General features: G+C 39.1%; 3 protein-coding genes and 1 long non-coding RNA gene across 7 annotated transcripts in view; 2 read left to right on the plus strand and 2 right to left on the minus strand.

Annotated features, from left to right (window-relative positions):
• Nucleotides 1–4,709: 4,709 nt before the first annotated feature.
• Nucleotides 4,710–27,666, minus strand: LOC122563219 (suppressor of cytokine signaling 2-like). Its single transcript, XM_043716796.2, has 3 exons — nt 27,136–27,666; nt 26,295–26,518; nt 4,710–15,293 (listed from the first exon to the last, which is right to left on the minus strand). The coding sequence occupies exons 2-3, from the start codon at nt 26,461–26,463 to the stop codon at nt 14,821–14,823; spliced, it is 642 nt and encodes a 213-aa protein (XP_043572731.2). The 5' UTR covers nt 26,464–26,518; nt 27,136–27,666; the 3' UTR covers nt 4,710–14,820.
• Nucleotides 27,667–27,826: 160 nt separating this feature from the next.
• On the plus strand, nt 27,827–65,925 carry LOC148145129 (uncharacterized). The gene is made up of 2 exons (XR_015750944.1): nt 27,827–28,587; nt 61,131–65,925. It is a non-coding gene; the product is annotated as an uncharacterized LOC148145129 (long non-coding RNA).
• On the minus strand, nt 43,095–120,918 carry LOC122563217 (diphosphoinositol polyphosphate phosphohydrolase 1). Of its 4 annotated transcripts, none has more exons than XM_043716794.2 (5): nt 120,748–120,918; nt 74,002–74,112; nt 55,764–55,808; nt 46,296–46,380; nt 43,095–45,330 (listed from the first exon to the last, which is right to left on the minus strand). In XM_043716794.2, exons 1-5 carry the CDS (start codon nt 120,844–120,846, stop codon nt 45,137–45,139), a joined length of 534 nt encoding a protein of 177 aa, XP_043572729.1. In that variant the 5' UTR covers nt 120,847–120,918; the 3' UTR covers nt 43,095–45,136. The 4 variants fall into 4 exon arrangements, with proteins under 4 accessions (XP_043572729.1, XP_043572727.1, XP_087829742.1 ...); XM_043716792.2 differs by lacking the exons at nt 55,764–55,808; nt 120,748–120,918 and adding exons at nt 84,572–84,624; nt 85,045–85,272; XM_087973616.1 differs by lacking the exon at nt 120,748–120,918 and adding an exon at nt 84,572–84,593.
• Nucleotides 120,919–139,368: 18,450 nt separating this feature from the next.
• The window catches only part of LOC148145130 (gametogenetin-binding protein 1-like), a 23,720-nt gene continuing 18,909 nt past the window's right edge, over nt 139,369–144,179 (plus strand). Inside the window, exon 1 of the mRNA XM_087973806.1 lies at nt 139,369–139,462. Within this exon, the coding sequence (XP_087829932.1) occupies nt 139,369–139,462 (94 nt within the window). The remainder of the gene's footprint in view (nt 139,463–144,179) is intronic.

Below are 144,179 nucleotides of genomic sequence, written 5' to 3' on the forward strand. Positions count from 1 at the left end.
ATGGGTTAACTTCTAAGATGAAATTTTCAACATTTTTTTGCATCTCTTAAGATCTTACTTTTCATTTACCAAAGAAAATAATGTTTTCCATTTTCATAAATGTGATTAAGAGCCATTTGGCTTACAAATTTAATGTTGTATTGGATGGAAGTATCATATAAACTGTATAAGTACTTTTAAGCAAGGATTTGAAAATACTGTTTCTAGTCAACTGCTGAAAATGTACCACAATTGGATCAAAGGCAACACATAATGTTTCAAATTTGTTGGTAATTTTCTAAATAAAATCAAATGATTCACTATGCAGTTGATTAATATTGAATCAATTTATAGTGTTAAATTGGGAGGGTAAATTTCATGAACATGGTTTGCATTTCTGTGTGTTTAGGCTAAGGGTAATTTAATCAAGATGTTTAACGTGGGAAGGGAGTTGAGTAATAAGTATGGAGAAGGTTTTTACTGCAGATGGGGGATCCAGAACAAAGGGACATAGGCTTAAACATAATTGAGGAATTAAGTCTGGAGCACATCTTCACACAAATCGTGGAAATCGCAAACCCGTTTTAGCAAAAGGGTTTAGATATTGGGTCCATTGAAATGTTCAAGATTAAAGTTGATAGGTTTTTGTCAAATAATGGCATCAGAGATATTGAGCAAAGGCAGGTAAATGGAAATGAGATATAAATCAACCAGAATAGACTAGCAGAACAGTTTTAAGCAGTAGAATGAATGACACCTGTTCCAATGTTCAAAACATTAAACTTATAGATTGATTCAATATTCAAGGAATAAGTTGATTAGGCATAGTTAACATGGTTTTATGAAGGCTAGGCCGTGCCTCACAAATCTTATTGCGTTTTTTGAGAAGGTGACCAAACAGGTGGATGAGGATAAAGCAGTTAATGTGATGTATATGGATTTCAGTAAGGCAATTGATAAGGTTCCCCACGATAGGTTATTGCACAAAATACAGAGGCATTGGATCGAGAATATTCAGAGGTTTGGATCAGAAATTGGCTAGCTGAAAGAAGACAGAGGGTTGTGGTGATGGGAAATGTTCATCAGTTACTAGTGGTGAACCGCAAGGATCTGTTTTGGGTCCACTGCTGTTTGTCATTTTTATAAACGACCTGGATTAGGGTGTAGAAGGATGGGTTAATAAATTTGCAGATGACACTAAAGTCGGTGGAGTTATGGATAGTGCTGAAGGATATTGTAGGTTACAGAGGGACAGATAAGCTGCAGAGCTGGGCTGAGGGGCAGCAAATGGAGTTTAATGTGGAAAAGTGTGAGGTGATTCACTTTGGAAGGAGCAACAAGAATAAAGAGTACTGGGCTAATGGTAAAATTCTTGGCAGTGTAGATGAGCAGAGAGATCTCAGAGTCTATGTACGTAAATCCCTGAAAGTTGCTACCCAGGTTGACAGTGTTGTTAAGAAACATACAATGTGTTAGCTTTTATTGGGAGAGTGATTGTAGTTTTGGAGCCATGAGGTCATGTTGCAGCTGTACAAAACTGAATTGTGTACAGTTCTGCTCACCGCATTATAGGAAGGATGTAGAAGCTTTGGAGAGGATTCAGAGGTGATTTACTGGGATGGAGGGAAGGTCTTATGAGGAAAGGCTGAAGGACTTGAGGCTGTTTTCGTTAGAGAGAAGAAGGTTGAGAGGTGACTTAATTGAGACATATAAGATAATCAGAGGGTGAGATAGGGTGGACAGTGACAGCCTTTTTCCTCGGATAGTGATGGCTAGCACGAGGGGTACATAGCTTGTAATTGAGGGTTGATAGATATAGTACAGATATCAGTGGTAGTTTCTTTACTCAGAGTATTAGGAGCGTGGAATGTCCTGGCTGAAACAGTAGTAGACTTGCCACCTTTAAGGGCATTTAAATGATCATTGGATAAACATATGGATGAAAATGGAACAGTGTAGGATAGATAGGCTTCAGATTGGTTCCACAGGTCAGTGCAACATCAAGAGCTTGTACTGCATTGTAATGTTTTATAGAAGTTTTAATATTAAATCTAACATTTTACTGACAGAAAATTATTACAAAAACTGGATGAACTATCATATATTTGATGAGTAAAATTAGTGCCCAGACATGGAGGGCAGAGACATGGACACCTTGACCCTGACCAGATGCCTGATGGTGACCTATCCCCTGGACTTACCTTGACACCTGTAACTTAGTTAAAAGCAAGCTGTTCTTGACATCAGAATAGCCCTCGTTGGTCATTGCATGCAATTCTGCTACATTTCTTGCCAAAGCCCATGTCATTCCAGCCCCTGTAAGATTTCATCTGTAATATTCTGATACCACTCCCAGTTTGAACGAAAATTGGAAAATTAGATTCCCTACAGTGTGGAAATAGGCCTTTCGGCCCAACAAGTCCACACCGACCCTCCAGTGAGTAACCCACCCAGACCCATTTCCCTCTGAATAATGCACCTTATACTTCAGGCAATTTAGCAAGGCCAATTCACCTGATCTGCACATTTTGTTTGGACTGTGGGAGGAAACCAGAGCAGCTGGAGGAAACCTACACAAGACATGGGGAGAACATGTAAAGTCCACACAGACATACGCCCATTACATTATACAACATCAATTTCCATTTTCAGATTCCGTCAGTACCCATGGGTGTATCTCACCTGGTCTGAGTACCTTATCAACAAACAGATAAACTAATCATTACCTCTTCCCAATCTTGGGCAGCAACATCTTCATTGGTAAAGACAGCTACAAAGTATCAAATCAGCATGTCAGTTATGCTCCCTGTGTCCAGGCTTAAATCTCCATTTTTGTTCCTAAATTGCCCTATCACCCCTTTCCTATTTATCTGCCAAAATAATGCTTTGCGTTTCAGTTTTACATTAACTGCAAATCTTTTATCATTTTCTCTCTTTGTATCTCTTCTTTGCTTTCTCACATCACACATGGACTTTCTACTTTCAGCCTGATTCTTGAATGTATTGGCACCTCCAACCCTGATCTCCCCAAAATTAATCACAAGCGCACTTTTTCTTCCTTCTTGAGTCTCTGTCTTTTTTTTGTCATTCAGGGAGCTCTGGCTCTGTTCCCCCAGGACATAATGAACATGGAAACTCAACCACAATGTTTCAAGCAGGAGGGGATCACAATTTTACATTGTCAATGGGCAATTCATGCTTGAAGTAAATCTGAAATATCAGATGACAACACTTTGCTTTGTACGTCTTCTTTAATGCAATTGCCTGCTGGGGTCATAAATCTAACTCTATAACTTCTTTAAATTATGCATAAACATGGACCTTAATCTGAGAAAGTAATCAAGGGCCTTTACTATAGAAACTTGGGAATGTTAAATTGAATAATTTAACATATATATGTCATAATACTTGAAGAGCACACTACTGAAATTCACATTTGCGTTGGCACCATATCAACAAACAGTTCTTGCAAAGCAGAGAATGTCCTTGGCTTTCATGTTATGTTTTTATAAAGTCCTGGCGCAGATACAAAGACCAGAACATCCACTGCCATGTCTGAACCTAACATTTGCCAGTAATTAAAAGAGTGTATGAGCAGTTTGGTGCAATTGTAGACAATGGAGTTTATCTCAAACTTCAATAGCATGCATAACATGAGTTGGCGTTTGGAATCCTTCTGCAGTACAACGATGATTCTTTTCATTTACCAGCAAATCCAAGGTTGGAAAGCTTTTGGACATCAATTGTTTTTTGGTGGACAGAGAACTCTCTTTGAACAAGTAAAAGGAAACAAATTTTCCACAGGTCAACAAATGCAATTGATCTCAAACACTCAAAGAAACAATTAAATATTTACTATCATCTGGAAAGTAGGAGGGTACAGATGCACAGGCAGAACATGCCAGTGAAGTAGAAAAGGCTAATCATGGAGTGAAAGATAGCCTGCTGATTGTCACAAAATATACTTTGTGCTTGCAAAAACCTGCTAAATAGTTTAATTAGAGTGTGGAAATCTCTGGGACTGCATTCCCAACTAAAGTTGTAGAGTCATAGCATTCCAATTGGAAAGATTTTCCTATTGTAAGACCATAAGACCATAAGACATAGGAGCGGAAGTAAGGCCATTCGGCCCATCAAGTCCACTCCGCCATTCAATCATGGCTGATGGGCATTTCAACTCCACTTACCCGCATTCTCCCCGTAGCCCTTAATTCCTTATTCTGTGTATCAGAATAACATACTTTCAAAACCTGGGGAAGCAAGCTTTGTAGGCAATAACTCTTACATATTTTGGCTGATATCAAACAACTAACGCAGTGATCACACCCAGGATAAGATAGATATTTGAATGTAAAGAACAAAATTATATCACCTATGTCTGATGGATCTTATCAGCAACTGTGCTGTATCAATTTCATTAAGTATGAAAAAATACTGAATAAGCTGTTGTAGGTACAGGTGAGCTTTTCTTCTTAGTAAAAAGTTCAGAACATGACAAACTATCATTTTCATTATGTTGATATCCTTTCTTTTAGCAGTCTTAGAAAATATCTAAATGCTTTACACTAGTTATAATAATTGAGTATTTCTTCACACGATTTATTATTTCTGATTGTGTGTGGTGATATATATTTTGTGGAAAAAAATTATTGCCAGCTTAACTTTGCACACCTTTTAAGCTTAACTTGCACATGGGTATACCAAGAACAAATCACACATGGATAAATGACTTTGATAATGGAAAAAAATCAGCAGTATTTTAATAGATTGTGATTTACACCAAGGTTCACAAAACACAAACAAAAAGACATGGCATGACAGAATATACTGTACAGAGCTGGCAGTTCCAGAAGTGTAACAAACAATACTATCAATTGAATATGACACAGTACATTAAAGGTTTCAAGCCAGCCAAGCATTATGTTCAGAAGGTCAATTGACGAGGTAAAGACTTACTTTTAATACAGAATTATGAATAAGATCAAACACACTAACACAAATATTTTTTGTAATTATGTTTAGCATGCATTTGTGCATGTTCCCCCACTTGAAAGAGAAATTGCTTGTCTGCTGGTAAATCCAAATAATTAGTGGACTGAAGTTTGATAACGTTTAAAAACTAGCATCAAAATCACAGCAATGTAAAGGGTGTTTTTCTTTTTATGACAACATTTTATTAACCATGGAGATTTATAAAGTGCTACCCGCTCTACTTGCTTGTTACTTTAGATCTTCTTAAAACTTCTTTTCATTACACAAGAAATAATGTGCCCAACATTTTATTTCCTTTGATATTTGCCACTGAAAATACATCAATGGATCATTAGCTCTTGTCTATTATGCACATGTTGTGCTACTGAGATAAATAGGCAGCTTTCTCTACAGTATGATAGATCAGTTTGGCCAAGCCAACTGACTTCTCTCAGGTAGCTAATTGCCTCCAACAACATGCGGCATCACCAATTCCTCATGCAGTTATGATTTGATATAAAATAAAAGCCAACAATATCAGATAGTCTGCTAGTCACTGAGAAATTATTCAGATTTATCAATTTAATTTGTATTTCATAAACAATATAAAAATATATAAAACAAAGAATTACACGTTTCAATAATATGTCATTGTAAACAGAATCCTTTATATGTTAATTTGTGCTTTTATCAGACAGCTTGCTAAAAAAAAGTGAGCAACCCTGAAAACACTTGCATATAAATACTTTACCCAGGCTTACTAGTCATAAGAATGGCCACCCCAATACCTACTTGAGATTAGGAATATAATTTAAAAGCTGAAGGCTTCTGAACTGCCTGGGATTTTAAAAGACACCTTGTTCACAATAAAGTATTTGCTATGCCCTTCTTAGCAATTATTAAAAATCTGCCATACATTGATGTAAAGAATTAATTTAAACCAGAGTTCAACATTGAATTTTAAAGATGCAATTGAAAATATTTCCAAATGTAGAGATCAGATATATTATTTTGTCAAAAGAATGCTAATAATAATTGAATAGCTATCATGATAATCTTAGTGACCAACAGCACAGAGCTATAAGGTAGATAAGAGCAAAGCTGGTGTATGCCAGGAAACAGCTGTGCACTAATAACCAAAATGTTTTAGCACCGACAAGTTGATTTTACATTAATCTAAAAATTCTTTTCTTAATGTGCACCATTTTCATAGCTTGGCCATGTCCCAGCAGTTGATAAATCAGCTCCTTAAAATCATTACACACTATGTTAATACGAGGGATTGGTGTGTCAAACTCCTCTAGAGACCAAAGGATCTTCTTCTTCAGAAGAAGGCCTCCAAATTGAAGGCTCTCAGTCAAAAGATTTGCATGGGACAGATTCAGCTCAGAATCTATCAGTTGACTAGAAGTCTGTGAAATGAAAGTAAGGTGTACTGTGGACAAATGTTCAAAATCGAGTTGTATAATTCAACTCATCCTCAACTTTGTACCAGTTTATCTGTACAATATTCAGGAATTATAAAATGGTGATCAGTCTAAATCATTATACATGGTCCAGAGTATTTCACATGGACAATTAAAATTATAATGGGGAATGATATACATTTCAGTCATTAGGTCCAAGATAATTAATTTTGTACATCTAGAATATTTTATAACTAAAGAATTGCTACTTTTCAGCATTTCTATTTAGAGAACTCATGGTCTGCATGCTCAGCAGCTTGTAGTTGACAGATGTATGACTTTGAAGGTGGAAAATTACAGTCTTTGAGATAACTGTTGAGTGTATTCTGACACAGTATGCAAACTTAAGGGGGTTTCTCCAGATAAAACACAGGTGGATTAAAATTCCTTGGACACAGTATTCCTTGCAATCAGTATGATTGTTTACAAATAGTATTAATATCCTTTTTGGATTGAATCAATCTATTTGTGGAGTGAAAAGAAATGCAGGCATATAAAACTGCCATCCATGACGTATCAAAATGGTCTGTTATTACACATAACATTTCTGATGCAGTTTTCTGTCACTAATGCACTCAGGAATAATATGTGCGAGAATACTGTCTGTCTACCAAATCGTGTCAGACTTTAACATTAAATATAACATATTTCTCTCAAATGCAGTGCTTCTGAATACTATTTCTTTCATGTTTAATCTGGTGGTCTAATGAAAAATTTGATTTTAAAACATGTATTTTTAAAGTTTACACGTTTTATCATTAAGGTACAATAAGGGGAAAAATATCATTTTTGGGACTTATTTTTGGTATGGACTAAGCTTTGGGAAATTTGATTTAACATCCTTAGTTTTTCTATGCTGTCAGAAATCATTAAGATCAAATTCAACAATAATTTATTGCCACTTACAACAGCTTCTATCTGCATCCATTCTGTATCACCAAATAGAATAAAAGCAAAATATCTTTGCTATTTTGTAGACTGTCTGGAGTAATATTGATTGATGATTGAAGCACCCATACATAACAACCACAATTATCAGTGTGCTCCTGCGAAGATAGGGCTTCATATTAGTCAACAGTAGCATCAGTTGTTTGGGTACAACAGATTCAAATGGCAACTAGCAATCAGAAAAATACAAAAACAAACAGAAATTTCAATGTATCATACCTTCTCTGCATAGTTTACCCACATTTGAAAACATAATTTTGCTTTTAAAATTACAAAGGTTGTTAGGAGATTAGCTTCAATGTGGTATCCTTGAGGAGCTTCAAGTACTTTGAATATTGAATTATTCGAAATAAAATCCAAAAGGATGCTAATACCAGTCAGTGGTAGGTAATCAATCATTAATTGAAACAGTAGTTGATAATAGTTCAGAGTATGGTGCTGGAAAAGCACAGCAGATCAGGCAGCATCCAAGGAGCAGGAAAATCGATGTTTTGGGCAAAAGCTCTTCATCATTCCTGAAACATCGATTTTCCTGCTCCTCAGATACTGTCTGACCTGCTATGCTTTTCCAGCACCACATCTCGACTTTAATCTCCAGCATCAGCAGTCCTCACTTTCACCTAGTAGTTGATAATCGTTAACCACCTCGGGGCACAGCATTGATGCAATTATAAAAGTGTTCCTAACATTCAACACGACTTTCTTGAAAATTTTACATACAGTTATAGGTTCCAAATAAATAAAGTACTCCCCAATGCAAACTATTATGCTTTAAATCAATCTTATTCATAAATACAGAATAAATTTCAATTTTGCTATTCATCCTGCAAGTTAATAACTTGTCAACAATTCAGCAGTATTGAAATTATTGCTTTCAATTTCCATTCAATTTGCTTGTCTTTCTTTCTAAGCATCATCCTCTAATTAGGAAGCCATTCGCTAGAAACTTAAATTTCTTTGATGAGAAATTCAAGCAGATGAGCTGTATAATGCCAACTTGCTGACTTCATTTCTACCTTGTCCCAAATTGGAATATATTACCATTATGAGCTATTTGGTACTGGAGTAAAAATGCAGCCTCAAACTGAAAGCAAACATTGCCACACACAAAATAGGCCAGAACTATATGTATTTATTGGGTGAATTTGCAGCCTTCAGTTTTTCATAAAAATCCACTCTAAGATAATAATGTAACTTTGCCAATAGGAATTATTCCCAGCTATTTAGCAAAACATTTTAAGACATTAATTTTACTATATGTATGATAGACAGCACCACAATTCTTTCCCGTAATCTCTTGACCCACTTTGAGTATTTTTCCCTTAGATATTTGACCACATGAATTGTGTACAGGCATGTCACACTAGAATGCAACATCATAACTAAGAATATTGATGCCATATTTTTGGGATCCCTGAATAGCATATGACCTGGCCCTTGGTTATTTTACTCCTTGGTCAATATTAAGTAAGGTCTCACTTTTCTGAACTTTGACAAATTCTGAACTATCGTGGATTTCCTTTGATTGATAGCACCCTAAGTTACTCAAGCAACTTCCACAGGTTTATATATAAATGAAGACAGAAATTGTTAGAAATACTCAGGAGATCTGGAAGAGAGAAACAACAATTAAACATCTTAGATTGATGATGAAAGACCATTAATCAAAATGTTAACTCAAACTTTTCCTTTCTTCATAGACACTGCCAGACTTACTGAGCATTTCCAGCACTTCATTTTGATTTCATATTTTTGTACATGACTGATCAATCTTTAACTATGCATGAGGTAGAATTGATTTGGATTTTTCAGGGCTCTAATTCAATTTATATTTCTAGCAGAAGTCATTCTTTGTGCTTTTAGTCTGCGGAAGGACCACGGACAGCAGCCCCTTTTTTGGTTAAAATGTGGCATATTATTGCTTAAAAATGATCCCTAGCACCAGGTACCACATGATAAATGCAGGCAAGTTTATTCATCATTGGTCTATTTAAAATACAAGTAACTATATTTTATCAAATAAATTATGAAAATGTTCATACTTTTGGAATCATAACTGCATTAATTAAAAAATATTCAATCTCACATATGAAAGCCAGATACACAATTTCTGACATGTACAATGGGTCAATATGGATGTGATTTCTCACTTCATGGAATATTTACCATTCCAAACATACTTAAGGAAACATTATAATCCCATTAAATGGCAGAAGCACTGATCTGCCTTAAATTCAATTTAGTCTACAATCCATTTTCAGAAATCTGATCTGGCTCCACTGAAGATGAACAGCAGAATTAATGTATGCAAAATGTAATGGCAATTTGAATTGGAGGCTTCTTTAAAATGTAGAGAAGACATATGAGAGATCAGAATATAGGATTTTCAACTGCAAAAAGGCTATTTACTAAGTAACATTGGACATCATGTTACAAAATACACCCATATTCTGATATTGCTGATCCTTTGGTCCACTGCCTTGAAATATTAAAAGCCAAAATGAGGAGTATTTACTGGAGGGAGAGATGATATTTTACTTTCAAAGTACATGAAGGTTTTGGACATAACCATGGTTTGATTAATAACCATAGTAATAGTCATGTCCAAAGAAAAGTTTCAAAAGGAACATTTGCTTAATGATTCAACCTTCATTATTGAGAATATCAAATGGTCTTGCTTGTGATGATTTGTATTTCCCTATTTGCAGTCTACAAAGAAAGTGATACTAAAAATTGGTTATTTTAAATATATCTCATTTTCTGATGACATTACAATTACAGAGCAGCTTTTAATATTTAAGAATCATATCTATATATTTAATGATTAAACAAAGGATTTTAGTTCTGAGAACAGCATTTAATTTCCAAGTAAATGCAAAGCATTTTATTGCTTCCGAAGTCTTCATTTGAAGACAAATACATATTCGCCTGGAATAAATAAATAAATAAGTTTCTAACAATTATAAGATCTATATTATGGTAGTATTAACTAGGTCTCTAATCTCTGAAGAATGAACATATTTACAACAAGACAACCCATACTACTTTTCTAACAGCGCTCATTTAGTGCCTCTCATACTGGCCATTTGCTCCAGGCATGAAAAAAATGATTCAGCATGGAGGGGAAAAGGACCAGTCTCTCACAAATAGCAGGATGTACTACTCAAAAAAGTACTTTAATAATCATAGGACATGCTGAGGAGGAAGAGGTTTCAGAGATGTCAGATGTCATTCAAGGATTTCAATTAGGACTGCTGGAATGCATTTGACTAACTTTGAATTTCATAAACTTTCAATGCAAACACACACCTCTCATTTTATCTTTTGCAGTGAGATGATCACTGATTTAAAAAGGATTAGTTGCAATTTCAAAGTCATATCTTGTTTTATCTGTTCAAAAACACACAACTCTATGCTGGATATAATAATCATTACTTTACCAAGTACCTCAAAAATACATGAAATTGTCCTAGGAATTATCTAATTGATTTCTTCAGGAAATTCAGACATTTGGTTTGATTTCCTGATCACCCCTAGTCAGACACTACTGGAACTATTTCCACAACATGAAAGGGGATTCATAAAACAAATGATTTAAAGCTTAAAAGTGTATTTACATTTCACTTATTAGATGGACAATTGCTTTCTTTTCAACTTCCCTGCTCAAAGATTCTTAGGTACCAACATGTCCTCCTGTAACTTTAAGATCATTAACATAGTATTAAAGCTATTTTTCAAAATAAACAAAGGTCGTAATTTCAATTTTATAATCCATGCACAACAAATTGCACTAGCTTTCATATTTCCTATCTCACGTCTTTGTGAACTTGCATGCAACTGAAATCAAAATCTGCCAGAATCATTGCAATAGGACATATTTTAGAATGTTTTTTTTTGCATTTAAGTATTCCTTGATATAGTTAAGGGTGCAGTTTCATCAATACAACTAAAACAGAAGTGTCCATTTCTCATTGTGAGTAATCTGATTTTAAATAAAATCTTTTATTTTGAAATGGAATGTGTTTGTTACTGGCAAGGTGAGAATTTGTTGCCTATCCTTAATTGCCCTTGAACTTGCTCTGCTATTTCGGAGGGCAGTTACGAGTCAACCATGTTACTGAGAGTTGTAAGTCACATGTAGGCTATACAAAATAAGGACAGCAGATCTACTCTAAAAAAATACATTTATGAACCAATTGGTCTTTTAGGACAATGTTTACATGCTGACATTGAGACTAGCTTTTGTTTCCAGATATCGAATTCAAATTTCAACATCTACAATGGTGGCGATTTGAACCCATATCCCCAGAATATTAGCCTGATACCCTGGATTATTAATCTAGTGGCATTATCATTATGGGATCCCCTCCCATAACTGAAACTAACTGCTCAACATACAGCAAACCATGTACAAGATTAATTAGTGCAAAGTTGGTAGTTTTGTAGCAAACCGAAAAACAAATGTAAAATTATTCAGAACAGTGTGCGTGTGTCATTGACCTTAAAGATTTAACCTAAACTTTAAGAATCTCCTTAAAAGACTGCAAAAAGGCATAATCAGCAGTGATTAATTTAATCTGATTTGAGGGCAGAGCCACCTTTCTGTGTAATGCTTTTAAACTATCAGAGAAGATTGCGGAAACTCAATACGTTTTGGGAATAGGCTGTGGCTGGATTCTTCTATCCTTTGTAATTGTTTGGCCAACTTGTAATTCATAAATGGAGGTATCAAAATAAAAATCAGGAGAAGGACATGTTTTGTTGATTTTTTTTTCATTTAAACAATTCTGGCATTTAATAGAGATGACAAATTATTTTAATGTAATAATTTGTTCTGATATGCAGTGTACTGCCTAAAAAGATGGCACAACAGATTTCATAGTAACTTCACTAAACAGAATTTGATTAGGAAAACGTTGCAAGAACCTCCTTTCATGCTGTATAGTTTTATACTATTGTGATTATTGCTTTGCTGTTTGTTTTGCTAAGAGAAGTGTAGATTCAGTACTGTGGACTCATTCTCTCAGCTATACATCACATCACTCCCTTGTCAGACAAAGAGAAGTCCTACAAAATGACCCACTTTCATGAAAATTGAACAAGACATGTCTTTGATAACACTAAAACATTTGAAGTTAATGGTTTTTAAAAGTTGCTATTGAGAGAGTCGGTCATGCTGCAGTGGGCATGAACCCAAAATGGTGTCAGAATAACTGCCAGATGTGGTCTCCCACCATTTCCATTAAACAATGTCTGGCAGTATATGAGAAATTCTCATATCCAGTTGAAATAAAAATGTGCAGTGCAATTGAACCAAATAATGTAACCTAGCTAATAAAAATAAAAGTTTTAACTGAAACAGGGATGCCAGTAAAATATAGCATTCTTTCAAAGTGAGCATAGAGCCAGTGTTCAAATATAATCTTTTGTATTGTATCAGTATCTGGATAAATAAATATACAGTATAGTAAATATCCATCTGCTAAACCCAGAGGTAGGTGTAATAGAGTTTTTGTTGTAGGCTAAAACATTAGGATTTGAACAAGTCAATGATAGGTGGGGCTACACTTCTATAAATGGATCATAGTATACTACTGTTTGTGTGTTATAAGTAGCCAAAGATAGAACAAGCTTTGCAGGCTGAGTGACCTTTCCTTGTTCCATGGATTCTTAGGCATCAGCAAGCTAATTAGACAGCTGCATTTCTAATCTACAGATGCTAGTACATTATTGGCACTATTCCAATTACATTACAATAGAAAAACAGCTGCATGGTTCACCAATTCATTGATGGCATAATTCCAGTTTCACAATGCAATGCCATGGCCCAGATTTTGCAGTCAATAATGAAGGGACAGAGCTCACCAGTAACATCAAGTAAAGCCACCACAAAGAAATACTGGACTCTATAGCATTGGCTTCTTCTGAACAGATAGAATTGTGCCATCTAGAGTGTCAGGGGAAAGTGGAGGCATCAAGTTCACTAAGCGGTTGATTAAATCGACAAAATTATACAGGTAGTAAAGCCAAAGTAAAAGCAAGGCTTGGCATTTGCATTCTAACCATTGTAGAAAGATCAGATCAAAGAGTGGAATTACAATTAGGATTAAGGTAAAGCTGAAAACAATAAATATTTTAAACATTGCATACCTATGAAATTTTTAATTAAGGAATGCAGCAAACTAGATTCCACATATATGAAGTTAGATTATCAGGGCTAGAGATATTGTTTAGCAGAAATTATAATTTTGCATGTTATTAAAATCTTAGTGTTAACATTTTCATTATTTTTTCCAGCAAGAATAGTGCATAAGAAGTTGATGTTCATGCCAAATCACTGATTGCTTTGCCTGTATCTGCAAAGACTGCAACGGTGCACCAGTGCAGGATATGATTGACAACAAATTCTGCCTATTTGTGTTTAGCTGAGCATGTGCAGATACCAAAAGTTGCTGCCTGTCATGATGGTCAATGCTGGTGGTGTTGCCATCATTACAAACACTAACTTAGAGTCATACTCTAGACCAATTTGCTTTAGATAGATTCATTTTCTGGAAAAGTTAAATGCACAAGTGTTTTTTGCGCTCAATTATTTTGATTCATTTACTGAAAGATTTCAAATCACATTACACATAGCATTCTTAACCATTAAGAAGTGTTGCCTTTTCTGCAGGTTAATGTTAGCCAGTTGGCATATCATATAATCTTTTGCCTAATGTTTCAGCTTAAGTGGGCAAATGCTGCTAGTACAAGTTATCCATAAAATATAATACAGCAGGAAGAGAGATCAAATGTTGATTAACATTTCCCTCAATCTACAGTGAGAACTAAATCCTCCCATATACCAATCTGTTAGGAAGAAAGCCCACAGCTTGTCCATATGGGATGTGTATGAGTCACTTTGGGGAGCAGCAGGAAGCAGTGCTCTAACTTAATCAAAATGTCTAACTAAGCATTGTTGGCAGTTGAGCTGAAAGTTAGGTAACAACAAAGTTTGCTAATGATGCTCTCCTCAACATGACCTCTGGAATAGTTCACTGGGTTTTATCATTTGATTCCTTCCATTTTCAGCCAGTTGAAACATAAGAATCACCAAAAACCAAACTATTCTTCAAATACCACACTTCAAGAATGCATGTTGTATACAATGTGAAGTATACCGTGAAAAGCCACAGCTGTCAGAGGAAATATTGAACAAAAATCAAACGTTTACCATAATAACTCTGAAAGCTAAACTGATTGCTTCTACTAAGAAACTGTAAAATTTGTGTTTACATTAAGTTAAAGCAAACATGAAAATTATGGACAGTTTAATTCATTATCTATTAGGTGTGTTGCAATATAGCACCAAATCTCACTCAGTCGTTGACATGAAACAGTTGAATATTTCCTCCACGTAACAGGTCCCTCTGTCATTTATCATTGTCATTTTAGGAATGGTTATCTCTTAACTGAGTTACAAATGGAAGGGATATTCTAATAAATATTCCTTTAATCTAGTGGGCAAAGGAAGTTCTTGGATTGCCTTAGTACTTTTATTGATTATAATCCTACATAGATGTTGCAATGAAGGCGTTGCAATGTACAGGGGCTTAGTCAGTTTCAGGTGAATCACTGTATCTTTAGTCACTGGCGTAAGTGACTGGTCATGTGCAGTTTGGGTACTTTTAGACAACAAGACATAATGCTGGATAAGATCAACCACGTCTTCAAAATTCTTGAGCTTTGGTTTTGCCAAAACCACTGAATCAAAGCCAAACTTTCCCTCATTGTACTCAATACGAAGGTGTGCAGGTCCTGAGCTTGTTTTGACCGAAAGAGTCAGAAGATATTCTGGGTTGGAGCTATCCCGGATTAGAAATGTGCCTTCAGTGGTTTGATTCAGAATCTGTCGTGCTTCGATTGAGGTAAGTGCTCCCCAATACCAGCCTGGTTAGAGAAAGAACAAGGGTAGAGTGAATTACACATTTTATGTAATTGCATTGTAATCTGACTCAGGAGAACAAATCAAAGCAGGAATTATTTGTTCATTCAACAACATTTAATTTTCACAAGTTAAACTTTAATCAACACAAATGTAGTAAAAGGATTATAAAACCTATTCTGAAATAACAAAGAAGGCAAGTCAATCTACTCGAACTGAATTTATAAAATCCCATTTTTCTGTTTTCCCCTCACATGCTTTTAATTTTTTAATTACATTATTCAAAAGCTTGTAATAATTGATTTTGAATCAAACACACCCTATAGAAAAAAATGCACATTGCATTAGAACAATTCTTCCAAACTCCTGATTTCTGTGTGTAGTGCTTACTACAGCTATTGTCTTCAATGTATTTCTGAATAATGAAGATAGTTATTTACATTTAATTTGGGATGAATGCTGCCATTATCTTGCTAGCCCCTTTGAAGGATGTGAGGCCTGACACCTACGCACCCAACTCCAACCTGTCCCCGATATAGATAAGAGGCACGTAAGGCATTAGACAGCTCATCTGCCCTTAGGCCTATTCAGCCTTCAGGTATTCGCCACTTAGTTGCCTCAAAAGGTCTGTCCCACAATGTTTGGTCCATTAAGGAATAGCAAGCAGTCCAGCAGCTTTCACTGTACAGGCTGCCAGTGGGCAGAAAGGAGAGTACATGAAGTATGCCTCGTGCCCATTGGGGACCCCTCGGGTGATCATCGTACCTCTTTATCCCTTCCACAACATATAATCTCTATGGTCCCACCCCACTACCCCTCAAGGTTTAGATCCATCCAAATCCTCGCCTACCTGCGGCTCCAGGATCCACAGCATCTCATATTCAGAGACGATTTGATCTTGGACTGGTGGGCTTACAGAGCTGCTGGCCAATCAGATTGGCTGCAAGAGCTCTAGAGTAAGATTTCCTATCTCAGAGGGGTAGAGGTCCCACTTTTACCACGTATTATCACTGTGGAGCAGTGGATTTCTGGTCAGTGCAGTGCCAATAAACTTTTTGGCCAGGTGCCAGGTAATCTGTCATGTCAAAAAATTTGCCCTGTTATTGATTTCTGTTTCCATCAGAAATACCTCTGTCAATTTCACCCTCTGCAATTCTCAAATTGCAGAAAGTCAGCTCAAATCCTTTCTTGTAAGTCAGACTCCTTCTAACAGCTGACACTCTGGTAAACTTCCTTTCACATTTTCTCCAAAGTTAATGTACCTCTCCTGTAGTGAGGAACTCAATGCATCAAACTGCATTCCAGATTTAGTCTATCATTTTGTAAAGAGGCACAACATATGAGCATTTGAATTGGGAACAGAGGTATTTGGTTCAGTTCCTTGAACCTGCTTAGCCATTCAATAAGAACTTGGCTGATCTCTTTCCTGTTTTGCTTAATCCCTCTTGATAAAAAGCCCAAAATACCATTTTCTTTCATCAGGCGGTTTCTTTAACCCTCCCACTCATAACTAAGAACTTATTTATCTAAATGACTAGACTCTATAACATTTCCATTAAACCAAATCCTTAGCATTTACCACTTGCATTCTTTCATCATGTTCTCAAAATGTAATACCTCATCTCTGTTCTGTATTAAACTTTATCTGCCATTCATTGCTTGTTGTCACAGCCTCCACATTCATCTGTAATTTACTGTCTTCTCCCTCACAAACCAGATTCTTTATTTTATTTATGAAATGTAAGTAGTCACAATGCAAACCTTCTGAGCATCCCACTAACCAGTCTGAGAAGAACCACATCTAGAAAAGATGATTTAAGAACTTGAGGTGATCAAATTCATTATATTCAACTGATTTTTTTTTAGATTAGATTACTTACAGTGTGGAAACAGGCCCTTCGGCCCAACAAGTCCACACCGACCCGTATGTGGAACTAAGTATTGCTTACCACATACAATTTACAAAAGTGTTTATATTGTGGTGCTTTAGAGGAAAGCTGAACAGAGTTACTACATACAAAACAGAATGAGGCTAATTACAAACATGCCATTCATGGCAAGATTAACTCAACTTGTCCCATTTACCAGTTCTTTCCCCCTGGCCCTACAAATTTTCTTTCTTCAGGTGCTTATCCAAAGTATTGTGACCATTTATACATTATATATAGTAGAAAAATCTGGACTGCCAGAGAGAATGAGTGAGATGTGAAATTATTAAGAGTTTAAAATAGTAGCCTGGAGCTTACCAAGCTAAAGTATGAATTAATTTATTCCCTGTTAAATACTTGTAGTTATACATATATATGTTGTAGCTTTGTGTGGAAGCAGACTTACAGCAAATGTCTGTCAAAATAATCATTTGGTAAAAATACCTGAAAATGAACTGATGCAGACGATCGCGGCTTTTAAAACTAACAGAACAGCCAACAAAAACAGGTCATGCATGCTTTGGGTTACAGACATGTTTAGGAGGCTACAACCTAAAATTTAAAGTTAACTAATCAAATCGATTATCTTTCCTTGCTGTCATTGGATTTCCATTTGCCTCATGCTAAAAAGTGAATTTTTGGTGGAAAATTCCTGGAATGCTTTATCTGAAAACAGATGCTGCGCCACAATGTGTTGAAATAATACAAAAAAAAAGTATAATTATTATTTCCAGAGGTGCAGGCATGGCACACAGGCAAATAACAAACATAGCGAAATACTCTATCCTTTATGTGTTTGTATAGACAGCTGTTTCAACAATAATCTATTAGAAGAATGAAGCAAAAGTATAAACTTTGTATGCTTTTTAGAACATGATTAGTAGTGTAACTCTTACATTAATGAAAGTTTCACAAACTTATATGGATAGAGTCAAAATAAAGAGGTCCAGATGCACTATTAAGTTCCTACACAGAAAATGCACATAATTACCAACATGAAACAATGAACTTCATTTGAAAAGGATTAAAAAAAACTGAACAGAGTGCAACTATTTGTGCTTTGGAGGTTTGCCAATGTGAAAGTGGTATGGAGGAAGAGGGAATGCCAAGGTAGACAGTTATGAAAATGCACTGAGATGAAGGATGATAATCCTACAAGCTTTGAAAATTCATCCAGTAATATCCATGTGGATGGGAACATCAAGGATACTTGCATCAATGTGAAAAACAAGACCTTCAACGGACAAATTATCTAAAAGTCCAACTCATCTTTGAGGAACACTGTGTCATCAGACCACACAGACAAACAGACAAACAGACAAGCAAAGCTCCAAGCAAGAATAACTACTGCACAACAAGAATGACATCATGCTAAAACATCTATGTTTAGCAAGACAACAACTTCATTCACATGTTATAGCAGCTGCCTGAAACACTCCCCAGCTGTTTACATAAGCAAAATGAAAGCAAAAAAAAAGATTGTCCAATAACTGAAGCCATCCATCCTGCAAAATTATCTTTTGTAAAGAGATAATGCAATCTCGATGAAATTATTCTGAAGATGGGAAATTTTACAACTTTGGAATAAACTTGAGTTTTTTCTCATTGATTTTTTAAAAAAGAAACGCTAAGCTGGACAGCCCACACAATGAGAGTTATTGTACTAACTGGATACATTTTAGGTAAATAGTTTTAAATAGATGATAGCATTCTATAGCAAGTTTAAAAATTGCCTTTCGATCCAAAACTTGGGCAGTTATGGCCTTACCATAATGGCTACTGACTGGCTTATCTCCAGTCTCAACAACACGATTTTCTGACCCACATATAACTAAATATAGTAAAGTGGGAGTAGGTTTTGGTCCTAAACCACATTTCAGTTTCAATGTTGTAAGACCAAATCTCTCTCACTGGTGTATACATTCACATTCACTCAGCAGACATCCCAGATATGAATTTAATGCCAAATTATAGGTAGCATATGTACAACTGCCACTGGAACAAAGCTAAGATTGTTCAAACCAATTTTAAACAACTAAAAAACTGTCCTGAAAGGCAACATAAATATACCAAAATAACAAAAGTGAGTTCAACGGTGCCATGAAGAATTGCCATTGGCAGTGATTAGGTAACATTGCATTTGACATTCCTGATTTGGTCATGGCCCAGCAGATTAATATTGCTGCTGCAAAGTATAAAATATTTAGATGGTCAGCTCCATTGTAGTGTCCTTACACAGGGTCAAATTGCATTATATTTTATGCTAAACATATAGTGGCATAGAAAGATTCCAGTTATTTATGGATCTGTCTACATAATGTATAAAACAGTAAAGAGCTAGGAATGGTACAATGTACACTTGCTGGTGTGTAACATAGTTATTGCATACTAGAATGATAAACATGTTGATGATATTTATTAATTCTAATGTATTAATGGATTCTTACAGTTTTAGATCATATTTAAGTTTATGCTTATATTTATGAGTGCCCTCTTTCTTCCCTGGCCCAAGAAACACGAGACATCAGAGTAAAATGTTAATTATAATTTGCCCTCCTATTATTTTTCAATCTCATGCAAAATTATTGATCTTGCCTGCAAAATACTTCCAGAGAGACTGGGCAATGTAGCCACCTGAGTATTCTTTACATACAAGGCTTGACTGCAAGACTTCAAAGTTTATTCAGTTATTGAGCACGTTGCAATGCATTGCCTAGCAGCAGTAAGTGAACATGGCTGAGGCAGACAAAACCAACTTTCTCTCCCTATTGAATAGCAGAAACCATGTGTACCTCAACTGTTCCTCTGGCAGGAAGCAGAGCAAACCTGGAAACTTCCCGAATTTTGTCACTCAATTCTGAGCCAAGTAATGTGTTAACCAATGACCGTTTCCAGGAGCTTGAGTGGTGCAAAAGTTTCCAAACAAAAAAAAATCTTATTCAATCTGTTCAGCTATGTTATTACGAAGTCTGGAGCAGGTAGGTCTTGAACCCAGGTCTCCTGGTCCAGAGGTATGGACACCATAAGAATTTCTACAGCCAACATTTTACTCTGATGCCTTGTGTTTCTAAGACGGGTGAAGAAACAGTGCACTCACAAACCTTTGGAATAGGACATTTTATATTTATTGGTCTATTGCAATGTAAACTAAACCACAGAAATGGGTTTGAACACTGTACCGAACACTGATTTTGTTTTACCCTTGGAACTTACCATAAATTATTTCTCAGTAAAACATCACGGACCTTTAATTTGGGCCAACTGTAAAAAGTTATTTACAAGCCAGAAACTTGTTTTTGTCTCACCCTTTTAGTTTAGGAGTACGGTTTATTTATATTCATTATATCTTGAAAGGCAGGGCTAAGAGCTGGCTGATAAGAGTCTGAGAGTTCAATGCCACATAAGAAAGTCACATATACACAGTTACAATTGTGTGTCATCAAATTATCTAGGACAAATAACTACTTTTGACAATTGTAACCACCTCCTAGCACTATTTAAAAATAGCTGCCTTCCAAAAAAGACAAATATTGTAATCTATAGAATGCATTATCATGGAATGACTCTAGGAAGTCATTGATCACATGACTGGTCATGCCAACCCTTACACTACACTCGAATACCAACAGGGAACACACAAAACGATCATTTATATTTTACTGACTCTCTGCCCATTAATTCCTGTTTTTCTTTCCTTTAAAGCACTAATTTGTCTTTTCCAAGAATTCCACATTTTAGCTTTCTTTTTGACACATTTAATATTTTCTGCACATTCAATTCACAAACTACAGTTTCCCTAAAGTTAAACACAATTCATAAGACTTCCTTCCATTTTAAGCATACGGAAAATAAAAGAGTACAGCAGATGAGAAAAAGAATAAGGACACTTCAAGGCACATACTAAGACAGAAAATACTGGTAGTGACAATCAGTCAAGACAGTATCAGGCCAGCTTATTGGACACATGCAAGCTAAGCTTTACTGTTCAGTAAGTTTAAAAAAAATTAAACAAGAACCTTGTGTAATGGAGAGCTTGCATAAGCATTAGAGTTTTTTGGCTCTGTATTGCTGATTACTTTCCCAGTAACTTTTTTTGCCACGATAAAAAACAGCTTTATTATTTCATTCCATTGCTGTAACTGAGCTGCTATGAACTTTGATCTGTTTTTCCTAGAAACAGCCTGAGTTTGATGAAAAGGGAAAGTACTTTTTTCAATCAAGAATTAAAGGGTATTTCAATCAGAACAGTGATTCTTAGCACTGCAAAGTTAGATCAGAGTTTGATTAAAAGGGCCAGTAAGGACCAACTGAAAATTTACATAACACCATGGTTCTTTTCAAAGCAAAACACTGATTTTTTTTTCTCCCCCTCCGGTAACGAATGTTTTAGAACACCAGGATCCCTAGGCAAAAATAGTCCATGATCCATCTGGTTTACCTGATCCTGGAATCAACAGGATAGAGTGAAATAGAACTGTTCACTAACCATGGCAATCATAGTCAGTAACAAATCTAGATAGGAGATATCCGTTCTTTTTTTTAGGTACATAGTAGGTAGCCATAGTCCACTAGGGACCACAAGCATCCCTCTATTAGAAAGTTAAAAATCACACAACACCAGGTTATAGTCCAACAGGTTTAATTGGAAGCACACTAGCTTTCGGAGCACCACTCCTTCATCAGGTGATTGTGTGATCACCTGATGGAGTGGCGCTATGAAAGCTAGTGTGTTTCCAATTAAACCTATTGGACTATAACCTGGTGTTGTATAATTTTTAACTTTGTACACCCCAGTCCAACACCAGCATCTCCAAATCATCTCTATTAGAAACATTGGTTACATAGTTTGAGTGGCATATCATGCATGAAAAGGCAAGGAGGCAGTTCCCAATTCCTCAGGAAATGGGAGCCAAACTCAGGCCATTAGTATTATTGAGAACCATACACTATCCATTGAGCTAAACCAGCCAGCCCTATATCCCTTTACAATTCTTCAAAGTAACCAATAAATCTAAAGAATCAAACTAGAGCAAATTAAAACATGAAGACCCATTAAAGAGGAGGCTGACTACGTTGACAATAGATAACCACGTAGAGAGTAGCTTCACCCCATCAGTGAATTGAACTCTGGTCTCCTGGATTACAAATGGTACCAACCATTATATAAATTGAGAGCTCCTAGGACGCTACTTGTTGAACAAACACAAAAAGAGCCATCACTGAACTAAGTGTACAAATAATCATTCAATCAGTGCCCTTAATCTTAACCTTAATTTATACAATTAAAAGTGGAAAAAGCCCTTGAGGGAAAACTTTAGCAATCATATTCAAAAGCTTATTTATTCCCCAGACTAAGTCATGTCTCAAATTAGTCACCTATATTGTATTCATAATGATAATTTTCTGAAAACTATCAAAATTCTCTATGACAAATCAAAACTTTGTTTCCACTGTCTCCCTAAGAATTTTGTTTCATAGATTCAATCATTCTGTGATATAATGGGTCAGAACTTGCTGTCAAAATGATTGAGAGGCTAATGGTTCTCACCATCATATATGTGTAAGTAGAGCAATAAATTCAGGTGAAAGGGAGAGATGCAGTTAGACTAAAAGCTGTCTCCAAATTGCTCCACTTACTATTGAATTGCAAAATACAGCAACTTCACACAATAAATACAAACTTAGCTCATCACCAAAAATCAAGTTGGTATATTTCAGTTGGAGTACACTTTAATGTGTGATACATCGCTCTTGTGTGTCACTGTCAGTATATTTTTCTGGCTCTGAAATCTATTATTAAAAATGTACAGTCTCATTGCTTTAATTGTTGGACATTTTTAAAATGGAAAATTAAATAAAAAGCTTTTTTAACTTTTACTTTCAAGCTTTTCCTCTTCTCTCTTAATTTAGTCTTTCTTTACCTGATTTTGTATTGAATCTACCCACTCTTAAGTTACTCTTCCTCTTTGGTCCTTATACAGCTAATATAGCAATCCCGCAAATTGATTGGTTAAGGAGATACAGAGTTACTTGCCTCTTTATTCAAGTTTAAATGCTTAGCCTTTGTTACTGTGACTTTATCAGCTCATACCCTCAGCAACTTGCTACATGAGAACTTTATAAAACTAAACATGCAGAGGCAAGTCTAATGAATATACATACTATTAATTTTCTGTAGCAGTGAAAATATATCCAAATTTTTCTGCTGCAACATTTTGAATTTACACTCTTTCAGGTATAGACCACACCCTTAAGTTTTACTCAGTTGACAATAATGGTTGTGGTTTAAGATATCGAGTGATTTAGAATCCAAAGCAAAATATTCATTTTCTCCTAACCTTTGCTTTTGCAGTAATAACTTACTCAATTCTTATCATTGTTGCTCATAATCCAAACTATCTAGCTGCTCAATTATTCTGGTTGCCCGCTAGTGTATCCTTTCAACAGCAGCAAAATTATTTTTGTAGAGAAGTGTAAACTAGTAAAGCAAGTGCAGTTGCACCAATGATTTATATAACAGCAGAATTAACTCAAATTGACCTCTTAATTCATCCCTATATCTGATTTGCTTTTCTCACTCTCACCAAATATTGTTGCAATGGCTTAATTTAATTGTCTTTCATTTTCAACGTACATTATTTTACTATATTTGCATAATAATTTCTCCCTGGAATTTATGTCATGTGCATTTCTGTAACTCATCTGTCATTTGTCTGCTTTACTTCAGTTTTATCATGTTTATTTCAGAAATCTACCATCTGAAGTTGTACAACTTCTCAAAGTTTAGGAAGTTGCAGTGTTAGGATTAAAAAGCAAATGTTTTAGTACTAAAGAGCCAACATCATAATGAGCCAAAAGTTCCAATCCGTGCTACATGCTTCTAGGATTCGAATTAATCAACTGCGAGTCAAAAGTAAACATTGTTCTCTTGACTCTTGGATCCACATCATTTATTAGGATGTTAAATAAAAGAGACAACCAAACTATTCTTTGCACTTCACTACTAATATGCTCTCAGGCCGATGACAATCTTTGATTTACTATCGTTTGGATTCTGATATACAGTAAACACAAAATGGGCTGGAGAAGCTCAGCCAATCTAGCAGCATAATTTTGCTCAACTTTTTGTTTTAATTCCCTATCTTTAGCATCCATAGCACTTTGCTTTCACATTTAGATTCTATCGGTCAAACAATTATGTAACAAATATAAAATATTCTCACTGAATTCTCATTTGTTTTTGGTACCAGCCTTGCAAATCAATTGCACTAATGACCTTACTGACATAAAAATACATCATATCTATTGCACAAGCTCATTTCCCAACAATGAAAACAAGACAGCAAATTTGATTGAGAAAAATTTCCTCTCTATTATCCCATAGTGTTTATGCTTTAGCTCCATTCATATATCCTCTTGGTATATTTAAGAAGAGTTTCTGAAAACTTAACCACAATAGATTTCCAACTCTCTGCTCTTTTGTTTTCTAGGTCAGATCTGCTGTATTATTTTAAAAATAGGTGATATGTAGGCCTTTCTGTACTCCCCAGGCATCTTTTCAGTATTCAGATATTGCTAGATTTTGTTTTAAATCTTTGGATTACCAGTTATCTTGTTATGCCCTACTCCATTTCTTGTTTTAATTTTTCTCTTAATAAAACAGACACTTTTATTACTGTAGCTCATTTCACTTGATACATTCAATTCAAAGTGTTTCTTTGCACACTCCAAACATGTCTTTTGGTATAGAATCTACTTGTATGAATGATAAAGAAATCATTTTGGGTAAATGAGGTAATATAATGAAACTGAACTGAATTCAGTCAAGATTGACATTTATGTGACCAAACTAATCATGCAAAACTTTTAAAAGTAGAACTACACAATTGTAATTTATTTTCCTTGTACAGAAATGAAACATTGACTGCATTCTCATAGAATTGTTCATGCCAGAGTTAAAATGAGATGCTGACATGTCATAAAATATTCCCTTCACTACCAAGTTGTAAACCAAATTGTGCTATTATAGCCAAGACTTTTTTGCATCATTTCCATTATTATGATACATTCAACAATATTTATGCTAGAACTACAAAACAAAAAATACAAAAAATGTGAAAGGTCTTTTACTCCAAATAATATTCATTGTTTACTTAGCCTCAGACAATGTTTTAACTCTAAATAACACTCATTGTTTACTTAGCCTCCGGCAATGTTGTTTATACTTTAAATTAATACTTTACACACAATTTTATGTCTCCACTTCGACACATGAATTGTGCTGTTTAATACTTTTTTACTAAGCTATTTTAATAAAGATTAGAATTGTTGCTTAGGTTCCTGTCATTTCCCATTTCAAATTAATATTTCATTTCATTTTTTTAATGATAGTGGATCAAGTAAAAATGCATCTTAACTCTACAGTGAGCTTCTAAAGATCTGTATGCTTTACATATCCTTAAGTAATGACATACAAAAGGTCCATTTTCCTGATTCCTTCGGCACATATTACTGTTCAAAATCAATAATAACATTACAATTGACAAAACTGGTGTTTTATTCTTTCTCAAATGACGAAAAAGATTTCTTCCTAAATATTTCTACTTCTCACGTTGAATATGAGTTAGTGGAACAAACACGAAAACTTATCCTTCAGACTTTTAGACGTAAAAGACAACCTTCGAATTTAAACACATGAGATACCATTCCAAAAAGATACAAACATTTTCACTGAAATTGCAATATTTACAAGAGAATATTTACTGTTCGCATTAACTGCCTTCTCCAACTACTAAATTTCTCTTGTAGATGTGGGTCGGAAATTAATTATTAAGCAGCGTTATGACGAGACACATCTGAGGTAAAGTATATTGCATTTTAACAAAAAGAAATTGTGAAAGTGTAAAAGAAGGGAGGGTTAAATATCGGGAACTATAGAAAAAAAAGACACTAGACATTCCGCTACGTTCAAATAGGCGAATTGACTCCAGTATTTTAAAACAGAACGTCATTCAAAAATTGACCTGCACGTCTACATGTATTCAAGATTAAAAATCCATATAATCACACTCAATGTACCTGTACGCTCCAAATGACTCATGGTGCAGGAGATACGAAACAAATCAGAATGTCCTTCCCGGAGGTCAACGGGGTCCTGAGGCGAATTGCCGGACGACAGCGGGGTTGCTACTTTCTCCTGGCAGATCATAGAGGTGACGAATTCAAATGACCACTGATCGTCCTTCATTCGAAGCGTCTACATCGGCCAGAAAAATAAAGGCTTTGTTCCCAGCACCCTGAATCTGGACAAAGAGAAAGCTGATCAATAGTGAAACTGGAGGAAACTCTTCCCACATTAAAGTTCATACAACGCGTTACTTCAAAATAAATCTTCCCACACGAACCGCAACATCTTTGCCGCCCGTAAATGTGACTAAACTCATTTATATTTTCTCCAGCATCTTTTCGAAATTGGGGTTCATTTTCCAACCTCGAGTCAAACAGCAGAGGCGTTTACTACAGCACTGACATTAATTTATGCAGGAGGGAGCGCAAAATGCTTTCGAGTAAAAATCCATCGTTCCGATATAAAAGAATCGCAATTGCCCGAAGCGTTTACTACGGCACTGACATTAACTTATGCAGGCAAAATAGTAAAATGTTTTTATGTACAAATCAATTGCACCAATAAAAAAAATCGCAATTGCCCAAAAATATTGAACATGAGCCTTCAGATCAGTTCCTGTACTCTCTGCTCGCTCAAAATGATATCCTACCACATTCGTTGTAACTCAGTCATAAACACATAATTTACGTGAACTAATTGCCACCTCACTTTTCCCATCTCCTTACAGACTTGTTCATGCGAACCGAACGAATGAATTCTCTGTGTGCCCAACGATTGTAAAAGCGCACGCACCTTTTCGTTAATCGGAGCGTTTCCTGTTGTGCGAGCCCGGTTCAGTGGCTTCCAAACATCGTGCTGTGGCCGCGAACAAGCCCGCTCACCCCGAGTTAACTCCACTAACAGCAGCCAGTCACTAAATGAATCGATTCGGCCTGATTCAACCCTCTGGATCGTGACAGAGTTGAGGCACAGCGGGGCACGTACAAAAGAAAACGAAAATAGGGTGTGTGTGTGTATGTGTGTGGGGGGGGTGGGGGGGATCTTTTGTTCGTCCCAGATTCTTAGAATTAATTTAACCCTTTGAACGAAAAGGGCAGCTTCATTTCTAAATCCACCCCCCCCCCCCCCCAACCCCTCCTGATGCCTGGCACTTGCAGAGCACGCACAAGCCGTTTCCCTTTCGGGGCTTCTCTCAATGCACTGTTTCTCCTGTCAGGGGGAAGAAGGTGAAGGTTTTACAGTCGTATCTGTCAGCCACGGCGAACGTAGCCCTCCCTTCGTTAAAAAAGAGAAAATAACGAAAACAAAAAGCAGGAAATTTAATGTGTAAAGAGGTCACGTGACGATGGGGAGCAGACCTGAGTCTTCCCTCAGCTCGAATAGAAGCTCAGGTCCCCTCTGTTAGAGCATCACTGAACGTGTTAAAATCTCAAGGCACGCCTACGGGGCTCCAAAGCTTCCCGTTGAACTTCATGTTGTCTCTGTCTTCCTCCTCCTCTTCCCACCCCTCCAAATAAATACAAGCTGTGCATTTGGATGTCTCCACAGAATGGGTGACAAATAAATAAACTGTTGGATCGGAACCATCATTGATAAGTAAGGGCTGCAGCGTGCGGATGTGTGTTTTGCAACGTGGGATTCTACCGGGCGAAGTTCGCTTCGTTTCTGCAGCATGTTAATACACTCGATACAAGCATCTCATTTGATTGTGGATGGAGGTAGCCAGCAGCTCCAGGCCTCCTAGAGAAGGAGAAGGAGGAGGAGGAGGCGGCGGTGACTCGCGCTGCTTTCCAGGAACTTTCCAAGAACTCAAGTCACCTGCTCTTGTTGCCGTCTCACCGCCAGCCAATCAGCGGCGGATTAACCCCGCCTTCTATTGTGATGTCACAAAGGGCCGGGCGGGTTTCGCTCACGTCACTGGCGACATATTCCCTCCCTCTCCCCCTCCCCCACTTCCCCGGAAGAACCGTAGCCTCTCCCCTCGCCGCTGTGGTGAAGGGAAAGGGGCATAACCCTGTGCATTCGACCCCGGTAAACAAAGGGCCATCACCGCTTGAAGTCTCCGATGCTCCTTTTTTGAAAGGCTTAATCACGTCGCGGATATTTCCCCTTTTTTTTGTCGCTGAATCCTTCCTGAACTACCCTTGGTTTGCAAACCTAAATTTTCAATGCTGTTGACTGGGCATCGCGGACCCGAGGAGGATTTCGTCCCGTCGTTTCTCAGTTTTTGTTTTCAGCTCACAGGTAACAATTTTTCTACCGCCCCGTCCCCATTTGCTGCAGAAAGTTGCATCATGTGATCTCTACACAAAGGTAGTCTCGAATTTATGTTAAAACAAAAAAGTGAATACTGGCAGGGCACTGGGGACATGGTCGGTGAATGAGGCAAACGCAATTGCTCCTGGAAAGAGTGCAGCCTCGATAGCCTGAGCCACCGATGAGTCAGCGTTGTACAAATTGTGCTTGCAAATGAATTGTTGGGTGGCACCATCGAGCATTTACTTGTGGCATCAGCCGTTGTTTCAAATAATAGCTCGTCACCTGGTGGTTGAAAACATTCAATTCTGTATATTGTTAATGGTTTATATTTCTGCAGTATACGAGTTACACATTTTCTATTTAATAAATACTGGTGTATGTAAAATTTCAATGTGTGACTTCCTGCTGGATCACAAAGTATTACATTCTGATGTTTGAAATCCATATGGCTGAGAAAATAAACCTGTAATGCTATGCTGGGCAATAAAAACACAAATCATTGGAATAAATAGGGGCAAGAAGGTTCGTATTTGGTTTATTCCGGATGTTGAATATTTTTGGTTCTCATGGAAAATACAATTTTTGGCTCTGCAGAGGTGTGTCTTGGAGAGCAGAGATGTTGACCTGACAACTCAATCTTGTATGGCATCTACTGCTAAGAAAACAGTGTTTTGTAAAATAACGTGGGTGGGGAACGGTGCTTGTTCTTCGCAGTAGGAGAGGGCGTTTCTTCACCTCGATATTGACGTCTAACTAGAAAATGAATAATAAACAACTGCCGATTTGACACCGACGGTGACTGGAACAGCGGGGGACTGTGGTGTCAGAGTTAAGTCTGAAAGTAACACGCCAACAAAACTGCCGCCAAGGAGCACCGTCCGTCAAAATACATCGAAGGTCCGTCTCGTGGCCTCAAAATGTGTGTCCTGCATGAGTAGGAAATGTTTTGGTTGCAACTGCAAGGAATGTCAAATTCCAATGTTTGCTTTTTTTTAATGCAAAAAATGATTTAGTACCTTGTGTATGTGCATAAAGACAATTTTTCTGTGAATAAAGTATGTTTTTGCAATAAAAAAGCTCTAAAATGTCACTCTGCTCAACATAGAGTAGAGAAAGGCAAATTGCATTAAGAGTTTATAAAATATGGACAAGCAAAGACGCAAGAAGCACAGTCAGGTCGCAAATGGAGCTGAAAAAGAGGAACTTTCAAAGGCCCAATTGAACAAAACTGGTGAGAATAACGGGTTATTCGCTGCATAAATGAGGCAGTGGGGAAGAGGTCGAGTTCAACACCAGTTAGTGCGAGAAAGAGACTGGAAAACTGCTGAATGAGTTGTGACGATTGCTGAGTTCCAGGTATCAGCCAACTGACAACGCATAGGTGCGCCACTTGTTCGATACTGTGTTATTCAGTTTTGAGCATTGTGTTATACAATAACTATATATTCAGATTAGGATTCGATCAATTTTGTACAACAAAGGTTAAAGAGGCTTTCAATTTTCACCATCTCATTGAATATGCTATAGCGTCCTCCAGTGGAGTTACACAATGTTAGATTGAAACAACTTTGCATTTACATGATTTGGAGATGCCGGTGTTGGACTGGGGTGTACAAAGTTAAAAATCAGGTTATAGTCCACCAGGTTTAATTGGAAGCACACTAGCTTTCGGAGCGTCGCTCCTTCAGACCTGGTGTTGTGTGATTTTTAACTTTGAATTTATATAGTTGCATTGACAGAGTCAGGACTCCCCAAAGTACTTCGCGGCCTATGAATTGCTCCAATCATGTGGACAAAATATTCAGTCTCACAAACATCTAGTAAGTCAAATAGTGAAGTTAGTGTAACACTTTTGTTACCCTGGTAATTTCTCATCATATTCAAGCCATAGATAGTTTTGCATACCAGCGGTTAACGAGAAACAGGGTCTGAATGAGTTTTAATATCTCGTCCAAATGCCGGCACAGCAACGCTAAAATCCCCCAGATAGTTTGGCAGAAAGAAGAGCTGAATATTGTTTAAATACTGCAGTACAAAAGGAGTAGGGGGCCTGGGAACATGAGGCAATTGAATCCACGGAGCCTGCCTCACCATTCAATATGTTCATGGCTGTTTGAACATATCAGTGACTACCACATTCCATCCCCATAATCCTGTATTCCAAAATCTATCAGTATCTAAAGACCCAGTTACAACAAGCTAGCATCTGGATTATCTCGGGATTTTAGCGTTGGTGTGCTGTAATAGAGGGAAATTGAGGAGATTTCAGTTATCTATGAGAATAATAATAGTTATGATTAGATTCCCTAAAGTGTGGAAATAGGCCCTTCGGTCCAACAATTCCACACTGTCCCTCCGAAGAGTAACCCACCCAGACCCATTTCCCTCTGACTAATGCACCTAACACTATGGGCAATTTAGCATAGCCAATTCACCTGATCTGCACATCTTTGTGACTGTGGGAGGAAACCAGAGCACCCAGAGGAAACCCACACAGACATGGGGAGAATGTGCAAACTCCACACAGACAGACGGCCAAAGCTGGAATCGAACCTGGGACTCTGGTGCTGTGAGGCAGCAGTGCTAACCACTGAGCCACCGTGATTTTAACTTTCCAAACAGAGACAGGGATTGTCATAGTGTTAAGATGGAAAGGAATTTAGGGAGTTTTGAGAAGATTTATAGCTCAGGTTGGTGTTCTGGATGTAGGTTTTCTCACTGAGCTGGAAGTTCGTTTTCAAACATTTTGTCACCATACTAGGTAACATCATCAGTAAGCCTGTGGATGAAGAACCGGAACTCTGTCAACAAGCACATTGACTTGGATCCCATTTACCACCCCCTGAGGGAAAGAAAAGGAAGTGACATCACCACAGGAAATGACATCAACAACCCAAGGAAACCTAAACACATAAATAGAAAGTGGGTCATACCACCAGTGCTTCATCTGGAGGCACATTGATGATGAAATGTCTGAAAATGAACATTCCAGCACAGCAAGCAAACCAGGAGAAGAATTTGTTAAGCATGTACAAGAAAATTTTCTGATTCTGTATGTGGATGTACCTACTAGAGAAAGTGCAAAACTCGACCTACTCTTGGGAAATAAGGCAGGGCAAGTGACTGAGGTGTCAGTGGGGGAGCACTTTCAGCCCAGCGACTATAATTTTATTAGTTTTAGAATAGTGATGGAAATTGGAGGAAGGCTGATTTTGACAATATTAGGCAAGAACATTCAAAAGCTGTCTGGGTGCAGATGTTTGCAGGTAAAGGGACGACTGGAAAATGGAAAGCCTTCTGAAATGAGATAACGAGAATCCAGAGGCAATATATTCCTGTTAGGGAGAAAGGAAAGGCTGGTAGGTGTAGGGAATGCTGGATGACTAAAGAAGTTGAGGGTTTGGTTCAGAAAAAGAAGGAAGCATATGTCAGGTATAGACAGGATAGATTGAGTGAATCGTTAGAAGAGTATAAAGGCAGTAGGAGTATACTTCAGAGGGAAATCAGGAGGGCAAAAAGGGGACAAGAGAGAGCTTTGGCAAATAAGAGTTAAGGAGAATGGAAAGGGTTTATTTATTGCTCAATTCCAGAAGACACTACAGCAGTACTTCACAGAAGGCTCCAAAGCACTGAAGATGTCACCTAGATGGGACGAAATGTCTACAAATCAACTTCCCAGGTTGGCGAACATAACCACAACGATGGTTGCTCAATTCTATTTAAGGTTCCAGCAACTGCTTCAAAATAAACAAGATGATTTCTCACTCTGGCTAAGTTTTTGTTTTAAATCACATCTTCCCTTGAAGAACAACATGAGATAGTGGAACAATTTGCAAGCTGATTAATTGTTGATGTTATTTCCATGGGAATTGTGTGGTTCACTCTACACAGCAGCAGTTTTTAAATTGTCCCACAATCCATATGATGAGTGGTGATCAAAGCCGCCAAATATTAACTTTTCATTCAGGCCAACAAAGAGTTAGAATTAGAGGCTCAGTTCCAGAAGAGGATGCAAGTCTAATTCAGAGACAGGATTGCTTCAGAAACTCAGCTTTTCATGATGAGAGGTTGTGTTTGAATAATGTTAAGAAAGAATGAGATTGTATTATTTATATAAGTTGTAATAGATAAACAAGTTAATATGCAACCCCAACTCTTGTCGAAGCTTGGAATATTAGTCTGGATTAAGTGTGAATGATGGATGCTGTTACAAATACACAAATTGATCAGCAACATGCAATGTTAACAGATGTTTTAACCCACCAACAGCTCAGCAATTTATAATGCTCCCCTATTCGTTTCACAAATAGCATATTGTTCTCAGCCTATAGGAGATTGGCAAGAATTTGCCTTATTTACTCATTAATTATCCATTAAACTGTGCATTAAATTTAGTACTTAAATGTAAACAATCATAGAAGTGTGGAGCCTCAAACATGCAAGTTGTTTCTTTTAAAAATATTAATATTTAAATCTAAATTTGTTACTTTATGTTTTTTAATTTATTTTTCTATATCCAATTTGATATTGAATGCATTTAAATTCACCATCTTCTGCTGTCCTTGATCAGTTAATTTCCAAATTAATTATCCTCTGATTTATCCGAGCCAATTTATCCTGGGCATCTCTGGAAAGCTTAGGAAGATATTGCAGAACCTTTGGTCTTGATCTTTATGTCATCATTGTCTACAGGAATAGTGCCAGAACACCAGAGGAGAGCAAATGTTGTCCCCTTGTTCAAGAAGGGGATTAGAGACAACCCTGATAATTATAGACCAGTGAGCCTTACTTCTGTTGGAGGCAAAGTTTTGGAAAGGATTATAAGAGATAGGATTTGTAAGCACCTGGAAAGGAATAATTTGATTAGGAATAGTCAACATGATTTTGTGAAGGGTATTGAGTTCTTTGAGAAGGTGACTAACAGGTAGATGAGCATAAAGCAGCTGATATGGTGTATTTGCATTTCAGTCAAGTGTTTGATAACGTTCCCCATGGTAGGCTATTGCAGAAAATACAAAGGCATGGGATTGAGGGTGATTTAGTGGTTTGGAGCAGAAATTGGCTAGCTGTAAAAAGACAGAGGGTGGTGGTTGATGGAAAATGTTCATCCTGGAGCTCAGTTACTAGTGGTGTACCATAAGGACCTGTTATGGGGCCACTGCTGTTTGTCATTTTTATAAATGACCTGGATGAGGACGTAGAAGGATAGGTTAGTAAATCTGTGGATGACACTTAAAGTTGGTGAAGTTGTGGACAGTGCAGAAGGTTCTTGCAAGTTACAGAGGGACATAGATGAGCTGCTGAGCTGGGCTGAGAGATGACAAATAGCGTTTAATGCAGAAAAGTGAGAGATGATTCACTTTGGAAGGAGCCACACGAATACAGAGTACTGGGCTATTGGTAAGATTCTTGGCAGTGTGGATGAGCAGAGAGATCTGAGTGTTCATGTACATAGATCCCTGAAAGTTGTCCCCTAGGTTAATACAGATGTCACATTTCCAACTCCCCTCCTCCAAGTCCCTCCTCCCTACCTTTTATCTTCTCCTGCTGAACACTCTCTGCTCATTCCTGAAGAAGGGCCTGTGCCCGAAACGTCGAATCTCCTGTTCCCTGGATGCTGCCTGACCTGCTGTGCTGTTCCAGCAATAAAGTTTCAACAGATGTTAAGAAGGCATACAGTGTGTCAGCTTTTATTGGTAAAGGGATTGCGTTTGTAGCCACGAAGTCATGTTGCAGCTGTACAAACTCTCTGTTGAGGCCACCCGTGGAGTATTGCGTACAGTTCTGGTCTCCACATTATAGGAAGGATGTGGAAGCATTGGAAAGGGTGCAGAGGAGATTTACCAGGATGTTGGTTGGTATGGAGGGAAGATCTTATGAGGAAAGGCTGAGGATCTTGAGGCTGTTTTTGTTAGAGAGGTTAAGAGGTGACTTAATACAGGCATACAAAATGATCAGAGGAGTGGATAGGGTGAACAGTGAGAGCCTTTTTCCTTGGATGGTGATGATTAGCATGAGGGGATATTGCTTTAAAGTGAGGGGTGATAAATATAGGAAGATGTCAGAAGTAGGAGAAAGTGAGGACTGCAGATCAGAGTTAAGAGTGTGGTGCTGGAAATGCACAGCAGGCAACATCCAAGGAGCAGGAGAATCGACGTTTCAGACATAAGCCATTCATCAGGAATGAGGGCTTCATGAGAAATTAGCTGCCTGATGTGCTGTGCTTTTCCAGCATCACACTCTCGACTCAGATGTCGAAGGTAGGTTCTTTACTCAGAGTAAGGGCGTGGAATGGCTTGCCTGCAACAGTGGTGGACTCACTACATTAAGGGCATTTAAATGGTAAATTGAATAAACATGTGAATGATAAATGGAATAGCGTAGGTTAGATGGGCTTTAGGTTGGCTTCACAGTTTGGCGGAACATCGAAGGCCAAAGGACTTGCTGTGATGTTCTAAATCATAATTATGTATCTCATTGAATAAGGGCAAACCATACATCCCACTGTTCCTGGAGGATCCTGTTGTCCTAAGACCGTCATTATCCACGAATATACATAATAGTTCATCACGAGCCAAATAACCCCTGCTGTACTATAAAATGAATATTGCTGAAAGATGTTTTGTCAAAACTTTTCCTTTTGTACTCACCAGGACAATTGATAGGAATTTAAGATGAAAACTAACATACTTTGAGAGGAGAGTTGGATTGGTTGACAAGTGGACACAGGCATTATCACAGAAAATGCACCATTCAATGATGTATGGCAGTTAACTGCCAGATTGTGTCTAAATTAATCGATACATTCTCCAACCTCAGCAACCCAACCAGCACTCTTCTTTCATACAGTACTATAATTTTGGTTTCCTAAATTGGCAATCTTGTGAATTAGGTTGTAAGTTTGCTTGTTGAGCTAGTAGATTTGGACTTCATTTAACCTCCCCTATAACTGTAAAAGATGCAAAACCTGTTGGCACACCATGCCCCTCACCTCCATCTAAGGCCCCAAACAGTATTTCCAGGTGAGGCAGAGGTTCACCTGTCTCTCTTGCATCATAGTTTAAGGTCTCTGGTGCTCTCAACATGGTCTTCCCTGCATTGGTGAGATCAAACAGAGAGTAAGGGAATGTTTCATCAAGCATCTCAGCCAGGCCTGCAAGGGCTGACCTGACCTCCCAGTCACCGCCCATTTCAATTCCCCTTTCCACTCCCTCTCCAACATTACCATCCTTGCCTCCTCCATTGCCACAGTGCATCAGACCACAAATTGGAGGAACACCTCATCTTCTGCCTGGGCAGCCTACAGCCTGGAGGAATCAACATTTGAGTTCTCCAATTTCAAATAACCTCCCTTCCCATCCACTGACTCCCTTTCCAGCCCTTCAACTCCTTTTCCAGCCTCCTCCTCCCTTCCATTCCTCTGATCAATCCTTCCTTCCAGCCATGAACCAGTTTCATTCCTTCCATCGGCCAACCAGGTCGTAACCTCCACCTATGTTCACCTACCACTACCTACCCACCCAAAACCCTTCCCATCCCTATTTTAAGGGTTATACCCAAAACATTGACTTTTCCACCTCCGGATGCTGCCTACCCTTGTGTTCTTTCAGCTTTTTGCTTGTCTACTTTGGTCCCTTAAAGAGCAATCTAGCTCCCCCCTCTATTCAACTGATTTTTGGAGACATAATTATATTACCCCAACCTTGCATGAAACGTTTAATCTCAACTCCAATTCAAAAGTCGCCACAGGAGCAGTATGAAGTTATTTGTTCCTTTCCATTTAAATACTTGTAGAAATGCTTACAATTATTTTGGTATCACCAGCCAGATTTCTCTCAGTCATTCTTTGCTGGTTCTTAAAATCTAACCAATGATTCTGACTGGGCATTAATCTTGGGGGCATTCAATCCTTATTTAGCCAGATAATGCTTCCTTTCAAAAAGCCTTTTCATCTCACTGGGATAGATGTAAGTAGCCTGCTACCTGGCTGATTGTAAAACCATAAAATAGTGTCCCAAATGCATTCTATGAAAGCATTTTCTTTTTTTTTGCATCACATTTACCCAATTTACATGCAAGTTAAAGTCACCCATAATTATTATGGTATCCTTCTTACATGTCCTACTTATCTGTTCTTGGGTATTTTGTTCTATAGTGTAATTTCTGTAATGGGGACTATAAAGTACTCAAGTGACCTCTTACCTTTCCAATTTCCTATCTCAACTAAAACGGACTCTGCCGTGCTTTTTTGAGAAAAGGGTCATCTCTCACTAATGTACTAACGTCACTCTTCATTAACAAATCAACCATAAAACTTTTCCTCACTTTTTCTTTTCAGATTATCAAATACCCTTCAATATTCAATCCCAGCCATGCCCCAACTGTCTCTTTGTAATGAATATTGATTCACATATAGGATGAGTTGTTTCCAAACAAATTTTTTTTTATGAATGCTGTGCACATTCAGATATATAGGCTTTGACTTCTGTCTCTGTTCTATTTTTGAAATCTCTGGCTTATCTGCAGGTGTACTCAACTTCTTACACTGTGTCTAAAAGAGAAAATGCTGGAAAATCTCAGCAGATCTGGTAGCATCTGTAAGGAGAGAAAAGAGCTGACGTTTCGAGTCTAACTGACCCTTTGTCAAAGCTCTCTTCTCTTCTTACAGATCCTGCCAGACCTGCTGAGATTTTCCAGCATTTTCTCTTTTGGTTTCAGATTCCAGCATCTGCAGTAATTTGCTTTAACCTTTTGTTCTTACACTGTGTCCCTTGCTACCACTGCTTCTCATTACCTAAATTGTTACCTAACAAATCTTCTCGAATCTCGCTAATCTAAATTGTGACCCTGTTCCAAACCTCAACTTTCTTTCATTTACTGTGACACTTGTCATATAGAGTCATAGAGATGTACAGCATGGAAATAGACCCTTCGGTCCAACCCATCCATGCCGACCAGATATCCCAACACAATCTAGTCCCAACTGCCAGCACCCAGGCAATATCCCTCCAAACCCTTCCTATTCATATACCCATCCAAATGCCTCTTAAATGTTGCAATTGTACCAGCCTCCACCACTTCCTCTGGCAGCTCATTCCATATACGTACCACCCTCTGTGTGAAAACATTGCCCCTTAGGTCTCTACTATATCTTTCCCCTCTCACCCTAAACCTATGCCCTCTAGTTCTGGACTCCCCCACCCCAGGGAAAAGACTTTGTCTATTTATCCTATCCATGCCCCTCATAATTTTGTAAACCTCTATAAGGTCACCCCTCAGCCTCCGACGCTCCAGGGAAAACAGCCCCACAGCTCAAATCCTCCAACCCTGGCAACATTCTTGTGAATCTTTTCTGAACCCTTTCAAATTTCACAACATCTTTCTGATAGGAAGGAGACCAGAATTGCACACAATATTCCAAAAGTTGCCTAACCAACGTCCTGTGCAGACACAACATGACCTCCCAACTCCTGTACTCAATACTCTGACCAACAAAAGAAAGCATACCAAACATCATCTTCACTATCCTGTCTACTTGCAACTCCACTTTCAAGGAGTTATGAACCTGCACTCCAAGCTCTCTTTATTCGGCAACACTCCCCAGGACCTTACCATTAAGTGCATAAGTCCTGCTAAAATTTGCTTTCTCAAAATGCAGCACCTCACATTTATCTGAATTTAAATTCCATCTGCCACTTCTCAGCCCATTGCCCCATCTGATCAAGATCCTGTTATAATCTGAGGTATCCCTTTTCGCTATCCACTACACCTCCAATTCTGGTGTCATCTGCAAACTTACTAACTATACCTCTTATGCTCGCATCCAAATCATTCATGTAAATGACAAAAGGTAGAGGACCCAGCATCGATCCTTATGGCAATCCACTGGTCACAGGCCTCCAGTCTGAAAAACAACCCTCCACCACCACCTCTGTCTTCTACCTTTGAGCGCGTTCTATATCCAAATGGTTAGTTCTCCCTGTATTCCGAGAGATCTAACCTTGCTAACCAGTTTCCCATGGGGAACCTTGTCGAATGCCTTACTGAAGTCCATATAGATCACATCCACCGATCTGCCCTCATCAATACTCTTAGTTACTTCTTCAAAAAACTCAAATCAAGTTTGTGAGACATGATATTACACACTCAAAGCCATGTTGACTATCTCTAATCAGTCCTTGCCTTTCCAAATAAATGCATATCCTGTCCCTCGGGATTCCCCCCACTAACTTGCCCACCACCAATGTCTGGCTCAATCATCTATAGTTCCCTGGCTTGTCCTTACCACCTTTCTTAAACAGTGGCACCTCTTTAGTCAACCTCCAGTCTTCCGGCACCTCACCTGTGACTATCGATGATACAAATATCTCAACAAGAGGCCCAGAAATCACTTCTCTAGCTTTCCACAGTGCTGTAGGGTACACCTAATCAGGTCCTGGTGATTTATCCACCTTTATCCAGCACCACCACCTCTGTAATATGGACATTTTGCAAGGTGTCACCATCTATTTCCCTACAGTCTATATCTTCCATGTCTTTTCCACAATAAATACTGATGCAAAATATTCATTTAGTATCTCCCCCATTATTGTGCAGCTCCACACAAAGGCATCCTTGCTGATCTCTGAGGGGCCCTATTCTCTCCCTCGTTACCCTTTTGTCTTTAATGTATTTGTAAAAACCCTTTGGATTCTCCTTAATTCTATTTGCCAAAGCTATCTCATGTCCCCATTTGCCCTCCTGAGTTCCCTCTTAAGTATACTCCTACTGCCTTTATACTCTTCTAAGGATTCACTCGATCTATCCTGTCTATACCTTACATATGCTTCATTCTTTATCTTAACCAAACCCTCAATTTCTTTAGTCATCCAGCATTCCCTATACCTACTAGCCTTTCCTTTCATCCTAACAGGAATATACTTTCTCTGGATTCTCATTATCTCATTTCAGAAGGCTTCCCATTTTCCCTGACCCCACTATTTAGTTTTTAAGCCCTTTCTACCACCCTAGTTAGATAATTGGCTAGAACAGTGGTACAAACATGGTTTGAAATATGGTGTCTGACTGATCTAATGGTATCTGGATCAGTGGTGCTGGAAGAGCACAGCAATTCAGGCAGCATCCAACGAGCAGCAAAATCGACGTTTCGGGCAAAAGCCCTTCATCAGGAATAAAGGCAGAGAGCCTGAAGCATGGAGAGATAAGCTAGATGAGGGTGGGGGTGGGGAGAGACTAGCATAGAGTACAATGGGTGAGTGGGGGAGGAGATGAAGGTGATAGGTCAGGGAGGAGAGGGTGGAGTGGATAGGTGGAAAAGGAGCTAGGCAAGTCGGACAAGTCCGGCCAAGTCAAGGGGACAGTGCGGAGCTGGAAGTTTGAAACTTGGATGAGGTGGGGGAAGGGGAAACGAGGAAGCTGTTGAAGTCCACATTGATGCCCTGGGGTTGAAGTGTTCTGAGGCAGAAGATGAGGCGTTCTTCCTCCAGGCGTCTGGTGGTGAGGGAGCGGCGGTGAAGGAGGCCCAGGACCTCCATGTCCTCGACAGAGTGGGAGGGGGAGTTGAAATGTTGGGCCACAGGGTGGTTTGGTTGATTGATGCGGGTGTCTCAGAGATGTTCCCTAAAGCGCTCTGCTAGGAGGCGCCCAGTCTCCCCAATGTAGAGGAGGCCGCATCGGGAGCAACGGATACAATAAATGATATTGGTGGATGTGCAGGTAAAACTTTGATGGATGTGGAAGGCTCCTTTCGGGCCTTGGATAGAGGTGAGGGAGGAGGTGTGGGCACAGGTTTTACAGTTCCTGCGGTGGCAAGGGAAAGTGCCAGGATGGGAGGGTGGGTCGTAGGGGGGCGTGGACCTGACCAGGTAGTCACGGAGGGAACGGTCTTTGCGCAAGGCGGAAAGGGGTGGGGAGGGAAATATATCCCTGGTGGTGGGGCCTTTTTGGAAGTGGCGGAAATGTCGGCGATGATTTGGTTTATGTGGAGGTTTGTAGGGTGGAAGGTGAGCACCAGGGGCGTTCTGTCATTGTTACGTTTGGGGTCTGAAGGTGGAGGTGTGGGATATGGACGAGATGCGTTGGACGGCATCTTTAACCACGTGGGAAGGGAAATTGCGGTCTCTAAAGAAGGAGGCCATCTGGTGTGTTCTATGGTGGAACTGGTCCTCCTGGGAGCAGATACGGCGGAGGAATTGGGAATACGGGATGGCATTTTTGCAAGAGATAGGATGGGAAGAGGTGTAATCCAGGTAGCTGTGGGAGTCGGTGGGTTTGTAAAAAATGTCAGTGTTAAGTCAGTCGACACTAATGGAGATGGAGAGGTCCAGGAAGGGGAGGGAGGTGTCAGAGATGGTCCAGGTAAATTTAAGGTCAGGGTGGAATGTGTTAGTGAAGTTGATGAATTGCTCCTAAAGGAGCCTTCCACATCCATCAAAGTTTTACCTGCACATCCACCAATATCATTTATTGTATCCGTTGCTCCCGATGCGGTCTCCTCTACATTGGGGAGACTGGGTGCCTCCGAGCAGAGCACTTTAGGGAACATCTCCGAGACACTCGCACCAATCAACCAAACCCCGCCTTGGCCCAACATTTCAACTCCCCCTCCCACTCTGCCGAGGACATGGAGGTCCTGGGCCTCCTTCACCGCCGCTCCCTCACCACCAGACGCCTGGAGGAAGAACGCCTCATCTTCCGTCTCAGAACACTTCAACCCCAGGGCATCAATGTGGACTTCAACAGCTTCCTCATTTCCCCTTCTCCCACCTCATCCTAGTTTCAAACTTCCAGCTCCCCTTGACTTGTCCGACCTGCCTAGCTCCTTTTCCACCTATCCACTCCACCCTCTCCTCCCTGACCTATCACCTTCATCTCCTCCCCCACTCACCCATTGTACTCTATGCTACTCTCTCCCCACTCCCACCCACCCCCAGCTTATCTCTCCACGCTTCAGGCTCTCTGCCTTTATTCCTGATGAAGGGCTTTTGCCCGAAACGTCGATTTTGCTGCTCGTTGGATGCTGCCTGAATTGCTGTGCTCTTCCAGCACCACTGATCCAGAATCTGGTTTCCAGCATCTGCAGTTATTGTTTTTACCTCGTTGATCTAATGGTATCCCTACTTATGATCCAACCTGCTGGTACTACTGGATAAGTCAGATCCAAGAATGAAACTTTGTTTGATACCTTTTTGACTTAGCGAGTTAATAAGAAGGACAGCCACTATGAATATTCTCACAAGACTGCAGATTTTATTTAAAAGAAGTTTATTACCCCCAAATTTTGGAAAAAGCAAGCTAAACATAAAATACACAAATATAAAGCTTCAACCAGACTCCTAGAACTATCCATTATAGAGACATGTATATATTAGAAGTCTTATTGCATATAGTATAGTCTGCTTCAGTATGAGTCGCCACAAATGGTGCTGAACATTGATAACTTTCCCTCTATTATAAGGACAGAAATAAATCAGTTGAAGATGGTTGGGCCTAGGACACTACAGGAGTTCCCTCGGGGTAGAGATGTCCTAGAGTTCAGATTATTGACCTCCAATAACCATAACCACCTTCCTATATGCCATGTATGACTTCAACCAGAGGAGGGTTTGTCACCAATATCCATTGATTTCAGTTTTACTACTTTATTACCAGGGCTGAAGGATCAGAGTTACGTGCAGAGATTTGGAACTATTCTCCCCACAGCAGAAGAGTTGATGAGGCTATTGGAGAGGTACTTGAATGGCTTTGATGGAGTAAATAAGGTGCACCTGTTCCTATGACAAAGGGGGCAATAATTGGAGGACACAGATTTATGGTGACGAGCAGAAGAACCAAAGGAAAGATAAAGACATTTCTTTTTAAGAAGTTGCATCTTGGATCTGAAAAGGATGGGGAAAACAAAGTTACCAATAACTTTTAAAAATGTATTCTTGAAGGGAAACAAAATGGGGCTGGGGCACTAGGAACAGGATGAACTGGATAGCTAAACTAAAAATAAGCCACTGGCTGAATGGTCTCCTCCCACAGTGTATAATTCAAGGATTCTGGAGTGGGCATTATGATATGATCATGTGGAAGCAATTCTTTTCACTGCCACTTGATCAATGATGCCAGGGCTCGGTACTAGTTCCTAATCAGTGGCAGTTTTTCTCAGAATGTTACAATAATAGTAAGCATAGCTAAGAGCAATGTATCTTTATTTATCAAGTCACTAATTGAGGGATGATGCAGGTGTTTAAGTGTGGCATTGAGTACAGCACACCATAGCAGTTTGACATGCAAGGTTTTGATTTTAACCTTGAAATCTCACCTTGAAGTTTAGCTTCAGACCTCAGATTTAAGATGTAAAACAAAAGAACCAGCAAAACAATTATTAATAAACATTTTCTGCACTGGCACAAACTAAATAATTTGGTAAGACATCCCCTATCTAAATTGTAATAATACGATTGCACTTCATAAATAATATGACAAAGAAAAAAAACAGCACTTGGTTTCTGAAATACTGGTGAGTTTTTATTTGTTGGCACAGGTTTATTACAATCTTCAATCTCTTGCCTTGTTTGCATCACACTCAAGTCAGGGAAAATAAGATACTTCCTCCAGTGACTGAATCTCTTCAATTGTTGTATAAAGGTTGTATTAAAATGTGAAGAGCAGGATAATTGTCTTATATCCCTAACAATATTGACCATTGTAAAATCTAGCAATTATCCCTTCCATCTAAGGCTTTACACAGGAAAGCACCAAAAATGGCATGTATACACAGTGCATTATTTGCAGATAAAAGTTGAAAGCATTAAGTGGTCATAATCGACAGATTCCATTGGCTTCACTTCTGCATAAGATTTTCATATCTGATCTTCAGAATTACAATGCAGCTTTAAGATTGAGTACTCAACTTTACATTGACTGAAACTTCATTTGTCACATAAGTACATACCTGAAAATCTGGTAGAGTGCGAGTAAACAACTAAATAATAGCTGTCATTTTTAAATATCACTAGAGAATAGGGCAATGCTTTAGTGGAAACTTAGTTTTCTGACATTGCTCCAGTTTGCTTTAAACCCTCACAACTGAGCCAGGGATTCAAGTCTTCTTCACCTGTGCACAGCAATTGTTCTAGACTTGCAAATTTTCAAACATCTTAAAAAATGAGATTGGGAAAAGTTGCAAAAAATAATTTGTACAATGATGTTAATCTTCCACAGTACTACACTAGTCAACATTTATTTACACTACTTTTAAACTGACTGAACTAGATAAAGGGATATCTGTCTGGTTGTGACGAGTTTCAAAAAAAAAATTAAACGAATCTCTCTGTTGAGAAAAGGGTTTTATCTCCAGCAATGTTTTTCTCCATTGAGATTATGAGGTACAATCTGTTGTTAGCTCGCAGACTGTACAAGATTTGAGAACAATATTCTATGGCGATCTGAGATTTCTGTATTGATTAAAAATAAAACTAAATCAATTAAATAGGCTGAAATTATATTGACGATCAACAGCACTCATTTCAAAAGAAACAGTGTTATATTTTTGTGTCTCAGTAAAAAAAAGAAATATTTTTAAAAAACGAGGCGAGTGTAATGTACTGGTAATTCTTGTTCCACATTTTACTCATCCAAAATTGGAATTAAAAAAAAAACAGATTATGCAGTTGAAGTGCTTAAATAGTATACAGTGTCATTTTTAAATTGCAAGAACAAAAACACAATCAGAAAATTCAAAACACTAAATTCTCAGCTCTGTTAAGACCTTGAATTGCCTGCAAAGAACATCCTTTAACTCCAGTGTAGGATGGAATAGGGAGAATAGTGGAGATTAGAAAAAATTAAGCCAAGACACAAAAGTGTATTGATAAACTGAATAAAATCTAAAGCTTTTAGATTTAGACAGTAAGACCCAATATGCATGGCTTGAACTTGTCTTACATCATGTAAAATGCTTTAAAGGCCTTATTCAGCAGTTTTTGTACAAGCTGGCAAAAGTACTGTGATGAAATTTGTGTCACGAATGTTATTCCAAAAACATCAGGTCAGTGATCAATAGTTCCATTGCTTCCATCTTTTTAAAAACGTAAACAGCAGTTGTGCAGGTGATAAAGCTGGCAAAAAAAATTTACAAAAGCTATATATAAAAAGTTGCAGAGAACTAAAATCAATACCCATTTGGCACCCAAACAATATCCCTAGGTTGAAATCCAAGTCACCTCACAATTAGCAATTCTATAGGATAATACCTTGGGGACAACTGGATGTAACACTGGTACCTTAATTTCACAATCCTATCAAAAATATACAATATCTAACAAAAAAAACTTACTAGTTATGGCTTTGATCTTCAGCACTATATTTTACATCACAATATAAAGTATCGTTATCAACATTGCGCAGATCTTCATGCAAAATTTATTTATACATGTACAATGTATAGAAGCAAACTAGATCAAACATTCTTTCACTGAACATGTTTCAAGTCCATGCCTTTGGGACTCGATGTATGATAAGACAATTACTGTGGAGGTCCTCCCAGTCATCTAATACTCGATACTGAACTCTGATTGGCATATGTTGAGGCCTTTTCTTCAGATAATGTTGCAACAACAGGAGTTCCGTTATTTGCCAAATAGCCTTGTTTGAAGGTTTCAAAATACGACGCCTGTACAGGTTTATGACACTGAAGAACTTTAATGGCATCATCTATTTTAAACCATTCCCTTTTTCTCCCTAAAAAAAATGAGAAAGATTAAACATAGATGACTGAGTACTTTGACTCTTCCCCTATCCTCCCAATCCAGGGGTGTGCATGTGCATAGATGCTGTAGCCTATGTTCAAATTAACACAAACATTTCCTAAGCATAACTTTGAAGAATTAAAATGGCTCAACATATCTGTAATACACAATACATGTAATGTCTGAGGCCTGGAAACTTCAAGTAGACAGATCCCTTTGAACTCTATTAAATCAGTTAAGTACAAAACTTCATATCTAAATATGATTAACTGGAACACAAAGAAATATAAAAAACAAACTGAAAAACGTGTTAACGCAAAACACAAATCAACCTTCATTCAAGTGAAGTTGCTATGACTCTGAATTTGAGTAATAAAGGGGACCATAGCTGGGAAGAAAAACAAAAAAAACCCCAAGGTAAAGACTAGAAAGTTTGTAACAAGTTGAATTCATTATCTCTTGCATTTAGGTTGCCCATTTAAGTTATGTTTATATAGTAGAGGAGAATGGGAAAAACTGAAAGACACAAACATTGGAACAACATGGTAACAAGACTGGCTCCATAGGTATGTTTAAGAGATTTTTTTTGTGCTCTATGAGGCAGAGATACCTCCTATAATAATCTAAACAATATTGAGAGAGGCACGGAGATCCAATTATTCTGGCCATCCTTGATCTGAACTATACAGATCCATAAAACCATAACGATCATGAGGCACACAGTAAAAATGTAGAAGTTAACAACTGCACATACAAACCTAGTTGATGTTCAGTTTGTAATCTAGTCCAAGTGATACAAAAGCAATCCCAGTCAACATATATATACACAATCTATATACAACTGAGTCTATGGGTCATGCTACAGAATCAATGCAATTCAAAATTAATGGATGAATTTTAGTTCCTGTCCTAAATAGACAAAGGATCATACAGATAATAAACAAAGTTTAATCTTACCAATATTAACTGAATCTTCCCAGTCTTCTAACACCTCTGTTATTACCAGAACATATACATATGTTCTATGCTTCCTGTCTCGATTCTGAAAAACAATACCGTCTTATTATAACTTTACAAATAGCATGCACTAACTATAAGATATATAGAATTTAAGCCAAGGAAATAGTAACTTTTCACTTTTAAAATGTATGAACAACTACTATAGAGGTGGAGTTGGTCAAATGTGGAGTCATAGAGTAAACAGCTTCTTCAATTTGCCATCCGAAGGAATAAAGCTCTACATTTTCAAATGTTCATTTCCTATGGAAAAGTTGATTAATCATGATTGAAAAGGTTAAGGGTGAGAAACGTTTTGCAAATTGTGGAGCAGCACAAAATCAGCCCCACAATTCTTTGTTACAGTTTGCTGGCTGATTTGCATATTACAACAGCATTGGACATTAGTTTATCAGAAAAGTCTATGTTTTGGTCTTTCACCCATTTCTTGCCTTTGCTTGAACTATTTGGATAGTTCCTCCCAATTCTATTGGCTATCGTTGTCAATGGACTTTCCCAGGTACACATTTTAATACACAGATAACCACAATTGTTTGTATTATCTTTCGCCCCAGCTATCTTTCTGGAAAGATTTTTATCTCTGTCACCAATTGCATTTCATTTACCATTACTTTTCATTAACGCTTCTGGAAAATGTCCTCTATTTACTTTGGCGTTCTTTTTGTATTGAATTCAAAGTGCAACATATTTTCCTGTGCCTCTACTCACATCTTCTCTCATTCCACATCTGAAGCTCTCAGCTTTGCTCCCACTCTACTGGCTTTCAGATTGCCATCAACACTGGATGTAGATTTGCTTGCTGAACTGGAAGATTTGTTTTCAGACGTTTCGTCACCATTCTCGGTAACATCTTCAGTGAGCCTCTGGATGAAGCACTGGTGGTGTAGCCCGCTTTCTATTTATATGTTTGAGTTTCCTTGGGTTGGTGACGCCATTTCCAGTAGTGACACCATTTCCTATGATGATGTCATTTCCTGTTAATTTTCTCAGGCTGTGGTAAATAGGAACCAAGTCAATGTGATTGTTGATAGAGTTCTGGTTGGAATGCCATGCTTCGAGGAATTCTCATGCATGTTTGTGTTTGGCTTGTCCTAGGATGGATTTGTTGTTCCAGTTGAAATGGTGTCTTTTCTCATCCGTATGTGAGGATACGAGTGAAAGTGGGTCATGTCTTTTTGTGTCTAGTTGATGTTCATGTATCCTGGTGGCTAGTTTTTTACCTGTTTGTCCAATGTAGTGTTTGTTACAGTTCTTGCAAGGTAGTTTTTGAATGACATTAGCATTGCTTGTTGTCTGTGAAGGATCTTTCAAGTTGTATGTTGGTGGATTTGTGGGCTACCATGATACCATCAACACGGATTTCAATACCCAGGATATCTTTCTTTGCTTTTGGAGACAATCTGCTTCTCTTTCATTCTAATTTTTACATTTATCTCCATGATTTCAATACTTCCCCAGATTAACTGAGATTTTAATCTATGCTACCCTACACAATGAAATTGGTGGATATTAATTTCAATTACAACTAATATAAGCAGGGAACATAAATTCAATTTATGACACAGAAAACGAAGAGTAGAATCGAGAATTTTCCATTCAATTCAGACACTGGTAAGAGTTTAGAATTTACGGTCTTAAAATGTTGTTGAGTTATAAACTCAAAACCTAAGCACATGACCATAAGACTTAAGAGAAATAGGCCATTCAATCCAATCAGTGTGCTCTGCCATTCAATGAGACCCTGGTTGATTTGATAACTGTTAACTCCAATTTCTTGCCTTTTCCCCATTAACCCTTGATTCCCATACTGATTAAATCTGTCTCCCAGCCTTAAAGAATACCCAGCCTCAACCACCCTCTGTGGTAAAGATTTCCAGAGAAAACAAATTCTTCCCCATCTATCTTAAATTCCTCACCTCTGTGCCACTCCTTATATTAAGATTATGGCTTGGTCATAGATCCTCTCAAAGGGAAACAATCTCTCCACATCTATCTGTCATGGAGTCATATAGCAAGAAAGCAGACCCTTCAGTCCAACTGGTCAACACCGACCATGTTTCCAAACTAAATTAGTTCCACCTGTTTGAGAGGGCCCATTTCACGCTAAACCTTTCCTATTCGTGTACTTATTCAAATGTCTTTTATATGTTGTAACTGTACCTGCATCCAACACTGCCTCTGGCAGTCGATACCACACACGAACCACCCTGAAGAAAAGTTTCCCCACATGTCCTTTTCAAATCTTTCTCCTCTCATCTTAAAAATATGCTCCAAAATTTTGAACTCCCCCACCCTAGAAAAAAGAACTTTGCTGTTCATCTTATCCATGCCCTTCATGATTTTATAAACTTTTAAGGTCACCCCTCAACCTCCTATGCTCCAGTGAAGAAAAGGTCCCTGCCTATCTGTCATATTTTAACATTTCAAACCCTCCATTCGGGGAAACATCCTGGTAAATTTTTTCTAAACCCACTCCAGTTTAATAATATCATTCCTATAACAAGGTGACCAGAACTGCATACAGTACTCCAGAAGAGGCCTCACCAACATTATGTACATCCTTAACATGATGTCTCATCTCATTTGCCTTCACTGTTCAGACTTTTTGAGTAAATGTGCTAAATGCCTTAACCATCCTGTCTACCTGAGAGGCAAATTTCAAAGAATTATGCATCTGAACCCCTAGGTGTCTCTGTTCCACACCACCACCCAGGGCTCTACTATTACACGTATAAGTCCTGCTTATAATCTCATAACCTTGTTCATTTCACCAAAATACAATACCTTATGTATTTATCCAAAGTAAACTCCATCTGTCACTCCTTAAACTAATGACCTAATTGATCAAGATCTCTTTGTAATGTTAGATAACTTCACAGTCCACTATACTACCCCTCAGCCTCTGGCGCTCCAGGGAAAACAGCCCCAGTCTGTTCAGCCTCTTCCCATGGTTCAAATCGTCCAATCTTGGCAACATCCTTGTAAATCTTTTCTGAACCCTTTCAAGTTTCACAACATCTTTCCGATGGGAAGGAGACCAGAACTGCATACAATATTCCAAAAGTGGCCTAACCAATGTTCGATACAGCTGCAACATGACCTCCCAACTCCTGTAGTCTAGATTAGAGTGGTGCTGGAAAAGCACAGCAGTTCAGGCAGCATCCGAGGAGCAGCAAAATCGATGTTTCGGGCAAAAGCCCTTCATTTGGAATACAGGCAGAGTGCCTGAAGGGTGGAGAGATAAATGAGAGGAGGGTGGAGGTGGGGAGAAAGTAGCTTAGAGTACAATAAGTGAGTGGGGGAGGGGATGACGGTGATCGGTCAGGGGGGAGGGTGGAGTGGATAGGTGAAAAAGAAGATAGGCAGGTAGGACAAGTCATGGGGACAGTGCTGAGCTGGAAGTTTGGAACTTGGGTGAGGTGGAGGAAGGGGAAATGAGGAAACTGTTGAAGTCCACATTGATGCCCTGGGGTTGAAATGTTCCGAGGCAATCCCTGTATTCAATACTCTGACCAATAAAAGAAAGCATACCAAACGTCTTCTTCACTATCCTATCTACCTGTGACTCCACTTTCAAGAAGCTATGCATTCCAAGGTCTCTTTGATCAGATCCCGGAGATTTATCCACCGACATGTTTTCTAAGACCTCCAGCTCTTGTAATGTGAGCTGTTTGCAAAACCAACTCCTTGAATAAATCTTTTATGTTTCAATAAGGTTGCTTCATTCTTCTATACTCCAATGACTATTGTCCAAGCTCTCCTCATATGATATCCTCTATCAGCCCACCGAACCTTCTTTGACCTGCCTTCTAAATGCCTGTATATCTTTTCTTAGATGAGGTACTCAAAACTGTTCTGTTTTCCAGCTGCAGTCTAACTAGTGGGAAGTGGTGGAGGCTGGTACAATTACAACATTTAGAAGGCATCTGAATGGGAATATGAATAGGAAGAGTTTAGAGGGATGTGGACCAAGTGCTGGCAAATGGGGCTAGATTAATTTAGGATATCTGATTGGCATGGTGGAATTGAACTGAAGGGTCTATTTCCGCGCTGTACATCTCAATGACTACGAATCTAGGGGCATATGCAAAAATGTTTGCAAAACCACCCCACTTTTATATTCCATTCCTTTTGAAATGAAGGCCAACATTTAATTTGCTAGCTTCCGATGATTCATCAATGAGAACTCGCAAATTTCCTTCTGTTTTGTAGCTTACTGCAGTCTTTTTTCATTTAAGTAATGTTCAGTTCCTCTATTCTGTCTACTAAAGTTCATAACTTCACATTTCTCCACACTGTATTCCACCTGATAAGTTGTTGCCCACTCACTTAACCTGTCTATATCCCTCTGCAGACTTGGTGTCATCCTCAACACCTACTCTAGAGAAACCAAAAAAAAAGCACTGCTTTCCCACCTATTTTTGTGTCAGTTTTAAGCAGCATTTAGGTATTCACCTGTGTTGCCATAGCCTCCTGGACTATGGGTCAAAAGCTGGCAAATGGGATTAGCAATAGTAAGATCTTGGTTGAACAACGTAGACTCAATGAACATACTTCTGCTTACATAAGTATCTATAAGTCTGAGTCGTGAAATTCTGTACCTATATAAGAATTTTAGTATAAAAACCAATTGCTGGAGAAACTCAGCAGGTCTGGTTGCATTTGTGGTCAGAAAATAGAATTAATGTTTCAGATCCAGTGATTGTTTTTCGGAACTGATATATGCTGAAGATGAGGTTGGGGAGGAGTCGAAGCAGAGAACTTCCAAGATGGTCATACTGGAAAGAAATGTGGCATTTAGTATTTAACTCACTGCCATATCACTTCTAGGTACAGCTACCTTGAAGAAATTCTTCTACTCTACTTCTACTCTTCCTCCTCCCCCTCTTCAGCATATATTAGTTCTGAAAAAGGATAACTGGACCCAAAATGTCAATACTGCTTTCTCACTATAGATGCTGCCAGACATGCAAAATTTCTCCAGCAATTTTTCTTTTGATTTTAGATTTCCAGCATCTACAGATCTTTGTTTCTTTAAAAAGAATTTTCATACTTTTACAGCAATCTTGCATTTAATCCAATGGCAATGGTGCTAGACATTTTGATAAAAACTCCACTGCTGAACTTTCCCAGGCCATCTCAAAGGAAGACCTACTTTCTTTAGAGACTGCACTGGCTCACACAAACATATACACATTCAAAAGGATGAGAAGTATAAATTTCAACGTTCCCACCACAGATATTTCTTTCATTTGCAAACATTAATCCAATTCCCAAGATGCGAGACATTCACAAAATAGAAACTAATGGTCATTCAACTGACATGGAATCCGTGCAATTAACACTGATGTCTTTATTCACAACTTAAAATCAGAAACTGTCATCTGTACTCTAAAAAAATGAGAAAGCTTAAGGTTTGCAACACTTCACTTCTTCATCACATCCAGATCATTACTCTTTCTTAGAAATTCACCAAATGCAGCAACTGTTTATTTCCTTATTAACATACACGTGCCTGGAATTCCAATAGCTATCAATGGGAGACACCTATTCAACTGTACTTTCTCCATTTTTAACTATTTTCACTGCTCATAGCACAGTGTAAGTGGGCCTATTCTAGAGAAACCAAAAGTTGCACAGGATTTTTAACTTATCCAATATTTTCTCCCCACTTTTCAAAAATGTGTCCACAGAACACAAGGCAGACATTAACTGATGTAGTAATTAGGAGTTCTACACTAAACATTTGTTGCTTTCCACCCATACACTATTTATGGTAATCTCTAATAATCTGCTTTTCTCTCCTAAATGGAAGTGTCTATTGCACTTCTAAACACTTGGTTTAATTGAACATTCAGCCTTTTTTCCACCAATTAGAACATTCACTCAATAGCCTCCCGATCTAGCTTTTTAATTTGTTATTTCATATTTATTTCACACACATTTCCTATCCTAACATTTTCTCCAAAATAAAATTAAGCTTGGAATGTTTAGCTTGGGTTTTACTTTTGTGTTCCTGCCACTATCTGTTCTGGAGGTGATAAAACATTAGCACGATGTTTAAAATTACTTCACTAAATTTGAGAGAAGTTAACACTGGAGACTAGTATACTTTCCATTTTTGGCATCCTGTGCATCAGGATTCTCTTTAGATCAGCTAGAGCAATTCTTTATTGAGTGAAATGGCCCCTCTTCTTTGCTTTAAAATAGCAAGACCAACTGAGAATTGCAAAAAAGCTAGTGTGGAAGCAGGCCATTCAGCCCATCATGTCCACACTGACCCTAAGAGCGTCCCTCCCAGATTCACCCCATCCCTGTAACTCTGCATTTCCCACGGTTAATCCACCTAGTCTGCATATCCCTGGATACTATGGGCAACTTAGCATGGTGGATCTACCTAACCTGTACATCTTTGGACCGTGGGAGGAAACTGGAGCACCTGGAGGAAATACGTGCAGAAAACAGGGAGAACGTTCAAACTCCACAGAATAACCAGAGGGTGGAATCAAACCTGGGTCCCTGGCACTGACAGGCAGCAGTGCTGACCACTGAGCCGCCATGTTCCCCCTTTATATGCCATAGCTGCATCTGATCATGAAACATCCACTCTCAGTGATCACTGCACAGATTTTTCTGAAGACCTGCAGTCTCTAAAATAGACCACTAATTAGAGTCTAAGGTTTTATGAGTTCTTGCACAGTGGACAATCTCTAGCACATTTTACAAATTATTTTACACAAAAGCTGGCCAGAAACAAATTATTTATCCTAAAAATGAAATACCAAGGTTAATCTATTGAGCCTTATTAAGTCTCTAAAGTTGGACCTTACATGGTTAAAAATGTGCTTTAAAGATGTTTTTTTCCATTTAAACCAAAAAGACACACATACAAGTATGACTTGATTAATTCTGATGTTTCCTGAGTTAAATGAGAAAGAAACCTTTAGAACAGCATGTGTCTGACGATAGTCAACTCTATATAGATTGGTGTTTCTATATCATGAGGGACAAGCAGAAATGATAAATTGAACGATGAACTCAATCTATACTTTGGATAAGCATTTATTTGTACCTCATTACAAAATAAATAAACACAAATAATGTATTCTAAAATAAACACAAGAGAACAATGTTAATTTCTGCAACAATTATGGCAGTATCAATTTGTTTGAAACTGAAACTGTTCATTGTTCTACATACCTATTTACCTGCTGGACATCAACAGGTTCAACTTTATAACAAAAGTGATGACAGCCAAAATGTTTCTGGACTGTTTTCTAGGATTATTACTACTTAGTAGAAATAAAACCATTGAAAGTACTCAGAATTAAAACATACTCTTGTTTCTGTATCTTGAATGATCCTTACATTCAGAGCTATGATTTTCATTTTTTGAGTTGGGATGGGATGGGATGAGATGGGATAAAGCCTGGATTATACTTTAATGGTCAATTCTTTGTAATATGCAAAACAAATGTTTACACTTGATCTATAAAGAAGTGAATGCCAAATGATTGCTGAGTCTTGGTATTCATGCATCTTTATCACACACAGTTGTAAAAAATCCTGTATCACGTTTTAAGAACAAATTTAAGATACTTAGAGAAAGTAATTGCATCAAGTGGTGGCCAAATCTTTGAAGGTGGCTGGACAGGTTATTAAAACAGTCTTGAGGAGCATTTACGACTGTAGGCTTTATCAACAGAAATGCTGCACACTGAAGCCAGGATGTTATGTCAAACACGGCAAGATACTGTTGACCCTATAACTAAAGTAGAAAGGACTTGAACGTTGAAGTGTCTACAGAAGAGAGAGTTGTTGTAACAGACCCAGCATTACAGGATTTGTAGCAGTGGGAATAAAACTAGAGAACCTGGAAGTTTTCCTTGGAGAATAGGAGGCTAAGAGTGGGATTTGATGGAGGCATTTATAATAATCAAGAGGTTAGAGAAATTAAGTAAAATCTATTTTCAGTGGCTGGAGGACTAATAATTAAGGGACACAGAATTAAAGTATTTTTCAAAAGAAGCAGAGGTAACAAGAGGATTTTAAAAAAGTTAAAAAGTGGTTAGGATTTGGATGCACAGGTTGGTGATGCAGATTCCACAGTAGCTTTTTTCAAAGGCAACCTGAATAAATATTTGAAAGAGAGCAAAATTGCAGAGACATGGGCAAAGATTGGGAGGGGTTTGTTCTTTGAAAGAGACATTGTAGATACCATGGACCGAAAGGCCTTCCTTTGTAGTGTACTCTTTTTCGATTCTATGCATTTTGTTTTATATATGAAGATTGGTACAACCTGGACTATGTCTAGTGCTACTTGTGAATTCCTGTGCTGTTCTTGGGACATTGTTTGTGTTAGATCCAGTTCTATTTTTCAATAAATTCAATTGTTCCTTCAGAAGGAAGCAATCGTCCTGGGGACAAAGTGGGGAAGCTTGAATCTGTTACTATACTACACAAAATCTCTCCACGACTCACTTTATCCATCTAGTCTGTTCCATGGATTAGCCTTCAAAAATTCTAGCATATGAATGTTCACATCAAAGACAGTACATGCCCAATCTAATACTGGTCTGTGTATGTTCTTTCAGAGGTGTTTTTATTTCAGCATTTTTAACCAACAGACTTTCCTTCCAGAGGATTGTAAATTGTGACGCCTTCACCAGGTGGATACAGTTGACATCATTTTCAACTTGTATATACCATATTAAGGTTTGACAGTGACTTACCCAACAATTCTAAAAGTCATGAACCTGCCATCTCAAATGGCTAGTGCACATTTCAGTTTAATCCAGAAGTGCATGGCGTATTTCCCATATCAGAGAAACGTGGGATAAAGGAGCAGGAGTAAGCTATTTGGTCCTTTGAGCCTGCTCTGCCATTCAACAGGATCCAAGTCAGTTCCAGTTCCCACTTTCTTGCCATATCCTTTGATCCCTTTAGCCCTGACAAATATATCTATTTCCTTCTTGAAAACATTGTGTTTTGGCATCAATTGCTTTTTGGCATAGAATTTCACAGGTTCACCACTGTCTGGGTGAAAAAGAATTCTCATTGCTGCCCTAAAAGGCTGCCCTTATCCTGAGACTGTGACCCCTGGTTCTGGATCCCGGTCAGAGAATATCCTTCCCTGTGTAATCCCGTTAGAAATTTATAAATATCTAGAGATCTCCCTGCAAAATTCTAATGGGTGTATGAGGGAATTTTTTGATTATGAACTGACTACTTTTAATTACCTGCGCCTTCACCATTTTTCTCTGAACCCTGATCAGTTTTCTTCTGGTCTATTGTGAGCAATATTGCCGAGATCAAATTTACTAGTCTAGTATAGAATATCTATTAAATAATTTAAAATAATGGTCTATTGGGACAATATCAACTGTTCACTTTAAAACAGGAGCTTACCTCAAATATTCCTACTAATCTTCCTAATGTCCCTTTGACTCCAGCCTGCAAAATAAAAAAAAGCATTTTACAGTTTAGAAATTCCACGTTTACTTATTTCAGAATAGGCTTCTAGCCCTTTCTGATGTATTACCTAAAACCAATTTTCCTCTGTAAAGACATACAAAGGGATCTTTGCTACATACTTCAGAACAATAACAAACATAAGTTATTTTTGCCTTTAAATAGTTAGAATTACATTTAACACAAATACAGCAAGAAATTCTGACAAGCAACAAAACAATGTCACCAAAAGGACCTTGAAGATTCAAGAACTCAGCAGGTGTCAAACTTACTGTGTGTTACTGCCTTATGTGAAGATGAAGATGATAACTCAAGTAGTGAAGCAGGCAGAAGCTCAAAAATTATTTGATTCCATAAAATATAATAATGTCTCATAGCAACGAAATTCACAGCAAATAAATTTTATTGTGTCAGTGTTCACCAAGAAAAATGCTATTCTGCTAACCCCATTTTTCAAAACCTGGTTTGTCACCTTGGAGGTAACGGTACTTAAGTCTTAAATGCTTCTATCCAATCAATAGCATTTTCCATTGTATACTGAAGAAACAAAGAATGCCTAGTTGCACATTACAGTACAGAAGAATGCAAAAAACTGGAGTACAATTACATTTTTCTGAATGCTTGCTTAATTAATTTTCCAGCTTTAGTCCAATATTTTTGTTCTACCATTGTAAATAAATGAAGATTTATCGAGGGTGCCATAGTGCTGCACAACTTACAAAAGGAAGACAAGTTGATGAAGAAATTGATATAGGCACAACAGAGAAAATGATGCAGATTTAAGTTGAACGCATAAAATTATAAGGGGCCTCAATACAGTTGATTTCAAAGAACTCTATTAGCAGAAAGCTCAATATTCAGAGCATACATTTAAAGTAAATAGTGGAGGGACTGGAATTGAGGAATTTTTATTACACAGGTGATGATGGGTGTCTGTAAAGCACAAACTAAAGAGTGGTAGAAGTAGAAACCTTCAACTACAAATGAAAAGTACTGAGATATGCAACTGAAGTACCGCATCCTAGAAGGTTGCTCACCAAGAGCTGAAAAGGTTGGATAACACTGGAAAGCATTTTATTGATTGGTACAAACACCATCAGCCAAATGACCTCTGTGCTGTAAATCTTCACATTGTTGACAAGATAGAATTAGGGCTCAGCTTATCAATAGGCCAGATTAATGTACATGGACTGTTTAGACTCCAGAAAAATAATGCACATTAACAGCCATTATTCATATAGCTGTTATGATATCCTGATTATGCAGTCAAACAAAGCCTAAAAAGTAAGTGGAGTGGCTCTTTGTGACCAAGACCTAAGAAGCAGAATGCAGAGACTTAAGCAAGCTGCCCTCCCATTTATCCAACCCAAACTTTGGGCCCGCTATGTAGATGACACCTTTGTCATCACAAAACAGAACAAATTAGACAAAACATACAACACCATCAACAATATCCTGACAGGCATAAAAATTCACAAAAGAGACTCCCATTCCTAGATGTGACAGTTGAACGTACAGTTAACAGAGAGCTTCAAACCAGCAACTACAGAAAAACAACAAACACAGACCAAATACTTAACTTCAGAAGCAGTCATCCCAACACCCACAACTGAAGCTGCATCAAGACATTATTTCAATGAGCTATATCACATTGCAGCATCCTAGAACTACAGAAAGCAGAAGAATACCCAATTCCTCAGAAACAAACCCAAACAAGCAGACAATACAACCAAAAACTATATCCACATTACCTTACATCAAAAACGTATCAGAAATGACTTCCACACTACTCAGACCTCTTGGCATCATAGTAGCCCACAAACCTACCAACATTCTTAAACAGCGACTAATTAACCTAAAGGAGCCATTAGATACCACCAGCAAAACAAACATCATTCACAAGATACCATGCAAGAACTGTAAAAAACATGATATCGGACAAATTAGCAGGAAACTTGCCACAAGGATACACAGAGTCATAGAGATGTACAGCACGGAAACAGACCCTTTGGTCCAACTCGTCCATGCCAACCAGATATCCCAACCCAATCTATTCCCACCTGCCAGCACCCGGTCCATATCTCTCCAAACCCTTCCTATTCAAATACCCATCCAAATGCCTTTTAAACGTTGCAATTGTACCAGCTGGTCACCAAATGACACAACCCACTATCACTAGTTTCCATACATACAGACAAAGAAAGACACCACTGTGACTGGGATAACACACATCCTAGGACAGGCGAAACAAAGACATGCACGAGAATTCTTAGAGACATGGCATTCTAACCAGAACTCCATCAATAAACATATTGATTTAGATCCCATCTACCTTCCGTTGGAAAAAAGAACCGGAAATGGCATCACCCACCTTAAGAAACCAAGACCTATAAATAGAGAGGCAGGACATACCACCAACGCTTCACTGGAGACTCTCAGTGATGAGGTTACCTAGTATGGTGATGAAACGTCTGAAACCAAACCTTCCAGCTCAGCGAGCTAACTCACATAATTACTAAGACCTAACCTCTGCTACAGTTCTTGATTTAATTAAAAACCATTACAGAAGAACTGTAAGTCAGAACACCTGTCCACTACTCCTCCATCTCAGCTGTAAGTGCTCTGTCTACTTCGGCATGCCAAATGGAAGTATACAAGTACAGTTGTGTATTATGCTCAGTAATGATGCAATTACCATGTTAGATGTGTATCATACAAGTTGAACTGTAAGAAATATGAACAAAGGAGCACACAACAATTTTCTCATTCACAATAAAATATAAAGGGGTGTAGCACCTGTACTGACTAAGTTGGCAAACTTCTGCCTTGGAACAGGCGAAAAGCCTCCACTAACCTTTGTCAAATTCCCAAGTAAAAGCTCCAATTGAACATTGGAAGCATCGTTCACATATCTTCATTGCATACAATTTGTCCTCTTTCGCTCCGTCTCCCCTTCAATGCGAAGTGGCAGTGCTTCAAAATTCAACTACATCCAAATACAGTTTATGAGGTTCTAGAGTTATGATTCTTCTTTCTGGTGACGAATCTCATGGAAGACAAACCATACTTATTTTTGCTCAGAGGTCAGCTATAGTATTCTGAAATTTAACAGTCCCACAGACAGACACTGTCAAATGGTAGGTAAATGTGAGGTTAGGATGCCAAACCAGTAGGAGTCAAGGCATTCAGTGGAATGAGTGTTTAGGATGGGTGGGTAGTAAAGTGTTGGGGTGAAATGGCTCTTCACACCTAACAGAGCTCCAGCAGTGGGGCAAGGTATTGTCTGGAGGAGGAAAGACTGAATCCAGTAATGGGGAAAGGAGGTGTGGGGGAAAGGAGTGCAGAAATTGGCATGGGGGTATGGTGAATTTGGGGACGATCGGGTCAGATCCAGAGTGAGAGGAGTGGTCAGGTCCTGAATTATGGCCGTTCTTTTGGGTGGTGGGGTGGAGGTCCAAGAATGAGGATGTCATTCAATCGTGAGCCTGTCGAACGGTTACTCAGAAGTTGAACTCATTTTTAAAAGTTACTCAAAAAATTGGACTGTATTTAACTTCAGTATTATACACTGAATTCTCAGATTTAAATGAAATACTTTGGAGAATTCCAAACATAGGGGAACTGCACAGCATAATCTTCAATTTCCTGGGCAATTCTTTCAGAGTCTGCTATGAAAGCAGAGTGGAGGACACACCCCAATATCAATGGTGCTGAGATGGAGGTGGTCAAGAGCTTCAAGTTCCTTGGAGTAAATATAACCAATCTGGCCTGGTCCATCCACATTGATGCTACAGTCAAGAATGCACACCAATGCCTCTACTTCCTCAGAAGGCTAAGGAAATTTGGCATGTCCACAATGACACTTACCAATTTTTATAGATGCACCACAGAAAGCATCCTATCTGGATGCATCACAACTTGGTATGGCAACTGCTCTGCCTAAGACTGCAGGAAATTATAGAGTTGTGAACCCAGTCTAGTCTATCATGAAAATAAGCCTCCCTCTATACTTCCTGCTGCCTCAGGAAAGCAGCCAACATAATCAAAGGCCCCACCACCGCAGTTATACTCACTTCCACCCTCATGTTGGGCAGAAGAGACAAAAGTTTGAAAACTTATACCAACAGATTCAAGAAGAGCTTCTTCCCCACGATTAAAGACATATGATCGGACTTCTTATACCATGATGTACTTAAGCTATAGTTTGTCTGGATAGTATACAAAACAGTATTTAATGTATCTTAGTATGTGACAATAATAAATCAAAACCAAATGAGGATTCCACAGGGATCCAAATGTACAATTACCATCTCTGCTGGAAAAATAAATTATCCAGCTATCAGAAAATCCAGACCCTTACGTATAGATCATTAAAATATTTTATTGCAGTACCTGATACCAGGCATTGGGTGGCATGCAGTAACTGAGTACAATTTTTAACATACAGGCTGATATTTAAAATTTATTCTGAACTTGGAAATCCAAGATCTTTTTCAAGATTAGAGCTTTAAAATCTGAATGTTATACAAAGGGAAGACTGAAACATTGTCCTGAGTTGTGGAGAAAGAATTAATTAGAGCAAAGGACAGCGTGGATAAATTTTGATTTCAATTTGCTAGCAATGTTTAGCAAATGTTAAAAGAGCATTTATTCATACAGGATTAAAAAAAATTCAGAGCAGTACTAGCCACAGCAGCATAATTAAAATGTGATGAAATATTACTGTTTCCACTGAGGAAAGCACCAATTCCTCAATATATCTCCTCCCATCTCAAAGGTAAATGGTAATCAAATTACTTCAGACAAACATAGGAAGAGGAGTAGGGCATTCAGCCACTTGAGCCTAGCCCACCATTCGATGAGTTCATGGCTGATCTGTGGCCTAACTCGTATACCTTAATACCTTGACTTAACAAAATATTATTTCAGAGCTAAAACTAACAAATGATAGAGTAATAATTGCCATTTGTGGAAGAATTCCAAACCTCTATCACCCTCTGTGCAAAAGTACTTCTTAACATCTCTGCTTAGGGTATGACCCTCATTTTAGACTATGCACCCAGGTTATAGAATCTCCAACCGGTGGAAAGAGTTCATTTTTATCTATCTTATCTTTTCCTGTTAATAACTTGAAGACTTCCATCAGATCATCTGTTAAGGAAATCCTTTGTCTAGAAGGTTCTCTCTCAAAAATTAATTAATTTCAATTGTATTGTTGGAACAATGTAAAGGAAATCATTTGTGTGTGTAGACTAACTGACCGTAATACAGAATCTGATGTGTGACTTTTGTTATATTTTGCAGTACTACCTATTGCTGACATCCTAAAAATGACGTGACAACCTGATGAAGTACAACTCAGGCCTACCTGCATGCAAACAGCATAAACAGCATGCAATAGACAGAAGAGCAATCCCGTAACTAACAGGTCAGATCTACGTTCTGCTATGTCATGTCCAGTCATAAATCGTGCAGGACACAAACAACTCACTGGAGGAAAGACTGCACAAAGATCACCACCTTCAATGACGGGGGGACCCCGCACAGTGCAAAAGCGAAGGCTGAAGGATTTTCAGCCATAACAGTTCATCTCAACCTTCTCCTGAAGGCCTCAGCATCACAAATGCTAGCTTCAGCCATTCAATGGATTCTACATGGTATCGCAAAATGGCTGAAAGTATTGTATACCACAAGAAATGTCATAAACCCCATTCAACATTTGAGCAGCAGTACCGAAGATACAGACTACAAAATTTGCTGTATGCCTCCCTGAGTTGATTCAGTACACTAGCTGGGAAGTGAGGGTGACTGGCCTTGACATCATGGCAGCACTTAACAGTGCACATCAAGGTGCCCAAGCTAAGATGGAGTCAATGGGAATCAGGAAAACTCCTTGGTGGTGGAAATCATGTTATTACACCATAAGAAATAAGAGCAGAAATTAGACCATTTGGCCCACCAAGTCTGTTCTGCCATTCTGTCATGGTCTTCTTGGCAATCAAGAATTTATCTATCTCTGTTTTAAATATACTCAAAGACCTGGTCACAACAGCCTTCTGTGGCAATGAATTCCACATATTCACCACTCTTTGGCTGAAGAAGTTTCTCCTTATCTCCATTATAAAGGGTCTTCTCTTTACTCTTAGGCTGTGCCTTCAGGTTCTCGACTCTCCTGTCAATGGAAACATCTTCCCAATGTCCACTGTGTCCAGGCCTTTCAGTATTCTGTTAGTTTGAGTTAGATTCCCATCCATCCTTCTAAACTCCATTGAGTATAGTCTCAGAATCCTCAAACATTCCTCAAATGTTAAGCCTTTCATTCCTGGGATCATTCTCATGAACCTCCTCTAGCACAAATGAAGGTGATGGTGTTTTTTTGAAAATCAATCATCTCAGCTGCAGGATATCATTACAAGAGGTTCATGGGGTAGATTTTTTCTAACCAATCTATTCCGAGATATTATGACACACCTCTAAAGTAAGTCTCCTTGGACCAACCATCGTTAGCTGCTTCAATTACTTTCCTTCCACCATAGTCAGAAGCAGGGGCAGTTATTGATAGTTACACAATACTTTGCAGTACTTACAACTCCTCAGGTACTGAAGCATTCAGCAAAATATATACAACTATTCATGTTTAGTTGTCAGGTACTAACTAGTTGGATCAGATCTCAGATATGCAGTAAAAAAATAATTTTGTATGTATTTTATGCATGTGCAATCTAAACCTTTTGAGTTTTTCTTTGCTTCCATCTGCACACTATTTACATGTTAACAAAAACACTGCTAAATCAGTAACTGTACAGACCTCAAATTCCATTAGTCTTTTAGAGTCATAGAGCCTTTTACAGTACAGCACAGAAACAGACCCTTCAGTCCAACTCATCCGTGCCAACCAGATATCCCCAACCCAATCTAGTCCCACGTCCAGCACCCAGCCCATATCCCTCCAAACCCTTCCTATTCATAAACCCATCCAGATGCCTTTTAAATGATGCAATTGTACTAGCCTCCACCACTTCCTCTGGCATTCCATACACGTACCACCCCCTGCGTGAAAATGTTCCCCTTAGGTCTCTTTTATAACTTTCCCCTCTCACCCTAAACCTATGCCCTCTAGTTCTGGACTCCCCCCACCCTAGGTAAGAGACGTTGTCTATTTATCCTATCCATGCCCCTCATGATTTTATAAACCTCTATATGGTCACCCCTCAGCCTCTGACACTCTAGAGATTGTATTTACATAGAAGCTATCCATTCCATTTTGCACAGGCAGTATGCAAAAGAATTCATGAAAATCAGATAATTAGCATGGGGTGGGTGAAGTCAAAAATCTTTTACACAATGGTAATATCTGGTCAGCATGGACGAGTTGGACTAAAGGGTCTGTTTCCGTGCTGTACTCTAAAAGGCTCTATGACTCTAAAAGGCTAATGGAATTTCAGAGGTCTGTACAGTTACTGATTTAGCAGTGTTTTCTTTAAGCTCATTATTCTATTAGTCTGTTTTAAAATCATATGTGGAAAATGTCAGAGATCTTAAAGATAAATTGTACCAGGTCAACCAATATAGATCTGTCAAAATAATTTTCTCACTTACACTAGTGAATAGGTTAAACAATGGTAGAAAAGAAACCAGACGTGCAAAGTTTAATGGTTTAAAATACGCTTGTTTTCTACAGAAGCTGTAATCAAAATTCTTTTAACATCAATGAACCACATGAATAATCTGCACTGGCCTCAACCAGTTTATGTTCTAACATCAGTTTGATTGCACTGGAAAGAAGTGCTGTGATGTCTAACTGATTGAATTCTGAGATTTTCTTCATTTGTGCTCACAACCAAAATGCCAGGATGATTTCTTGGAGCCCTGTTTAAAACAAGGTCAAAACTGTTTTTTGTCTCTTACTATGTTATTTACAAAAATGACATTTTTAAAAAAATCCAGGGCTTAATCTTTCAATGTTAACACCCCAGATTCTGCCAACACCCCAAAATACTATATATTTTCTGAAGTCCAACAGGAACAGATAGATTACACATTTATTCAACAGAAGTAATTGGAGAAGACTGAAAACCTGCTTATCTTTAAAAGTTCAATGAAAAGCCATATATTGAACTTTGTCATCACTAGACTTGCTGAAATTTATGATTTTCCTGTTTTCTGGTCTCAAGTTATGAAGTTCCAAATCTGCTGCCTTACAACCACTTCTTCCAAAGAAAAGGTTTTTTTTTCAGACAACTAAGGAATTTGCTAATTGATATTTTAACTGTTTGCAAAAGGAGAAATCTGTTGAAAATGCTCGACAAATTAAAGACATCTTCAAACATTTGTTTATTAAGGAATCATCTATATGCTCATGTTTCTCTTCCCATTGTCTTATTATTCTATTTTATGAACATGCTATCAGAAGTCCTCCAATTTCCTGCCTTCATTTTTGCCCCAGACTATCAACTCCTGCTCTAACTCATCCTTGACCAGACTCAAAAATGGAATTCCTTATCTCTGCCTTTCTTTCGTTTTAGTTTTGGAAGTAGTTGTGAACACTGTTTGATTCATCTCATCGTCTTTCCCAATTTTCAGCCTGAGGTAATCCTATACTATGCCATATTAAGAAAATTAGATAGTGGAATGGCTTTAATAAAATTAAATTAAATGACCACTTCAGTTAACCATTCTAATTGGTAAACAGACTGCAGCAGTTTCACAAGGCAGCTCACCACCATCTTCTCTACAGCAACTAGGAACAGGCATTAAATACCAGCCCAGCCAGAAGCACCCACATCCTGCAAATTATTTTTAAAAAATCTTACTACTGAATACATAACAATCTTTTCAGGACTGTCTCCAGTTTAATAATATCCTTCCAATAATAAGGTGGCCAGAATTGGTCACAGTACTCCAGAAGAAGCCTCACCAAGGTCCTGTACAACGTCAACATGATGTCCCAACTCGTATACTCAAAGGTCTGAGCAATGAAGGCAAGTCTGCTAAACACCTTAAATTAGCCTGTGATACAAATTTCAAAGAATTATGTATCTGAACCCCTAGGTCTTTCTGTTCCACACCATCCAGTGCCCTACCATTTACTGAAAAGTCTTGCCTTTGTTTTTACCAAATTGAAGGGCCTGTGAAAGGCCTGTGCCCGAAACGTCGAATCTCCTGTTCCCTGGATGCTGCCTGACCTGCTGTGCTGTTCCAGCAATAAAGTTTCAACTTTTTACCAAATTGCAATACCTCACGCATTTATCCAAATTAAACTCCATCTGTACTCCTCAGCCCACTGACCCAATTGATAATATCTCTTGGTAATATTAGATAATATTCTTTACTGTCCACTATGATATCAATTTTGGTGTCATGTCCAAACTTATGGACCATGTTTCCTATATTCTCATCCAAATCATTTATATGAATGACAAACAAAAGTGAACCCAGTACCGATCCCTGTGGAATATTGCTGACCACAGGCACCCACTCCTAATATAACCCTCCACCATCACCCTCTGTTTCCTACCAAAAAGCCAATTTTGTAAGCAATTGGCAAGCTTACCCTGAATCCCATGTGATCTAACTTTACTAATTAGTCTACCATGCAGAACCTTAATGGCTTTACTAGAACAACTTCTACTGCTCTGCTCTCAATCTTAGTAGTTACGACCTCAAAAAATTCACTTAATTTGTGAGACAATTTCCCTTGCACAAAAACATGCTCACTATCCCTAATCATTCCTTACACCTCCAAATGAAAGTAAATCCCATCTTTCAGAATGATCTACAACTTACTCATCACCATGTTAGACTCTCAGGTCTATAGTTCCCAGGCTTCTCCTTACAGCCCATCTTAAATAAAACTAAGTTAACCACCCTCCAATCTTCTGACACCTCACCCAGTGGTTATAGATGATACAAATATTTCTGCTAAGGGAACAAAATTTGGATACACTTGATCAGATCCCGGAGATTTATCCACCTTTATGTTTTCTAAGACCTCCAAGCACTTCCTCTCTGTAATGTGAAATGCTTTCAAAACCAACTCCTTGAAGGATCTTGTATGTTTTAATAAGATCGCCTCATTAAAACCGCTTCAATCTGTTGATCCATTTTTTCAAACTCTTGTATCTTCTGCCCAATTTAAGAGGATGGAAGAGTATATTACCAGGATGGTAGGAGGCTTTGGTTATATTGGCTGCTTTCCCAAGGCAGTAGGAAGTGTAAATGGGGTCAAAGGAAGGAAGGAAGGAAGGCTGGTTTTCGGGATGGACTGGGCTGCATTCAGAATGCTCTTATCTCTTGTGGTCTTGCGCAAAGCAGTTGCCACACCAAGCTATGATGCATCCAGACAGTATGCTTTCTGTGGTGCACGTTTAAAAATTGCGAAGAGTCATTTTGGACATGAATTCCCGATATGCACATTTCTGTGGGGAGGCAGGGACAAACACATAACTGAAATGGTTCTAACTTGGCACTGTTGCAAAGATAAGCATGGACTTGGAAAGTAACACAATCAACAACTTAAGGATGCTGAAGCTAACAAGTCCGTTAGAATTTACAATACATTTCCCTTTAAAAGGAAAAATTGAAAGCAAAATCCTGGGCTGAATTAGGTAGATTTAGTTTTTGATTAAATAAGGTTTTAATTGCATTGTGAAAGTGAATATTTTATTTATTATGCAAGGGACCAGGTAATAGAACACATCCATTGGATTTAGTGGAATAATTAGTGTCATGGTATACAATGTCCATCAGTTGTAAATCTATTCAAAACCTGAAGACAACAGATAAAAGCAGCGTATGCAATTTTGGAATTTGTATAATAGGAAGATAGAACATAGAAAAATACAGTGCAGTACAGGCCCTTTGGCCCTCGATGTTGCGCCAATCCAAGCCCACCTAACCTACACTAGCCCACTATCCTCCATATGCCTATCCAATGCCCGTTTAAATGCCCATAAAGAGGGAGTCCACCACTGCTACTGGCAGGGCATTCCATGAACTCACGACTCGCTGAGTAAAGAATCTACCCCTAACATCTGTCCTATACCTACCACCCCTTAATTTAAAGCTATGCCCCCTCGTAATAGCTGACTCCATACGTGAAAAAAGGTTCTCATGGTGTTCCAGCAATAAAGTTTCAACTTTGATCTCCAGCATCTGCAGACCTCACTTTCTCCTCTCATGGTCAACCCTATCTAAACCCCTAATCATCTTGTACACCTCTATCAAGTCACCCCTAAACTTTATTTTCTCCAATGAAAACAGCCCCAAGTGCCTCAGCCTTTCCTCATACGATCTTCCTACCATACCAGGCGACATCCTGGTAAACCTCCTCTGCACCCACTCCAGTCCCTCCACATCCTTCCTATAGTATGGCAACCAAATCTGCACACAATATTCCAGATGCGGCCGCACCAGAGTCTTATACAACTGCAACATGACCTCATGGCTCCGGAACTCAATTCCTCTACCAATAAAAGCCAGTACGCCATATGCCTTCTTCACCGCACTATTTACCTGGGTGGCAACTTTCAGAGATCTGTGTACATGGACACCAAGATCCCTCTGCTCATCCACACTACCAAGTATCCGACCATTAGCCCAGTACCCCGTCTTGATGCTTGATTGATAACAACAGCTTCTAGTGCACTTTACATAACAAAAACGGAATGATAGCAAACAAAACCAGTCACCAAGTCACATAATTGGGTAGAAGTAGGTCTTAAGGACCATTTTGAAAAGAGGAAAGAGGAAATGAGGAGGATGGATTCAAAGAGGGAAATCCAGAGCTTCAGAACCTTTTGAACTAAAATCCAGTTACTGAAATTGCAAGAGATAAAATTCAGGGATGCTCAACATGCCAGATGGAATACAGATATCAAGGTAGATGATGGGACAGGAAGACATATAGATCTAAAAGAATACAATAGAGAATTTACTCCCATGCCAGATAATACCAGGAAAATGGATATGAATAAAAGCTTGAAAAATTAGATCATTTTAATTAGAAGAGATTCGATAAAGGCATGAAAAGTAATAGAGTAGAGATTTTTTAAGTATTTGTTCTTGTGATGGGAGTGTCGCCATCAAGGTCATCATTTGTTGCCCACCTCTAAGTGTACTCAAGAAAGTGGTGGTCAGCTGGCTTCTTGAATTGCTGCTGTCCATGTGGTGTAGAAACACCAAAGGTGCTGTTTAGGAAGAGAGTTCCAAAATTTAGGCCCAACCACAATGAAGATGTAGTCCCAAGTAAGGATGGTGTATGGCTTGGAGGGAACTTGCCCATGGTGGTGTTCTCATGTGTGTGTGCAGCCCTTGTACTTCTGTAAGGTAGAAGTAATGGATAGAAGATATTATTGAAGGAGCTTGGTGAATTTCAGGACTGTACTTTGAAGATGGTACAACTTGGTGCCACAGTGTATCAAAAAGGGAGAGAATAAATGTTTAAGGCAACAAATGCAGTGTTGACCAAGTGGGCTACTTACTCTTGAATGATGTTAAACTTCTCCAGTGTTAGTGTTTCAATCATCAAGCAAAATGGAGATGGTTATCAGGTGACACAAATGTCACTTGCGACTTATCAACCCAAGACTGAATGTTGCCCAGGTTTTACTACATATGAGCACAAATTCACCGTCTGACAAATTGTGAATGGTGCTGACCATTGTGCAAACATCTCCGGTTCTGAAGTAATGTTGGAGGGAGCTCACTGACAAAGCAGCTGAAGATGGTTGGGCCGAGGACATCCAAAACATTTTTAGACATGTCCTAGAGCTGTGATGATTGGCCCAACATCACAATCATATTCCTATCGACTAGGTATAACTCTAACCAGTGGAGCAGTTTCCCTCTAATTCCCATTTACTTCAATTTTAATAGGGTTCCTTAACACCACATTCAGTCAAATGCTGCTTTGACATCAAAGGCAATCACTCTCATCTTACCTCTGGAATTCAGCTTTTTTGTCCATGCTTAAACCAAAGTTGTAATTATGTCTGGAGCTGAGCGCCCCTGTAGATAAAGAGAGATTTCCAGTAACTCAAAAAACTAGAATCAAGAGGAAAATGAGAATAATTGTAAGAAATTCAGGACAGATAATAAATGAAAGTTTTTTTCACCCCCCCCCCCCCCCCCCCCGAGTTTCAGAGCTGTGGATTAAATCAATATAGCTAGTATCAAAGTTAACCCATTTCAACACTTAGGAATAGGCTGGATTGATGGGTGCAGAAAAAGGGATGAATGGATACATGGGACAGACATACTGAATGAGGTTTGATGTCCATATTTAGGAAGAACCAAAGAGACAAGCTGGATAAGAAGTTCAAACTTTTTAATAAATTGAAAACCTCTCAAGATTCTCCTATCTAAGGCTGACAGGTAGCTGTTAATTAACGTATAGAAATCAGTTTCTAACTCAAGGGTTAGAAACACTATCAACTAGTCAGTTGACAGGACTGCTTCCACATCAAACCTATATGAACAAAGGAATAAGAGAGAGAAGGCCATTCAGCCCTTCGAGTTTGTTCTGCTATTCAATAAGATCATGGCTGGTCTAATTTTAATCTCAATCCTATTTCCTGCATACCCAGATAATCTTTCACTCTCTTAGTAATTGAGAATCTATCACTGCCTTAAATATATCTAAAGAGTCTGCAGCCATTGCATTTTGAGGAAGAGAATTCTAAAGACTCAATTCTCAGATGTGTTTTCCCCCTTAATCTGTCTTAAGTTGATGACTTTATTTTTAACTTTTGATTCCTGTATAGATTCTCCAACATGCGGAAAAGTTCTTTTGACATCCCATCAAGATTTTACATGTTTCAATCAAGTCAACTCTGAGTCTTCTAAATTCCAGGGCTCGCCAATCTATGCTTTTATCATAAGGCAATCCGTTCATTCCAAGTACTGTACTAGTCTATTAAATCTTCTCTGGACTCTTCAAATACATTTACATTCATCCTTAAGTACAGTGAGCAACACTATATAAAGTTATGATTTGGAGATGCCGGTATTGGACTGGGGTGTACAAAGTTAAAAATCACAACACCAGGTTATAGTCCAACAGGTTTAATTGGAAGCACACTAGCTTTCGGAGCACTGCTCCTTCATAAGGTGGACAACCACCTGATGAAGGAGCGGCGCTCTGAAAGCTAGTATGCTTCCAATTAAACCTGTTGAACTATAACCTGGTATTGTGCGATTTTTACTATATAAAGTTCTCCACTTACTGCTATATGCTGGTTGGAATGGCTTTCCATTTCTCACAAAGGCATTGATTTAATACTGAAAGAAAATGTTTTTTTTCCCAATAATTCATAAACGTTCATGTTAGTCAGCGTGATGACAAAATTGGTGATTAACTCTGAGTGTAATTGTGTGGGGTGCATGTCTGAAAATCATGCTTTCGTTAGTTTAATATTGCAATACTATGAGTCATAGAGCTGTACAGCACGGAAACAGACCCTTCGGTCCAACGCCAACCAGATATCCCAACCTCATCTCATCTCATTTGCCAGCACTTGGCCCATATCTCTCTAAAGTTGAGAGTGTGGTGCTGCTTGAATTTAAATGGATGACATGGTGTAAGACTTGCGCTGTCAATGCAATATTTTCACCCATTTATCTCCCATAGTAACTAAAGCAAAATTCAACAGAAAACCCAATGAGGAATGACAAATTAAGAACTGCACTCACACTGCAGCCAGTTTATCCCTATATAATGAGCCACTAGATGTCATAATTCAGAGAGAAAATTAAATCACATTTAATAGTTAATTTTGTCCAAATAAAAAGGGGGTTAAAAGTGTATGTAATGTAATTTCCAATGTTGATATATCCTCTTCCACAAATCTGTTCTAACAGAGTACAGAGAAAGGGTTTAACTTTGGAAATAAGAACATAGTGGAGCACCTACAAATCCGGCTCCTGAAGATTCCATTAGCTAGGTGATAAAGAGGTGGGCATGAACAGCTAAACAGCTAACCCTTTGAATGCTGATGATCCCATCTCTGCTGTACAAAGGGCATGTTGCATTTATTGCAGTTGTTACCATGCTGAATAGCAATCACCCAGCGTTGAATGCAGATCCTCAGTGCCTTGGTTACCGCTAAGGCTTTGCTTGCAAGCAATTAGACGTCGACAGGACACTTTAGACCTTATTGGAGCTTTCTTTTTCAGAAGAGTTGGCCTATTACATCGTCCAATCACAATTCCTCCAACACTGGTTCAAAGTGAGTTGGATCCTTGTACGCACTAATAGCAATTTTAATTTAGTCAGACAAGGTCCTCAAGCACCATACCTTCGCTTTGATTTTCTTCAAAGTCATCACAAACAAAGTGACTCCAATGACTAGTCATTTTTGAAATCATTTTCTCTTTTTTGGTAGAGGGGACCGGTAGTGGATTCTGAAATGAATTGCCTTTGGACATTTACAAGGTTTCATATAGAAAAAGAAGTCAAGGGAAAACAGTCATACAAAGAGAAACAAAAGAATCTTTCAAGGTTGAAGATCTTTACTAATCCCTTTGGTGGCTTCTGAGGTTGACAATTACATGAGGACCGTAAATCTTGTCCAAACCAGATTATGTCATTCTTTTATTTTTCAAGTTAGGTCTCTCCACCATGAACACTGATCAGTAGTGACTGCAATGAAGGATCGAACAACAAATGCAAACATTTCTCTGTCACCATGGTGAATCTTGTTCGTTGTGTCACAGATGATTGTAGGAAATATCCTTCAAGTTCACAAAGCATCTGCTCAGGATTTTCCCAGATAAAATGAAAATTCTAACTAACTTTTCAGGTCACACTCAGATGTTAAGCATTAAGAAAGAAACAATAACAAACTAACTTGGTAAAATTCCTGAATGTCAATAAAAAATTTCAAATGGGAGTATGCTAGTCTGACAGATTTTCTAAGTATTCTAACCAAAAAAACTTCCACGCCATGAACAAATAAATATCAGGAAATAGTTTTCCTCAACATCGAAAAAGGTTAAACAGATAACATACAATAGTGATCATTTGAACTTTATATTAGGTGAAATACCACGAATGTAGAACCACAAATCCTCAAAGAGGACATAAAATATAAACTTTGGCTGAAAGGTTTGTCAGCAAATTTGAGCTTAAATTTAAAAATTAGCTTAACCAGAACAGAGGGAACACGAGATTGGAGAAATCCAATTCAAAGTTTAATAGATAGCCCAGATTGATAGTTACTTCAAGGCAAGCATTTGTAATATTATGCCCTTGCTAGTTTCTAGAAAGTATCTTTTGTCTCGAAGTTTAACGACTTCTAATTCCTCATTTTCCTGATAATGAAACTTGCCATGCAGACCCATTTATCCAAATTTGCCTGGAACTTTGTAGACAAGTGAAGCAGTAGCCAGTGGAGTTACACTAGACATGGTTTATTTCAAGCCTGAATGGAGGTATCAAGTCCAATAAGTTAAGTGACACTGATTTCAACAGCATGCTTTTCAGCAAGTCATGTAGACACAAAGGGTTACTTTAGATATTTGTAGCCGTATAATCCAATATCAGTGTAATCCTATTCAGTAAGAGGAATAGGAAATAGCGTGCACCAGACAGAATAAAACAAGTGAAGTGGAAATCCTATAGAAGTCTATGACAATATCTATATTGAACTAGAATGTAAGTATTTTGAAAAACATGTAAAACATTCTGCTTGAAGCAACTGAAAAGAAATCTTGTTGCAATGATTCACTATCATTTTCAATATCAAGCATGGAAACTGTGCAAGATGTTCTGGGAGAGAAATGTTAACTCCTTGCTCGAGACAGTAAACACAGTAGGTTTGTACACAGTTTAACTCAGTTGATCTCAGTAGATAATTAAGTTAATGTAGTGCATAGCAACGTATTTCAGTAGTAAAAACTCAATGCACCATCAGGACATTTTCCAAGTGACTTTTGCAACTTTGAATTAAATTTGACTGCCATTATCTACAGCGTCTGTTTAAAAACATAAGTGACATTGGGGTGAACACAAAATTAGAAAAGAAAATGTGACAAGTTCTTAAAGTACAAAAAAATTTACAGGAACAATTGAGGCTTTAGCAAAGGGATATTAGCCATCAGGAGTGTCCTTGACACTCAAAGATAGGAGAATTACATGCTGAAGTCAACCTAAAGGATAACTATTCTTGCAATTCTTTAGACTGGGGGTCACAGAGATGTACAGCATTGAAACAGACCCTTCGGTCCAAGTTGTCCATGCCAATCAGACATTCTAACTAATCTAGTCCCATTTGTCAGCACTTGGCCCATATCACTCTAAACCCTTCCTATTCATACACCCTTTTGAATGCCTTTTCAATGTTGTAATTGTACCAGCCTCCATCCCTTCCTCTGGCATCTCATTCCATGCGTGCACCACCCTCAATATGAAAAAGTTGCCCCTTAGGAACCTTTTAAATTTTTCCCCTTTCACTATAAACCTATGCTCTCAAATTCTGGACTCCCCCACCCCAGGGAAAACACCTTATCTATTTACCCATCCAGGCCCCTCAATTTTGTAAACCTCTTTAAAGGTCACCCCTCAGCCTCTGACGCTCATGGGAAAGCAGCCCCAGCCTATTCAGCCTCTCCCTGTAGCTCAAATCCTCCGACCCTGGCAACATCCTTGTAAATCTTTTCTGAACCCTTTCAAGTTTCACAACATTCTCCCTATAGAAGGGAGACCAGAACTGCATGCAATATTCCAAAAATGGCCTAACCAATGTCTTGTACAGCTGCAACATGATCTCCCAACTCCTATAATTGATGCTTTGACCAATAAAGGAAAGCATACCAAATGCCTTCTTCACTATCCTATCCACTTGTGACTCCACTTTCAAGGAACTATGAACCTGTACTCCAAGGTCTCTTTGTTTAGCAACATTCCCCAGGACATTAGGAGTAGTAAGTGAAATGCAGCTGTAATTAAGAAATAAACTGTTTGTCAACAAATACATCTCGAAATAACTAGAAAAATTGCTACACTTCAGACAAATTTGCACAAAAATCATTTCAATTAAGCAGACTTGTACTGAAAGAACAATCAGCTAACTAGTATAAATTACTTAACTAGCAGAAGTCTGATTAACAATTAAATATTTTCAAGAATTAGCTAAGAGAAGTTTAGGAACACAACAAATAGTTGCTTTGTACATACTTCTTCACAGACTTCTCGGACAGCAGCCACACTTGGTTCTTCATCAGGCTCCATTCCACCACCTGGAACGATCCATCTGTCTGGATACCGACTGCTGCTGACCAACAGAACCTAAAGCAAAAATAAGTATTTGACTTAAGAACAAGAGTACTCTGACTTTCTAATATCTTCACTTTAACTTAAAATGAATCAAACATGTTCTCACGAAGAACATAAACACAGGACAAACGCGTTGCAGGCAGAGTTCAAATAAAGCAAGGCAATACCATTTACATTTAGTCTAACCTGGAACAAACTACTCAAACGATTACCTATTAAAACAAGGAATTTTAGCTCTAGGATGTAGAAAGAGAGAGAGAGATGTAAAAATTCAAATCAGGAAATGAATTTAATGTCATTGCTCCCTACTAACTGGGATTGACAGGTTTTCATTCTTATGTGCCATACAGTTTTGTATTCACAGCAATTTTACAATTTTTAATACCAGTATCTAAGCAACGGGGGGCTACCTTTCTTGTAGGTCCAGATATTGTTATTAATTATGAATGTTTCAGTTAAAAAAAAACTTGGCCATTACATCTGTCATTTTCCTTTCCCAAGTTCTAATGTCTGCTCAAACCTTATTTTTCTACACTTAACCTTTAAATGCCATGATTGCCAGTAAAGATTATTGAATAAATCATTGCATACAATATCTTAATTATCTTTTTTGTTGGGGAAAAAATCTTCCCACCCCTTACTTGATGCTTTCAGTGCATAAATGAAAATATTGGTACCCAAGCTAATCCTAATCATCTAACCCTCACCCCAATACTGACAATATTCTTTTCAAAAGGCTGTGGGCGGCACAGTGGTTAGCACTGCTGCCTCACAGCGCCAGAGACCCGGGTTCAATTCCCGCCTCAGGTGTCTGTCTGTGTGGAGTTTGCACATTCTCCCCGTGTCTGCGTGGGTTTCCTCCGGGTGCTCCGGTTTCCTCCCACAGTCACAAAGATGTGCCGGTCAGGTGAATTGGCCATACTAAATTGCCCGTAGTGTTAGATAAGGGGTAAATGTAGGGGTATGGGGTGGGATTCTCTTGAGGTTAACATGCAAGTTCAGTTGGCAGTTAGGAAGGCAATGCAACATTAGCATTCATTTTGAGAGGAATACAATACAAGAACAGGGATGCATTACTGAGGCTGTGTAAGGCTCTGATCAGACTGCATTTGTGGAAAATTAAGAGCTGCTTTGGGACCTGTATCTGGCTGTGCTGGCATTTGAGAAAGTCCTGAGAGGGTCCAGATCACAGGACTGATCTCAGAAATGAAGGACTTGTTATATGAGCAGCAGCTGAGGACTCTGGATCTGTAGTCAATGGAGTTTTGAAGAATGAAGTGGGATCATACTGAAATTTAGAGAATACTGAGGGGCTTGGATAATTTGGACTTGCCCATTATGCTCCCACGAGGAAGAGAGACTAGGACTGGAAGGTACAGCTTCAGAGTGAAGGGATGACGCTTTTCAACTGAGAGGAGAAAGTAGCCAGAGGGTGCTAAGTCTGTGGAACTCAGTGCCACAGAAAGCTTTGGTGGCCAAGTCATTGAACTTCTTTAAGACTGGCTTACAGTAAATAGCTAGGTTCTTGATTAGTGAGGAGTCATGGGAAGACGACAGGAGAACACTGTCGAGAAATATATCAGCCATGATCAAATGATGGAGCAGACTCGATGGGCTTTTATATTTTATGGTCTTATGATGAGGACAAATATTTGCTTGGTCATTCAAAATCTGAAAATGAACAAACATTCAGAAGACTTGATTAAAGTTTGAGGGAAAAATAAACAGAGGGGAATTAAAATACATCAGCACTGATTCAATCAGTTAGCAGGGTCAAAACAGTCTCGTCTCAAGGAAATTTAGGCATGTTACGCTTTTTAATTACTCCATGTGGTAGGGGGTTCTACATTCTGTCCAATCTCTGATTTGTCCTGCGTGCTTCATTGGATTTGAAAGTGCCAATCTTACATTTATGACAAAAGTTTGTTTAACTAGCTCACAACAATAGCAGTTTAAACCAATGTCTCATGACAGAGGAGGAACAAGTTATTTCCATTAGTGAGGAGCACCAATTGCATAAGACTGTCATATATGATACCTACATTCCCTACTGACAACAAGGAGGAATAAATAATACCATGATTGATGGATCAGCTTTGGGATACCATATCAATACACAACCGCAAATAATTCAAGTTTGCATGTCACACAATGCAAGATTGCCATGAACCAAAAAGATGGCCTGCTTCCACACTGTAGGGATTCTATGAAAACATAGGGATTCCTGAAGGGCTTATGCCCGAAACGTCGATTCTCCTGTTCCTTGGATGCTGTCTGACCTGCTGCGCTTTTCCAGCAACACATTTTCAATTCTATGAAAACAACCAACTAACTTAACCTAATCAAAATTAAGTTATTTCAATCACAGTGAACAATTTCAAAACTAGAATAGTTATATAAGCAGCCCTATGTTCTTCTGAGAACATGGCAACTTTACCATTACATCATGGGAGAAAAACAGGCAGAGAGATTGTGGGGAGACAGGAAGATAGAGAAGAGAGAGAGATAGATAAATAGACACTAATTAGTTTCTAATGGCTTACAGTAAATTCATGCAGCCTCCATTCTGATCTTGAATCATAGTTTTAAGTGTGCTGAAACTAGTTGAGATCAGCAAATTTAAAAAAAAACTTGTTATTCAAAACTGACATCTCATGTGTACAGCACTCAATAACACATCAGCATTTAAATACATAATCCTCTCCCATGTGGCTACTGCTTAAAACACTGCTTGCAGTTCCCAGAATAGAGAGAGAATGAAGGCAGTAGAGTCTGGAAAAAATGGTTGGAAGCCTCGAATTTGATACCATACTGACCTTTCAAAGTAAACTGTGTTTGTACTAATTAAAGAATACTATATACTGGGCTAGGTACACAAATGACAACTAAAATGTAACAGCTGAACAGTGCCACACATTGCAGATAAAGATGATACTATTCGTTATGTGTTAACAAAACAGGAAACTCAACATGTTGAAAGCATGCTAATATTTGCTGTTCACATGTCCAATTAAAGCATTCGTCCAAATCCCAAACTTCTGCAGAGCAAAATAAAAACTGAACAAACTACCTTTTATTTTGCAACTGACTACAAAGCCATCAACAGTAAGGCTCCTATAATGTCTCAAGAGTTTAATATGCTACGTTGAACAATATCAAACAGAAATATAAACAATGTTCCGGTTTGTGTCAAGTTTCCTGCGTTCATTCAAGGTACAGAAAACATAGCATTATAGGTAGCTTGGGCAAGGAACGAAACAATCCAGCTGAGTTCCTATGCCTAGACACTAACGAAGCATCTTCCAGTGGAAGGTATCATTCAAGAGTGCTGAATCCTACAGAATCAGACTCAGCAACAAGTTATGGAGGGTGATGACTGACTAGCCTCACATAAGATTAGTGTTAAGGGAATCTAGCTTTGCCTGTTCATGTAAAACACATCCTATCAGGAATCAGCTTCAGGTTAGAAGGGATTAAACTAATTGCCTAGTGTGGGAGATGAAATGAGATAACAACAATATTCATAGAGATAATTATACTAAACATCAGAGGTGTTTCTAATACAAATGTTATTGTAACTGCTAAAGTGCTATTTGGTATGTTCTGGCACATACCATCAAATAAGGTATATTTTTTTTACAGGGAAGTAAATGGCCACATTGAGAAAAGTATTGCAATAGTTGTAACCATTTTGCTTCCGTTGAAATTTAACTTGCAGTCATACCATTTACCCAACTTTAATTATGCAATAAACTTCACTCATGGTATAATATTTTGCTTGAAAAGGTCACCATGCAAAATGCAAACTTTATCTACTGGCTGTCAACAAAAAACAAAATTCTAACACTACATTTATATGATTTATAATTTTCAGACTGGCTCTGGTTGCATGGACATGTATTTTATTTCTAAATCTCTCCATTTTCCTTTTCTTTCACAGTTCCAATTTTCAAATTCTTTTTATAAATTCGCAATTTTTTAAAGGTGGTTTCCAAGATCAAAGTTACTTCTGCAGAAAAGTGTTCAAACTAAATATTTTCAATTTTGTTTTTTTCTTTCTCTCAACTACAATTAACTCAGTGCAGGGCACAAACTCTAAATAATTGGCTTTTTGAAAGAAAGAAATGTCTTACGTGATGATCAATTTAAAGTTACTTAATGAAAAATAAAATACTTAGCTATGTTGCACTTATTTTGATGTGAAACTACTTACGTAGATTAACTTAGTTTTTACTTATTGCAGCAACTGGAATACTTGCTATAGCTCTTGGATAGCTAACTGAAATTCCATCAGAAAACTAACAGATTAACTAAATCAGGACACTGGGTACCCCAAACAAACAGATTTAATGAACTTGAAGGTATCAAGTCTGTGTACTGTACTCGCTTGGGTCTCTCTCAAAGCAAGAGAAATATATTAACTGGTGTCATGAGGATTAGCATTACCATTCCTAAAGTGTAGATATCAAGTGGCCAGTTGTAGCTGAAATGTAAACCTATCAGGTTTGTGAAACCCAGCTGCCAGGAATACCAGATTTATTTTAAAACCATCTCTCTTCCACATGGCCGCATTTTGCAACTTCAGCAAATTTATTTTTGATTTGCCACTGGCTGCATGAGATCTGCACTTTGGGAACCAGCATTTCCAAAACTTCATGGACAATAATATTAAATCATCCAGTTCATTCATAAATAGATACTGCTGGGAAATATGACCATTACTTTGATGCATTAACATATCCATCAACTGCTTTCAACACCAGCTCGTGCATTCACCGGCTGTTTTGGGGACAAAAATACCCATTATGCCTTCATACAGTTAACACAAAAGTTGATTGATAGCAAACGATAAACCACTCACCATTTGCACAAAACAAAAAACACTTAAATCCAATATAAAGTGCACCATATTATATCAAAGCCATTTACCTCAATAGCAGGAAATAATTCACTGACTAATTTCCAAAAACAACTTGCATAATTTTATGTTCCTACAGTGCCATGTTAAATATCTCTCTAAATCCTGCGTAACGATGTTAGAAACACCAACCATCAAGTTTACATATTTAAAAAATGCAATAACAGCAAGAATTTGTGCCAAAAATTTTCATTTGATTATTAAAAATGGCTCAGATTATGAGACCTCTTAGTCAAATGAGATGCTAACAGGTAACTTCAACCATACATACAGATAAACTAAACACCTTCATAATTAAATTCTATCTTTCCACCAAACCTCAACTTGGTGGATTATTACCATTGCAACACACTTTTTTACCAATTTTATTCCAGCTATCTTTCACCATACTGTGCAACTTAGTAAATAAATCACTTGCCTGATGACCTCCTCTTATTGTCAGAGTTCCAAAGATACTCAGAGACAGCAAGTTTTTGCCATTAATTGATTTTACTACACCGTCTGCTAACAATACAGTATCTTCGGAGGTTTTGATGTGGAGATACCAGTGTCTTGAGTTGTATGACACGTTTAGTTTTTACAATAAATTCTGTGTCCTATGATCTTGCCCCACTAGCTACCCGATGAAAGACCAGCGCTCTGAAAGCTTGTACTTCCAAATAAACCTGTTGGATTATAGCCTGGTGATGCATGATTTTTACCTGTGGTGGTTGGGAGGGCAAATAGTGATGATCAGGCATCCATTTTGCAGAATGTCTCAATGCTATCTGCATCTATGAATCTGAGGTTTCTGGGATCCATCATTTTAAAATGCCTTGCCCACTGCTTTCAGAGTGAACTTCCATTTTGCAAGTATGCTGCAGTCTTTTATAAACATTGACTTCAAACTATTTCTTTATATTCTGAGTTTCTTTGCAACAGAAGTTGAGGTAGTTTTTGGTACCTAGGGACTTGAGGTGCTCGTGTTTGGGGAAATTATTTTAAATTAGAACACACCACTAAAGGGGGAGGGAGGGAAGCATCTTTGTTGCTTGCTTTTCTTTCCTTCTGAGACTGGCAGACCTGATCTGACACACAATGATGACGTACGTCAGATATGGAAACTATATCTGATTCTAATCCAGCACCTACATCTTCAACTTTTATGTGATGTGCATTCTGGCTTTCAACTTATTCAATTTTATCAACTTGACATGAGTAACAATTTGTACACATACTTTTAGCTGTGATTTCCTAAATAGTTCAAACAGTCTTTCAACTGCCATTTCTTTCATGTTGTTTCTTTATTTCCATTTGTTTTTGCCTTATTAAAACAGCTTATCTTTTTTTTCTGTTCTGAAAGGCAGCCCCAGACATGCTCAATTTTTCCACTGACCAGTCTACTACACTTGCAGCACTTTTTGTCTATGACTAAACAAATGGTAATATTGCTCAGGAACAGCTCTTCACATCTGCCGTACACTATGCACAAAGGCACGCATTAAAATGTATCGCTATGAAAATTCTAGGACAATGTGCTGTTAAATGTGATGTCCATTTGATTACAAAAAAAACTGCATGCACCTCCAGCAAGTTCACTAACTAATACAGCTTACAACATTCTGGAAAAGTTATTCTTTTTTTTGTAAAAAATAGGAACTTATTTCTAGCATTTCACACAGTCAACAGAATAAACTCAAAATCTAAACTGGAAGTAGTTCTAATAGATGATTTGAAGGAAGTTTTTACAATGATTAAGGCAACCTAATAAATTTCACATTCATCAAAGGGTCTGGGGGCTGATGCAGAATTAGCCAAGATGCAAAAAAGGCTTGGGTTACAACAGCCACAAAGTCATCTTAAAATGTCATTACAGGCAGTCTCCAAATTGTGAAACTGTTCTGCTCTTGAGTCCATTTGTTGAAACCCCAATACAGGACGATATAAAATAGTCTGGTCAGATGGGCTGCCAGTAGTAAATGGACTTCAATCTCAATAAATACAAGGTAATGCACTTGGGCAAACAAGCTAAGAAATACATGTTGAATGGTAGGACGTTGGGCAGCATCAAGGTTCAGTGGAGCCATTGTGTGTATGTCCACTGGTCCCTTAAGGAAATTGGGCAGATAAATAAAGTGGTTAATAAGAATTATGGGATACTTACCTTTATGAACCAAGGCACACAGTTTAAGAGCAGGGAGTTACAGTGGAACTGCATAAAATGTTGTTTAGGTCACTTCAAGTATTGCGCACAGTTCTAGAATCCACATTATAGAAAGGATGTGATTGCAACACCATCTCTAGTGCAAAGATTAACCAGGATGTTACCAGGGCTGGAGAGTTTTGCTTATGAAGAGAAATTGGATAGACTGGAGCTTTTTTCCTCAGAGCAGAGGAGAGTGAGGGGGACATGATTATACATATATTGTGTTATGAGACAGGGCCCTAGACAAAGTAGGCAGAACAAACTATTCCTTTGGTGTAGGAATTAATGTCTCGGGGAATAGATTCAAAATAAGGGCAGGAAGCTTAGAGTTGACATGAGGAAAACATTTTTCATCCAGATAATGGTGGTCAAGGTAGAAGCCCTCAAACATTTAAGCAGCACTTAGATGTCCACTTGTAATGCCAAGGCATACAGGGCTTTGGGCCAAATGTTAGAAATTAGGATTTGAACACTTATGTGCATGTTTTTGACTGGCACAGATTTGATGTGCCAAAGATGCTTTTCTGTGCTGTAGATCTCAATAGCTCTAAATCTAAAACACGATATTTACAATGATTGACAGAAGAACGAGAAAGAATGCAAGGATTCTTTTTTTTTACATTGTGTCTTTAGGATCTGCAACACAAAAAATATTAATGGAAATTAACAAGCTTTTAAAAGACAATTAGATAATTATCTGAAGAGAAAAACTTTGCAGAGTTACTGGGAAAACAGGGAAGATAGGAATTAGTTCAGTTGCTTTTCAAGAGTCAGCACAGACATGGAGTCATACAGCATGGAAACAGACCCTTCAGTCCAACTAGCCCACGCCCAACATAATTCCAAACTAAACTAGTCCCACCTGCTTGCTCCTAGCCTATATCCCTCCAAACCTTTCCTATTCATGTATCATAAGCCGTTTTAAACATTGTAACTGTACTCGTACCCACCACTTTCTCAGGAAGTTCATTCTGCACACGAACCACTGTTTAAAAAAAATTGACTCTCATTGTCTTCTTTAAATCTCTCCCCTCTCACCTTAAAAATGTGCCCCCAGTCTTGAAATACCCCAATCTAGAGAAAAGACAACTACGATTAACTTTATCGATACTTCTCATTATCTTATAAACGGCTATCGCCTCTCAACTGCCTACGCTCCAGTGAAAACAAGTTCTAGGCTTTCTTTATTATAACTTAAAAACTTTCCATATCCAGCAGCATTCTGGCAAATCTCTTCTGAACCCTCTCCAGCTTGATAACATCCTTCCTAAAACTGGGCGACCAGCCTCTTTCTATTAATTGCTCTGTTCATTAACTCCAGCAGTCGTCCTCCTTTTTTGAATTTTTTTACAAGTTCATGAGATGGTACAGAATTCGGCCCATCCAATCTGTTCGCCATTCGATCATGGCTGATATGCTCCTCGCCTCCATTTTCCTGCCTTCCCCCCATAACACTTCAACGCATTATCAATTAAAAATCTGTAACTCTAGTTTACTCACTGCCCCACATCCACCTCACTTTGGGGTAGCCAATTGCAGAATCACAATGCGGTTTCTCCTCAACTGTTTTAAATTTGCTACCCGTTATCCTAAGACTACGACCTCTTGTCCGAGAATGCCCAACAAGTATCCGCTCTGCTTCTACTTTATGCATACCTTTTATCATCTTGAATACCTCAATTTGATCTCCCCTCATTCTTCTAAATTCCATAGAGTGCAGGTCTAAAGTGTTCAAGCTAAGTAAAAACAGATTGTCGCACTGCTTGTAAAAACTCCATACACCTTGTACACCCTTTTCTTGTTGAATTAAATGGATTCATCCTTTACTGTAATCATCCTATGATTCAAATACATTTTAAGCTGACAAGTTCCAACTTCGAGAATTTTTAAATACAAAGCATTAATTCCAAAAGATACAAATATGCTTGTTGTCTTATTGCTAAGCACCACAGAAATCATTTGCCCCAACCTTCATTTGACAAGGTTTGTCAAATTTTTCCAAATAAACACGGATATCCATGGAATTTGATCAGTGCAAAGTACTGCTTTATGATGCAGTATCTAAGAGGTTTGTGCTAACCTTGAGGTCCACAATTTAAATCAAAGTTTATGCAGATACGCTAGACTTCAACATTTAGATAAACTTGATTTGAGCTCAGTAAATGCACTCTCCATTTCATTATTTAATGAATTTGTTCCTTGAAACCTGTTTACTTCTTTTATCGAGCATCACAGAAATATTTTACAGGTTAAGAAAACAGACTTGATGTAATCAGTCAGTTAAATGTTTAAACATAAACTAAGACTGATTGAAATATAATGTGTTGACAGCATCAGTCATGGAACAGATTAATAGAACTCATTCAGCATTACTTGAGTACTATGTTGCTGAATTATGCCCAACAAAGAACAGGACAAAACAAAAATGTTTCTCTATCTCACTTAAAACTTTTCATCCAGTTCAGCAAGTTGCTTCTGCAAGTTCTGCCTGTGACTGACCAAGTGCTCTAGGGATACAATGGACTATACTGTGAAAGTTGCAAGCAATTCACCAACAAAATGAACATCTATGGAATTGTGATTTAAAAACAAAGTCAATTTAGAGAGTGTCACCAAAGAGCAGCCTTTATGTACTGCTATACAGTCATACTACACCAGCAGTGGAAACAAATCTTAAGTTCCAAATTGTAATACTGACAACCTCTGCAGTGAAATATTCATTTTAAAATTTTGCAAAATTCAAGATTACTCAATTCTCGTGACCTGGAAAAGACTAAAAGTCTAATTGGTTAGATAATCTCAGTCATATTCCAGGTAAAGAGAAATACCCATGTGTGAATACTGAATACTCTCCCCATTAATATACAAGCCACATGAAGAATATTCAATGGGGAAATGGCATCAGGAACCATGCAGTGCCCCATGGATCGTCCTGTCTTAACAGAAGGTGGAAATGAAAGACAATGCATTAGAACTCTGGGGGAAAAATATGGCAATTCATGTTTTACTCAGAAATTGATGGTTCACAATCAAGTGGGTAGACCTAGCTCTTAGCAGCTGGATGGGCACTGCAAATCCAAGTCACTTCCGTTTTACATGGTGCTGAGACACTTATCATTTCACTCTCTATCCATTATTTATTTAATTTCAAAGGCAGAATCAAACATTGCACTTTAGCTTTTGAGTAGAAATTTTGCTACTTACGCCTACCTCTCGATCCAAAGTATATAGAACAACTTGTTGAGAGATACCTGAAGTATTAAAATAAATTCACAGTCTGAGTCCTATTTACACCAATATGGTATTATGGGTGAATCTTGGAACTCCTATAAATGTCAGCATTCCCAACTGAACAAATCAATACTTACAATACTGTCCCATACTTCAAGATGCCAGGATTTGTATTTTTGAGTTGTTGTTTCTGTGGGCAAAGAAAACTGTGGAATCAGCAAAGTTTCAGTCAGAACACTTTCAGAGGTTTTACTGAGAAGTATATTGATAAAAAATTTATTCTAGAAACCACCTGCTTTCCACAGATTCAAGAACTATTTACCAACATGCAAATCGAAGATCTAAGCCACTATTCCTACAACCTTGTGTGGATTTGCAACAGCAGATAAATTATGAGTCCTTGCACATGGACAGAACAAATAAGAGAAAACAAGATAAACGATTTGAAGGTCAAAGGCTATCAGTCCACCCCAAATCATTTTTTTTAATGAGAAGCTAATCAAATAACAAATAAACTTCATATATAATAAACTTCCAAAACGTGAAACATTCTTGAAAACTATCAAAACTTACTTCAATAGGAAACATGAGGAAGATTACTCCTATTTACCAATTTTCAAGGTTTGCCAGTATCCAATAAATATGAGCACTTTCCTCCTCGATTGGTATCCAGCAATTTGCACCAATAACTTCATCAGCTGACTGGACAAGCTAGATATGATGCTCTCCCAAGATACCATTTCCTTTTTTTATGGACCAGACCAGTCTTAGAGAGAGACGGAAACACTTCAAGGGCCAGTTTTGCTTGTTGGTGTGTGTTTCATGCAGCACTGCATTAGCATAATTTCCTGCTTTGAGTCCAGATAAGACAAAGTAATTGATCATTTTAATAGTGAAAGATGATCCAACAACACTATATAGTAAGATCAGGCCTATACTATATATAATGAACATTACTAACAGGTCTCACTGAACATAATTATATATGACAGATGGTAAAAGAGAACATCTTTTCAAATCCTGGACAAGGTTCCAGTTCCATGTGATCTGACATCACTATGATTTGATCTTTACGCACAGTAGCTATCATTAATGGCATAGATTCTTTACTCCACACCTCTTCCTCTCTCTTCCCTTAATACCACACCTCCCACCTTCCAAAGTCTTCATCCCCATTGACAATTTACACAGCTTCCAATACAAAGTCTTTGTGTTTTTCAGGCAGAATTTGGTGCAAACTCCCTGAATGTGCGCACAGTTGTTCTCGATGCTGTGGAGGTTGAATGTACATCAAACGCTTTCTGAGGGTTCAAAGCCCCCATCTCAGTTGTGAGCAGATATATTGTTACAATTCCCTTCCAATGAGAAGAGTATGCTGACCATCTCACCACTGGCTTTTTAGGAAAAAGTCATGGCACTCCTGTTTTTCAAACTAACTTTGATATTCACACAACGTATGATCCCGATCATTGAAGCCTTGCAAGCAAAGTGCCTTCACACTGCTGGTCTGAGCCACACCTGGGTATCCTTTTCCAATACTAGCAAGTCAGGAGTCTTGTGTCTCTGGTTGAAGGTGCACATTGGTCTGCCCTATGTTTCTTTTGTTTCTAGCAAACTTGTTCATAATCCTGCATTGTGATACTTGGCATTAGCATCTGGGAAAAGGAGGGAAGTTGAGGTTTTATTTTTAGCCTATTCAAAGCTATTATGGGATAAAGACATTCCGTTACAATGCAGAGTAGTATTTCAGGCCAACAATGAATATCGGTACTCTTTGTCAGGATGCTTTATATGGTTCATATCATTCTCCCAGCTTTGCTGTTGGTTTGAGGATCTGTTAGTAAGCTTGTGATGTGGACAAATTCATGAGACTACAAAAGGTTGGAAACACACATTAGTCATCTTTGACTGTGGTTCAAAGATTTGCCAATCAGGGATTACAGTTTCTAGAGTCTCAATCCATCTGGAATGATAGTCAATCAGGATGAGGAAAACCATCACCTCAAACTCAAGTAGATCTTTAAGCAAAGCTTTACCCATGACCTGGCTAGAAAGGAGGGGGGCAGAAGAGGTTATTTCTGCTTATGTCTATGACTAGCAAAGGTGGCACAGCTGGAAACTATATCCTCGACACAAAATAAGATACAAGGCCACCAGAGAGACTGATGCACTTTGGCCTAGCTGTTGCAAATATCTTGATGTTCCTGGTGGATTTTTTGAAAGATGGTCAGACACTGTGCTTATGAAACTACATTGATGTCAACTAAAAGGTCACTGATAAACACACATATGTTAAGGGGTTTAGGGTTTAGGTTTGCTCGCTGAGCTGTAAATTTGATATCCAGACGATGTTACCTAGCCAGGTAATGAAACATCAGTAGTGACCAAGTGAAGCAAAGCTGTTGTCTCCTGCTTTCTATTTCTATGTTTGCCCTGGATGGCTTTCCTAGGTTTTGTGGTAATGTCATTTCCTGTTCATTTTCTGAGGGGTTGATAGATAGTATCTAGATCTGTGTGTTTGTTAATGGCGTTGTGGTTGGAGTGCCAGGCCTCTAGGAATTCTCTGGCATGTCTTTGCTTAGCCTGCCCCAGGATAGAGGTGTTGTCCCAGTCGAATTGGTGGTCTCTTTCATCCGTGTGTAGGGCTACGAGGGAGAGAGGGTCGTGTCTTTTTGTGGCTACACACGGATGAAAGAAACCACCATTTCGACTGGGACAACACATCTATCCTGGGACAGGCTAAGCAAAGACATGCCAGAGAATTCTTGGAGGCCTGGCACTCTAACCACAATGCCATAAACAAACACACAGATCTAGATACCATCTATCAACCCCTCAGAAAACGAACAGGAAATGACATCACCACAAACCCTAGTAACCCCATCCAGGACAAACATATAAATAGAAAGCAGGAGACAACAGCTTTGCTTCACTTGGAGGTCGCCACTGATGTTACCTAGCCAGGTAACGAAACGTCTGGATATCAAACCTACAGCTCCGTGAGCAAACCTACACCCTAAACCTCCACCTGAGCTACAAACCTTCACAAACCTTGCAAAAAACATATGTTAACATTGTTCAAAATATTACTCAGGGCAGGCTTATTGCTGTAGGTGTGGGTATGTTCACCAAGTTGGGAAGTTGATTTTGATCCCTGTCTAGGTGACATCTTCAGTGCTTTGAAGCCTCCTGTGAAGCACTGCTGTACTGTCTCTTCTGGAATTCATTTGGTTCCTTTCCTGTTGCTAGGATTACTGGAAATGTACTTTGGTCAGCCCTGAAGCCAGAAAACATTGATCCAGACAGATTCTTCAACACGTAATTGAACCTGGAGGAGCGAGGCTCTGAAAGCTTGTGTTTTCAAATAACCTGATGCCGCATCATTTTTGACCTTGTCCAACCCAATCCAACACCTCCACATCGTCACCATATTCCCGCCACTTCTTCACTGTGAATGCCAACTAGTGAGAGACTAAGGCTGAGAAGGCCTCAACTTGTAACAAGATTTTTTTTCTTTTATCCTCACTGTCTAGGCATCAGAAGGAATCTAATATTCTCTATAATTGTGTCATACAGAATTAGCCACAAAATCCTTAGACTCTACAAAGGATCTTTGTGGACATCTTTATGTTTAACAAGGTTATCAACTCTTCTGCTCAGTTTTAAGTTTACCATGCTTAAGACGTAGCCATAGAATCTATCACAAGCCAAAGTTATTGCAAGAACCTCTTCCTCAACAGTGATATATGGTTATTACATGTCAACGAGAACTCTGGAAATGCTGGAGACTGATGGGTTTGATCCCTTCATGGTGAATCTGAAAACAAGACTGCTCCTATGCTTGCAGATGATGCATCCATCACTTTTATAGTTGCAAGTTCAAGATCATATTGTGCAAGGACCTCAGATGAAATAAGCACATCTTCAATTTGGTCTATTTAGTGTTGCGTATGCTCAGTCTACCTGATCTTGTTTCGAAAATTGCCAGAGTATCAATAAATTGAACCAAGTACAGCAGCTCAACATTTCCTTAAACAGTTGTAACTCCATTATACCATGGGTGGTGAAAATGTGACGACTTCTGAAGGTTTGCTGTGATCACTGTTGCCTGAACAACATGACCACAGATTAATCGATTTTGAGAATTCATATTTGTCATTATATGACCACCAGCATACTGCAACTCTCTCAGAACATGATTTGAAGATGCTGGTGTTGGACTGGGGTGTACAAAGTTAAAAATCACACAACACCAGGTTATAATCAAACAGGTTTAATTGGAAGCACTAGCTTTTGGAGCGCTGCTCTTTCATCAGGTAATTGTGGAGGACACAATTGTAAGGCACAGAATTTATAGCAAAAGTTTAGCGTGATGTAACTGAAATTATACAATGAAAAATACCTTGATTGTCTGTTGAGTCTTTCATCTGTTCGAATACCATGATAGTTTCACTTTGTTCATGTGTAAATCACAAAACCTTTTTTTTAAAAAGTTGCATTCTCAGGTTAGCTGTAACAATTGGTGTTAACTAGACAATATGTTGAAGGTGTTAGCCCCCTGTGTTCTCTATCTATGCCATGATGTTTAGACGGATTCTAATCTAAAAAGTGAGATAACAGAGTTTCACATGAATTTCTGCAGTTTTTGAGCAAAGTACAATGTAACTGCAAGTACAAATTCACCCCACAAAATATATGCGGGCATGTGGGTCTGTATCTGTCTGCCTGGGTTAGGGGTTGTGAGTGTAGAGTGTCTTAAGTCTGTGAGGGGGTGCACGTATGAGTGTGTGTGTCTGGGGTGGGGGGTTGTAAATGTGAGAGAGAGCGTATGTGTGTGCATGAATGTAGAGTGGTCTAAGACTAGGTGGGATTGGGGTTCACAAGGAAGAGGTATTAGAAATCCTGCAGAGTGTGAAAATAGATAAGTCCCCTAGGATCATCTGGGAAGCCAGTGAGGAGATTGCTGAGCCTTTGGCATTGATCTTTAAATCGTCATTGTCTACTGGAATAGTTCCAGAAGACTGGAGGATAGCAAATATGGTTCCCCTGTTCAAGAAGGAGAGTAGAGACAATCCTGGTAATTATAGACCAGTGAGCCTCACTTCAGCTGTTGGTAAAGTGTTGGAAAAGGTTATAAGAGGTAGGATTTATAATCATCGAGAAAAAAATAATCTGATTAGGGATCAGCACGGTTTTGTGAAGGGTACATCGTGCCTCACAAACCTTATTGAGTTCTTTGAGAAGGTGACCAAACAGGTAGATGAGAGTAAACCAGTTGATGTGGATTTCAGGAACACGTTCGATAAGGTTCCCCACAGTAGGCTATTGTACAAAATGCGGAGGAATGGGTTTGTGGGAGATATAGCAGCTTGGATCAGTAATTGGCTTGCTGAAAGAAGACAGAGCGTGATGGTTGATGGGAAATGTTCATCCTGGAGTCCAGTTACTAGTGGTGTACCGCAAGGGTCGGTGTTGGGTCCACTGCTGTTCGTCATTTTTATAAACGACCTGGATGAGGGTGTAGAAGGGTGGGTTAGTAAATTTGCAGATGACACTAAGGTCAGTGCAGTTGTGGATAGTGACGAAGGATATTGTGGGTTACAGAGAGACATAGATAAGCTGCAGAGCCGGGCTGAGAAGTGGCAAATGAAGTTTAATGCGGACAAGTGTGAGGTGATTCACTTTGGTCGGAGTGACCGGAATGCAAAGTACTGGGCTAATGCCAAGATTCTTGGTAGTGGAGATGAGCAGAGAGATCTCGGTGTCCTGGTACACAGATCCTTGAAAGTTGCCACCCAGGCTGACAGGGCTGTTAAGAAGGCATAGTGTTTTAGCTTTTATTAATACAGGGATCGAGTTCTGGAACCATGAGGTCGTGCTACAGCTGTACAAAACTCTGGTGCGGCCACACTTGGAGTACTGTGTAAATTCTGGTCACCGCATTATGAGGAGGATGTGGAAGCTTCAGAAAGGGTGCAAAGGAGATTTACTAGGATGTTGCCTGGTATGGAGGGAAGGTCTTACGAGGAAAGGCTGAGGGACTTGAGGCTGTTTTCGTTGGAGAGAAGAAGGTTGAGAAGTGACTTAATAGAGACATAAGATAATCAGAAGGTTAGATAGGGTGGACAGGGAGAGCCTTTTTCCAAGTATGGTGACGGCAAGCACGAGGGGGCATTGCTTTAAATTGTGCGGTGATAGATATAGGACAGATGTCAGACGTAGTTTCTTTACTCAAAGAGTATTAAGGGTATGGAGTGCTTTGCCTGCAACGGTAGTAGATTCACCAACTTTAAGTACATTTAAGTCGTCATGGGACAAGCATATGGACATACATGAACAGTGTAGGTTAGATGAGCTTCATACTGGCACAACATCGAGGGCCAAAGGCCCTGTACTGCGCTGTAATGTTCTACGTTCTATGTAAGTCTCTGAGAGGATGCCTGAGAGAGTGTGGGTGTGTGTGTCTGTAAGGGTGTTTGTGTGTGTGTGTGTCTGTGTGCGTGTTTAGGAGTGTCTGTGCGTGTGTATTGTGCAATGGTGGTCACCTGAAGTGTGACATGAACCCAAGGTTCCAGTTGAGGCCCTCCCTATGGGTATGGAACTTAGCTATCAGCCTCTGCTCGCCCACCTTTCGCTGCTGCCTGTCCCGAAGTCTGCCTTGGAGGGTGGTCACCCGAAGGTCCCAAGTCGAATGTCCTGGACAGCTGAATTGCTCCCCAACTGGGAGGGAACACTCGTGCCTGTTGATTGTTGTGTGGTGCCGTAGCCTTTGCTCAGTTTCCCCATGGACTACTCTCGACTATCTGTCTCATTCTTGGACACCTGCATCTCCATCAAGGATGGACACCTCAGCACCACACTCTACCGCAAACCCACAGAGAACCTCACAATGCTACACTTCTCCAGCTTCCACCTAAAATATATTAAAACAGCCATGCCCAATGGACAAGCCCTACGCTTACACCGGATCTGCTCAGATGAGGAGGAACGTGACGGGTACCTGGAAGTACTCAGGGATCTGTCTGCTCATCTACACTACCATGCTCAACTCATCGACTGCCAGTTGTGACGTGCCACAGCAAGGAACCGTAATGACTCCTCAGGAGACAGACACGTGCTGCAACCGACAAGGTACCCTTCGTTGTTCAGTACTTCCCAGGAGCTGAAAAACTACGCCATGTTCTTCGTGACCTGCAACACATTATCAATGACGATGAACACCTTGCCAAGACCTTCCCCACACCTCCACTGCTTGCCTTTAAGCAACGCCAAACCTCAAACAAATCATTGTTTGTAGCAAGCTGCCCGGCTTTCAGGACAACTCCATACAACCCTGTCACGGTAGGCACTACAAGATGTGTCAGATTGTGGACATGGGTACCACCATTACACGTGGGGACACCTCCCACCATGTGCGTGGCAGGTACTCATGTGACTCAGCCAACATTGTCTATCTTATATGTTGCAGGCAAGGATGGTACATTGGGGAAACTGAGCAAAGGCTACAGCAACGGATAAATGGGCACCGCACAACAATCAACAGGCACGAGTGTTCTATCCCAGCTGGGGAAAACTTCAGCGGTCCAGGACATTTGACCTCGGACCTTTGGGTGACCATCCTCCAAGGCGGACTTCAGGACAGGCAGCAGCGAAAGGAGGCCGAGCAGAGGCTGATAGCTAAATTCCATACCCATAGGGAGGGCCTCAACCGGGACCTTGGGGTCATGTCACACTTCAGGTGATCACCGTTGCACAATACACACACTCACACACACTCACACACAATCCCCAACCCAGACAGACAGACAGACACAAAGACCCACATGCACACATATTTTGTGGGGTGAATTTGTACTTGCAGTTACATTGTACTTTGCTCAAAAACTGCATAAATTCATGTGAAACGCTGTTATCTCACTTTTTAAGATTAGAATCAATCTAAACATCATGGCATAGACAGAGAACACAGGGGGCTAACATCTTCAACATATTGTCTAGTTAACACCAATTGTTACAGCTAACCTGAGAATGCAACTTTTAAAAATAGGTTTTGTGATTTACACACGAACGAAGTGAAACTACCATGGTATTGGAACAGATGAAAGACTCAACAATCAAGGTATTTTTCAATGTATAATTTCAGTTACATCACACTAAATTTTTGCTATAAATTCTGTGACTTACAATTGTGTCCTCCACAATCACCTGAAGGAGTGGCACTCTGAAAGCTAGTGTGCTTCCAATTAAACCTGTTGGGACTATAATCTGGTGTTGTGTGATTTTTAACTCTCAGAACATAACATTCTTCAACCTCTCCATGTCTGGCAGTGAACCCATGAACGATTAGTGTCCACAGGGTGAACATGGTTAACATTCAGTCCTCCTCCAGTGCAGGCTGCCAAAAGCTGCCCTTCTCATCCAGCTTAGTAAAGACTTCACTGTTTGTAAGATCAGCAAAAATCTCATTTACATGCACCACTGTTTGCCTCTCTAATTATTCAAAATGTATTCAGTCAACAAATTCTAATAAACATATGCTCCTTTGGAACTGAGGCTGCAGTAGACCACACAACCTTTACAATAACCTTGTCCTGAATCCTGGCCTCAAACTCAATTTGCAATTTGTTATTAAGTGTGATGGGATCTGGTTAACTATGAAAAAGCAGACAAAATTGTTTTCAGCATAATGTGGTACACAGTGTTTAATTTGTCTAGAGTCACAAAGCATTTTGGAAACTGAAAAAGGTTGAGGGCTATATAGGCTCTCTGGCAAGCAGTAAGCACGGCTGATTGTTGATAACAGTGTTTCAACAATTTGTTTGTCTTGACTTAAATTTGTTTGATGCTGGTCTTTGGCATCGAGCCAAGCTCGACCAAGCCCTACAGTTGGATAACTGAAGACGGTGTAGGAAACTTTTTCAGCCATTTAAAACACTCAAAGAGGAGTGACTCCAGCCCATGTCCAATTTGAAACATAGATAATGATGGCAATACCAACTCTCAAATACTGACCATATTGGTCTATGAATTTCCTAGGAGAAACAATATGGCTGTGTGGGTTGACCTTAAATGGTCATCTGGTTTTATTTAATACAGCATTTTAAAAGGGACAACTGTGACTGCAACTGTGTTTTTGCAGTGTGATCAGGCCTTCTCCTTGCAATCTCGGGAACATTGCAAAATGATTATTTCCATGCATTTCCACTATCACTACCGCAACATACTTTCAGTTCTGCATGCTTTAAGACAATTCTGCCTTTTTTCAACATGCTTGCAGCCGAATATCACTTGCAAGGTTTTTAGATGGGTTAGGTCAGAATTAATTGCTCAGCCAAGTTGAAATCAATCTCCTGTGGTGCCGCCTGTACTGGTGACAAATTGGGCCAGTCATCATGAAAAGTGGAGCTAAAAAAGATCTACCTGATCTTATTAAATGGAGGTTGGTGAGCTCAGTCGGTTAACAAAACTGGTTTGCAACGTAGAGTGATGGCAACAGCGAAGGCAAATTTACACACAGGAAATTATAATCAAGGTCCCACCTTCTTGACCTCACCCCCTCACCTGAGGCAATGGAGAGCCTCAAGTTAAACCATCATCAATTGTCTCTCTCCAATGAGAGGGGAGCCCTAGGTGGTGCTCTGCAAATATGGCGACTTTTAAATGGCAGAGCAGCTTCAAAAGACTACTCTTGCTTTTTTTTCAAATAATGAAATAACACAAAGTAGCTGTAAAAATATAATGAGCATAAGTTAACTCAGAATGCAGAGGTACTTGTTTTTGGTTAAAAAAAGTTTGTTTCAGCTACACTGAACAAAAGCATGATTTTTAAAAATATTTTTATTCTGAATACAGGCAATAACTCAACAATTCTCAAGGTTGTGATGGCCTTTTTGGCATTTTTTCACAATGAAGTGATTTGCTCAGGCCATTCAAAACAACTATCAAGTGTAGGATTATAGTCACATGTCAACACAAAGTATACTTTCTTTCAGATACGTTATTTCAAAAAGAAACTGGAAAGGTACCAAGCAAAAAGAAACTTCTAGGACTACAGGTATTGAGTAGCAGAATGGGACTGACTGAAATGCTCTCGAAGGCCTGCATGGATTTGATGGCTGAATGGCATTCTCCTGTACTGTCATGTCATTATGGAACTTAGAAGTGATTTTTATCACAGAAAAATTATTCAATAGCTAGCTTGCATTTAACAACTAAGTGCAAATGTACACCATAGTAGAACAATTCCTAAATTACCAGACCTCCTGAGCTGAACTTTTCATCAAGGAGCTCTGTTAGTTTTCCTTATTGCTGTATAAGCTTAATGTAGGAGGTTTTACAATTCAAAAATAATGAGTTATCCCTTAATAGTTACATTTGACACACAAAGCCAGTTAAGAACAGAGCTAAGATGTGGAACATGTGTCATTTATACAGCAGAGTAGCAGTGAAGATATCATACATTTATTTGAAGAGGTTCCTACAGGAAAGGTCCCATATTCCACAAAACAGAATAAGCTCTCAGGCAGATTTTAATGCCTTTAACAAACAAGCGAAAAGAAGTGACACAAGAACAGTCCATTTGGCTTCTCCCAAAGAAAAAAATACTTTGCATCTTGCCAGGACTTTGCTCTGGAAGACTGTGGACACTACACTGATAAAATACTGATACAGCATGATGGAACTGCGAGGCCATGTTTTGCCATTGTTATCTTTAATAATGATCTAGCACCGACCATAATATTCAGCTGCCCCATCACTGTCAGGAACACATCCAAATGATGCCAACACATGTCCAGGAGCTAAGTATCAACATAAGCATCCTTGTACTTTCCCCTATGCCACCATACCCCTATGAATTTTAAAAGAACACAATAATATCATGCCAATAAAAGAATTTTCCTTGCAGATTTCTACACTGCTCAAAATTAACAGTCATAATTCAGGTCAGCTAAAATACCACCTTGGAATTGCAGAAGTCACTGATTTTTTTGGCTTTTTAGGCTGACTTCATTTCTAATAACTTAGCCAGATGCAAAATACAAGTCCTGTGACCCAAATAGCACCACTACCACCATTTTCTGCCACTGGTTTAAAATTGTTATCTCAAACAACTATAGGTGAATGATAATGTTTTCTATAAAAGGTCACACTTTTTGTTCAATACACAGTGACTACAAAATGCAAACAGATTTTGACAGGCAAGTAAATAAACTTAAGTAGTGATCATGTTTCTATCGCTGAGCTTTTAGGCAATTCCCTTCTCCAAAATATTCGAATGTCAAAGGGTTTAAAAATCTACTTCTTACACTAATGCAACTGCAAGACCAATACTTTTGGACTGAAACAGAAGAAGCTGCACTTCAGGTCTGACCATTATATCAGATGAAAAACTGTTTTGTCCGGAAAAAAATCAGATTCAAGTGATAAATTATTGGGGAAATCAATGGTTAAAAGTCTCCATTTGTTTAACTGCCTATTGAAGTAAATCTGAGGCAATGATTCTTCAAACTACCTCAATCAATAATAAATGTAGCTCTTGAAAAGTCCTGCAGCTTTCTACCCCATATCAAGGAATTTACCAAAATGACAAGACTTTTCCCATGCCAAGTAAATATTTTTTTATTTCATGCACTATTCTAGTATGATGACGTCAGCTTGTACGAGGGGGCATAACTACTAACTGAGAGGTGATAGATTTAAGACACATATCAGAGCCAGGTTCTTTACTCAGAGTGATAAGGGCGTGGAATGCCCTACCTGCCAATGTAGTTAACTCAACCACATTAGGAAGATTTAAACAATCGTTGGCTAAGCACATGGATGATGATGGGATAGTGTAGGGGGATGAGCTGAGAATAGTTCGCATTGAGGAAGGAAGGGCCTGTTCTGCGCTGTATTGTTCTATGTTCTACGTTCTATCCTGAATATTATTAATACATCCCCTTGATTCCACAATCCCAAAACTAAAAAAAAATCAGAAACAATTAGCAAAACAGTCCACTGATTCAAATAAAAAGTAAAATTGTCTGGAAATCAAATTAATACTTCACTTGTAATCACACAACACTAGGTTATAGTCCAAATGGCAAATTTGGAAGCACCTGATTTCGGAGCACTGCTTCTTCATCAGGTGGTTGAGTATAAGATCATAAGACAATTTATAGCAAACAATTACAGTGTAATACAGTGATATATTAAACAAAACTGGATTGTTAAGTCCTCTATCATTTAGAGTGCAGGCTTCGTTTCATTAATAAGTTCTGGGATTTACATATTAATGAACCGAAACCTGCATTCCAAAAGATGAAAGACTTAACAATCCAGGTTTGTTCAATATATCACTGTATGACATTGTTATCTTTTGTAATAAATTCTGTGTCTTATGATCTTATACTCCATAACCACCTGATGAAGGTGCAGTGCTCTGAAAGCTAGTGCTTCCAAATAAATGCGTTGGACTATAACCTGTTGTCTGATTTCAAACTCTGTCCAACACTGGCTCCTTCACTTAGAGTCCATCTCCTATGACATCACAGAAACAGACCCTTCGGTCCAACCCATCCATGCCAACCAGATATCCTAACCCAATCTAGTCCCACCTGCCAGCATCCAGCCCATATCCCTCCAAACCCTTCCCATTCATATACCCATCCAAATGCCTTTTAAATATTGCAATTGTACTAGCCTCCACCACTTCCTCTGGCAGCTCATTCCACACACAACTTAATTTATAATTGTATAGGAAAAGTAGTTTTGTTAGCCTAAATAAAACTGTTGATTCAGATTAAGACATTTGTGGAAAGATTAATTATTGTAGCTTATTCCCCATAGCCGTGCAACAAGACAAGACTTTTCAAAAGAAACTCAATACACTCAGAATGACACATCCCATATTGGACCAATTTGAAATGTAATGGATGAGTGCCACAAAGGCAAATCTCCAAGAAAACAGTGCCAAAAAGAATTGCAAGAATAGGTGCCCAGCTGTACCAGAAACTTAAACATCAGAGATTAAAAGCCTCCACTTACTAATGCACATCAACTTGAAACTGATGGTTTTCTGGAAGAAGAAATGATAACTATTATCCATTATAAAACAGAAGATCATCCCAGATTTCATCATAGAACCCCATTTGAACTTTCCAATCACCAAGAGTAACTCGGAGAGCTGAAGCTAAAGAATTCATCCAGATTTTCTTGCACAACATGTTCAGAGATACAAAGTACCATTTATCCAAATTGGCCTGAGACCAGGAGTTGCTTAAAAAACACAAAGGAGGCTGGACCACTGGAATAAACAAACTCTCAATGAACTGCTTTTTACCACAAGGGTAAATGAGGAAACTAATAATATCATATCTATTTAATTGGGATGCCATGAAAAATGGAGCTCACTATTTGGGGACTAACTGCCTATGGGATTGACGGTAGGGTAGAACTGAAAGAAATTCAACAAACAGATGTACTGAAAATGTTACAACTTTTAAAAATAACTACTGGCATAAAATTTTATTCAATAATTTGATAATCTAAAACATGATCTAATCAGAATTAATAAAAGATCCAAGCCAATATCACCTCACATAGAGCTATCATACTAAGTTAGCACATCAGGGTTTATGGGGTCCAGAAGCACTCAACTCCTTTCACCTCCAGTAGAATGAACCTGACAATACAGCAATTACATCATGCTTGAACATCAGCAAGACATTGCTGTGGCCTAACTTCCTACACGAGTAGTGTTTTATTCCACTATAACAGGCTATGCAGGATATTATATTCTGAAGAGCCTAAGAAGAACTGCTATGTATGATTCATTCCACAGGAATAAAGTTCGTTTGGATTGCTGGGTGAGTTTCTTAACGCTTGAAATTTTGATGATTTGGAGATGCCAGTGTTGGACTGGGGTGTACAAGCTTAAAAAATCACAACACCAGGTTATACTCCAACAGGTTTAATTGGGAACACTAACTTTCGGAGTGCTGCTCCTTCATCAGGTGGTTGTGGAGTACACAATTGTAAGACATAGAATTTATTGTAAAAGTTTACAGTGTGATGTAACTGAAATTATACATTAAAACATACCTTGGTTGTTTGTCAAGTCTCTCATCTGTTAGAATGACCATGTTTGTTTCACTTTTTCATATGTAAATCACAAAACGTTTTTTAAAAGTTACATTCTCAAGTGAACTTTAACAATTGGTGTCAACCCAGATAATGTGTTAGCCCCGTGTGCTGCTGTCTCTGCCATAATGTTTAGACTGATACTAATCTAAAAAATGAACAGAATCTACAATAGCTTTTGAGCAAAGTACAATATAACTCTGCAAGTACAAACTCAACCCACAAACGTATATGTGTTTGTGTGTGCATGTGTGTGGGGTTCGGAGTGTCTGTGAGAGAGTGTGTACATATATGCGTGTAAAGGGGTCCAAGTCTGTGACAGTATGCATGAGAGTGTGGGAGTGTGTGCGTCTGTGGGAGTGCGTGTAGGTGTGTGTGTCTGAGTGCATGCGTGAGAGTGATGGCACAGAGAGCAGCACACAGGGGGCTAACATCTTCAACACATTATCTGGGCTGACACCAATTGTTAAAGTTCACTTGAGAATGTAACTTTTAAAAAAACTTTTGTAAGTTACGTATGAAAGAAATGAAACTAAAATGGTTGTTCTAACTGATGAGAGACTTAACAATCAAGGTATTTTTCAATGTATAATTTCAGTTACATCACACTGTAAACTTTTGCTATAAGTTGTGTGTCCTACAATCGTTTACTCCACAACCACTTGATGAAGGAGCAGCACTCCGAAAGCTAGTGCTTCCAATTACACCTGTTGGACTATAATCTGGTGTTGTGTAATTTTTAACAAACTTTGATGGATACCAGTCACATAACCATTGATTTCCTACCACGGAAGCAGGCCATTCGGCTCATTGAACAGCACACCCAGATCCACTTCCCTACTCTATCCTTGTAACACTGCATTTACCATTGCTAATCCATCTAACCTGCACATCTTTGGACTGTGGGAGGACAGTTGCCAGAGGATGGAATTGAACTTGGGTCCTTGGCAGCAGTTCTAACCATTGAGCCATCATGCCGCCCTACTGTCATCCAGTAAAAATGTTAGTTCTCCCTTTAAATTTATATTTTTGTGTAATGCAAGATGAAAAGCCTTAAAAAATGTTGTTTCAGCAATAATACACAAAGAACAAAAAACTATTGTTCTCTTTGCCCCAATTTAAATTAACAATTTTCAACAATGTCAACAGAATGTTCAGTCATGAGAAATTAAAAGTAATTATGGGGTCAAAATACAGACTAAGCTCTTTTACTTGACAAAACCTGCTTTTCCCAGAGTTTGGAAAACTTGAGGGATTACTGCTGCTCAAGTACATTACTTCAGGAAACCTACAGGTCACTTAAATCAATTCAACAGTGGAATAGATATACATTTGTATTTTGCTAATGTCAGTGCCAACATTCCAGAAAGGTCACATTAGAAACAACTTTCAAATTACCTTTTGCTGCTTCTCACTTGAGCTGTCCATCTTCCTTCCCACCTATCCACTTCACCCTCCCCACTGACCTATCACAATCAACCCCCACCCAGCTGCATCTACTAACACCTCCCAAGCTACTTGTCCCCCCACCCCCACCCTCCTATTTATCTCAGTCCTCTTCCACCACACCCCCACTCCCCTCAACCATTCCTGATGAAGGGTTTATACCCGAAACATCAACTTTCCTGCTACTCAGATGCCACCTGACCTGCTTTGCTTTTCCAGCGCCACACCTTTTGACTCTGATCTCCAGCATCTGCAGTCCACACTTCACCCTATTTCTCACAAATGTTCTATTAGCTCAGAACCTTTGACCAGCTATGATCACTCTGTTTCAGCACAAAGTGCATTCCCATCCCAAGTCACTGACAATACAAATCACTGAAGAATGAAACAACAGTTCATCTTCTACCCACCCAAGTGGTTCGCTGGCAGGAGTCACCAGACCCAGAGAAGATCTGAGAGATTCTGCCAGTTGGTTTGTTGAATAAACATCAATATCCTCTCCAGTCTGTTTAAATGAATAAACAGACTCTGAAGTACTAACTTGCATCGGCAGTTAATTCAGATTTTTACTGTTGGAAATCACTTGCACATTTACTCATCCCTTTGCATCAATATTGACATTAAGATTTTAAAAATTCCATCCCTATTAGTTACCACATTCATAAACCACTCCTTACTTTTAATTATTAGATAAATTAGTTGGTAGATAGAACTTCTCTTCTGAGGAACTGAAACCCCATTGGGGAATGGGGGTGGGGGGGGCTCAAATTGGTTTGGGATTGCATAGCCTAAAACAGCATGAGCCTTCTTTATTATTTATTTACTTTCTCCTAATGTGAAGCCTGTTTTCTTACCTTTCTCACCTTTCTCAACTGGCGTTTAACATGTTAAGACAAATTGCTGCTTTCAACCAGCATAACAACAAGTCAATAACTTGCTTAGATCAAACAATGTAACCTTTCACATAATTCCTTGCACGATGAGAGGAATAAACAACATTGTCCGAATTGGATAACTATACTTTCCGGAACTGACATATTTGCAAATCTACATCATTATTACAAGACAAATTTTTCAGCCAAGCTCTCTACTGATTAAGACTACTAATATCGTAAGAAATAGAAACAGGAATAGGCCCTTCAGTCATTCAGTAGGATCATGGCTGAACCGACACTCCTCACATCCACTTTCCTTCCCCTACTCATCAAGAGTCTATTTTAGCCTTAAATATATTCCAGGATTCAGCCCTTGTAGCTTTCTTTGGCTAAGAGTTCCAAAGACAACTCTTAGAGAAGAAATTCCTCCTTAACTCAATCTTAAACTGCCGCCCCTTTATTCTGAGACGAGGTTCTCTGGTCCTAGACTCTCCTGTGAGGAGAACCATTCTCTGAGAATTTACTCTGACAAGCTCTTGAAGAACCCTTTGTCTCAATGAGACCACCTCTCATTCTGCTGAACTCCAATGTCTAATTGATTTAATCTTTGCTCACAAGACAATCCCTTCAATATTGGCGATCAGTCCAGAGAACCTTCTCTGAACTGCCTCCAAAGAAATATTTCCTTAAATAAAGGGGTGAAAGGAGCTTACAGTACTCCAGATGTGGTCTCAACACAGCAGTGAAACTTCCTTACTTGCACTCTAACCTCCTTGAAATAAGGACCAATATCCTGTTAACCTTCCCGATTACCTGCTGCAGGTGTGTGTTAGCTGTCTATGTTTCACACACAAGTACACCCAAGTCCCTTTGTGTTTCAAGTTTTTGCAGGTTTTCTCCATTAAAATAAAACTATTCTGCTGTTCTCCCTTCCAACATGAACTTTATATTTTCCTGCATTATACTCCATTGGCCAGTTTTTGGCCAATCAGTTAACCGATCATCTCTGTAAACTGTCTCTATCCCCCTCACAATCTGCTTTTTCAACCTATTTTTGTGTCACCTGCAGATTTAACTATAGCACATTCACTCCCTTCCTCCAAGTCAATGGTGAACCTTGTAAACAGTTGTGGTCCTAGCGTTGACCTCTATGGAAATTTTCTGATTTACCCTTTATGAGATATCTTATTGAATGCCTGCTGGAAGTCTAAGAGAATACATCAACTGGTTCCCCTCTGTTCACTCTGGTTAAGCCTCTAGTACTTGCCCTGAGTCCAAAGATTTTTGGAAAATTACGACCAATGCTATCTCTATAGTACTTGTTTTTAGTATCCTCGGATGCAAGCCATCAAAGCCAGAAGACTTTTCTCTGCCTTGAGTTCCATTAGTTTCTCTAACACTCCATCTCTAGTGATAGTACTTCATTCCACTCCAGCATTCTTTAGCACTAAATGCGATATTTGAAATTATCTTTACCATAAAGACGGATGCAAAATATTTGTTTGACTCTTCTGCCATTTCTTTGTGCCCCAAAATCATCTCACCAGATTCATTTCCTAATGGGCTTACGTTACTTCGACCTCTCTTCCTCTTTATAGATTTAAAGCTTATATTTTCAGTTTTTATATTGCTTGCTAGTTAGCCCTCATGGTTTATTTTGTCTTTATTACCTTTTTAGTTCTCCTTTCCTCGATTCCGAATTTATCCAAATCTTCAGGGCAATCACTGACTTTTACCTCCTTTCTTGCTTTTCCTCTTAATACTCTCCTTAACTTTCCTTGGTTAGCCATGCTTGCTTTCTTCCTCTCTTAGAATATTTCCTCCTTACTGGCTTGAGCAATAGGAGGAGGCTAAATAGGCTGGGGCTATTTTCCCTGGAGCTTCAGAGGCTGAAGAGTGACCTGATAGACATTTAGAAAATCATGAGGAGCAAGGAGAGGGTAAATAGACAAGATCTTTTCCCCCGGAGTGAGGGAGTTCAAAACTAGAGGGGAAAGAGTTAAAAGGGACCGAAGAGGCAATGCTTTCACACAGAGGGTGACACATGTATGGAATGCGCTGCCAGAGGAAATGGAGACTGTTATAATTAAAACATTTAAAAGGCATTTGGATTGATATATGAATAGGAAGGTTTTAGCAGACTCTATCCTCATTTCAATATAATTTCCTTTAAGGTAAATATAGTTATTTGTGACCAAGATTCTCACTTTAAAACTGAAAATTAAATTCCATCATGATCCTTGCTTCTGAGGGGCTTTTTTACTCCCAAGTCATTTATTGAGCGTGCCTCATTATCCATTACAAGGCCTTCTCCCTAATGCACTATGAATTTGTTGTCGTAGTTACCCTTTCCAATTTGATTAACCTAATCAACCTGAAGATTAAAGTCATCCATAATTATTGCTCTGATCTTTTTACATGTTCTTACCACTTATCGATTTATAGCCTTGCCGACAGAGTAGCTACTGTTTGAAGGTGCCGACAATATTCTCAATGATTTCCTTCCCTTGCCTTTTTTTTAAACCTCTCCTCAAATGTATCAGAGCCTAGATAATTTCTCACAACTATCCTCATTTCAACTTTTAATAATGTTGCTACACTACATTATCAAATATCCCTGAATGTTAAGTTCTTGATTTCCTTGTAACTACTTTTCCGTAATGGTTTTGAAATCATATTCATTTATCTCAATTTGCGCCATCAGATCATCTACCTTATTCCAAATGGTTCATATATTTACATATATAGCCTTTAAGTTTGTCCAATTATCAAATTTCCCTTCATTTTTGTGGTTCCTTGGTATAATACGACATTCACACTCAGTTGCTTCTTTTTATATTCTGGTTAACAATCAATCCAATCAGTAAACTGCAATCCTACCTTCTCCTTTATCTTTAACTTTCTAATTTTCATGCAACTGAACCAACCTCAATTATTTATTTTAAAGCCTATTTATTCAATTCATTAGGACTTTGATCGCAGCATGATTCAGGTGGAGCCTGTCTCAGAGCAACTCCCTCTTTCCCCAGTACTGGTGTCAATGTCCCACAAATTCAAACCTGCCATGCATTTACCTCCTCAATGTTGCTGAGCCTGAGCCTTGTAATCCAAAGATAATTACTTTTTTGATTTGGCTTTTTAAAATTAGACCCTAACTGCTCATATTCCCTCATCTGAACCTCTTTTCTCTATCTATATTATGGGTACCTATATGGACCAAGCAACTGGATTTTTCCCCCTTCTTCGCCAAGTTCCGCTGCAGCCCAAATGAGATATCCTGAATTGACCATCAAGCAAGGAACACAGCCTTCAGGACTTTCATTCCTGGTCACAAAGAACAGTGTCTATTCCCCTGATAATACTATCCCTAATTACAACTACATTTCTTTTTTTCTCCACCCTCTTGAATGGCTCCCATGGTGCTATGGGTTATTTTGCTCATCCTCCCGACAGCCCCTGCTCTCATCCACACAGGGAATCTCAAACCTGTAGATAAGCTCAGGTGCTGAGGGTCCTGCAGCATTACCTCTGGATCCCTCTACTTGATTTGCTCACAGTTACACCCTCCTGTTCCTGACCAAATTAGGTGTGTGACTGCCTCCTGAAACACAGCACCCAAAGAGTTCTTCCCCTCCTTGATGTGCAGCAGTACTCTACGCTGACTCGAGCTCATCAACTCTGAACTGGATTTCCTCAAACAACCGACACTTGCTATAGATGTGGTCATTATGAACCACAATGGGGTCTACCAGCTCTGACATAACGCATGTACAGTATATTGCTTGGCTCCGCGGCTCTTTTTCAGTTACTTAGTTCTTAATCATCTTTTGATTTTAACTTCCTATCAGTCCTTTAGTTTTTAATCTGTAAAACATTTCTCCTATTTACCTTTAATCTGACAAACTTTTAATGGACAGTCAAATTAGCTATTAACAACTAATGAATTTATGGGTTGCCTGTGAAATCACTATTTTGTGCAGGAGCCCCAATCTTAGGCTTTGACTCATCCCATTAAATAGATCTTACAAACTATGAACCAAAAAGCAAGCAAAAAGCTTCATTAAAAAAGAAAACTGATGCTAGAGATCTGAAACAAAATACAAAATGCTCGAGAAACTCAGCAGGTCTGGCAGCATCTGTGCAGAAAAAGCAGAGTTAAGGTTTTGCAGCGAGTGAAATATAATTTGGTGATCCAGTATACTACTGAAGAAATGTTGCACAGAAGAGTTAATCAAGATTCCATCTGCCCTTTCAGTTGGATGCAAAAGATCCCAGTCAACTCTTTGGAAGAGCAGAGAGTTATGTCCAGTGTCTTGGTCTCTATAAAATTAATCAAAAAAACAGTTTAGCTGATCATTATCACACTGTAGATTGTAGAAACTTGCAAATTGCAACCTGGCTATCCCAGCTCCTACTTTTCAATACTAACTATAATTATTCCAAAGCGAAGAATTTAAACCTTTCATCAATTACACTCTAGACAAACAACACATTCAAATGGGTTAGATTATTTAGTTTGAAATTGCTTTGATTATTAATAGAACAGTGGAATTTAGACGAGCGGTAGAGTAGGACAGAACTGGGATTTAGAATAGCACCTTGACTGATATTTACAGAAGTCTATTGACTATTCTTCGGTGAAAATCTAACACAAGAGACTATCTAACAAGCTGTAAATTAATTTTAATAGAAATTTATTTTTAATTAGATTGTTGCCAGAGGGTAAAAATGTAGTCAATGGGGCAGTATATTTCTCCAGTGGAATGTGGAAAATTTGAGATTTTTGAACATCGATGACTACATCTTCAGGTGTGCCAACTACAGCTTCTGTAAGGTCATGCAGATAGGTTAGAGTTGCAGTGGGACACACTTAGGAGCAATGCTGGTGGTGGCAAGTGTCATAAGCAGGAGCTTGAGAGATATAAAGACACCCAAGATTCATGCAAGTAGATGGGTAGCTACTAGATGAGCAGTCATTCAGTACAGGAGTCCCCTGTAGCTATCCTGTTCTCTAACGAGTACAGAGCAACCTTGACTATCCAAAGGACATGGGCGGGAAGTATTTTGTTCAGATAATCTAATGTCCGGATAATTGAATGTTCAGATAACACAGTTTACTGAAGCATCGGGACCTTGAGATCTTGTTCAGATAATTGATTTTCGGATCATCGAGGTTTTACTGTACACCATTTTGCATACTATTGGCGCGGCAGTATATCAGGGAATGGTGACAGCAACAGCTAAAATGGCGACACCATATTTTGCTCTGTCATACAGAAGGGAGGGCCAAAGAGCAATACAGTAGTGGTAACTGGGGACTCCACAGTCAGGGGCAGTGGTAGGCATTTCCATGGCCACAGAAGGGACTCCAGGATGGTATGTTTGCCTTCTTCATGCCATGGTCAAGGATATTTCTGAGCAAGCACAGGACATTCTCAAAGTGGAAGATGAACAGCCAGAGGTCATTGTACACATTGCTACCAGTAACAGAAGGAGGTAGAGTGATAGGGTCCTGTAAAGGGAGTTCAGGGAATTATGCAATAAGTTGAAGGATGGTAGTGCAGGGATCACTCCCTGAGCCAAATGCCAGTGAGAAGACAGCATCATTAAATATGTGGCTGAAGGGCTGGTGTAGAAAGGACGATTCTGAGAAGCGGATCATTGGGCTATCTTCCAGGACAGGTGGAATCTGTACAACAGGAAGGTTGCATCTAAAGTGGAGGGACACTAAGATCCTGACAGGGAGGTTTGCTAGTGTCACTCGGGAGGGTTTACACTAGAGTGGTTGAGGAACCACAGTACCAGATTGGCAAATGAAATGATCAAGGAGAAGTCAGAGACTAAAACCAGTAAGGCCAAGAATCATGGAATCATAAAATCCCTACAGTGTGACTCAGCCTAATCAACCCACCCCTACACTAAAATCCTGCATTTCCCCATGGCTAATCGACTTAGACTGCACATCCTTGGAATCTATGGGAAAGTTAGCATGGCCAATGCACCTAACCTGCACATCTTTGGACAGTAGAGATAACCAGAGCACCTCAAGGAAACACACAGACATGGGAAGAATGTGCAAACTCTACACAGTTGCCCCAGGCCGGAATCAAACCAGAGTTCCTGGTGTTGTGAAGCAACACTGCTAACCATTGAGCCACTATTCCACCCAAAGAGGGAGAACAACAGGGAGAAGTTATTAACATGGTGGGACTGGCTGTCTGAAGTGTAATGGTTTTAACAATGTAACAAGAAAGACAGGTGAACTTAGAGCTTGGTTCAGTGCACACAACTCTGATGTTTCAGCAGTTACAAAGACTTGGTTGTGAGAGGGACAAGACTGGCAGGTTAATGTTCCTGGATTTAGATGTTTCAGGCGTGATAGAGACAGATGTAAAAGAGGTGTGGGAGTTACCTTATGGATTAGGGAGAATATCACAGCTGTACTGAGGGAGGATACCTTGGAGGACTGATCTAATAAGGCCATGTGAGTACAGCTCAGGAATAGGAAGGGTGCAATTCTGCAAGATTGTATTACGGGCCTCCCAACAGTCAGTGATCAATAGGTGAACAGCTATGTGGGCAGATTATGGAAAAATGTAGAAACAGAGTTGTGGTGGGTCATTTAAATATCCCCAGTATTGACTGGAGCTTCCTTTGTGGCAGGGGCTTAGATTGGAGGGAAGATGCATCCATGAGGCACTAGGAAAATAGCCCAACTAGAAAAGGGCCATATCAGACCTGACATTAGGACATGAGCCCAACCAGACGACTGAAGTTTCAATGCAGGAGCATTTCAGCAGGAGTTATGAACCAGGTCTGATTCCGCTCCCAATCCCCATCCCCCACAAAGTGTTGTGAGGAGTTAGTCTAGGCCCCAACATTTATAGTTATTTAAAGGTAAGCGTAAGGTGCTATGGTCCAGATGAGATTCAACTGGTCCATCGCTAAATTTTAATCAAAACACACTTTATTCTTACAACAGTTAAAATATTTAAAAAGGTATAACTTTACTGTAGTGAAATACTTAACAAGATAATGTATTATTTAATAACCACTAATCATCAACTGTGCCAATACAGGTAGCATCCATAAATACACCCTTTGGCAAAACAGTTATGATTCTCACATGCTGTCTCTCTCTCTCTCCAGTCCAGAAGAACCAATTTGCCCCTTTTGATTTTTTAAGAGGAGGTTGCACATTCTTTCCGTGCCTGTGTGTTTCCTTGAGGTGCTTTGGTTATCTCTACAGTCCAAAGATGTGCAGGTTAGGTGCATTGGCCATGCTAAGAGTTATAGCCCAGCTATAACTCTTGCCCTGCAGTGCACACTTATCCCTCTCTATCACTAGAGTAAAAGTCACCGAATTGTGGTCACTGTCCCCAAAGTGCTCACCTATCTCCAATTCTAACACCTGGCCTGGTTCGTTAACCAGAACCAAATCCAGTATGGCCTCACCTCTTGTTGGCCTGTCTACATATTTTGTCAGAAAACCCTCCTGCACACGTTGGACAAACACCGACCCATCTAACGAACTCGAGCTATAGCTTTCCCAGTCAATATCTGGAAAGTTAAAGTCCCCCATAACAACCACCCTATTACTTTCACACTTCTCCTGAATCATCCTCGCAATCCTTTCTTCTACATCTCTAAGACTATTAGGAGGCCTGTAGAAACTCCTAACAGGTTGACCTCACCTTTCCTATTCCTAACCTCAGCCCAAACTACCTCAGATGGCGAGTCTTCATCCAATGTCCTTTCCACTGCCGTAATACTATCTTTGATAAGCAATGCCACACCTCCCCCTCTTTTACCCCCAACTCTGACCCTCCTAAAACATTTAAACCCTGGAACCTGCAACAGCCAATCCTGTCCCTGTTCTACCCATGTCTCCGTAATAACCACAACATCGAAATCCCAGGTACCAACCCACGCTACAAGTTCACTTACCTTATTTTGTATACTTCTTGCATTGAAATATACACACTTCAAGCCACTTTCCTGTTTACAGGCACCCTTCTTTGAGATTGATGCCATGTTCCTAACCTCCCTACACTCCAGGTCCTGCACCCTAAAGCTACAGTCTAGGTTCCCATGCCCCTGCTGAGTTAGTTTAAACCCCCCCAAGAGCACTAGCAAACCTCCCCCCAAGGATACTGGTGCCCCTCAGGTTCAGGTGTAGACCATCCTGTTTATAGAGGTCCCACCTTCCCCAGAAAGAACCCCAGTTATCCAGATACCGGAATCCCTCCCTCCTGCACCATCCCTGTAGCCACGCATTTAACTGTTCTCTCTCCCTATTCCTCGACTCTCTATCACGTGGCACGGGTAACAAACCAGAGACAACAACTCTGTTTGTTCTAACTCTGAGCTTCCAGCCTAGCTCCCTGAAAACCTGCCTAACATCCTCAGCCGCCCTCCTACCTCTGTCGTTGGTGCCAATGTGGACCACGACTTCGGGCTGCTCCCCCTCCCCCTTAAGGACCCGGAAAACACGATCAGAGACGTCACATACCCTTGCACCTGGGAGGCAACATACCAAACGTGAGTCCCTCTTGCCTCCACAAAACCGCCTATCTGTGCTCCGAACTATCGAGTCCCCAATAATTATTGCTCTGCTCTTCTCCATCCTTCCCTTCTGAACAACGGGGACAGGCTCCGTGCCAGAGTAGCAGTTTAACATAGAACATAACAGTGCAGTACAGGCCCTTCGGCCTTCCATGTTGCACCGACCTGTCATACCAATCTGAAGCCCATCTAACCTACACTATTCCATGTACATCCATTTGCTTGTCCAATGACAACTTAAATGTACTTAAAGTTGGCAAATCTACTACCGCTGCAGACAAAGCATTCCATACACTTACTACTCTGAGTAAAGACTACTCTGAGTAAAGGTGCTTGTGTGACCAATGTTGTTTCACAGGAGTCAGTGCTGGGACTCCCTGTTTGTAATATAAATGATTGAAGGAGAATGTAGGTGGTCTGACCAGTAAGTTTGCAAACAGCACGAAGGTTGGGAAAGCTGCAGATTGTGAGTAGGATTGCCAGAGATACACAGCAAGAAATGGATTGGCTGGAGTCTTTGATGGTGAAATGGCAGGTGGAATTTCATTTGGACAAACATGAGACGATGCGTTATACCCCCCAAACTGCATTGGGAAGTAAACAGTAAATGGCAGAATCCCTTAGAAGTACTAACACACAGAGGGATCTAGGTATACAAGTCCACAGATCGCTAAAAGTAGCAACACAAGTGAATAAGGTGGTCAAGAAAGCATATGCTATGCTTGTCTTCATCAGTCAAGGCACAGAGTACAAAAATTGCCAAGTCATTTTGCAGCTGTATAGAACTGTAGTCAGGCAACATTTGGAATACTGTGTACAGCTCCAGTCAATACATCATCATCAGAAGGATGTGGAGGCTTTGGAGAGAATATAGAAAATGTTTACCAGGATTCTGCCTGGTTTAGAGGATATTAGCTGAGATTGGCTAAACTCAATACCTTTACATTTGCACCATTGGAGGCTGAGGGGTGACCCAAGAGGTTTACAAAATTATGACAGGCATAGATAGAATGGATAAGTCAGTGTTCTTTTCTCAGGGGAGAAATGTCAATTACTAGAGGACAGGAGTTTAAGATAAAAATGGGGATGTTCAAAGGAGATGAAAGAGACAGGTTTTTCTAAACAGATGCTAGAAAGTGCCTGGAATACATTGCCAGAGGTGGTGGTGAAAGTAGATATAATATTAAGACATTTTAAGCAGGTTTAAAAGGCATGTTGACAGATGCATGAATAGGCAGAGAATACAGGGACATGCCTGGAGGTAAAAGTTTTCAATTTGCAAAGGGGTCATTTGTCAGCAGAGGTTTGGTGGGTTGAAGGGCCTGTTCTTATGCTGTTGTTTGTAAATAAGATGCAAAAGAAAGTTAAACTGTTGTTACCTAAATTTGACATACTTCCAGTTCCTAACATAAGAAAATGAAAGCAAACTTGACTATTTGCAAGGGGCCTAGTTGCTTAGATTTTATATTTCAAACTTCCCTGGACATTTAACATAGTATGCATGGTCTGATTAACGCTTACTGCAGACTTCTCACCTTCTAGAGATTTCACCATGCATCTATAAATACCCTCCAGACTTCCAAGCAACTGCAAGCAAACAGATGTTCAAAGTGATTTTGGTGACAAGCAATTTTTGGCCATACGTGGACAGTGCATGAATGCAGTATAGAAAGCACACTTACAGCACATTGACGGAGTTAAAGCAAACAAGATGTTGTCAATTTAAGGACTGCAAATTTACTTAATATGGTTGAAAATAGAATTCAAAGCATTTGGCTGGAGAAATTTCAGGCCATACTCTGCTCAAATACGTTCAAAATCTGAAGCCCCTTGTGTGTTTTTTTAAATTGCCAAGCTTCAATGTCACATACAACACTTGACAGATGTGAAATTATGAACTGATACATATGGTGCAAAGTCTCGCCAAATGCCTAGATCCTTGCAGTTCAGAAACATTTTGCAGTTTTCTGGTGAATTTTAAAATGATGATCAAAGCTCAAAATAAAAACCTGCTCAAATCTGCAGCAATAATACAGTCGAGCACTACTGTTTATATGCAAATCATTCTGAAACTTAAAGCAAAGATTACTCTGTGCTGCCAACACCTTTTTAGAAGCAGCATCTACCTCCCAGGTTCACCACTGAAATGTGATAAACAGCATGTTGTTGCTATTTTTCTCCAGTATTACAAACTGTACTCAAAGTTAAACTTGTTTATTTAAGTCCATAAGAATCCTTTTATCATCATGATATGGGTTAATTGCTGCTAAACGTTACCTCTGGCCCCCAAATTAAAAACTCTCTAACCCGCTTTCTATAACCAAGCTTTTTGTATTTGCCCCAAAACCTTATTTTGTGATCCTATCAAATATTCTTCAATAATACTCCTGTGAAATGATGTGCAACAGTTTACTATATCAAAAAGGTACTATATAAACATGAGAAGTGTTTGTTTATTCAAGTCTCAGCTGCTGGTTTCTTGGTTGCAACATTACCTGTTTGAAGTTCAACAACTTTTCATGCAAAGAAAATTGCATATCCAAAGGCAATTGTATATCAAATGGCAGACAATATAATATAGGTAAAAACAATGACTGCAGATGCTGGATGCCAGAGTCTAGATTAGAGTGGTGCTGGAAAATCACAGCAGTTCAGGCAGCATCCAAGGAGCAGTAAAATCGACGTTTCGGGCAAAAGGCCTTCATCAGGGATATAGGCAGAGAGCCTGAAGCATGGAGAGATAAGTGAGAGGAGGGTGGGGATGGGGAGAAAGTAGCATAGAGTACAATAGGTGGGGGGAGTGGATGAAGGTGATAGGGTGGATGGGGTGGAGTGACAGGTGGAAAAGAAGATAGGCAGGTAGGACAAGTCATGGGGACAGTGCTGAACTGGGGTGAGGTGGGGGAAGGGGAAATGAGAAAACTGTTGAAGTCCACATTGATGCCCTGGGGTTGAAGTGTTCTGAGGCGCAAGATGAGGCGTTTTTCCTCCAGGCGTCTGGTGGTGAGGAAGCGGCGATGAAGGAGGCCCAGGACCTCCATGTCCTCGGCAGAGTGGGAGAGATAGTTGAAATGTTGGGCCATAGGGCGGTGTGGTTGATTGGTGCGGGTGTCCCAGAGATGTTCCCTAAAGCGCTCTGCTAGGAGGCGTCCAGTATCCCCAATGTAGAGAAGATCGCATCGGGAGCAACGGATACAATAAATGATATTGGTGGATGTGCAGGTAAAACTTTGATGGATGTGGAAGACTCCTTTAGGGCCTTGGATGGAGGTGAGGGAGGAGGTGTGGGTGCAGGTTTTGCAATTCCTGCGGTGGCAGGGGAAGGCGCCAGAATGGGAGGGTGGGTTGTAGGGGGGCGTGGACCTGACCAGGTAGTCACAGATGGAACGGTCTTTGCGGAAGGCGGAAAGGGGTGGGGAGGGAAATATATCCCTGGTGGTGGGGTCCGTTTGGAGGTGGCGGAAATGTCGGCGGATGACTTGGTTTATGCGAAGGTTGGTAGGGTAGAAGGTGAGCACCAGGGGCGTTCTGTCCTTGTTACAGTTGGAGGGGTGGGGTCTGAGGGCGGAGGTGCGGGATGTGGACGAGATGCGTTGGAGGGCATTTTAACCACGTGGGAAGGGAAATTGCAGTCTTTAAAAAAGGAGGCCATCTGGTGAGTTCTGTGGTGGAACTGGTCCTCCTGGATACGGCGGAGGCGGAGGAATTGGGAATACAGGATAGCATTTTTGCAAGAGGTAAGGTGGGAAGAGGTGTAATCTAGGTAGCTGTGGGATTGGTGGGTTTGTAAAAAATGTCGGTGTCAAGTCGGCTGCCATTAATGGAGATAGAGGGGTCCAGGAAGGGGAGGGAAGTGTCAGAGATGGTCCAGGTAAATTTAAGGTCAGGGTGGAATGTGTTGGTGAAGTTGATGAATTGCTCAACCTCCTCGCGGGAGCATGAGGTGGCACCAATGCAGTCATCAATGTAGCAGAGGAAGAGGTGGGGAGTGGTGCTGGTGTAATTACGCAAGATCGACTGTTCTGCGTAGCCAACAAAGAGACAGGCATAGCTGGGGCCCATACAGGTGCCTATGGCTATCCCTTTGGTCTGGAGGAAGTGGGAGGATTCAAAGGAGAAATTGTTAAGAGTGAGGACCAGTTCGGCCAAACGAATGAGTGTATCGGTGGAAGGGTACTGTTGGGGACGGTGGGAGAGGAAGAAACGGAGGAATTGGAGGCCCTGGTCATGGCGGATGGAGGTGTAGAGGGATTGGATACCCATGGTGAAGATGAGGCATTGGGGGCCAGGGAAACGGAAGTCTTGGAGGTGGAAGGCGTGGGTGGTGTCTCGAACGTATGTGGGGAGTTCCTGGACTAGGGGGGATAGGACAGTGCAGAGGTAGGTAGAAATGAGTTCAGTGGGGCAGGAGCATGCTGAGACAATGGGTCGGCCAGGGTGGTCAGGCTTGTGGACCTTGGGAAGGAGGTAGAACCGGGCAGCGTGGGGTTCCTGGACTATGAGGTTGGAAGCTGTGGGTGGGAGATCTCCTGAGGTGATGAGGTTCTGTATGGTCTGGGAGATGATGGTTTGGTGATTGGGGGGGTGGGGTCATGGTCGAGGGGGCGGTAGGAAGAGATGTCCTCGAGTTGGCGTTTGGCTTCAGCGGTGTAGAGGTCAGTGCACCAGACTACCACTGCGCCCCCTTTATCTGCTGGATTGATGGTAAGGTCGGGATACGCACTGCTACAGAAAATAATTGCCCAATTTTCAACTCTTTACAGCTACTAGAAAAGACTACTTTTGTTTCAAACTAGATCCATCAAGTTATTCTAAAATCATTTATGTGTTCATGGATATTTCCTGTGAATGAAGATTACAAAGGACAGCATTTGTTTAAGAAAAGCAATCAGTACAGATCCTGGAGTCTTGAGAGACCTCTGTGCAACATGAAGAGACAGTAATTGTTACAACTGGGCTAACTATGTTAAGATAGGTACATAACAGATAATGGAAGTGTAATCTTATGAAGGTGGACAGTTGAGGAAATGCACCCGAGTATCACGTGATCAAACATGTCACAGCAACAGGTGTTTATTTCCAACTTCATTATAATTTAAATCCTGCAAGAAAAGAAGCTGCAGATTCCAGGAAGGAAAACAGGAAATTTGTGATCAAGGAAGTCATATCTCTCGATAAAGCAGAAAATTCAATTAGAAGTACCAGAGGGCGGTAGAGAATGGATTGAGAATAAACCAAAGCAAAATACTGACCAAAGTCTCAGGCATGAATTCTGAATTCTCAGCTCCCAAAATATCAAAAACACATCATTTTTACTTTTTCCCCTTACCCAAGAACCAGGAAAGCCAGATGCTCAGAGAAATTTGTGTCATATGCTCACAATTGTTTTTCAGAAAAAAAGAATCCCCATTTCTTATTTTGTAGCATATTACAAAAATGAAATTTCTTTTTACAGTTTCCAATATTCACGAATGAACATAGAAGACTGGGTTTCACAAGTGCGCCATTATTTAGCTTCTATAATACCCTGATATATACAAACTACATCAATGTTCAACCCATAATTGACTTATATCAGTAGTTTATAATACATTGAACTGTAGGTTCAAATTACACATTACTAATTATGTTACATATCTTATGATATTCAATATACCTGACTCAGTAGATTAAAATATAACGTGGGCTCTCTAAACATTTGTCCTTAGCAATTGCAACAATCAGAATAAAATACGACCAAGCTTAGAGATGATTTGTCAAACAATAATATGGCACAAGAGCTAAGGATCACACTAAGAGGTAGTGAACATGTAGTCATCTTGGAAATTTTATAGAAATGGTTACAATTTTTAATTAAATCATAAACTGATTCAATCTTACAGTATTTTTACAAATCAGAATGCTAATATCCCTTCTTCCAAACACACAATTTTAAATTTCTATATTCTTTGTCACTACTGTTAAACATGTCACATACTATTATTTTTACCCCATTGGAATCTACCCCAAAACAATGCCTACCCATTTCAACTGAAGTATGTAATTCTTTTGCCTGTTTCTTGACAGTATAATTTTCTCTTCAGTTTCCTCTCATGATGCACACTACTGGTGACTAAATATTATTCATATTTTAAAAAATGATTTTTCTATGTCTTATATTTCACTCCACTTCATACACAATATGAACCTTTTCCACAAAGTAAACTTTTCCCCAAGTCAGCATGAGTTCAGGTTCTCACTTGGCTCAGTGTAATCACTGCTCGACAGGAGCAGAAACAAATACAACAGATGATATAACAAAAAATGAGTTAGCAAAATTCTTAATCCACAAAGCATTTTTACTTTATTCCAAGGTGTTTTACTTCCAAAGGTCGTGGCTTATATAAACTTACTAGCCACAGATCAACCAGCAACAGGTCCTCCTGAATCTCAATCTACTGCCAGAAGGACAATTCTGTTGACATGGTAAATACACTAATCTGCCTCAAACAGGCATGTGCTTGCTTCATTCGATTAAATAAACTATGTTTAATTCTAGGAATGTTGCACTGAACCAGTTCAGAATATAGGTCGCTCTGGTATAACATACATTCCTTCAACACAACTTGGCTAGAACACGACTGACAAATTGTGAATGCTGCTAGGATAATGTAAACTTTCTGATTGGGTATAGCAATTTTCTACAGCGACCTTTTACAACACAACTTTCTATAGTGGTTTCCCATAGCACGATTTTCTGTACAGCGAGGATGCAGAGGAAGGAAACTGTCACATTAAAGCATAACGACCTGTATGTTCTAAGTTCATAATAAAAATTGACCATATTCTTTCTTTTCTATCATACAAAACCCACAGAACAGCTGCAACTAATCTATTTTCCTTTTACTTCAATCATAAGTCAAACACAACATGTGCACCGTGAACGTATTACTTATCTTAAAATGGCAAGTGCTTGGCTTACATCACACATGATTATCAGCACACGTGTATCTCTGAGAACACTTCCAACCAAGGAAAACTGAAATGTTTCTAAGTTTGAAAAAGGGGAAAAAAAACTAGGTCTTCTTAAGCAGTAAAATCTGTACAAACTGTGTTAATTAACAGACATTCAGTTGAATAATTAATGTTTTATTTACTGAAAAATACGCAACAGCCAAAATGTTGGGACGCATTAACATATCTCCTTAAGATTTACTCACGATTACTCAAAATACAATAGAAATTCAGAGCTTTTAACTTCTTTCTCTTTCCCTCCCATCACCACTCAAAAAAAGAGAAACAAGGCAGATTTAAAAGTGAAAAAAAATCAGTTATTTTATACCACAATCAGTACCTCGTATAACTTCTGAAGTACAATTGTCGACGGCGGTTGTCTCTGGATTCGAGGATGACATCTACTCAGCGTTGCAAGTTTTTGCCATGGGGTCTTCCTGTGACTGACTAGGCCGATGCTCGACCCACAGATTTTTGGGTACATGGAAGTAAACTGGGCAAGACAAAACGTCTTCTGCCATGATAAAGTTTTGCAGCACAGCAAAATCCTGTGAAGTCCATTGCAGAAAAAGTCTTATTATATATTAGAAAGCAGCATCATTCAGTCATGCAGTGCTCAGTTGCCAACAGCTGGTAAGACAACATCTCACTTTCAATGCATAAATGAAGCTCTACTTCACAATATCCAATTTCCCTTGGGGCATGCTGACCTAATCCTCACCCAAAGGAAGCTAACACTAGAACAGACAATGCAGAAATAGGAAGAGAGTGCATCTATATAGAAAATTCCTGAATGCACTGTTGCCAGAATCCTAAACTGGCACAATGCTGTAATATCAAAAGACATTTTGCTAATAAGAAAAACAAGACAAATCTGTGATCACAGAAAGAATAAAGGCAAAATTCAACACTATCAAAACAAGCAATGCACTTTAAATATATTTTGCAACTTGAGTTTGTAACCTAAATTTAAATTTTTGTACAATTTATCCAAATAAGTGAGTTGCTGAGACTTGCTGTAAAAACAGCGAGCAAGTTACTCAGCGAAATGCAATGTCACTGTGGTTTGAACTCAACAAAAACAGTACATGAATGTATTACCTATGAATGTTGCACACCAAACATGAGCCACATATAGAAGCAAAATTATTGAGTATTTGCTTAGCATTATGGATTATTACTGGCAATGGATAGAATGAAAAAAAAACACAACTATAACATTTTTAACCACAAGAGCACTGTAAAGACTCACCACTAAATTTTGCTCACAAGTGCATGATTGAAGTTTAAATCAAGTTGCCTTCAACTTAAATACATTAAGTATTCACTAACTTCATTTCCATCAAACACTAAATGAAACGGCACCAATCAACATAGCAACTGCCCAACACCATCTCATTCATACAGACAATTTCAAAATACAAACAAATGATTTCCACCTCCAAATAGGATTTTCAAGACAACAAATAATGATGTTCAAATTATTACAAGTTATATTTTCATTGCGGGTTGAAAACTGGATGGGAGGTTTATAACATTTTATTTGGAAATTGGTTATAAAGTTGGATCTCCAAATTATTTTTTTTATGCACACATTTTAAAATACTTTTTCTGTCTTAAATGTTGCAAGCTTATGCAAACTGCTAGAAATTGAGATTTTATTGTATTGGACAGCCAGTTATGCAGTCTCCACTTTGCTGCCCTATATCTCTGGAATTTTCTGTAGCAGAGGAATTTGAGTACAGTATTGTCATTCTATTAACCACAACTCCACAGTTTTCATTGCTAAATGGCATGTCTACACATTAATTTCAGGGTGGCTTGGGAAGTAAGGTCAAACTGGAGATAGATGAGCATGCTCAACAGCAGATTACTTAGTCGAGGGAAATTAAAAAAAAATGGTATTGGGAAGAGGAGTGGGAAGAACCGTTTTATAATGCCCATAAACATAAGCACTGCAAAATCACAATAGAAAACACAAGAACCAATAATAATTTGCAGATCTTAAACTTGGTTGATAATTACTGTAATCACTTGTTGCTAGGTTGTATTATCAAACATTTTCAGGCTACACTGCTTCAAAACCTTCTGTTTCTTAATTACTCTACTGTTATCAGTGAGCTACTATACTGTAGTTTAGGTTTAGTGGCATCAGCTGAAACTATTGAGAAAAATGATTCACTCATTTAAAAAAAAATCCTTTCCATATTTCCCATACAAATTTAACACCTCACATTGGTAAATTACTGTTTCTGCTCAGGCTTTACCTAACATTTAATGTCACAATTCAAAAACAGCTTCTTCAAGTAAACTGAAACTTGCTCTTACACATTTTACGAACGAGATAATGTATGCTACGATAGATATTGCAAGTTTTGCCAGCACTCTATCCTGATCACATTGAACCATAAGCAAATTATACAAGTAGAGTTCTAGAGTGCAAGCCCAAACTAATATTTATTTACAAGTGCGGCAGAAAGTAAGAAGCAATACAGTGTTTGATTTCACTGTTCATAAGACTTCTTGCTTAAGAACAATTTAAGAGTTCTTCTTAACATCCATGGCCAAACATCACATGGACAAATGCTTTCACAAAATTTTCAACTTCCAAAAATGAAATTGGTAGCACTACAGAAGAGTCAGCGGTTACAAAATCAACATAGCCACACAAAGATTAAGCATAGAATAAATTCCATTTGAAATTCAAATAGATTTTACTCAATTGAACAGTGTCACAAATTAAAATCAAGACATTCAAGTGTTTATTCGAATCAAATTATTTGTATGAAATTTGCCTATTTCCTACATTCTACAAATTGTCAAATAATCTTCTGATACAAGCACCTTCTGAATACAGGAATTAAATTACAAAAGCCAGGTAGGAAGAATGACTTGCACTGAAATTCAACTAAAATTAGTCTCACGGATTATCATTTCAGTCAGGTAAAAGGAAACCTGGGCTCAGGTACAATTATACACAGCTGACATTAACCTTTAAACAAAAAGCATTAAACACAGCAACTTCACTACTCAATGCAAAGAGCACCAGTTTTGACACATTTATATAAATTGAAGTAAATCATACAACTTTAAGATGTATGATGCTCAAACTAACTAAATCTCATGAAATTTACAATCCATCCATCAACACATCCCCAAGTCATCTTTTATTCCTTCCCAAAAAGTGGTCAAGAAAAAATTTCTCTGCGTTACTGGAGATGCAAACGAGAATGTTCTCACTGACAACCTAGTTTAATCGAGGGTGACTTTAATAATCATGATGCTTTCATACACAAAGCCAAGGCAAGTTGAAAACTAAATTGTAAAATGCAACATTTCAAGAATACAGATCAGTTCGAGCCACTTAAGAAACGTAGATAGACGCTGAATGTCTTTGCAAACACTCTCACACCTTAGATCATTTTAACTTTTCAAATATTACTGAGATCTTAGCTGCATACTATATATGTTATAAACACTGGATTTAGGATATAGTTTCAAAATGGTGAACTGTAATATTTTTGTTCAAATCTTTGTCGGTATAAAACAATTCTCTTCTTTACCTTCCTGCTCGCAAAGCTGCCAGCCCATCTGCCGTTTTAAAAAAAGTCAACCCTGGCTGCAATGGACAATTTGCAACAAGAAAACACTCAGTGTTCTACGCTATAAGCACAAATTACTGTTCAAATGATTTGCATTTTCATTTATTTTTAAAACAAATGTACTTGTAACTAGTCAGAACAGCTGGAAAGGGAAGGATCTTTTTTTCACCTACGCCTGCGACGACAAATGCGAAAATTCCGACCATAAAAAGTGTGGAGGCTCTGCAGCCTCATGACACTAAAAAAAGTGTCTCACCGAACTGGGCAGACGCGATTCTCACGAGTCCACGATCCTCTCTGTCTGGCTGAAGGTGAGGGACAGAAAATGCCTTCACTGTGAACCTAATTCATTTAAACGTCGGTCAACCCGACTGGGTGGCGTTACCGTTAATTTTAGCACGAAGCAAAAAGTGCATGTGGCATCACTCCAAAAACAAAAAAAACCCCTCAACCCTCCCTTCCCCAACCCCTTGGTGTGATCGATCACGGAATGTGAAATAAAATGAAATGCTCAAGCAGGAAGAATTTCGGAGAGAACAATAAGCAAGGCCTTTTTTTCCCCCCAGCAGAGGTGCTTCCCCCCGCCCCCCCCTGCCCAGGATAAGGCCGAGGTGGAGAGCAGGCGTGCTGGGCCCTGGGGAGACTCTCTCTCTTTCTCTCTCTCTCCCCGCAGCAACGCCGCACAAGCCAGGTCCCAGAACCTCTTACCTCCTCTTCACTCTCGTTTCTGAAGCACAAACAGGCCGCTCGCTTCTTGTACCCGTCCCCATCGTAAGTCCGAGTCTGGTTTTGCTTTAATTTCATCATTTATGTTATTTCAGTAAACTGTCTTGTTTCAATTCTACACTGTGTTTCCTTCCCTCCCCCGAAAGAAAAAAACTTCGCATGAGCAGAGAAGCAGAGGCCTCCCTCGGCTGCAGATTATAATTTTTTTGTGTGCGTTGAACGACGAAGGAAGACCGATCCTCAGCCACCGGGACCACCTCGCTTCATATTGCCACAGCCACTCTCTCCGACACCAGCGCCGCCGCCGATACTACGGTCGCCATCATCATCGCCACCTCCGCGACTCCTCCTGCTGCCGCCACCGCCGCCGCCATCTTAGCCGCACCGCGCCTCAACCGAACCTGCTGCACAAACGGGGTGGGTCGGTGGTATTTAGGAGGCGGGGCCTCTGTCCAGCCGCAGCCAATCGGTGACCAGCATCGCGTCCCGTTCACCAATCACTTCCGCGGCGTACCGCAGCCCCGCCCGCTTCCCCCCTCGTCAAGCAGGTTTGGTAGACAATGTCTGAGCGCTGTTTCTATCAATGAACGCTCAGAGTCTAGAGGGGGCGCAGCTGGTCCCCTCCCCCATCAATCTGTAAGACCAATGTGTGTGAAGACAAAGAGCAAACCAATTTTTGTTATAATTGTGTCTTCCTTAAATGTAGGGCTCACGTGTTTCGTTGATTGTAAATGTAGAAGTTTTTCTTTTCTTATTCTATTCTTTATTGTGGAAAAGGTGTGGCTGTACATTAATTTTTCAAAAAAGACGCATTACTTCTGGAGGTGAATTAAAATTAAACATAACACTGAGGTTTCGATATCAAGTACAGCTTCTTTTTCAGCTATGATGACTCTAAATAGGCTGAGATTGTTTTCCATACAGCGGAGAAGGCTGAGGAGATTTGATGATTTTATTTCACCCAGAGTGTGGTGGATACCTGAAACACATCACCTAAAAGGAGATTTGAGGCAGGAACCATCAAGGCATTTGAAGCATTTCATTGCACACTTGAAATGCCAGAACATATAAACCAAATTTTGGAATATGGGATTAGAATAAGATGATATTTGCAACCTGTATGGACATTATGAGTATATAATGCTATAAAAAATCTTTGACTTCATGTTTCATGTGTAAAACTTAATACATTTGAATTTATCGTGTCTTCTGGCTGGTCGCGCATCTCCCACTTGAGGTGGTGCAAAACACTGCTGTTGGTGTCCTAACTCGGGTTCCAGCATCTGCAGTCATTGTTTTTAACTCGTACTAAGGCCTATTTACCCACCTCACCGCCGTGATCCCTTTCTGTTGCTGTAACAACTTTAAGTTCGTTATGCTTGAGAGTACACATGTTGTATTTTAAAGGAGACAACTTGTGAGCAACATGCCTGATAGGTTTTGGATTGCTGTGTAGCACACAAATCCATACGCAATTTAGAATGACCATTGCACATCATTTTTGTGTTCGCTGGCCGACATTGACTCCTATTTGGACACCATCTCAAGTTAAAATTGTTTCCAAATCTGACCATGACTTAGTCCCTCCCCAATCTCAGTGACTACTTCCAGTCACTCAACGCTCTAAGATATCTCTTCTGTTCAAAATCTGGCTTCTTGTGCATCCTGATTGTTATTGCTGTGCCATTGACTATGCGAATTTCAGTTCTCAAATCTAAAACCCTGGAATTTCCTCTCTCTAATCTCTGCTTCACCACTTTCTCTCTCCTCCTTTGAGACACTCCTTAAAATCTACTTCTTTAAACAAGTTTGTGATAATTTGTATTTATGTCGCCTTACTTGATTAGATTAGATTAGATTCGATTAGATTCCCTCCAGCATGGAAACAGGCCCTTCGGCCCAACCAGTTCGCACCGACTTGATTGAGTATTTTTTGTTCGATTCCCACTCCTTTGTGATTGGTAGCTATTTGACTGAATGTACATTTTTAAAGTATCAAGGTGACAAAATCGAAAGACAGAGTTATCGGATTTTACAAAATAATTTATTCTTTTCTTGACATTTTGTTCTAAAATGTGGCTCACCTGTTTTTTTTTGTTCAGATTTTGTGGGATTTCTCTTGCATTGTCGTTCTCTGTTGCTGTGTTATCTAGTTCAAACGGAACCAAACACCAAAAGTACATATATAAATGATAATTCAGCAACGATGCTACACAACAAAGGGGTTAAGCGATTCTTCTATTTACTTTTAAAGCTGATTCCAAGCAGCTTGTTAGGTGGCTTGGTTCTGGAATGAGAACTTGCTCCCCAACGGTTCACCGAATTCTGACAATTGCAGTCACCAACTGCCGCCGAATGCTCGTTCAATTCAAAACGGTACCAGCGATTGATAAAATGTTTCAGATTTTCCCCATTGTCTTCCACAACCCCAACAAACGGAAATACCTGCTGCCAAAAGAACAGGGGAGGTATTCCGAGATGCAAGACCTAGCCTTGGAAAACTGGCAAGAGCTGTCCATGTCCAGGTCTGTGCCAGATTCCTCACCATCAGGAGGCAGGGCGTTGAGCCAAGGGGAAGGCGCTCGGCTGGAAGACTTGAAAGATCTCCAGATGTTGCCCGAAGGGTCATATGTGGTGAGTGGATCCAGTTTGCGGCCAAAACAGTCAAATGCGCCACCACTTAAGTTCGAAAACAGGCCTGTCCCTCCGGAGGGGATGAGGAAGAGGATGCTAGAATCAGGTACAGAAGCGTCGCCCAAACCACCAAGTCCTCCCAAGGAGTTAAACATGCATTCACCAACAGACACGGGCTCAAGACGGCACACATGTAGTCCGGAGAGGAAAAACAGGTGAGTGACAGTTTTTTTTTTAAAATGACCCGCTTTGTATCTAGAAATGTTTTCAGTACGCTTGCCCCTTTCATCCTGGTTTCAAACCTGAGTCAGGATCGTGTGACACAAAAACCTCTACTATCATTCTCAACTCTGAGGGCCTCAAACAATCAGTTCTTAATAGGGCTGGTTGCTACAATATAGAGTCATACAGCACGGAAACAGACCCTTCGGCCCAACCCGTACAGGCCGACCAGGTTTTCTAAACTGAACTAGTCCTGTTTGCCTGCATTTGGCCCACGTCCCTCTGAACCTTTTCTATCCACGTATCTGTCCAAATGGCATGTAAATGTGGTAATTGTACAAAACTGCCAACGATTTTGGCTATCTTTCCCCACAAAGCATGGAGACAGCTAAGTGAAAAAAAATGTGACTGTCACATTTGTGACAGCCCTAATACACTAGGGCTGTAAGCAGCATATGTAGAATTGGCACATTTCCTTTTAATTACTGTCACTCTTACCACGCCTGTGTCCCAGAAAATACTCAAATCAAATTTGGTAGATGCTGCTTAACTTTAAACATTTTTAACCCCACTGTTAGTGTGACCTAATACATTTGTGGGGTTGAATGAGCATCAGTTGGAAAGGCCATGGTAGTTTTGGTTTAATCCATTTTCAGCACATCAACTTAATCATTGCTTCTATATGATAAATAACTTTGCCCCATTACTGAAGGAAGGCAAGGTTTGCCATACCAGGACTGTAACAATGATTAGTCAAACTCATCCTGGGGATGGTGGTACTGTCCTGTGAGGAGAAGTTGAGGGAGCTAGGCCTATATTCTCTAGAGTCCAGAAGCATTGAAGCAAACAAAATTCTTATAGGGCCTAAGAAGTTTTGTTTATTCACTGACATATTCCCTTTCCTTGGTTACCAATTAGAAGGTGGTAGTGAGTTGCCTTCTTGAATCCTATGGGGATGTGGGGATTAGGTACATGCTGTCAAAAAGAGGATTGCAGGGTAGATGAAGAAATACTATTTCTTCTGACTGGGCTGTCTAGAACTTGGGGTCAGAATCTTAGAATAAGTGTTTGGTCATTTTGACGCGAGTTGAGGAGAAATGTCTTCACCCAGATTGTGATGGGATTCTCTATCCTAAAGGGCCTTGGTGCCCTAATCATTGAATATGTTCAAGATGGAGGTCATTAGATTTCTAGTTGTTAATGATATCAAGCAGTAGTTCAAGAAAAGGGCAATGAGGTATTGATTGATTGATTTGATTGATTGATTTTTGTCACGTGTATCGAGATACAGTGAAAAGTGTTGTTTTGTGTACTATACAGGCAGCTTGTACCATACAAAGTATGTCAGGAGAGCAGAACAAGTGCAGAATCTGGTTTCCAGCATCTGCAGTCATTGTTTTTACCTGGAAGAGTGCATAATCAGGGTGGGATGGGTCTTTGATTATGTTCGTTACTTTCCAGAGGTAGCGTGAAGTATAGATGGAGTCAATGGATGGAAGGCTAGTTTGTGTGATGGACTGAGTTCTGTCCTACTCCTAAATTATATGTTGAAATGTCTGTATATATGTTTGAACAGTACCAGAGCCAGCACTGAGAAAACCGCAAGTAGCATTCACTAACATCAATTTACCAGTTAATAGCATTGCAGAAAATGAAGAATTGGATTATATCATCATGGGCTACCCCAGGAATTATAAAGACATACAGATTTGAGTAATTTACACTTTACTGACTAACCTTCTGTAGGCCACATTTTTTTAAGGAGTTTGGAACAGTGGAGATGTACAAGGATCATTTCCCTGAGCAAGCGATCAAAGAAACTCGAGAAAGGATGGCAACCTGACAGAAATTTAGGCAAAGTTGCTCAACATTGGGCTTCCTCTCCAGTTTTGATTATTGCATCCATGAACATCCTGAACTCATCTGAGAAGGTCGTCAGAGGGTTCCATCTGAAAGAGGGACAAAACATTCAAATGAATCAGTTTAGTCAGTTTTATGACATCAGAATGACAAGTAAGTTAATTTCCTGCCCAACACCACTCCTGTCATGTTGCTGGCAATGCACTAGGCAAAACATATCAAAGTACAATTTGAAAAATAACTTGTTGACTGTTGTGAAAGGCAAGGATTCCGAAGTGGAGGAAGTTTTAGCTATTGGAAATATATTATTGCTTTCTTGCTATTTCAGTCTCAATAGTAATTGCATTCTCTTAAAGCTTGGATATAGTGACAGCATCTATAAACACTGTGTATAGGACCCCTTGCCATCCTTATGTATTTGTGCTACTTGAAGAAGTGTGACTTCACAGCATCTTTTGGATGCCAGTGTGGTACCCAAAGATGAGGGATCCACTTGGATGCGGGTGGGTTCATAAGAGTGAGTTAGAAGAACATTCCTGGCCATTACAAATAAGCTAAGGCTTTTAAATTTTAATTAAAATGTCACCAGGGTTGTATCATCTCTGAGATTGGAACTGAAACTGAAGTTACCAACAACACCAAAGCTATCTGATCCAGTGTAAATCCCCATAGCACAATGTTGTTGGATGGTATTGTGGTTAACAGGAACATAGTTTTAATTAACCAGATGGCAGATGACCCGTTTTGGCTGTGTAAGAACAACCAGGTGCTTACAGGAGAAAGTGAGGACTGCAGATGCTGGAGGTCAGAGTCACGAGTGTGGTGCTAGAAAAGCACAGCAGGTCCTGACAGCAGCACCCAAGGAGCAGGAGAATCGATTTTTCGGGCATAAGCCCTTCATCAGGAAAGAGGCTTGTAAGTCGGGGCTGAGAGATAAATGGGAGGGGTTTGGGTGAAGGTAGCTCAGAAAGCGATAGGTAAATGAAGGTGAGGGAGAAGGTGATAGGTCAGGGGGGGAGTGATGGAGCGAGTCTGCTTGAGTACGTGGCTGAAGAGCTTCACAGCGGAGGAGAGAATTTGGGTGGGGGGGGGCAGCACAGTGAGAGAGGTACTCATTGAGATCTTTGTAGAGAGAGGAAGAGAACTTCATCAAGGTAGGCATCCTTGGGAGAGGCTTTGCAGTAAGGTTGAAATCAACTAGGAGAAAGAGAGGACTGCAGATGCTGGAGATCAGAGACGAGAGTGTGGTGGCTGGATATGTTTACTTCAGACTCTCTAGCTTGCCTAGGTATAATTATTAAGATCCATGCAGAACTGTTAGCTTTAGTGGGGTGAGGTTTTCCATCCCTAAAACTAATTTTATACATTAATGTCCAGCTAATGACTGATACAGAGGAACCTCGATTATCCAAACAACACGGGCGGGGAGTATTTTGTTCTGATAATCAAATGTTTGGATAATCAAATGCCGTATAACACAGTTTAGCCAAACATGAGGACCTTGCGATCTTGATCAGATAATCCAAAATTCAGATAATCGAGGGTCCTTTGTAATTGGCACAAAACCATTTAGGTGAGTGCTAGAATTCCTTGGCAGCATGCACAATCACTTCATCATCCTGGCGCAAAATGTACCAGGAAATAGATAGGGCATGTCAGAAAGGCAAAGTCATGGTGATCATGGGGGACTTCAATATGCAAATGGACTGGGTAAATCATGTTGCTGGTGGACCCAAAAGAAAGGGAATTCATGGGATGCTTACAGGATGGCCTTTTGGAACAGCTTGTGGTGGAGCCCTCAAAAGAGCAGGCTATTTTGGACTTAGTGCTATGTAATGAGCTAGACTTTATAAAAAATCTTAAAGTAAGGGAACACTTAGGAGGCAGCGATCATAATATGGTAGAGTTCAGCCTGCAGTTTGAAAGAGAGAAGGCAAAATTGGATGTAATGGTGCTACAGTTAAATAAAGGCAATTATAGGGCCATGAGAGAGGAACTGTTGAAAACCGACTGGAAGCAGACCCTAGTGGGGAAGACAGTAGAGCAACAATGGCAGGAGTTTCTGGGTATAATTGAGGACACATTACAGAGGTTCATCCCAAAGAAAAGAAAGATTATCCGGCGTGGGGAGAAGGGGATTAGACAGCTATGGCTGACAAAGGAAGTCAAGAAATCTATCAAAGAAAAGAGAGAGCCTATAAAGTGACCAAGAGCATGGGGAAATCAGAAGATTGGGAAGACTACAAAAACAAACAGAGGATACAAAGAGTGAAATAAGGAAGGAGAGGATCAAATATGAAGGTAAGCTAGCCAGTAATATTAGAAATTATAGTAAAAGTTTCCTTCAATGCATAAGAAAAAAACGAGAAGCAAAAATAGAAATTGGGCCACTCCAAATTGATGCAAGAAGTCTGGTGCTGAGAGATAAGGAAATAGCTGAAGAACTTAATAAGTACTTTGTGTCAGTCTTCATAGTGGAAGACACGAGAAATATCCCAACAATTAAGGAGAGTCAGGGGGACAGAGTTGAATATGGTAACCATTACAAAAGAAAAAGTGCTAGAAAAGCTAAAAAGTTTAAAAATTGATAAATCTCCTGGCCTAATGAGGGAGGTGGCTGTGGAAATAGCAGAGGCGTTGGTTGTGATCTTCCAAAAAATCACTTCAGTCAGGGAAAGTCCAAGATGATTGGAAAATCACTGTCGTAACCCTTTTGTTCAAAAATGGATCAAGACAAAAGATGGAAAATTATAGGCTGATTAGCCTAACCTCGTTTGTAGGTAAAATTCTAGAATCCATCGTTAAAGATGAGATTTCTAAATTCTTGGAAGTGCAGGCTCGGATTAGAACAAGTCAGCATGGATTTAATAAGGGGAGGTCGTGTCTGACAAACCTGTTAGAATTCTTTGAAGAGGTAACAAGCAGGTTAGACCAGGGAAGTCTATCTAAACTTCCAAAAGGCCTTTGATAAAGGAGGCTGCTGAGTAAGGTGAGGGCCCTTGGTGTTCAAAGTGAGCTACTGGCATGGATTGAGGATTAGCTGTTTGACAGAAGGCAGAGAGTTGGGATAAAAGGTTATTTTTAGGAATGGCAGCTGATGACAACTGGTGTCCTGCAGGGTTCAGTGTTAGGGCCGCAGCTGTTCACTTTATATATTAATGATCTGGATGAAGGGACTGGGGGCATTCTGGAGAAGTTCGCTGATGATACAAAGTTAAGCAGACAGGCAGGTAGTACTGAGGAGGTGGGGAGGCTGCAGAAAGATTTAGACAGTTTAGGAGAATGGTCCAGAAAATGGCTGATGAAATTCAACATGAGCAAATGCGAGGTCTTGCACTTTGGAAAAACAAATACAGGCATGGACTATTTCCTAAACAGTGAGAAAATTCATAAAGCCAAAATGCAAAGGGATCGGGAGTGCTAGTTCTAATTCTGTAAAGGTTGACTTGTAGGTTGAGTCCGTGATTAAGAAAGCAAATGTAATTTTGTCATTTATCTCAAGAGGATTGGAATTTAAAAGCAGCGATGTGCTTCTGAGACTTTTTAAAGCTCTAGTTAGGCCCCATTTAGAAAACTATGTGCAATTTTGGACCTCACACCTCAGGAAGAACATACTGGCACTGGGGCGTGTCAGGCAGAGATTCACACAGATGATCCCTGGAATGGTAGGCCTAACATATGATGAATGGTTGAGGATCTGGGATTATATTCATTAGAGTTTAGAAGATTGAGGGGAGATCTAATAGAAATTTATAAGATAATGCATGGCTTAGAAAGGGTGGATGCTGGAAATTCCATTAGACGGGGAGACGAGGACCTGTGGGCACAGCCTTAGAATTAGAGGGGGTCGATTTGGAATGGAAATGAGGAGACATTTCTTCAGTCAGAGAGTGGCGGGCGTGCGGAATTCATTGCCATGGAGCGCAGTGGACACTGGGATGTTAAATGTGTTCAAGGCAAAGATTGATAAATTCTTGATCTTGCAAGAAATTAAGGGCTACGGGAAGAGTGCAGGTAAGTGGAGTTGAAAGACCCATCATCCACGATTAAATGGCGCAGTGGACTCGATGGGCCGAATTCCCTTCCATTCCTATGTCTTATGGTCTTATGATCATTAAAATTGACATTCATTTCAACATATTAAGAATGTGTGTGCACTTTTGGTACAATGCATCAGTTCCCTACACATGAAAAAATATAGATAACTCCATATTTGTTTTCAGCAGAAGGTGCACATTCAATGACTTTGATAAACTATCAACTTGTGAAAGTAATCTTGATGCAAGATAATGGTGACATGAAATCATTTTTGTAAATGTTTCAGGAGGCTCTGCTATCTCTTCATCCCTGTTCTGTCTTTCCAATAACTACCTTTAGTTTTCAATGATTTCCCATTGCAAGTACTCCCCTCATAATTTCAATCTATAGTTCTTTACCCACTCCTGCCTCCAGGTTATCTACGTGCTACTGTAAGCCAAACCCTAAAATAATGACTGCTTAAGGCTAGCAGTCAGTAACTATGACCTGCCTTATTGTTAAATGTTGTTTTCTCCTGCAGAGACAAGTATACTTCTAAGGCTTACTGCAGTATCAGAACCACAATCAACATTCAGAATTTTTACTCTTTTTACTCAGCAGTTGCAATTATAGGACAGTGGTACTGCTTTGCTGATCTTTAAATGCATTAACTACTCATAGTAACTGATGTGCAGTGGGAATTGTGAATGACTAAGCTAATTCTTTTCTGCTGGTATTTTGACTTTGCAGTTGGCACATTACAATATGTAGTAGAAAACAATAAGTGGCTGAAAGACATTTTAAGATCCGTGTAGGATTATTTTATAATCAATTTAACATCTCACCCACAACAGAATATCAACATGTACTTTGTGCTCAGACTCTGGAGTTAGATTCAAACCCAAAGCCTTTCAAAGGCCAGGATGCCATGCACTGAGCCACATTGAACACCCTTAAAGTCCATTTAAAGGTTGATACTTTATTCCCACCTGCTGGTGAAATCAATAATGTTAGCTATAGAGCAATTGAGTATTTCATTGCACTCAGATGGTGGCTGATAATGGGGATTGTCTTGGACTCCCACATATAAAGTAGACTGAAACTGTGGCCGTTGGGTTAGAACATTCATATATGTAATATATGTTTCTATTGTTACAACATTAGTAAATTTGGACCATCGGTTTTGAGTTCCATTATCTGATTTGATGTCTAGGACTTTGATGGTTTCAATAAGAAAAGAAAATGATGCAAGTAATGACTGCAATAATCACAGGTTGAGCCAAGTTTCATGAAACCATTATTAAAAAAAAGAAATCTGAAATGAAAGTAATGGTTTTATCAAAAGTGACTGAAATACGTATTGGAGATGAAAGACTATGTGCAATTATCCAGCATGGAGGCAATGAACCTCGACACAGCAATACACAGAGAAGCTGTATTTCAGAGAATTGCTTTTAGCTTAGCAGAGGAGATGGATTTGTAACTGACACTGGAGAAGGCTTGCTGTCTTTTTCTCTCTCTCTCTTTCACTCCCTTCTCTCTTACATTTTCAAAAGACAAAGCATACAGTGATAATACAAACTAAAGAGAAATATCCAAACAGCAAGGACTCAAAGATATCTATAGCGTCACAGGTGCCATTGACTCATCAGCCAACCACCATCCCAAACCTAACACCTCAAGACCATCCAAAGGACTTTATCATTTAGTATTTTATCATCCTGTTCATATAGACACTATTCCCTTTTAAACTTTGCATTTGTGCTCATTTTTGTGTTTGATCTCATACCTTTATTATTTGTCTCAGTGTTCCATGTAATAGAATTGCTCTTCCTCTCACTGAAGCAAAACTTGTAATTGACTGATTTATTGATTCTGCTGAACTCATAAATAACATTTTAACTCGAATGAGATACAGCTTTGTGTTGAAAAGAACATTGGAGGTGGAATCTTAAAGGGCCCTCTATGGCAAGCTATGGCAAGAAATCCTGAAATACTGTGTGAGAAGTCCAGTGACGCCATTCTCAAAGTCCGAAGCAACAGTCGGTATTTTCCAATTAAGTTCCAAACGTTGATTCTCACGAAGTAGCAACGAGAGGCAAATTGGTTGGGATCATTGCTCATTATTACCCTCATTAACATCAAGTCTTACCTCTTTAACTTACAAGTTCCTATTTTTTCATTTGTCAACAGAAGCTAGACAATGAAAATTCCTGACATGAAAATCAGATCGGGTACCTGGTTATTCCAGCTCAATGCTTACCCTTCCAAACTATCATTTTGGACACCTGGCAACAACATCTCAGAGCACACTCTATGGCAGTGGTGACACACACCCTACATCCATGAACACTGGCATCCAACATACACCAGTCCATCTAGTCTTGTGGCACATATCTGATCCCCTTGCAATATACTTCTGCTCTGTAGTGCTGCCCTTTGGAGTACACCAGCATCTTTCATTGTAACGTCACTGTTAGAATAAATTATACACAGGGACAGTCACCAGGCTCACAGGTTGAATCACATGGCTACTTGCTCAATCTGTTATCACTCACTCACTTGGCAACTTCTTAGATTTTCGCAGCATGTCTTGCCTTGTTTTGGCATTTTTCTTGCTTTGTCCTTTTGTACATTGCCCCCTCAGCAGGATTTTAACGATCCACAAAACTGCTGTATTGTCCCGGCTCTTAACATGGACATAAAGCCAGGAAGCCTTCACATTGGTTAGCAATTACAAGTCAATGGTTGGATATCTTGATCTACCGCTTCTTACTACATCAATCTCACACCTGCATGCATTAATCAAATGGTCATGTCTCAAAGTCTAAGGGGAGTAGTCCACAGTGAGGTTCAGGGATACACCCGTCAACTAAGGAGTCTTAGGACACTAAGTCAAGGGCAGCCTCTGTGATTATTCCAGGGGCTTTGTCAAATGTCTAATAAGGCTGCTCACATTAGAGGTTTTGGACCTCTCCAGTCCAGGGAGTGGCATCATGGTTTGCCTTGTAGACCCTGTGCAGCCAGTTTGGGGGAGTCATGGGCACACAGCTGGGAGGCTGGACAGATATCAGTCAGGATTTGGGCACTCATCATTCTGAGCTGTCCCATCACTTAAAGAGTAGGTCTTGGTCAGTCTCGGGATGAGAGGGGATTATCTACTAAAGGTAACGTGAGTTTTAAGGGGGCTAGTGCTATGGGAGGGAGGCTGCAATCCCCTTGATTGCAGTAAGAATGCTGCATCGTAAATGTAATTGGCAAAACTAAAAGGGGACACCTCAAAATATAATGGGACGATAAGGTAAAGCATTGGAAGGAAAGTGATAATGTGGACAAGCATGGCTTGGAGGAAAGGGATATTTATCCTTGGGAATTCACCTACATGCTTTGCATAATATAGTTTTTGTTACAATAACACTAGAATGCTACATTAAATGCCAAAACCCCTCAGTTCCCATCTTCTACCCAAGTTGTGAATAACTACCTACTGGTGCATTATTCCCTTCTTGATGCCTCATTTTTGTTTGAACCTCCCATTACCAAATTATCTAAAATCATTTTGCACCTCCTTTTTGATGTACATCTCTATAATGTACTTTCAAACACCTCTTTTGGCAAGTTCGCATATATTAGATTTTGGCCAGTCCAACTGGTCTTACTTTCTTAATATTCACTGACAATCTTCCTTCCTCTACAATCCAGGAAACAACATAATTGTTTTTGTTTTCTCTCCAGCTGACCACTTCATCCTTCTCCAGAACCACATTTCACAATTTTCTAATCATCGAATGTCCACTTTTCTCCCCATTAGAAACTTTAATAATCATCCTACTTACATTGGCTGTAAACAATTCAGTTTTTGCAAGGGTTGTTCAGTTAGAGAGGCTGTAGCAATGATGAGGGCATTAAGCAAAAGAAGCATTGAATACCCACAAGAAATATATATATCTGCTTTTGGATGATAAGTATGCTTTTGACGAGGTGAGTTGGCAAGAACTGTTGAAAGTGTTAGAAGTAATCAAAATTGATTGCAGAGCTTGAAGAATAATTGTAGCTCTGTGTATGGGTCAGAGTGTAACAATAAAAGCAGTGTTGGATGAAACAGAACCTAGCATACCAGACATGGGGCAAAGTAAGGCTGTCTACTCTCACCATTGCTCTTCAACATCTATTCAGAAACCAGGAGAAAAGAAACACTGGATGAAGTATGGAACATTGTTAAAGTATGAGATCTTTTGGTGAAGGTAGTAGCACAGCAAAAGATTTACCAATACTGATGAATAGAATGATTGCAGTGGTAAAAGCTATGGACTGACAAATAATGTAAAAAAGATGAGCATAATGAAGATGGAAAAAATAATAGCGGGAATGTCGAGGTAAACAGATTGAACAGTTATCACAACTTAATTACCTAAGAAATGAATTGTCAGAAAATAGTAACTGCCATAAACAAATGACAATAGGATAGGGATGTAAAAAATGCATTCATTAAGCATGAACATTACTCAGCATAAAAATGAGTGGAGATTTTAAGAAGGGGGTGATGATATTCCTTAATATTCAGGCACAATAGTCAGTCTACTGAAAAAATACATAAATACTACATTTATGACAAAACTAAAATAAAACTTTGTTACTAATAAATTATGAAAGATTATAAAGAAACACATCACCCTTGTCTTCAAACCTCCAATTCTTTCAAAACTGTCCCAGTTAGACGTTATAGATTTTCCATAACTTAACTTTGTTTTTTCATACAGCACCAATTGTTATTGTGCCAAATGCTACTTCTAAAAGATAGTTTTTTTAAAAAATTAACTTATGGGATGAGGGCATCGCAGGCAAGGCCAGCATTTATTGACCATTCCTAATTGCCCAGATGGCAGTTGAAGGTCAACCACATTGCTGTGGATCTGGAGTTACATGGAGGCTCGACCAGGTAAGGATGGCAGATTTTCTTCCCTAAAGGACATTAGAGAACCGAGTGGGTTTTTCTTGACAATCAACAATGGTTTCATGGTCAACTTTAGACTCTTATTTCCAGATTTCTTTAAAAATTGAATTCAAATTTTACCATGGTGGGATTTGAACCCAGAACATTAGCTGAGTTTCTGAATTAATAGTCCAATGATAATACCACTAGGCCACTACTTCCCCTAGTTTTGTAATATCAATGATCAAAATACAACAGTTAAAATCATGAAAGAATTTCCACTATCTCCTGTAGAATTGAAGGACTCAAACATTTTTCACCAAAGAAAACTCCAAAGAAAACAACTCGTCCAAATGGGCATGACAGGTGAGAACAAAAAATGTTGGATCTGCTGAATGCAGGTTCTAAACGATAACACCTGTTTTCCTCTGTATTGCACTGAAGTTTAGTTCTTCAGCAGTATGCTGGAATAGTAGTTCTCATACAAAGAAAAACAGAGCTAAAATTTTGCGTCCAGTATTCCTTCGTCATGACACCACAGTATTACCTGGCCAATATCTCTGTCTCAGGCTTGCTACAGTCCTCCAGCAAAGCTTAGTGCAAGCTGGAAGAGCACCGCCTCATTTTCTGCTTGGGAACTCTACACCTTTCTGGACTTAATATCAAGTTCAACACTTTTAGGGCTTAAGCACCTCTTCCCATGTCCTTACCCCAACCACCAAAACACCAGGCCTTATTATCACATGTTTTTTTGGACCAGGCTAGACCCCCTCAAAACGTTTTAAGAAGCCCGATGCTTTTAGTTGTTTTAAGCAGATATAAGGTGGATATTCCAGGAGTGATGTAGCTGGTCAAACCACTCAGTTTTAAACAAAACAGAATTTATTTGTAGACTACTGAATGAAACACAAATAAAAGTCAACAGAATACAGAATAACTTAGTCTATCTGAAAACCCACCAACTGTATCACAACTTTATGATGCTGTTCCAATTTCCTGCAACATCCCATAAACACACCTCTTGGCAAAAAGGTAAATTCAAATGCAGGTTCTTACAGGGGAGATGTCAGACAGAGGGAAATGATCAGCCATGGATCATTTGCTGAAACATGGAATCTCTTTCCACTGCACTTGTTTCTCTGGGTACTCAGCTAAAACTAAATCACCAAGAAAAATCCTTCAACTGGGAGAAATGGCCACATTCCTTTCATTGTGCAACTATTTTTTACAAAACCTAAATGCCTTTTCCCTGTAATAATACTAATAAAATAATAATTATTATTCTTATTAATAATAATAATAGTGGGCAGTATTTGTTAGCCATTAGCAAAGAACCCAAAGCCCAGACAAATCAGAACCTCTGCCTTTTACAATCCCTCTTGAAAAATACCAATGCCAACCTTGTTGAAGGAGCAGCGTGTCACACATGGGCTGCTACCACACATAACCCATTGTTAGCTACTGATAGTCCCCATTAGCAGCCATTTAATCTCTCAGGTGGACCATGATCCTCTCATTTGTCTGTCCAACTATTTTTCACTCCCTTTGGGCTCTATCTCTATCGAATTGTTTACTCTTCCCCTCCCCCATCCTATCTTGTGCAGAAATACCAACCTTTTCCTAGCTAACAGTAAGTTCTGAAGAAGCATCGCTGGGCTTAAAATGTTAACTCTTGATTTCTCTCCAGAGATGCTGCCAGACCTGCTGAGTTTTTCCAGTAATAACTGTTTTTGGGTCCATTTATATTGCATAGTTGTAGATTGGTTTAAAAAAATGTCACTGAAAAGCCTTTGGAAGTGAAACCATTTTTTAAACAAGCCTTCTAGGAAATCATACATCTTGTAACACAGAGGCTTTTGCTGGAAAACTATGCTGAGGCTGCTTAAAAATGCATTGGGATCGGAGAGAATTTTTATTGAATTAGTTGATTAATTATTATAATCAATTAATTAGTAGATTACTTATTTATTTATAGAGTCAAGAGATGTACAGCACAGAAGCAGACCCTTTGATCTAACACGTCCTTGCCAACTAGATATACTGGATAAACCTCGTCCTGTTTACCAGCATTTGACTCATATCCCTCTAATCCCTTCCTCTTCATATACTAATCCAGATGCCTTTTAAGTGTTGTAATTGTACCAGCTTCCACCACTTCCTCTGGCAGCTCATTCCATGCATGCAACACCCTCTGTATGAAAAAGTTGCCCCTTAGGTCCCTTCGAAATCTTTTCCCTCTCACCTTAAACCTATGCCCTCTAGTTTTTGATTCACCATCCCCGGGTAAAGAGCTTGTCTATTTACTCTATCCATGCCCCTCATGATTTTCTAAACTTCTATAATGTCACCCCTCAGCCTCTGACACTTCAGGGAAAATAGCCCCAATCTATTCAGCTTCTCCCTATAGCTCAAACGCTCCTTGTAAATCTAGCAACATCCTTTTGAATCTTTTCTGAACACTTTCAAGTTTCACAACATCCTTCCAATAGCAGGGAAACCAGTTGGACCAAAGGGTCTGTTTCTATGCTGTTTATCTCTATGTCTCTATGAATCTAAATTGAACACTGTATTCCAAAAGTGGCCTAACCACTATCCTATACAGTCTCAACATGACCTCCAAACCCCTATACTCAATGCTCTGCCCAATAAAGGCAAGCATACCAAATGCCTTCTTCACTATCCTGTCTATCTGCGACTCCACTTTTAGGAACTATGAATGTGCACTTCAAGGTCCCTTTGTTCAGTGACACTCCCCAGGATCTTACCATAAGTGTATAAGTCCTCCCTGGTTTGCCTTATCAAAATGCAGCACCTCACATTTATTTAAATTTAACTCCATCTGCCACTCTTCAGCCCATCAGCCCATCAAGATCAAGATCCCGTTGTACTCTGAGGTAACTTTCCATCTGAAGAGAAAGCAGCTTTCCATTAAGCTCTTTCAGTCTTAAGCATCTTTGTTGTGAGATCAATATGAAATCTGATTGTTCTTCTAGAAGAGCAACCAAACAAACTCCTCAGTATTGTATTCCTGAGCAAGCTGTGTCTGCCAAGATCCCAGAGACACCAATGCATGATTAGTGATTTGACTACATGTGCAAAGACTCCAGAATGATAGATGTCAGGACATTCTACATCTTATGATCTTTGTTTTCAGCAATAACCACCATTGGCCAGAAATTGGTTTTTTTTAAGGTGAATTTCTACAGGTATCCTTCACCTGCTAAGTTTGTATCTATATGTGTGCTTCTATACTATATATGTGTTTTGGGTTATTTCAAAGGGTAAACATTTATATTTTCATCTTATAAATTGCATGTGTTAACCATTTCTTCATCTTCATTGAATGGGTTTTGTTTTTAATAAACCAATCATTCTGTGTTTAGAGAAAACAAGTTGATGAATATTTGAATTCTAAATCATACATGCAGAAAATGCAGATTGACCATATCAGGACTTGGTTAAATTATTTTTTGTCTAATGTTCTGACCCAAGGGGTAGTGGAATCAAAATGACAATGTCTTCCTCCCATCTTGGTTATAGTGTTATACTAATCAATTTCTTATTGTTGCACATAGAGAGATAATACCAAGGGGTGTAGTTGAGATAAGTAGTGTTGTACAAGAGATGTGGGATTATTTGACCAAGGTGGGGTTGAAGAGTGGAACAAAAAGAGAAATGCAAAGTTGGCAGAAAGAGTTGAAAGGAGATGATGGATGGAGGCTGGAGATGGGATCGAGAAAGGGAAATTGAAGGAAAAGACTGAATGGGAAGGAAATATAGTTGGAAAGGGAAGGCTAAAATTTCATTTAAATGTGCAGAAAATTTAAATTCAGTTAAGAAATAAGGGATTAAATATTCAGTATAAGAGATGACAGTAAGACAGAAAATAGAATTGGAAGACAGGACAAGCTGGTGTTATGGACGGTATTTCTCAAGGAGTGATTATTTCCCATTTTAGGAAATTGAATTGGACATTTTGAAATACATCATGTGTAAGTTGCTAATATTATGATTGAGCAACCATCTTGCCAATGAAATTGCCTACTTTTATATACATATGGTTTTCCAGATGACTATTTAAATGTTTTCCTGACTGCTTTCCATGATTCATCACATATCAACCCCCTATCTCATGGTTTTAATAGAGGTTAAACAGAGGTTTTAATTTTCTGGGAAATTGTGTTATTATTTTACTGTTATTATTTTACTGTTATTAATGGCCAGGATAGGAAACAAAAATATTTTCAGATGACTCATTATTTCTGCTGACTGTTGGTAAGTTAGAAATGTGTATTGGGGCTGTCATATAATATTTGGTGTTAGGTGCTATTCCAGTCCACTTAATTTAACATGTAACATTATGTTTGTGGCGTTATTCATAACAGCAATATTTTTGGAATGTTGATTTATTTTTATCTGTATGTAACAATATATTCAAGATGCAAGAGTGAGTAACTTTGCTGTTTTCTAGTGAGGACAATAAAAATTGTGATAAGTTTAAGGCTACAATAAGGATCGGACATCTGCTATCTAATGCTGAACCAAGTCTGTAGCTTTGTTAATTACATGTGTTAATATTGCATTGAAGAAGCAACATCACTGGCGGATGATGAAGGATTGGTTGTGAACAGTGTTCCAAGATTCTTCATTGCATATATTTTATAGATAAATAAAACTAATGGAATTATCCGTACATTACCATTAGAAAAATATTGATTGAATTACCTGCTTTTGTTTGGATATCCCATCTCTGTAAGCAAAAAGTCACAAATATAATTCTGACACTTTATAATTCTAAGGAGGTAAAATCCTTTGGAGAAACACGAAGTGACCTGACTTATCTTTGCTGTTTATATACCTCTGCACAATACAATATTACAACCATTTTTTTACGCATTACGTTGGACAGGTCGAACATGAACACCACTCTAAAGGTTATGTCTGTAGAAGAACAGAATGCATCTGTGAATTCAAACGAGTCCTTGTTAGATTATAGCAATGCAAAAGATGAGAGTGAATCTCTTTTGAAAGGTATGGAAGATTCTACAGTGACATGTGGGAAGACTGAAATTCTGTCATAAAACCACAGTTTTGAGCTAATTTTGATATTTACTCATAATTACTTCTCTAAAAATTATTTATTGTTTAACTTTTGATCTTGTGGTGTATTTACATTGTTTTCCTTTGCATTTTTTTTTGCCAATGTTTATTTGATATTACATGGTTAGGCAAATTCACAAACACAACATGCCATGATCCCAGGAACCTCTGAGAAAGTACATGAATGACATTCTTAAATAAAGTTCATTCTTGGGATATGAGTTTCTCTAGAAAGGTCAGTATTTATCATCCATTCCTAATTTGCCTTGAGAAAATAATGATAAATAAGTCCACGTGGGGAGGATCTTCCATTAGTGCCATGTTAGGATTTTATTTATGAGAGTAACTGGACAATCAGAACCTTTTTATGATCTGATTTGATATACCGTAGTCTTATAAAGAGTAGTATGCTTGGACGTATCATGGATAACAAAATAAGTGACAGGATTCCAGGACTGAACGAAAGTATTGAAAAAAATCATCTTGCAAACTTAAAGCAACAAGCAATAATAAAACACTGTAGATATAGAACATAGAACATAGAACATAGAAAAATACAGCGCAGTACAGGCCCTTTGGCCCTTGATGTTGCGCCGATCCAGCCCTCCTAACCCAAACTAGCCCACTATCCTCCATATGCCTATCTAATGCCCGTTTAAATGCCCATAAAGAGGGAGAGTTCACCACTGCTACTGGCAGGGCATTCCATGAACTCACGACTCGCTGAGTAAAGAATCTACCCCTAACATCTGTCCTATACCTACCACCCCTTAATTTAAAGCTATGCCCCCTCGTAATAGCTGACTCCATACATGGAAAAAGGTTCTCATGGTCAACCCTATCTAAACCCCTAATCATCTTGTACACCTCTGTCAAGTCACCCCTAAACCTTCTTTTCTCCAATGAAAACAGCCCCAAGTGCCTCAGCCTTTCTTCATACGATCTTCCTACCATACCAGGCAACATCCTGGTAAACCTCCTCTGCACCCTTTCCAGTGCCTCCACATCCTTCCTATAGTATGGTGACCGAAACTGCACACAATACTCCAGATGTGTCCGCACAGAGTCTTATACAACTGCAACATGACCTCAGGACTCCAGAACTCAATTCCTCTACCAATAAAAGCCAGTACGCCATATGCCTTCTTCACCGCACTATTTACCTGGGTGGCAACTTTCAGAGATCTGTGTACATGGACACCAAGATCCCTCTGCTCATCCACACTACCAAGTATCGACCATTAGCCCAGCACCCCATCTTTTTGTTATTCTTACCAAAGTGAATCACCTCACACTTACCTACATTGAACTCCATTTGCCACCTTTCTGCCCAGCTCTGCAGCTTATCTATATCCCGATGTAACCTGACACATCCTTCCTCACTGTCAACAACTCCACCGACTTTCGTATCATCCGCAAACTTGCTCACCCAACCTTCTAACCCCTCCTCCAGGTCATTTATAAAAATGACAAACAGCAATGGTCCCAAAACAGATCCTTGCGGAACACCGCTAGTAACTGCACTCCAAGATGAACCTTTACCATCAACTACTACCCTCTGTCTTCTTCCAGCCAGCCAACTCCTAATCCAAACCTCCAACTCACCCTCAATGCCATACCTCCGTATTCTTTGCAGTAGCCTACCATGGGGAACCTTATCAAACGCTTTACTAAAATCCATATACACCACATCTACCGTTTTACCCTCGTCTACCTCCTTAGTCACCTTCTCAAAGAATTCAATAAGGTTTGTGAGGCACGACCTGCCCTTCACAAAACCATGCTGACTATCCTTGATCACATTATTCCTATCCAGATGTTCATAAATCCTATCCCTTACAATTCTCTCTAAGACTTTGCCCACAACAGAAGTGAGACTCACCGGCCTATAGTTACTAGGGTTATCCCTACTCCCCTTCTTAAACAAGGGAACCACATTTGCTAACCTCCATTCTACTGGCACTATTCCTGTAGACAACGAGGACATAAAAATCAAGGCCAATGGCTCTGCAATCCCCTCCCTTGCTTCCCAGAGAATCCTAGGATAAATGCCATCAGGCCCAGGGGACTTATCTATTTTCACCCTGTTCACCTGTTCATATTGAACAGGTAAGAAACATATGAACTATATAAACAACTTAGACTTGAATATTCAGGATTAATTTGAATTAAAATGAGCTAACAGCCAAACCCCTGCGATTTCATTTTAAATGATTGATGTAAACAAGAAAGATCCCAAACAGACATTAGTAACACTGGTCACCAAATCTCACTGCAATATTGTCTCCTTTGGACAGAAATCCCATTCATCACTTTCAAAGATTTAGCCTTTGACAGGAAGGGATGGAGTGTACAGGCAAGAGTGTACCATCAAAGAGAATGGAAGTCATGCAGAGAATAGTAGTCAAAGAAATGGAATAACCTTAAATGCATGTGCAGAGCTAGATGAGTTTATGACACAGGAATAAACTACTTAGATCAAATTGCTAGTGTAGAGACATGAAGCATGATGTTCTCTTGCAGGAGGGGCAATAAATGGAAATATTAACTTAAGTTTGCTCAAGAGTAAAACTCTATAATTTCTCTCAATTTTGCAATTAAGTTTTGGCTTTGAAAGTCCATAGGTGACTTTCTGGACTCACCAGAAATTATGACACTTAAGTGGTCAATAAGTCACCACCAACTTTCAGCAAGCAAGAAAGATGGTTAGTTTAGGAAATCATGACAACTTACCTGCCAAGTTGGCATTTCTTCCAGTTGCCCCAGTCTGGCATACCTACCTCTCTCCATGACCTGGTGAAAAGAATTAAAAGACATATCTTCTCATCCCTGGATCCTGTAAGAGGTAGGCTTTGATCAATGAGCTTTCGCAATCTAGTATGGATGTGATACTTACTTTTATTCACCTGCAAGCTTTTAATGAGCAATATGAGCATGAGAACAAAATGTAAGTGAGCATTCAAACAAAAGAAATAGAAATGGGCTATTCTTCCCCAAGCCTGCCCTGCCATTTGACAAGATTGTAGCTGATCTGTCTCAGGCTTCAACTTTCCTCATAGCCTTCAACTCCCTGACATTTCAAAAAATGAACTACTTTCTCTTTAAATGTTTTCTGTGACCTAACCTCTACAACTCACTGGTGTAGAGAATTTGAAACATGCAATACCCACTGAGGGAAGAAATTCCTTTGTTTCTCAGTTTTAAATGAATGCCCGATAATTCTGTAACAATGTTCCCTTGTTCAAGATTTCCTCTCTTGTGGAAACATCTTATAAACATCTGTCTGTTAAACCGTCTCGAAATCTTACACATGTCTATAAGATCATCCTTCATACTTCTAAACTCCACTGAATAAAGGCCAAACCTGTTTAGTCGATCTTAATAAGTCAATCCCTTCAGGCCAAGAATCAACTCAGTGAATTCCTTTGAATAGTCTTCAATGCCAGCATATCCTTCTTTAAAATATGGGTTTAAAACTATATACAATACTAGGACCAGCCTTACCAACATCCTGTACAGTTCAAGCAAGACTTCCCTATTTTTACACTTTCAATAAAGGCCAGAAAGTCACCACCTCACACACTCAGGACTACACCTAAAATAAATATAGAAAATCACACCTGTGGTTGCAAAGTGATCCATTTCACCAAATAATTTTCCAGCATACATGACATTTTGGAAAAATAAGCAGATTAGAGAAAGAGCCCTGATTACAAAGGTTGAGATAAGGACATTAGTGAGACAGGAATAAAAACAGGAAGTGCTGGTGAATTTCAGCAGGTCTGGTGACATCTGTGGAGAGAGAAGCAAAATTAACATTTCAAGTCCAAAATGATTCTTCTTTGGAATTCAAAGTTAACGAGAAAGAATGTTGGCTCAGAAAGTCAGGAAATAGAATCTGTTTGGGTGATTGTTTGAAATAGCAATGTTAAAAAAAATTAGTCGGAGTAGTATATGGCCACCTAAAAGTAATTATTCTTTCGGCTGGAGCATCAAACAAGAAATTTTTGGACAATCCTTTCAAGGATTTTAATTTATTTTGTCCAAAGCATACTGTCATATCTATCCTTATGGCATCCATAATTGACTGATGTGTGCAATCTCCAGGAAGTTTTCTGAAAATGTTCCCCCAATTTGACTGTGCCATCTTTTCTATTAGCTATTATAAAATCTCTCATTTGGTTATTTTCAATTCTTATCATTTCAAAGAACAATGCGTTATAGTAGGTCACTATTTTGAAAGCAGATGCTTGAGCTTGCTGATAAGTTGTTTGGCATGAATCTTCAATATTTCCATAAAAGAAAATAAAAACTGCAAGCTTCTGGTGATCCTATTCCAAAACAGTAAAATAATGGAAAGGCAAATCAAGCACTGTGTCAGGAGAGAATGGTTTACATTACAGAATCATAGTCTTGGAGGAAATTTTCCAATCAGAATCAGAAATCTTATTTCCAATCCCAATTGGGCAAAAATCACAGCTACCTTTAGATTAATTCTCCTCTCAAATATCTGCCGAAGTATCGTAGCAAGAGGGGTGGAGTGGATCACAAAAGAACTTATGGCTCTTTTTTCAGGAGTACAGGCAATATCCTGTGATTTAAAGGTTTCAAAGCTATTGAGAGAAAGTCAATGTGTAAGGTAAGTGAG

This window comes from Chiloscyllium plagiosum, unplaced genomic scaffold (genome assembly GCF_037043375.1).
Source record: "Chiloscyllium plagiosum isolate Xiang-an unplaced genomic scaffold, Cpla_swu_hap1 HiC_scaffold_26, whole genome shotgun sequence".
In the NCBI taxonomy this organism is placed as follows: domain Eukaryota; kingdom Metazoa; phylum Chordata; class Chondrichthyes; order Orectolobiformes; family Hemiscylliidae; genus Chiloscyllium; species Chiloscyllium plagiosum.

Coding starts and splice junctions, on each gene's coding strand:
- LOC122563217 (XM_043716792.2), bottom strand. CDS start 85,174: ATGGTATCTTGGGAGAGCATCATATCTAGCTTGTCCAGTCAGCTGATG. Junction 74,113..84,571: donor TTGAAGTATGGGACAGTATT/GTAAGTATTGAT, acceptor TTTTTGCTTTAG/GTTCTGTTGGTCAGCAGCAG. Junction 45,331..46,295: donor GGAAGATTCAGTTAATATTG/GTAAGATTAAAC, acceptor CATTTTTTTTAG/GGAGAAAAAGGGAATGGTTT.
- LOC122563219 (XM_043716796.2), bottom strand. CDS start 26,463: ATGAAGGACGATCAGTGGTCATTTGAATTCGTCACCTCTATGATCTGC. Junction 15,294..26,294: donor GAGTCATTTGGAGCGTACAG/GTACATTGAGTG, acceptor TTCTCTAACCAG/GCTGGTATTGGGGAGCACTT.